Here is a 102,263-nt window from a genome sequence, read left to right on the forward strand (position 1 = left end):
AGGATTAGATACACAGCTCAGCAGACAGTATCACACAGGATAGGATTAGATACACAGCTCAGCAGACAGTATCACACAGGACAGGATTAGATACACAGCTCAGCAGACAGTATCACACAGGACAGGATTAGATACACAGCTCAGCAGACAGTATCACACAGGAGAGGATTAGATACACGGCTCAGCAGTCAGTATCACACAGGATAGGATTAGATACACGGCTCAGCAGACAGTATCACACAGGATAGGATTAGATACACGGCTCAGCAGACAGTATCACACAGGAGAGGATTAGATACACGGCTCAGCAGACAGTATCACACAGGATAGGATTAGATACACGGCTCAGCAGACAGTATCACACAGGATAGGATTAGATACACGGCTCAGCAGTCAGTATCACACAGGAGAGGATTAGATACACGGCTCAGCAGACAGTATCACACAGGATAGGATTAGATACACGGCTCAGCAGTCAGTATCACACAGGAGAGGATTAGATACACGGCTCAGCAGACAGTATCACACAGGATAGGATTAGATACACGGCTCAGCAGACAGTATCACACAGGATAGGATTAGATACACGGCTCAGCAGGCAGTATCACACAGGATAGGATTAGATACACAGCTCAGCAGTCAGTATCACACAGGAGAGGATTAGATACACAGCTCAGCAGACAGTATCACACAGGATAGGATTAGATACACGGCTCAGCAGACAGTATCACACAGGATAGGATTAGATACACGGCTCAGCAGGCAGTATCACACAGGATAGGATTAGATACACAGCTCAGCAGTCAGTATCACACAGGAGAGGATTAGATACACGGCTCAGCAGACAGTATCACACAGGAGAGGATTAGATACACGGCTCAGCAGACAGTATCACACAGGAGAGGATTAGATACACAGCAGACAGTATCACACAGGATAGGATTAGATACACGGCTCAGCAGACAGTATCACACAGGACAGGATTAGATACACAGCAGACAGTATCACACAGGATAGGATTAGATACACGGCTCAGCAGACAGTATCACACAGGACAGGATTAGATACACAGCAGACAGTATCACACAGGATAGGATTAGATACACGGCTCAGCGGACAGTATCACACAGGAGAGGATTAGATACACGGCTCAGCGGACAGTATCACACAGGATAGGATTAGATACACGGCTCAGCAGTCAGTATCACACAGGACAGGATTAGATACACGGCTCAGCAGTTAGAATCACACAGGACAGGATTAGATACACGGCTCAGCAGACAGTATCACACAGGATAGGATTAGATACACGGCTCAGCAGTCAGTATCACACAGGATAGGATTAGATACACGGCTCAGCAGACAGTATCACACAGGATAGGATTAGATACAGGGCTCAGCAGACAGTATCACACAGGAGAGGATTAGATACACGGCTCAGCAGACAGTATCACACAGGAGAGGATTAGATACACAGCTCAGCAGTCAGTATCACACAGGAGAGGATTAGATACACAGCTCAGCAGACAGTATCACACAGGATAGGATTAGATACACGGCTCAGCAGGCAGTATCACACAGGATAGGATTAGATACACAGCTCAGCAGTCAGTATCACACAGGAGAGGATTAGATACACAGCTCAGCACACAGTATCACACAGGATAGGATTAGATACACGGCTCAGCAGACAGTATCACACAGGAGAGGATTAGATACACGGCTCAGCAGTCAGTATCACACAGGATAGGATTAGATACACGGCTCAGCAGACAGTATCACACAGGATAGGATTAGATACACGGCTCAGCAGTCAGTATCACACAGGATAGGATTAGATACACGGCTCAGCAGACAGTATCACACAGGATAGGATTAGATACACGGCTCAGCAGACAGTATCACACAGGAGAGGATTAGATACACGGCTCAGCAGACAGTATCACACAGGAGAGGATTAGATACACAGCTCAGCAGTCAGTATCACACAGGAGAGGATTAGATACACAGCTCAGCAGACAGTATCACACAGGATAGGATTAGATACACGGCTCAGCAGGCAGTATCACACAGGATAGGATTAGATACACAGCTCAGCAGTCAGTATCACACAGGAGAGGATTAGATACACAGCTCAGCAGACAGTATCACACAGGATAGGATTAGATACACGGCTCAGCAGACAGTATCACACAGGAGAGGATTAGATACACGGCTCAGCAGTCAGTATCACACAGGATAGGATTAGATACACGGCTCAGCAGACAGTATCACACAGGATAGGATTAGATACACGGCTCAGCAGGCAGTATCACACAGGATAGGATTAGATACACAGCTCAGCAGTCAGTATCACACAGGAGAGGATGAGATACACAGCTCAGCAGACAGTATCACACAGGATAGGATTAGATACACGGCTCAGCAGACAGTATCACACAGGATAGGATTAGATACACGGCTCAGCAGACAGTATCACACAGGAGAGGATTAGATACACGGCTCAGCAGTCAGTATCACACAGGATAGGATTAGATACACGGCTCAGCAGACAGTATCACACAGGATAGGATTAGATACACGGCTCAGCAGACAGTATCACACAGGAAAGGATTAGATACACGGCTCAGCAGACAGTATCACACAGGATAGGATTAGATACACGGCTCAGCAGGCAGTATCACACAGGATAGGATTAGATACACAGCTCAGCAGACAGTATCACACAGGATAGGATTAGATACACGGCTCAGCAGGCAGTATCACACAGGATAGGATTAGATACACAGCTCAGCAGTCAGTATCACACAGGAGAGGATTAGATACACAGCTCAGCAGACAGTATCACACAGGATAGGATTAGATACACGGCTCAGCAGACAGTATCACACAGGATAGGATTAGATACACGGCTCAGCAGACAGTATCACACAGGAGAGGATTAGATACACGGCTCAGCAGTCAGTATCACACAGAATAGGATTAGATACACGGCTCAGCAGACAGTATCACACAGGATAGGATTAGATACACGGCTCAGCAGACAGTATCACTCAGGAGAGGATTAGATACACGGCTCAGCAGACAGTATCACACAGGATAGGATTAGATACACGGCTCAGCAGACAGTATCACACAGGATAGGATTAGATACACGGCTCAGCAGTCAGTATCACACAGGAGAGGATTAGATACACGGCTCAGCAGACAGTATCACACAGGATAGGATTAGATACACGGCTCAGCAGTCAGTATCACACAGGAGAGGATTAGATACACGGCTCAGCAGACAGTATCACACAGGATAGGATTAGATACACGGCTCAGCAGACAGTATCACACAGGATAGGATTAGATACACGGCTCAGCAGGCAGTATCACACAGGATAGGATTAGATACACAGCTCAGCAGTCAGTATCACACAGGAGAGGATTAGATACACAGCTCAGCAGACAGTATCACACAGGATAGGATTAGATACACGGCTCAGCAGACAGTATCACACAGGATAGGATTAGATACACGGCTCAGCAGGCAGTATCACACAGGATAGGATTAGATACACAGCTCAGCAGTCAGTATCACACAGGAGAGGATTAGATACACGGCTCAGCAGACAGTATCACACAGGAGAGGATTAGATACACGGCTCAGCAGACAGTATCACACAGGAGAGGATTAGATACACAGCAGACAGTATCACACAGGATAGGATTAGATACACGGCTCAGCAGACAGTATCACACAGGACAGGATTAGATACACAGCAGACAGTATCACACAGGATAGGATTAGATACACGGCTCAGCAGACAGTATCACACAGGACAGGATTAGATACACAGCAGACAGTATCACACAGGATAGGATTAGATACACGGCTCAGCGGACAGTATCACACAGGAGAGGATTAGATACACGGCTCAGCGGACAGTATCACACAGGATAGGATTAGATACACGGCTCAGCAGTCAGTATCACACAGGACAGGATTAGATACACGGCTCAGCAGTTAGAATCACACAGGACAGGATTAGATACACGGCTCAGCAGACAGTATCACACAGGATAGGATTAGATACACGGCTCAGCAGTCAGTATCACACAGGACAGGATTAGATACACGGCTCAGCAGTTAGAATCACACAGGACAGGATTAGATACACGGCTCAGCAGATAGTATCACACAGGATAGGATTAGATTCACAGCTCAGCAGTCAGTATCACACAGGATAGGATTAGATACACGGCTCAGTAGACAGTATCACACAGGATAGGATTAGATACACGGCTCAGCAGACAGTATCACACAGGAGAGGATTAGATACACGGCTCAGCAGTCAGTATCACACAGGATAGGATTAGATACACAGCTCAGCAGTCAGTATCACACAGGATAGGATTAGATACACGGCTCAGCAGACAGTATCACACAGGATAGGATTAGATACACGGCTCAGCAGACAGTATCACACAGGATAGGATTAGATACACGGCTCAGCAGACAGTATCACACAGGATGGGATTAGATACACGGCTCAGTAGACAGTATCACACAGGATAGGATTAGATACACGGCTCAGCAGACAGTATCACACAGGATGGGATTAGATACACGGCTCAGTAGACAGTATCACACAGGATAGGATTAGATACAGCTCAGCAGTCAGTATCACACAGGATAGGATTAGATACATGGCTCAGCAGACAGTATCACACAGGATAGGATTAGATACACGGCTCAGCAGACAGTATCACACAGGATAGGATTAGATACACAGCTCAGCAGTCAGTATCACACAGGATAGGATTAGATACACGGCTCAGCAGTCAGTATCACACAGGATGGGATTAGATACACCGCTCAGCAGTCAGTATCACACAGGATAGGATTAGATACACAGCTCAGCAGACAGTATCACACAGGATAGGATTAGATACACAGCTCAGCAGACAGTATCACACAGGATAGGATTAGATACACAGCTCAGCAGACAGTATCACACAGGACAGGATTAGATACACAGCTCAGCAGACAGTATCACACAGGACAGGATTAGATACACAGCTAAGCAGACAGTATCACACAGGACAGGATTAGATACACGGCTCAGCAGACAGTATCACATAGGATAGGATTAGATACACGGCTCAGCAGACAGTATCACACAGGATAGGATTAGATACACGGCGCAGCAGTCAGTATCACACAGGATGGGATTAGATACACCGCTTATCAGTCAGTATCACACAGGATAGGATTAGATACACAGCTCAGCAGACAGTATCACACAGGTGAGGATTAGATACACGGCTCAGCAGACAGTATCACACAGGATAGGATTAGATACACAGCTCAGCAGACAGTATCACACAGGATAGGATTAGATACATGGCACAGCAGTCAGTATCACACAGGATGGGATTAGATACACAGCTCAGCAGTCAGTATCACACAGGATAGGATTAGATACACGGCTCAGTAGACAGTATCACACAGGATAGGATTAGATACACAGCTCAGTAGACAGTATCACACAGGATAGGATTAGATACACGGCTCAGCAGTCAGTATCACACAGGATAGGATTAGATACACGGCTCAGCAGTCAGTATCACACAGGATAGGATTAGATACATGGCTCAGCAGACAGTATCACACAGGATAGGATTAGATACACGGCTCAGCAGACAGTATCACACAGGATAGGATTAGATACACGGCTCAGCAGACAGTATCACACAGGATGGGATTAGATACACGGCTCAGTAGACAGTACACGGCTCAGCAGACAGTATCACACAGGATGGGATTAGATACACGGCTCAGCAGACAGTATCACACAGGATGGGATTAGATACACGGCTCAGCAGACAGTATCACACAGGATGGGATTAGATACACGGCTCAGTAGACAGTATCACACAGGATAGGATTAGATACAGCTCAGCAGTCAGTATCACACAGGATAGGATTAGATACATGGCTCAGCAGACAGTATCACACAGGATAGGATTAGATACACGGCTCAGCAGACAGTATCACACAGGATAGGATTAGATACACAGCTCAGCAGACAGTATCACACAGGATAGGATTAGATACACGGCTCAGCAGTCAGTATCACACAGGATAGGATTAGATACACAGCTCAGCAGACAGTATCACACAGGACAGGATTAGATACACGGCTCAGCAGACAGTATCACACAGGATAGGATTAGATACACAGCTCAGCAGTCAGTATCACACAGGATAGGATTAGATACACGGCTCAGCAGTCAGTATCACACAGGATAGGATTAGATACACAGCTCAGCAGACAGTATCACACAGGATAGGATTAGATACACAGCTCAGCAGACAGTATCACACAGGATAGGATTAGATACACAGCTCAGCAGACAGTATCACACAGGACAGGATTAGATACACAGCTCAGCAGACAGTATCACACAGGACAGGATTAGATACACAGCTCAGCAGACAGTATCACACAGGACAGGATTAGATACACAGCTCAGCAGTCAGTATCACACAGGATAGGATTAGATACACGGCTCAGTAGACAGTATCACACAGGATAGGATTAGATACACGGCTCAGCAGACAGTATCACACAGGAGAGGATTAGATACACGGCTCAGCAGTCAGTATCACACAGGATAGGATTAGATACACAGCTCAGCAGTCAGTATCACACAGGATAGGATTAGATACACGGCTCAGTAGACAGTATCACACAGGATAGGATTAGATACACGGCTCAGCAGACAGTATCACACAGGATAGGATTAGATACACAGCTCAGCAGTCAGTATCACACAGGATAGGATTAGATACACGGCTCAGTAGACAGTATCACACAGGATAGGATTAGATACACGGCTCAGCAGTCAGTATCACACAGGATAGGATTAGATACATGGCTCAGCAGACAGTATCACACAGGATAGGATTAGATACACGGCTCAGCAGACAGTATCACACAGGATAGGATTAGATACACGGCTCAGCAGACAGTATCACACAGGATGGGATTAGATACACGGCTCAGTAGACAGTATCACACAGGATAGGATTAGATACACGGCTCAGCAGACAGTATCACACAGGATGGGATTAGATACACGGCTCAGTAGACAGTATCACACAGGATAGGATTAGATACAGCTCAGCAGTCAGTATCACACAGGATAGGATTAGATACATGGCTCAGCAGACAGTATCACACAGGATAGGATTAGATACACGGCTCAGCAGACAGTATCACACAGGATAGGATTAGATACACGGCTCAGTAGACAGTATCACACAGGATAGGATTAGATACACGGCTCAGCAGTCAGTATCACACAGGATAGGATTAGATACACGGCTCAGCAGTCAGTATCACACAGGATGGGATTAGATACACCGCTCAGCAGTCAGTATCACACAGGATAGGATTAGATACACAGCTCAGCAGACAGTATCACACAGGATAGGATTAGATACACAGCTCAGCAGACAGTATCACACAGGATAGGATTAGATACACAGCTCAGCAGACAGTATCACACAGGACAGGATTAGATACACAGCTCAGCAGACAGTATCACACAGGACAGGATTAGATACACAGCTCAGCAGACAGTATCACACAGGACAGGATTAGATACACGGCTCAGCAGACAGTATCACATAGGATAGGATTAGATACACGGCTCAGCAGACAGTATCACACAGGATAGGATTAGATACACGGCGCAGCAGTCAGTATCACACAGGATGGGATTAGATACACCGCTCATCAGTCAGTATCACACAGGATAGGATTAGATACACAGCTCAGCAGACAGTATCACACAGGTGAGGATTAGATACACGGCTCAGCAGACAGTATCACACAGGATAGGATTAGATACACAGCTCAGCAGACAGTATCACACAGGATAGGATTAGATACATGGCACAGCAGTCAGTATCACACAGGATGGGATTAGATACACCGCTCAGCAATCAGTATCACACAGGATAGGATTAGATACACGGCTCAGCAGACAGTATCACACAGGACAGGATTAGATACACGGCTCAGCAGACAGTATCACACAGGATAGGATTAGATACACGGCTCAGCAGACAGTATCACACAGGATAGGATTAGATACACGGCTCAGTAGACAGTATCACACAGGATAGGATTAGATACACGGCTCAGCAGACAGTATCACACAGGATAGGATTAGATACACGGCTCAGCAGACAGTATCACACGGGATAGGATTAGATACACGGCTCAGCAGTCAGTATCACACAGGATAGGATTAGATACACGGCTCAGCAGTCAGTATCACACAGGATGGGATTAGATACACCGCTCAGCAGTCAGTATCACACAGGATGGGATTAGATACACCGCTCAGCAGACAGTATCACACAGGACGGGATTAGATACACGGCTCAGCAGACAGTATCACACAGGATAGGATTAGATACACAGCTCAGCAGTCAGTATCACACAGGATTGGATTAGATACACCGCTCAGCAGTCAGTATCATACAGGATAGGATTAGATACACAGCTCAGCAGACAGTATCACACAGGATAGGATTAGATACACAGCTCAGCAGACAGTATTACACAGGATAGGATTAGATACACAGCTCAGCAGACAGTATCACACAGGACAGGATTAGATACACAGCTCAGCAGACAGTATCACACAGGACAGGATTAGATACACAGCTCAGCAGACAGTATCACACAGGACAGGATTAGATACACGGCTCAGCAGACAGTATCACATAGGATAGGATTAGATACACAGCTCAGCAGACAGTATCACACAGGATAGGATTAGATACACAGCTCAGCAGACAGTATTACACAGGATAGGATTAGATACACAGCTCAGCAGACAGTATCACACAGGACAGGATTAGATACACAGCTCAGCAGACAGTATCACACAGGACAGGATTAGATACACAGCTCAGCAGACAGTATCACACAGGACAGGATTAGATACACGGCTCAGCAGACAGTATCACATAGGATAGGATTAGATACACAGCTCAGCAGACAGTATCACACAGGTGATGATTAGATACACCGCTCAGCAATCAGTATCACACAGGATAGGATTAGATACACGGCTCAGCAGACAGTATCACACAGGACAGGATTAGATACACGGCTCAGCAGACAGTATCACACACGAGAGGATTAGATACATGGCTCAGCAGACAGTATCACACACGAGAGGATTAGATACACAGCTCAGCAGACAGTATCACACACGAGAGGATTAGATACACAGCTCAGCAATCAGTATCACACAGGATAGGATTAGATACACGGCTCAGCAGACAGTATCACACAGGACAGGATTAGATACATGGCTCAGCAGACAGTATCACACACGAGAGGATTAGATACATGGCTCAGCAGACAGTATCACACAGGAGAGGATTAGATACACGGCTCAGGAGATGGTATCACAAATTATAGGATAGATAGATACACAGTTTAGCAGTCACTATCACACATAATGAGATTAGATACTATCGGCTATCCAGATGCTGATTGTTGTCATTTGTTCTTTCCTCTTTCACAAGTGCAATACATATAATAGCCACCAGGGGGCGCAGACCTGAGAACTCTGGGAATTGTAGTTTTCCAGATTTAATGAGCTATCAGGAAGTAGACAGCTGTGTGGAAGCAGTGCATGCTGGGAGGAGGCTGTGGCTCCTGGGCTCTGCACTATGCACAGCATTTAACCCTTGTACTGCAGGGTGCGGAGCAGCAGAGGTGACACAGAGACCCTGCAGCTTCCTGCTCCCATGTCACACAGATGTCACTCTGCAGCATCCCAGCCCCTGGCATCACTATGACCCCTGGGCAGGTATGTACTCATGATTGACTCTTTTCACCTTACTGCCTACCAATAACCGGGGGATTATAAACTCAACTGTCAATCAGTAATAATAACTGATCTATGCTCTCAGATAGTGAAGCCTGCACTATATCAGTGGCCACAGATAACGACTGATCATGAGCTGCTGCCAGAGCATAAATTGTTACATTAAGGCTCCGACTGAATTCCATTATTAGTAATAACGTAGAAAATTAAACACTTTATATAAAGAACAATCCTACATAACCATATTGTTAATACATTACACTGCTAATCCAGTACTGATCCTGAGTTACATCCTGTATTATACTCCAGAGCTGCACTCACTATTCTGCTGGTGCAGTCACTGTGTACATACATTACATTACTGATCCTGAGTTACATCCTGTATTATACCCCAGAGCTGCACTCACTATTCTGCTGGTGCAGTCACTGTGTACATACATTACATTACTTATCCTGAGTTACCTCCTGTATTATACCCCAGAGCTGCACTCACTATTCTGCTGGTGCAGTCACTGTGTACATACATTACATTACTGATCCTGAGTTACATCCTGTATTATACCCCAGAGCTGCACTCACTATTCTGCTGGTGCAGTCACTGTGTACATACATTACATTACTGATCCTGAGCTACCTCCTGTATTATACTCCAGAGCTGCACTCACTATTCTGCTGGTGCAGTCACTGTGTACATACATTACATTACTGATCCTGAGTTACCTCCTGTATTATACCCCAGAGCTGCACTCACTATTCTGCTGGTGCAGTCACTGTGTACATACATTACATTACTGATCCTGAGTTACATCCTGTATTATACTCCAGAGCTGCACTCACTATTCTGCTGGTGCAGTCACTGTGTACATACATTACATTACTGATCCTGAGTTACCTCCTGTATTATACCCCAGAGCTGCACTCACTATTCTGCTGGTGCAGTCACTGTGTACATACATTACATTACTGATCCTGAGCTACCTCCTGTATTATACCCCAGAGCTGCACTCACTATTCTGCTGGTGCAGTCACTGTGTACATACATTACATTACTGATCCTGAGTTACCTTCTGTATTATACCCCAGAGCTGCACTCACTATTCTGCTGCTGCAGTCACTGTGTACATACATTACATTACTGATCCTGAGTTACATCCTTTATCATACCCCAGAGCTGCACTCACTATTCTGCTGGTGCAGTCACTGTGTACATACATTACATTACTGATCCTGAGTTACCTCCTGTATTATACCCCAGAGCTGCACTCACTATTCTGCTGGTGCAGTCACTGTGTACATACATTACTGATCCTGAGCTACCTCCTGTATTATACCCCAGAGCTGCACTCACTATTCTGCTGGTGCAGTCACTGTGTACATACATTACATTACTGATCCTGAGTTACATCCTGTATTATACCCCAGAGCTGCACTCACTATTCTGCTGGTGCAGTCACTGTGTACATACATTACATTACTGATCATGAGTTACCTCCTGTATTATACTCCAGAGCTGCACTCACTATTCTGCTGGAGCAGTCACTGTGTACATACATTACATTACTGATCCTGAGTTACATCCTGTATTATACCCCAGAGCTGCACTCACTATTCTGCTGGTGAAGTCACTGTGTACATACATTACATTACTGATCCTGAGCTACATCCTGTATTATCCCCCAGAGCTGCACTCACTATTCTGCTGGTGCAGTCACTGTGTACATACATTACATTACTGATCCTGAGTTACCTCCTGTATTATACTCCAGAGCTGCACTCACTATTCTGCTGGTGCAGTCACTGTGTACATACATTACTGATCCTGAGTTACATCCTGTATTATACCCCAGAGCTGCACTCACTATTCTGCTGGTGCAGTCACTGTGTACATACATTACATTACTGATCCTGAGTTACCTCCTGTAGATCTTTTATTATAAAAATGAAAAACATAACAATAATAATAGCAGAAACAAAACAGAAATATCAGCCAGAACATAATCAGTATAATTAACACTGGTCCACCCGCTCAGTCTCTCCTCTCACACATTTTATATATTCAGAATAATAACTAACATTAAGTACTTACACCTTCTTGTCCGGTCACCAAACTAAATAATAACAAATAAACAATATAAACAATAGCAAACAAAGACTATATACACATAAACATTTTATGTATTATTATTTTTTATTATTATTTTATTATTAAATTATTATTTTATTATTATATTATTTATAAATAAAATAACCACAAACTAAACAAATATATACAATACTAAGCTATCCTTCATTCCCAACCCCCGCACTGACCTGAGAGCTGGTCCTGCGTCTCATGCCTCAGTCCATGTCCAACGTCCATAGGCCAGATCAGGCAGTGCCAGTTTTTCCCCAAACACCCCATAGTCCCACAAGATAAACCCCCTTTTCCCACCACCCAACCTAACACCTACACCCAAATCTATATCTCTATATACAATATATACAGCAGCACACACCCCAATAATTACAAATCACGAAGCCCAAGTTCGGCGCCTACAGTGTCAGCAGTAGCCCACCACCAGGAAAGGAGATGACCAGACCAGACTAGGGCACACTAGAAGAAAAGCCAGAGGAGCGCGGCCCTCCGTGCGCCCAGTCTCCCATACTCCAGAGAGCGCACCTTCACCAGGTCACCCAGTATGGTCCTAAACACTTCTTACACTGGGAGGATTTTTCGTTGCGTCGATACTAAGCACCGTGCGTTCCACGTGTGATACCTAACCACTGCGCTAACTAGAAATAAGGTGCAGCGGTCCCGACCACCAAGGTCTCCGAATGCTCCATAGGCCCATTCCGCATAGAAGAGACCGGCTAGCCGAGACCAGTCAATGGCCCACCCTGTTGTACACCTCTGTGTTGAAGGGAAAATGAAGCAGGAAGTGGTCCATGCTTTCCAGCAAGGTACCACAATGCTCCCGAGGACAATTCCTGTCCTCAGAGCTCCTACACTTCAGATTGTCCCTCACACACGGTTTCCCATGGAAGCACCGCCAAGCTAAGTCCCAAAACTTCGAGGGGATCCTGATAGAATTCAAAAGATGCAAACCCACCCCAAGATCCCGACTTGGGCAGTCCCTGAGCGCCAGAGGCCTCTGGAAATGAACAGAACCCTATTGTCAAGGAGTTTCCTTGGCAGAGTCCTGATCGCCCACATTCCCAGACCCCACCGATGAATTACCTTCAGAACCAAGGTAGTGTAAGCCAGAAGATGTCCAAGCGGTGTGCGAAGATCCTTCACTTGCCCTCCTGTCTCCCATTCCTGGAAGAAAGGCTGAAACCATCCCCTACAGGAGAATACCCACGGAGGAGCCCTCTCTTTCCAGAGGTTTGCAATATTGATCTTAATGAATGTATCCACAAGGAATGCCACAGGGTTGACCATATCCAACCCTCCTCGTCGCCTCGTATGGTAACTAACCTCCCTCTCGACCAGGTTCAGTCTATTCCCCCATTACAGTTGGAAGAACGAACTGTAGACCCGAGTCCAGAGAGATTCCGGCAAGATGCACACACTGCCCAGATAAATCAATAAAGGGAGCAGGTAAGTTTTGATAAGGTTTACCCTTTCCCTTAGGGTCAAAGACCAACCCTTCCGTTGGTTCACCTTCTGAGTGGCAATCTCTAGCCTGCTGTCCCAATTCTGTTTGGGGTAATTCCCCTGGCCAAATTCGATGCCAAGGTCTTTTGTAGAGACTGTGTTCTGGAAGGGTGTCCAGGAGATCAAAACCAGGATCTCCTCCCAGCCAGACACTCACACTTATCCCGATTGATCTTGGACCCGGATGCCTCAGAGTAGTGATCTACCTCTGACATCAGCCACCCTGCCTCCTCATGAGAGAAAACAAAAACGGTGTCATCAGCATACGCCACCACCCTCAGAGTGGCTTCCGTTGCTGCATTGTCAATCCCGACCCTGGCCAACGGTCCACGTTCCAGTGGGTCAGTCGCAAATGCGTACAGTTGTGGGCTCAAGGGAAAACCCTGGCAAACACCAGACCCAGCTGCCAATCCCACTGTTCACAAGCTGTAATCTCTGCCCAAACGTACATGGTCTTAAGCTAATCAACAAACGCTTCTTAAGGTACCTTCACACTCAGCAATGCTGCAGAGATACCGACAACGATGTCGATCGCTGCAGCGTCGCTGTTTGGTCGCTGGAGAGCTGTCACACAGACAGCTCTCCAGCGACCAACGATCCCGAAGTCCCCGGGTAACCAGGGTAAACATCGGGTTACTAAGCGCAGGGCCGCGCTTAGTAACCCGATGTTTACCCTGGTTACCAGCGTAAAAGTAAAAAAAAACAAACACTACATACTTACGTACCGCTGTCTGTCCCCGGCGCTCAGCTTCTCTGCACTCCTCCTGCACTGACTGTGAGCACAGCGGCCGGAAAGCAGAGCGGTGACGTCACCGTTCTGCTTTCCGGCTGACCGACGCTCACAGCCAGTACAGGAGGAGTGCAGAGCACAGCGCCGGGGACAGACAGCGGTAGGTAAGTATGTAGTGTTTGTTTTTTTAACTTTTACGCTGGTAACCAGGGTAAACATCGGGTTACTAAGCGTGGCCCTGCGCTTAGTAACCCGATGTTTACCCTGGTTACCAGTGAAGACATCGCTGGATCGGTGTCACACACGCCGATCCAGCGATGTCAGCAGGGAGTCCAGCGATCAAATAAAGTTCTGGACTTTCCTCAGCGACCAACGATCTCCCAGCAGGGGCCTGATCGTTGGTCGCTGTCACACATAACGATTTCCTTAACGATATTGTTGCTACGTCACAAAAAGCAACGATATCGTTAACGATATCGTTATGTGTGAAGGTGCCTTTACCCTTTGACAAAATTATCAGGGCAGACCTCCTCATTGACTTTGGCAGAGTGCCCGAGGAGAGACACTCATTGAATACCTCAGTCAAGAGGGGAACCAAAACGTCCTTTAAGGTCTTGTAGAATTCAGATGTTAAGCCATCTGGACCGGGCAATTTCTTTAGGGCAAGCCCTTCAATCGCCAACTTAACGCCCTCTTTTCTGATCATCTCTGTCAAAACGTCGAGAGGGGTCTACCCCTGGTTCGGGGACAGCTTCAGCCTGGAAATCTGACATCTCATCCCAATCAAGATCCCTTTTCCCCAAGAGGTGCGAGAAGAAGGATCTGACATCCTCCAGGATCCCTGATCTGGATCTCTTCAGGGACCCCGTAGTGTCCTGTCCTGTAACTACTTTACTATTCACTGACATCTTGCCGTTTCTGTTAGGGTCGGGCGAGCGGAACTTCCCATAATCCCTCTCAAAAACCAAAGCGTGTCTGTTGTACTGACACCTCATAAGCAAAGATTTCACTCTGGAGATCTCCTCGCGCCTACCTCCAGTTGAGACAAGATGCTCAAGTTTCCTCCACAGACCCTGATACAGGCGGTACCTGCTCAGACTCCTGAGGCTCGAGAGCTGGCGGAAGAATCTCGCCACCCTTTCCTTGAACATCTCCCACCACTCTGACTTACTACTACAAAGATCCAGTAAGGGTAACTGGTTCTGAAGAAAATCCTCAAAGGACTGTCTTATCTCCGCTTCTTCCAAGAGAGACGAATTGAGCCTCCAAAAGCCTCTTCCCATCCGGAGGGTCTCTGTAACATTCAGAGAAAACAAAATTAAACAGTGGCCGGAGAACTCCACCTCAACAACAGACACTGCTGAAGAGACAGCTTCCTCCTTTAAATAAAACCTATCTATTCTGGACCTACAGTTACCTCTATGATAGGTGAACCCCTCGTGGCCTGGGGTGTGCCGAATATTGACATCCACCAGGTCGCAAGGTGAGCCTCCGTAGCTATACTATTAAAGAGCACCTGTCAGCAGGATTTAGCTCTGACACGGCTATAATGGCTGTGATGCTGATTAATATGATACCTGATGTGAAGGGATCCGCGCAGTGGCTGCTGAATACTGATTTTAATGTTTTCAAAAAATGACGTCTTCTGTGCTTCGGGGCGGGACGTGGGGATAGGGTCTTCTTTTCGTTCTCCACTCCCCAACCAGCCTCCTCTGTTTCTTCTGCAGGTGACTGATTATTCAGTGACCTGCCTCCTTTATATAATTATGCCCTGCTGCCATCATTGTGTGGGAGGTTAATGCACAGTGGGAGCCAGCATCCTGTGTGAAAGACTGCAATAAAATGGTGCCGAGGCGGCGTGTGTGTAGATCAAGATTTTCCCTTCCCCCATGACAGCACACCTGAGAGAGGGGATCCGCCCAGCCAGGACAGGAAACCCTACTGAAAATAAAAGGGCGGTACCTCTCCCTCGCTTCAGTTGGGTTTCCTGTCCTGACAGGGACCCTCTTACTGAACACGGCGGTTCACTTACCCAGGTCCCGTCCCGGCGTGGAAGAATCAGGCAGCGCCTGTGCGTCGGGTTCGGGAGTCTGGAAGCGCCGTCCGCAGGTCCCCCGGGTCTCTGCGTCCGAGCGGGCGTTGAGCAGCATGGTCAGAGGGCTGTGTTCCCTTCCATGGCTGCCACGCCGCCCTCCCCTCTCTGCCGGCGTCCAGGTGCGGTGGCCGCTTCCGGGTCGCTCGTCTGACGTCACGCGCAAGGCACGCTGGGAATGGGCGTGCCCGCGTGACGTCGGTGGCGGGCGCCGGATCCAAGATGGCGGCGCCCATGATGAGAACGCCAGCCGGTGAAAGGGAACTCCGGCGGCACGGCAGAGAGTGGGAGGGGGTTAATTTGGGCACAGAAGGAGGCGGGGAGTGCAGTGGTCCCCCCATAAAAGGGGGTTAGACCACAGAAGACGCGCTCATGTCCATAAACTTCACCATGGAAGTAGGACAACAGGAGCAGCAGCAGCAGCAGCAGCCTCCTTCACAGCAGCAGCAGCAAATGGAGCTCTCACCAGATGCCTTGCCGAGCCACCAGCATACCAAGAGCAGCCGCTCAAGTGGTAGGAACAGCAGTCGTTCTGTCCGGCAGGATTCGTCGGCGTACAGGAGGGACGCTTCACGTGCATCTGTCCAGCCTCCAAAATCGGTACCCTTGATTGTCGGTAGTGGTGAGTGATCTACGTGAATGTCACCCTTATGGTAACAGGGTCCATTTTTGTCTGTTTTGATCACTAGGGGTCCAGGAAAGCGGTTGGTAAAACAAAGAACCGAGAGTGTGCCCTTTGTAGAAACCCGCTTGCAGTTCAGTGGCAGAAGGATCTCTGTGCTGACTGCATTACTAAAACCATACAAGAAGAGACCCCTAATTTTGCCACTAGCCTAAAAGCCATAATACAGGCTGAAATAAAAGACTCCTTAAAATTGGCCCTTAGCGAACCAAGAAGGAGAAGCCGTAAGGCGTCCACAGACTCAGATGCCTCTCAGAGACAGGGGAGTCATAAAACATCCCGGTCTCCCTCTACCTCCTCGGCCTCTGTCCAGTCTTCAGATTCCTCCTCGGACAGTGATTCAGGGGGTCGTCCATGTTTCCCAACTGAGGACGTAGATAAATTGGTTAAAGCAGTTAGATCTGCAATGGGGCTTAAAGAGGAGAAGACACCTAGGTCACTAGAAGATGTCATGTTTGGTGGCCTAGAAGAGAAAAGGAAACGCACGTTTCCGGTTAATGCAAAAATAAAAGCATTAATTGACAAAGAGTGGAAAAAGCCCGAAAAAATGGGTTCCTTGCCCTCTTCATCCAAAAGGAGATATCCTTTTGAGGATAAAGACTCTGAGTCCTGGTAAAAAATCCCTAAGATTGACGGGGCAGTAGCCAAATGTTTAAAAAGATCATCCCTTCCGTTAGAGGACTCTGGTGTTCTCAAAGACCCGCTTGATAAGAAAGCAGATAGTTTCCTGAGACACATCTGGGAAGCCTCAGCGGGGGGCCTTAAGCCGGCGATTGCGGGAACATGTACGGCCCGTGCCCTAATGGTCTGGCTACATCAGGTAGAAGATCAGCTGAAAAACAAAGTACCCAGAACTGACATCCTTGCAAATATTTCTTTGCTACAAGGAGCAGCAGCTTTTTTGGCAGACTCTTCTGCGGATTCCGCAAGACTAACAGCTAGAGCCGCGGGTTTGTCCAACGCGGCAAGAAGAGCCCTCTGGCTCAAAGGTTGCCCGGGGGATTTGCCATCTAAACACAAACTGTGTTCTATTCCATGTGACGGCCAACTTCTCTTCGGGAAAAAACTTGAAGACATCCTGGAACATGCAGGAGATAAGAAGAAAGGTTTTCCCAACATCCCTAAAGATCCTAAAAAAACTTTTTTTCGGAGGAGAAGATATAATAGAGGTCGCCCCCCAGGGGAGAGGAAAAATTGGGATTTTAGAGATAAAAGCGGATCGGGCTATATGTTTAAAGGCCCCACCACATCGGCAAAAAAATCCCCCCAATGACATTACGCCAGAAGTGGGAGGAAGACTCTCCCTCTTCTTTCCGGCCTGGATAAATATCTCCCCCAGTATCTGGGTCACGAACATCATCAGAGACGGCCTAAAAATAAAATTCGTCTGTCCTCCCAGACGAAACTTCATAATAACTCCCCGACGGAAGTCTCAGCAGGAACAATCTGCCCTAGAAACCGAGATCTTGGGACTTGTCCACAAAAAAGGTTCTTCAGGAAGTCCCGGTTCAGGAGGAAGGAGAGGGGTTTTACTCCCCCCTCTTCTTGATCCAAAAACCGGATGGTTCTTGGAGAACTATTATAAATCTAAGGAAGCTCAACCCAATCCATAGAGAACTACACTTTCAAGATGGAGTCTATAAACACGACCATAAAACTTCTCTTCCAACACTGCTTCATGGCAGTAATAGACTTAAAGGATGCTTACTACCATATACCAATACATCAGGAATATCGGAAATACTTGAGGGTAGCTCTCTATATTCAAAATCAGGTAAAGCATTTTCAATATACAGCTCTTCCATTCGGCCTGTCTACAGCCCCCAGAGTTTTCACCAAAGTGATGGTGGAAGTGATGTCATACCTCCGGTCCCGGGATGTAGTAATTGTCCCATATCTGGACGATTTCCTGGTAATAGGGAGGTCAGAGTCCCACTGCACTCATCAAATATCAGTGGTAACATCAACTCTATTGGAGCTGGGTTGGATAATAAACATCCCCAAATCCAGACTACTGCCAGTAAAAATACAGTCCTTCCTGGGGTTAATACTGGACTCCGAGCGTCAGCTCTGCCTCCTTCCACAAAACAAAGTGGACAAGATAATAAACCTGACCAGTACAGCAATACGTCAACCCGCAATGACTCTCAGAAAAGCGATGTCCCTTCTAGGCTCGTTAACATTGTGTATACCGGCAGTAGAATGGGCACAATTCCACCTAAGACATCTACAGTGGGAAGTTCTCTCAGCTCAAAGACTGTTAAGAGGGCATTTAGAAGGAAATCTATGTCTCTCCCTGAGTGTAAGGGATTCCCTAGCTTGGTGGACTGTAGAACACCACCTGACAAAGGGGGTCCGGGGGAAAAATCCGGTCATAGACATCATCACGACCGACGCAAGCGGTACAGGTTGGGGAGCTCATCTGAGATCTCACTCTGTACAAGGTACCTGGTCCATAAGAGAAAAAAACTATGGATCAAACGAAAAAGAGCTATGGGCAGTGGAGAAAGCCCTAAGACATTTTCTCCCTTTACTCCAGGGTCGCCATACTCGAATCCTAACAATCGAGCAGTGGTGGCGTATGTCAATCATCAGGGGGGAACGAGGTCCAAAGGCCTCATGAATGCGTCAAAACTCCTCTTCCAACTGGCGGAACAACACCTGTTATCTCTGTCGGCACTACACATCAGGGGCATAGAAAACACTCAAGCAGACTTCCTGAGTCGCAGAGGCTTAAGACAGGGGGAATGGTCCTTAAACCCCCAGATATTTCAACAAATAGTCCAAGCCTGGGGCTCACCAGAATTAGACTTGTTTGCCAATTCTCACAACAAAAAAGTCAGAAAATTCTGCTCCTTGAATCCAAGAGAACATCCCTTCGCAGTAGATGCCCTACTAATACCTTGGAAGTTTTCTCTGGCCTACGCATTCCCCCCGATAGTGATGATCCCAGCTGTGATCCGGAAGATCAGAGAGGATCCGGCGAGGATTATCCTCATAGCTCCATTTTGGCCAAGGAGACCATGGTTCTCCCTTCTAAGACAGATGTCGGTAACAGATCCATGGATTTTGCCAGAAATTCCGGACCTACTAACCCAGGGCCCAGTAACCCACTCTCAGGTGAAGGGCTTCCATCTGGCAGCCTGGAATTTGAGAGGGCGTTACTAAGTCGCCATGGATTCTCACCAGGTTTAATCTCCACCCTGTTGAAAAGCAGAAAACCCATAACTTCTAGAATCTATGGTAGGACATGGAAAAAATTTCTTGACTTCCTGGGTGAACCATTGGGGGAGGTGGCTCCAGTGGGTCCTATCCTAGAATTTCTGCAAGCAGGATTACATCTTGGGTTAGCAACCAGCACCCTTAAAGTTCAGGTTTCAGCCTTGGGGGCCCTGTATAACTGTAATCTTGCCTCAAATAGATGGGTTTCACGATTCATAAAATCTTGCAGTAGATCTCGGCCGGTCGTTATCCCAAAAATCCCTCCTTGGGATCTAAATTTGGTCTTAGAAGCTCTAACTAAACACCCCTTCGAGCCCTTACAGGAGTTATCACCTAAGTTGCTTACCCTTAAAACAGTTCTTCTAGTAGCCCTAACATCGGCACGTAGGGTAAGTGATTTGCAAGCCCTGTCAATATCCCCTCCTTATACTCAGGTTTTTGATGACAGGATCGTTCTAAGACCAGACCCGGCTTATCTCCCCAAGGTGGTTCAAAAGTTCCATAGGAGTCAAGAGATTACCTTACCATCTTTCTGTAGTAATCCCAAAAATCCAGGGGAACAAAAGTTCCACATGCTAGATGTGAGAAGATCTATGTTACAGTACATATCTATGACTAGTCAGTGGAGGAAAGACCAAACCCTATTCATAGCCTTTCAGGGTAGCAAAAGAGGGTGTGGGGTAGCTAAAAGTACTATTGCTAGATGGATTAGGGAGGCCATTAGTTTATCCTACTCTGCGGGTGGCACCCGGTACCTGAAGGCATCAAGGCTCACTCTACCAGAGCCATGGCTACCTCCTGGGTGGAAAAGGCTGAGGTATCAATTGATCAAATTAGCAAGGCTGCTACCTGGTCCTCACCCTCAACTTTTTTCAAGCACTACCGGCTAGACCTTTCCTCCTCTGCTGACCTAACCTTTGGTAGAAGGGTACTCCAAGCGGTGGTCCCTCCCTAAGGTTTCATTCTACAAAAGTCTCTCAGGTGTGCCGTCATGGGGGAAGGGAAAACACCAGGGTTACTTACTGGTAACAGGTTTTTCCGGAACCCATGACGGCACCTGTATATTCCCCCCCCTTTATCACCTTTTCGGTGTGCACTATTGTTTTGGGTGCTTTTTTAGTTAATATGATGTGGTGTTGGATTGCCATGTGTACTAACCAGGGGGGCCTCTCATGCTCTGAAAACCAACTGAAGCGAGGGAGAGGTACCGCCCTTTTATTTTCAGTAGGGTTTCCTGTCCTGGCTGGGCGGATCCCCTCTCTCAGGTGTGCCGTCATGGGTTCCGGAAAAACCTGTTACCAGTAAGTAACCCTGGTGTTTCAACTCGGTTCAGACCTGAAATCTTGATCTGCACATGCACCGCCTCCGGCGCCATTTTATTGAAGTCCTTTACACAGGACGACGGCTCCCACTGCGCACACGCCGCCCACACAATGATGGCGGCGGTGGAGGTGCAGACTTAAAATGGAGGCAGGTCACTGAATAATCAGTAACCTGCACAAGAAACAGAGGAGGCTGGAGGGGGCGTGGAGAACGAGAAGATACTGTCCCCTTGTCCCGCCCCAAAGCACACAAGATGTAATTTTCTCAGTAAGGCAAGTATCCAGCAGCCACTGTGTGGCTCCCTTCACATTAGGTATCATATTAATCAGCATCACAGTGCTATTATAGCCATGCCTTTAGTTTACAGAGCTAAATCCTGCTGATATGTTCTCTTTAAGGGTGACGCTATCATGAGTCAGCTTGTCTCTGGAACCTCCTCCATTTCGGGTCCTCCTCTCAGTGTTTAAGTCATCTTCAAAGACGACCTGCTGACTAGTAAAAAGGTAATGCTTGATCCTCATAAAAAGACACGTCCAGTCCCACTTAGATTCTGGACCATAAATGTTAATGAGCCGGAGCTCCAGTCCCTTCATGAGGACATCTAAGATCAGGTACCTCCCCATTTCTAACTCAATAACCCGTCTGCACTCTACCGGTGTATGGCTCTGCCACAAGACACCAATAGAAGGGCTCAAGTCTCTCGCCTCCTTCCTAGCTTTAAACACATTTGCCATATTTGGCATCCTGGTCTCCTACAGAAAGAAAATGTCAGCTTCAACTCAGCTGAAAAAAATCAAAGGCTGTAAATCTAGCCATATTTGACTTAATGCTGCCGATTACTAATGGACGCTAGAGTCAACAGAGTGGGTACCGCCATCATTGGTGATTGAGTTAGATGGCTTTCTTCTTCCAACTCCCCTTCTTTTTTTCCACATAAGCGGAAGAATCCTTTCCCATCTTTAATGCCACAGAGGTGTCCATTCCCACTTGTTTTTGTTTTCTTTCATCCTCGGCTCTGGACTCTGGGCCAGTCCCTCCCTCCAAGGACCTTACATCCCCAGAAAAAGGAGACCTGGCACCCTATGTAATCCCCACCGAAGTCAGAACTTCAGCTTCTTCCTTAAAGGAAGAGATGTTTTTAAGGACTTGGAACCAGTTAGAAAGACAAACAAGACAGGAGTCAGTTTTATCTTCCTTGGGTACCTTGGTCAGAGCAGAAAGTTTTATTTCCATTCTTTTTGGTGCCGAGCTTACGCTTTTCCTCTAGTCACTGTTTATTATCCTCATCTTTCATAATGGGAGGATTCTGAGGTAGTGGCGCTTTTCTCCCTGTGGATCCTCCTAATCTCCTCATCCAACTCATCATCTCTTGGGGCCTCAGCAGCAAGACTGGCGTCCAGGACAGGGGCCTCCCCAGTAATCTGGGGCTCGCCCAGCTCCCTCTTTTGTCTACGCTTGTCTAGACACCTCAGCTGGGCAGGCGTCTTTTGCTTTTCCTCCCTGGCCCCTCAGCTCTCTCACCTCTGCTAGTCCCTTCCCCAGCAGAATCGGCCTCACTGGTTTCTCCCACTGTTGTCACGACCGCATTAGTGAAGGAGTAAGAACAACAGCTGAATGGGTGACCTAACTCACCACACAGGTGGCACCTTATCTTCACAAAAGATGCAGCAATATGTCTGATGTCTCCACACAATGCACATTTCTGCACAGTGCAGTTTGCACTGAAGTGTGTGGGGTCGCCGCACCTGTGACAGAGCTTCAATTGCCCCTGGTAGAAGACCAGGATACAATCCCTACCCAGGAAGGCAGGTGATGGTATGTGGGCAACCGTACCACCTGAACGCTTAAGTTTTACATAAACATCCAAGCCCCTGACCAGATGCCAAACTCATTGCCGTTTTTCTTTGGCATCTCCACCACCACTCCATACCAGCGAAGCCACGTCATAACGTGATAACAAGAAAGTGACTCTGAACGGCAAAGTCTCGGGCTCATTCTTTGCCAACTCATAATTCAACCAGAAGAGCTCATGCCCCTCTGACCAAACAAAGCTGACATCAAACTCAGGCATGGAATAGGGATGTATCAAGGCGTAGATGTCAATTGCTTTGAAGCCCATCCTTAGCAGGAGCTTCACAACCTTAGACATTGGCTGTTGGGAGGGACCATGCTGTATGCCCCTCTTTTTGCTCTCAGAAGGCCCCGAGGCCATGCCTCTCTATCCAGAAGGATAAATCATCCTCTTGACCCTCTACCATTGGTGATCTCTCCCCCCTCTTTAGAGCTTCCAGGAGACGCCGCTGCAACATGCCGTTCTCGGAGACAAAGAGGACGCCCTATTTTTGTAAGAGGTGACATCGGCATAACTCCTGATGGGTGTTGCCATTGCTAGAGGGGTAACTGTACCAGTAACTACATCAGCCTCAACATCATTACCACCCAATTCCATCACCATCTCACCTTCCACCAAACAAACAACCACACCTCTATTCGCATCCTTAGACAACAATTTTTTTCATCACTCACACTCGCCACCAACTTCACTTATGCTGGACCAGCAATAATAGTGGATGACATTTTAACCTCAGAATCATCAGGCACAAGAGGCTTGACCACCACCATAGAACCTCACCCCTGGTCTTACGTGTGCCTCCCGCATCATCAGTTGTTAATTTACATTGCTTGCCGTTTTATGTAAGACGCCGCTGATCTCTAGCTGTTGTGAGGTGTCACTGATCCTTATATTCAGGATCTTACTGACCAGCGGCGCCAACAGAGAATAACACTTTGGGAGGACCGGAACTCCCAGCCCCGGAAGCTCGCTCACACTGCTGCCACTTCTCAACTAAGTGATCAGTGGCAACAGCATTAACGGGTCCCAAGGCTACCAGAGTTGCTCCAGACATTGGGATGCTCCCCCCCCTCCACTGAGGAGCGCACCACAATATCATGGCCTGATCGAACACCCGCTGCCAGGTTGCTGTTACTGTCCAGCCTCTCGGCTGATGCACCTCCTGCTACATTCCCGCTACTACAAGCAGAGACAGAGCCCTGTGCCTCCTACCTCGCTCTTACTCTTCCTGCGCCTTTGCACTGGACCCACAGCAGAACCCGGGCTAGCCAACTCAGGGGGTACAGGGAGGGGGCATACACATAGCTTACCCCTTTCTGCAGATTTGGCTTGGTGGTCTTCAAAGCCTGTGTCTTCTTGTTATATCACAGATCATAAGATAAAGGTGCAACAATTTTTCAATTCACCGCCAAAAAAACACCATATATTAGAAGATAGTATACACAGTAAAACTTAACATTTGAAAATATTCTATAAAAAATTCACACCACATACGACCTTGGACTAATGTCAGTTGTTTGACAAGAAAAAAGATACAGGGTGCACAGTATCCCTAATCTATATACTATCTAACCCCTACCTTGCTGCGGAGGTTGGCACCCTATATGCTGCGCAATGGCGCCCCCGCTCAACGCAAGCTCTCCCTAAATCGCCCTAATGGGCCCTTACGTGCAGGAAAGAAAAAGAAAAACCAAACAGACCATTCATTCTAGACAAATAATTCTGATAAACACTGATAGATACCTGTGGTTTTGGATGGACATTGTTCCCCACCACTTACCTCTGAGGACGCATTTGTTGGAATATAATTTGATTCCTATCCTCCTGAATCATCATTCATATAAGTTTTCTGGATAGTTATAAGTATGTCTCCTGATGAACTGATTTCAGGGAAACGCGTCGAGAATTGCATACTTTAATATTTAGATTATTACCTTGTAATTGACACTTGTGTGTTGTTTTTGAGCACTTTTCACTTGTTGGGACCGGCTTTTTATATATAATTGTTTACTTTGATTAAGGATTTTATCCCCGTGCAAGTAGTGCAGGGTACAATTAGGGAGAGACTACGCTGAGTGGGGGCGCCATTTGCGCAGGATTGTAGGGTGCCAACCCCCGCAGACAGGTAGGGGTACCTGGGCACAAAGTATAGGTGTCCCGTAGTTCCTTCCCTTTTTTGGGAAAAGATGCAATATATAGAAAGTGTGCAAATATATCTGTAGCACACACTAGTGCACCGGGGCGTGTGCAATATACTTGGACACATGCTGTCAATTATTATCTGAAATTATTTGTCTAGAATGAATGGTTTGTTTGGTTTTTCTTTTTCTTTCCTGCACGTAAGGGCCCATTGCGCAGGATATAGGGTGCCAACCTCCGCAGCAAGGTAGGGGATAGATAGTATATAGATTAGAGATACTGTGCACCCTGAATCTTTTTTCTTGTCAAACAACTGATATTAGTCCAAGGTCATATGTGGTGTGAATTTTTTATAGAAAACTATTAAATGTTAAGTTTTACTGTGTATACTATCTTCTAATATATGGTGTTTTTCTCCAGTCACCTTCCACGACAGCAGTATTGGAGGATGTCTCCCCGCCCTAATAGGGGACAGGAAACAAAGAGGTTAAATACCCCTCCCCTTCCTGCAACCACCAGTGTTTTTCCTGTCCCCTATGGGGCATGAAGAGGTCCTCGGATAGTGCTGCCGTGGCCGGCGATCAGAGCACTGTTACTTTAATGGTCGGGCAGTCGAGGTTGGGGGCTCTGCTCTCCTCCTCCTGTGACTTCTCCGATCTCCGCGTTCACTGCGCGACTTGGGACCCATATCCCGCCCTTCCTGCACCTCCTTGTGGGGCAAAGCAGGGCGGTGAAGAGCTCCGGTTCCTCTCGTAGCTCCCCGGCTCTCTCCTCCCCCCCCTCGCTGCTGCTGGAGGCCGCGTCCCAATCCTGCGGTAGCCATGACGGGCGATCAACTGCATCACCCCCTATGGACCCTGGGAAGAGGAGGAGCACTAAATTTGCTGGCGACCTCGATGTACATATATTCCTGGTCAGTGGAAACCTCCATGTAAGGCCTCTGTCTATGTCCCTTCTGACCGGTGACTGACTGACCCTATGGACGGTGGCAAACCCCTGCACTCTGCTTCTGCAGAGGCCAGCGTTAGAGCCCAGCGTTTACCCTCCTACTGTAAGTAGAGGATGAGGTCCCTTGCTGTCCAGTTATTTACGAAGTGACTTAGTCCACCTTTCTCTCTCTTTCTAGGGAGACAAGGTCCCTGCCCCTACGAAAGATAAGATGCCCAGCCGCAAGTGTGGTACATGTGCTTCCAAGCTTCCCTCCGCTTATAAGAAAAAGCTCTGCCAACCATGCACGGATGAAGTGCTGCGTAGTGAACAGCCCTCTCTCCTGGAAAACATCAGAACCCTCATCAAACAGGAGGTTCAATCCTCTATGGCGACCCTGTCTCAGGCCCCGACATCACAGCCCCCTCCTCCTAAGAAAAGGAAGATTGCTCCACTCAGGATGACATGTTTGGAGGTTTAAAGCCTAGGACCCCGAAAGGGGTTCCCTATACATGAGAATATTGAAAATCTTGTCCCTCATGAGTGGGGCCTACCTGAGATAAGTTTGAGTGTCCCATCAGAACTGAAGAATCGTTTCCCTCTTGATGGGGACTGTTATTTATGGGAAATGCCTAAGGTAGATGTACAGGTGTCCAGGGTAACCAAAAACACGGCTTTACCCTTTGAGGATTCCTCGCAGCTCAAAGGCCCTATGGATCGAAAAATTGAGAGCCTACTAAGGAAATCCTGGGACACATCTACCAATCTACTAAAGACAAATGTGGCCTCTACATGTGTTGCCAGATCCCTATTTCTCTGGTTACGTACCGTAGAAAATCACCTTTCTCAGGGAACATCAAGGGAGGAGATTCTAAATTCCCTACCACTACTTCAGAAGGCAACCGGGTTCCTGGCAGATGCTTCCGCTGAATCTGTATGGGTAGCCGCTAGGTCTGCATTTCTCTCCAATTCCACTAGGAGAGCTCTATGGCTTAAATCCTGGGGAGGTGACATAACTTCTAAGTCCAAACTATGTGGTATTCCCTTTCAGGGACATTATATGTTCGGGCCAGCCCTCGATGACATCCTAGACAAGGCTGCAGATAAAAAGAAAGCCCTTCCGAAGCAAAAAAGCTCTAGGAAACGCTTTTTTCGTCCCTCCCTTGAGCAGGTTCCCCAGATGGATTACAGAGGTAAAGGTAAAACGGGTCAGTGGAGTTACCCCAAAGGGGGTAAAACCAGGAACATCCTTGTTCCCCAACCCCAGCAGGCCCCTGAGTAACAATGACTGCTCTCTGGTCGGGGGCTGACTCTCAGGTTTTCTTTCCCAGTGGCAGGCCATCACCACAAATCAGTGGGTCCTGCATACCATACAGGAAGGCCTGAGGTTAGAATTCGAGATCCCTCCTCCTCACCATCTAACAATTACCTCCCTACAGTCTCCACACCTTCGGGAATCCCTCAATGCATATATTCTCGGTCTGCTTCAGGCAGGGGTAATCTCCCGGGTACCTCCTCAGGAAATAGGAGAGGGTCACTACTCCTACCTATTTTTGGTGAAAAAACCCTCTGGGAAACACTGGTTATCATAAACCTGAAACCCCTAAATCATGTGATCAAGTATCGGAGACTCAAAATGGAATCAATCAGATCAGCAATCCCGCTGATTGGTCAGGACTGCGTAATGGCTACGTTAGATCTGAGGGACGCATACTATCATGTGTCGATACATCCCGACCACAGGAAGTTCCTCACATTTGCAGTGGCCCAAAAACATCGAGCCAGCCATTATCAATTCAATGTCCTTCCATTCGGAGTCTCATCAGCTCCCCGGATCTTTACCAAGATCATGTCAGAAGCAGTGATCTTCATCCGACATCAAGGGATCTGTATCATCCTGTACCTGGACAATTTTCTTATTATCGCTCCATCCATTCTTCGTCTGAATCAGGATGTGCCGAAAGTCCTGGATATCCTGAAATCACTGGGGTGTATTCTGAACTTGGAGAAGTCGGACCTCCATCCATCTTCGAGGAAAAAATTCCTAGGAGTTCTTCTGGACTCGAGGAAAAGAATGTCCTTCTTACCCAGGGACCGTCAAGACGATCTCGTCCACAGGATCTCCAGATTCAGGGGTCAGAAGACTCCGACCTTAAGGGACTCAATGTCAATCCTGGGTTCATTGACGTCTTGCATCCAAGCAGTCTCCTGGGCCCAGGCCCACACAAGAGTCCTTCAGTCCCACATCCTGATGCATTCAAAAGGACTCCAGAATGCTTTAACCAGGAGGATTCCTCTTCCCACTCACGTAAAATCCTCCCTCTCATGGTGGCTGAACTCCCAGAACCTTCAACTGGGAGTCAGCTGGGATCAAATTCCTCTGAAGGTGCTCACAACAGATGGAAGCCAGAGAGGTTGGGGCGCCATAATAGAAGGTTCCCACTTCCAAGGGTTGTGGCCCCCAAGCATCAGGTTCAGATCCTCAAATCTGAGGGTACTGAAAGCGGTGGAGGAGGCGCTAAAAGCCGCATCTGTCCTCATCCAAGGTCACCATGTACGTGTAATGTCCGACAACACAACTACGGAGGCCTACCTACGACACCAGGGAGGCACGAAATACACCAGCCTAAAGTCAACCGCTGCAAGGATTTTTCCTGGGGGAAAAACACCTCCTGTCTATCTCGGCAGTACACATAAAGGGGTCAGACAATGCCCAGGTGGACTTCCTAAGCAGGAAAGATTTCCATCCTGGAGAATGGTCTTTAAAACCAGAGGTGTTCCTATCCCTGGTCCGGAGATGGGGAAGTCCCAACGTGAATCTGTTTGCCAACAGTCAGAACACAAAGTTGAGCACTTTCTTCTCCCTCAACCCCTCAAGCGGAGCACAGACTGGATGCCTTCTCCCATCCTTGGAAATTTGCTCTGGCATACGCCTTCCCGCCAATTCCTATGTTACCAAGAACGTTACAAAAGATCCGGGCGGACTGAGTCACAACGATTCTGGTAGCACCGATGTGGCCAGGAAGAAGCTGGTATGGCGTACTAACAGACATGTCTCTGGAAGGCCCGATACTTCTACCTCAGATAGTCGACCTTCTTCAGCAGGGACCATTGCTACACCCAGACTTACACAGAGTGAAACTGGCGGCCTGGTTACTGAGGCCGAGATTCTGAGAGCCAGAGGTCTCTCAGATGACGTCATTCAAACCCTATGAAAAAAGTAGGAAACCAATAACTGACGCCATCTATGGCAAAGTTTGGAAAAAAATTTCATCCTGGTGTTTCCCAAACAAACCCGATCCATTCCATCCCAATATTGCACAAATATTAGAATTTCTCCAGAAGGGTCTGGAGTTAGGGCTCTCGCCTAGCACCCTAAAACTTCAGGTGTCGGCACTGGGTTCCTTTTTTGATCAGGATTTTGCAGGCCACCGTTGGGTTAGACGTTTCATGACATCTGCAACCTGCAACTAGGATTCGTCCTAGGCTCCATGTCCAGACCCCTCCTTGGGATTTGAACCTTGTACTAAATAGTCTGACCGGGACCCCTTTGAGCCCTTATCAGCCATCAGCTTAAAAATCCTGACCCTCAAGAATGTCTTCCTAATAGCAATAACTACCGCTAGGTGTATAGGAGAGCTGCAGGCCTTGTCAGTACAGGAGCCATACCTAACCATAACCATGGATAGCATAATCCTTAAACTAGACCCTTCCTTTATACCTAAGGTAGTCTCGGACTTCCACAGAAGTCAAGATATTGTCCTACCCTCATTCTGTCCAAATCCGTCTAATCCGAAGGAAGAAGCCTTTCACACCCTGGATTTCCGCAAGGTGGTCCTCTTCTACCTCCAACAAACGGAAGGCTGGAGGATAGACCAAAACCTATTCGTCCAGTGGTCAGGACGGAATAAAGGCAAAAAAGCAGCCAAAAGTACGATCACTAACTGGATCAAACAGGCCATTTGTCTTGCATATTCTTCCCAGAAGCTTGCACCCCCGGCATCGCTGAAAGCTCACTCCACCCGTTCAATCTCGACTTCCTGGGCAGAGAGAGGGAACGCATCGTCTGAGCAGATATGCAGAGCTGCCACCTGGTCGTCAGTCCATACATTCACCAGGCGTTACAGGCTAAATTTCAATAGGGACCTATCGTTTGGCAGACGTGTTCTGCAGGCAGTTGTCCCTCCCTAAAGAAAATAGCTGTTAGTATCACTCCGATACTGCTGTCGTGGAAGGTGACTAGAGAAAATAGAATTAGACTTACCGGTAATTCGGTTTCTAGGAATCTCCCACGACAGCACTAATTTCCCTCCCTATCTGATATTGTTATTGGATGATTCCTGCACTTAAGTGGTAACTATAAATGCTACTGTGTCCAGAAAAAAACACTGGTGGTTGCAGGAAGTGGAGGGGTATTTAACCTCTTTGTTTCCTGTCCCCTATTAGGGCGGGGAGACATCCTCCAATACTGCTGTCGTGGAAGGTTCCTAGAAACCGAATTACTGGTAAGTCTAATTCTATTTTTTGCCTGTGTCTTCTTGTCCAAAGGTGCCTCCTCTGGTAAATCATCACCAAGATGGAAATTCTGAAGGCACACTGGGGACTCCAGGAGCTTTATCTCCGCTATTGGCGTGCCTCCCTGGCCGCTGTTATCACCGTCCTCCCCAGAGCCAGCAGAACTGCGCTCAGATGTCACTGTCGCCTGTATATCAGGCCTGCAGGTGACTTTGCAGGCTGCCAGTTGGGGCTTTCCGCTGGTCATCATTCTCATCATGCACCTGGCTTTGAGGTTGCAACCCCATCTTCCTTTGTTCTCTGGAATCCGCCATTTCACTAAATCCATCTTTGTTCATCAGTTTTTCCTTGAAAGGACCACTCCTCTCTTTATAAAAGCTATTTTTGACTTACGGAATATTGATGTAAATGTTCAGCCCCTTTACCTCCACCTGGAGATGGGTCTTCCTCGGTTTGGAGGAACCTGCAGCTTTGGCGCTTGTGTAGCGCAGCTCCTCCCAGAGCCTCCTGATGGTCCTGCTTGTTTCTTCATAATCACGTTGGTGGGTCAAGAGCCGGGAGCCATAGGTAGACACAGACTTGAGGGGTCTCTGCAGCCTCCAACCTTCCTCAGTGAGGTCAGCCTCACCTCCGTGAGCACTCAGCTTTCCTCTGGAAGAACCATCAAGAATGCTAGCAGGCTTATCCTCTATGTTGGAAGCCTTGCGGCTTCTCTGGGTCTCTGCAGACCCAGGGGTAGTAGGTTCCACATTGCTGCGACTCCTCGTGGAGCATCTCACCCCCTGAGTCCTTATATGTGCAGGCTGGTTTCTCCTGTCTCCCGCCGGCCTGGTCCGGGGAACAGAAGCCTGGGACTTGGCTCCTTCACTCATCCCAGGAAACCCACTCCCTCCCTGGGTAAGAGTGAAAACAGGTCCCCAGGTGGAGAGATGGTGGTTCTCAGGAGCACACAGCAGGATCAGTAATGACCACACCCTCAATTACCACAGTGAGCAACAGCTGAGCAGAGCTGCACTCACTATTCTGCTGGTGCAGTCACTGTGTACATACATTACATTACTGATCCTGAGTTACATCTTATATTATACTCCAGAGCTGCACTCACTATTCTGCCAGTGCAGTCACTGTGTACATACATTACATTACTGATCCTAAGTTACATCCTGTATTATACCCCAGAGCTGCACTCACTATTCTGCTGGTGCAGTCACTGTGTACATACATTACATTACTGATCCTGAGTTACATCCTGTATTATACTCCAGAGCTGCACTCACTATTCTGCTGGTGCAGTCACTGTGTACATACATTACATTACTGATCCTGAGTTACCTCCTGTATTATACTCCAGAGCTGCACTCACTATTCTGCTGGTGCAGTCACTGTGTACATACATTACATTACTGATCCTGAGTTACATCCTGTATTATACCCCAGAGCTGTGCTCACTATTCTGCTGGTGCAGTCACTGTGTACATACATTACATTACTGATCCTGAGTTACATCCTGTATTATACCCCAGAGCTGCACTCACTATTCTGCTGGTGCAGTCACTGTGTACATACATTACATTACTGATCCTGAGTAACATCCTGTATTATACTCCAGAGCTGCATTCACTATTCTGCTGGTGCAGTCACTGTGGACATACATTACTGATCCTGAGTTACATCCTGTATTATACTCCAGAGCTGCACTCACTATTCTGCTGGTGCAGTCACTGTGTACATACAGGTCCTTCTCAAAAAATTAGCATATAGTGTTAAATTTCATTATTTACCATAATGTAATGATTACAATTAAACTTTCATATATTATAGATTCATTATCCACCAACTGAAATTTGTCAGGTCTTTTATTGTTTTAATACTGATGATTTTGGCATACAACTCCTGATAACCCAAAAAACCTGTCTCAATAAATTAGCATATCAAGAAAAGGTTCTCTAAACGACCTATTACCCTAATCTTCTGAATCAACTAATTAACTCTAAACACATGCAAAAGATACCTGAGGCTTTTATAAACTCCCTGCCTGGTTCATTACTCAAAACCCCCATCATGGGTAAGACTAGCGACCTGACAGATGTCAAGAAGGCCATCATTGACACCCTCAAGCAAGAGGGTAAGACCCAGAAAGAAATTTCTCAACAAATAGGCTGTTCCCAGAGTGCTGTATCAAGGCACCTCAATGGTAAGTCTGTTGGAAGGAAACAATGTGGCAGAAAACGCTGTACAACGAGAAGAGGAGACCGGACCCTGAGGAAGATTGTGGAGAAGGACCGATTCCAGACCTTGGGGAACCTGAGGAAGCAGTGGACTGAGTCTGGTGTGGAAACATCCAGAGCCACCGTGCACAGGCGTGTGCAGGAAATGGGCTACAGGTGCCGCATTCCCCAGGTAAAGCCACTTTTGAACCATAAACAGCGGCAGAGGCGCCTGACCTGGGCTACAGAGAAGCAGCACTGGACTGTTGCGAAGTGGTCCCAAGTACTTTTTTCTGATGAAAGCAAATTTTGCATGTCATTCGGAAATCAAGGTGCCAGAGTCTGGAGGAAGACTGGGGAGAAGGAAATGCCAAAATGCCTGAAGTCCAGTGTCAAGTACCCACAGTCAGTGATGGTGTGGGGTGCCATGTCAGCTGCTGGTGTTGGTCCACTGTGTTTCATCAAGGGCAGGGTCAATGCAGCTAGCTATCAGGAGATTTTGGAGCACTTCATGCTTCCATCGGCTGAAATGCTTTATGGAGATGAAGATTTCATTTTTCAGCACGACCTGGCACCTGCTCACAGTGCCAAAACCACTGGTAAATGGTTTACTGACCATGGTATTACTGTGCTCAATTGGCCTGCCAACTCTCCTGACCTGAACCCCATAGAGAATCTGTGGGATATTGTGAAGAGAAAGTTGAGAGACGCAAGACCCAACACTCTGGATGAGCTTAAGGCCGCTATTGAAGCATCCTGGGCCTCCATAACATCTCCGCAGTGTCACAGGCTGATTGCCTCCATGCCACGCCGCATTGAAGCAGTCATTTCTGCCAAAGGATTCCCCACCAAGTATTGAGGGCATAACTGAACATTATTATTTGTTGGTTTTTTTGTTTGTTATTAAAAAACACTTTTATTTGATTGGATGGGTGAAATATGCTAATTTATTGAGACAGGTTTTTTGGGTTATCAGGAGTTGTATGCCAAAATCATCAGTATTAAAACAATAAAAGACCTGACAAATTTCAGTTGGTGGATAATGAATCTATAATATATGAAAGCTTAATTGTAATCATTACATTATGGTAAATAATGAAATTTAACACTATATGCTAATTTTTTGAGAAGGACCTGTATATTACATTACTGATCCTGAGTTACATCCTGTATTATACATCAGAGCTGCACTCACTATTCTGCTGGTGCAGTCACTGTGTACATACATTACATTACTGATCCTGAGTTACATCCTGTATTATACCCCAGAGCTGCACTCACTATTCTGCTGGTGCAGTCACTGTGTACATACATTACATTACTGATCCTGAGTTATATCCTTTGTTATACTCCAGAGCTGCACTCACTATTCTGCTGGTTTCAGAGCAGAACTAAACGTACAAAGAAAAAATCTATGCAACCTAGGGAAAATAATCAGTTGTGTAACATGTAATCCCTTAAAATATAAATTTATTCATATATATTAAAAAAAAAAATCATTTCCCAGTGAGACACAAAGATAAATAAGAAAAACAGGATCCAAATGTGCACCTATCCTGTCAGATAGCCCTACACTTAGCTACTATCCCTACCTACCAGTGGAGGTTGGCACCCTAACAGATCGATTTGGCGCCCCCACTCAACGGCGGCTGACCCCAACTCGCCCTAATAAATATCTAGCGAGCTACAGGTGGGAAAACAATAAGCTATTAAAAGAGATGAAGGAAGGTCTAAGAAGATAAGCTAAGGTGCACAAAAAAATAGACCAATGGGGTTATTTATTATTGGTCTATTTTTTTGTGCACCTTAGCTTATCTTCTTAGACCTTCCTTCATCTCTTTTAATAGCTTATTGTTTTCCCACCTGTAGCTCGCTAGATATTTATTAGGGCGAGTTGGGGTCAGCCGCCGTTGAGTGGGGGCGCCAAATCGATCTGTTAGGGTGCCAACCTCCACTGGTAGGTAGGGATAGTAGCTAAGTGTAGGGCTATCTGACAGGATAGGTGCACCTTTGGATCCTGTTTTTCTTATTTATCTTTGTGTCTCACTGGGAAATGGTCTTTTTTAATATATATGAATGGTTTCAGAGCAGGAATTTTCGCTACCGCTTGTTCAGTGTCTGCATATATCTTGGTCTGTTATTTAAATTTTGGGACGTCCTATATTTACATCAGTTTCTGTACAGTCTTTTCATGTGGAATAACTTGGTGGTTGGTGCATTATCTGATTATCATAACATTACAAATAAAGATGAATCCTGATATTTCTGCAGCGGTCCTACCTACAGATGATGGTGCCGACATCTCACTCCAATTCATAATGCATGTAGAAATAAATTACAGCTGATCAAAACCGCAAGTCTTTATCCTCCGGTGCGAAGTGTATCAGCAAAAAGACCGGCGCTCCGCCTTCCTTATAAAAACCGTCCAGTCTATTTTATGAATAATATAAGACTCTAAACTGGATCGTAGACAGGTCACCGGTCTCTTTTTCACAATATCTTAATATGTTGTGTCACTTTATCCGTGGATTACACGTAGAAATTCCGATGCCAGTTAGGAATGAACCAACCCTATTCACACACTATGTTCACCAATTAGGAGTGTCCAAAACTCATTCGCAATTCTTTATTTCAGAATTCTGTGAACTTTAATGATGTGGCAGTATATTTCTCAAAAGAAGAATGGCGCCATCTAAAGGAGTGGCAGAAAGCCCTGTACATGGAGGTCATGCAGGAAAACCTGGACGTCTTGCTTTCATTGGGTAAGGATAGCAGGTGAAGGCAGCGGTCTGGATTAGATAGGAACAGTGCAAGTGGAGCCGGGGGAATTGGTACAATGGAGGCCATGCTAAAATTAGTGGGAAACTAGTTCAGTGGAGGCTAAGATTGAATTGGTAAGCAAATAATACGGTGATTTAGGAGGTTACGTAGAGTGAAGGCCATGCTAGAACTGGTAAGGGGCTAGAAGAGTTGAATCTTGAATTGGTATCGTAGAAGTCAACATCTAAGGGACTGTATATAAGGATTTACATAATTTGCATATTTTATCATCTCGTTACATAAATATTACATTTCCATTAACAATTTTCTGTATTTTTTTCAGAAGACATTTTCCTGCATTATAGTAAAATCAACGAAAATACCTCTACATTCTCCAGTAATTCAGTAAGGAGGAAATCACGAAGAACTCAGAAGAATTACCAAGACACAGAAAATGTGAGCAGTTGCTACAAGAAGTATTGCCATGGTGTCTTAGAAGATGTCCACCACAAGTGCTTCCAGTGTCAAGAAGTCTTTTGTAGCTGGTCCCTTCTTGTTGACCATAAGATGAACCACCACAGAAGCAAAACATGGTCCACTACTGATGACAAAGAGGTAATCTCAAATCTTCAGAACACAAGATCCAATGAGTGTAGAACTTTCGATATCCATGAGAATCTGAATTGGGGAACATGCACAAAGAAGACTCTAAAAGATGACCAAGAGATGACAAAAAATGACATCTCTCACAAGAGACCCAGGCTTCAAAACTTAGAAAAAGAGAAGAGTTTCAGTAAATGTGTGCATTGTTCTAAGGTATTCACTGACCTCAATCTTCTGGCCGAGCATGAAAAAACACACCAGGAAAACAAGATTTTTACATGTCCTGACTGTGGGAAAACCTTCATCAGGAAGTCCATACTTAAGCTTCATCGGAGGACGCACACAGGGGAGCGGCCGTTTGCTTGTACTGACTGTGGGAAACGTTTCAGTCAGAGATTTAACCTTGTGATCCATCAGAGGATTCACACAGGAGAGAAGCCGTATAGATGTCCTATGTGTGAAAAAAGCTTCCGCTACAAGCCTGCTCTCGTCAGGCACGAGAAAGAAAAAAAATGTGTGAAAACTATGCCAAAAGCACAAATAATGATGGAGAATAAGATCCCTGGACATCTTCCTCAAAGAGCTGCCTCTTCAGATCTTAAGCCTTCTGTGCAAAGAAAACCTGCACCTTCATGTTCTCCAACTGATCAATCATCAAATTCCCGACATGATACAGTAGATCCCAGACTTCAGCTATCAAAACTTAGACCATTGTCATCCCTGAAGAACATGAACCGTAATTTACCAGATGTTGAAAACCCTTCAACTGCAACTTCTTCTTTAAATCATCGAAAAAGCACTAAACGTCCTTCGTCTACATCTACCATATCCCAGGACTTGAGAATGAAATCTCTGTCAACCTTGACACATGATAAATCAAATATCAAGACTCTCTTGGCTTTATCCTCTCCTATGTGTCCTCCATTTGGTAATAAAACACCTTTAGCAACTACTTCTCCTGGCTACAGTGTTTTAAGTAGCAGACATCCCACTGCCTCAGATTCCCCCGTTAGTCACTCATTGGATACTAAGCAATCATTGGCCTCCCCTTCCCTTGTCAGTCATTCATTAGATGCTAAGCCCCCATTGGCCTCACCTTCCTCCATCAGTCATTCATTGACTACAAAGGCTTTATCGGATTCACCTTCCTCCATCAGTCATTCATTAAATAATAAGCCTCTATTGACCTCTCCTTCCTATATCAGTCATTCATTGAATAATAAGCCTCCATTGGCCTCACCTTCCTGTATCAGTCATTCATTGAATAATAAGCCTCCATTGGCCTCACCTTCCTCCATCAGTCATTCTTTGACTACAAAGGCTTCATCGGAATCACCTTCCTCCATCAGTCACTCATTGGATACTAAGCAATCATTGGCCTCCCCTTCCCTTGTCAGTCATTCATTGAATAATAAGCCTCCATTGGCCTCACCTTCCTCCATCAGTCATTCTTTGACTACAAAGGCTTCATCGGAATCACCTTCCTCCATCAGTCACTCATTGGATACTAAGCAATCATTGGCATCACCTTCCCTTGTCAGTCATTCATGGGATATTAAGCCATCTTTAGCTTTACCACCTTCTGTTAGTTATTCCTTGAATAATAAGCCTCCATTGGCCTCATTTTCCTCAATCAGTTACTCTTTGGATACTAAGGAATCATTGGCCTCACCTACCCTTGACAGTCATTCATTGGATGCTAAGCCTCCATTGGCCTCACCTTCCTCCATCAGTCATTCATTGGATACTAGGCTGTCATTGGCCTCGCCATCCTCTATCAGTCATTCATTGAGTAATAAGCCTTCTTTGTCCTCTCCTTCCTCTATCAGAGCTTTGTTGACCTCACCTTTCTGCAAGAGTAATGTATTAGATACCAAGCTTCCTTTGGTCTCACATTACATTATTAATCATTCATTAGATACTAAATCTCCATTAGTATCTCCATCTTTCATCAATCATTCATTGAATAATAAACATCTATTGGCCTCACCTTCCTCCATCAGTCATTCCTTGGATATTAAGCAACCATTGGCTTCACCTTCCTCTATTGGTCATTCATTGGCCTTGCCTTCCTCCACCAGTAGTTTATTAAAGGCTAACCCTCTGTCAGATAAGAAACTTACCTTAGCCTCAAGTTCTTCAAGACATAATTCACCAGCTATAAAGCATCTCCCAACCACATCATCATACACCATTTACCAATCGAGTAAAACCCCAACATTACCTTCCTCCACTTCTTCTTGTAACCTAGATGTAAGACTTTCCTCTGCTAGATATCTTCCATCAGGTGTAAAATGTCAATTATCATCCATGATCTCAAGTTCACAAACCTCCAGTATGAAATATGCTCCTTCCCATGATGATACATCTGGTGGCAGATGTTCCTCATCAGTAAATTCCACCATCCAACCATCTTTCATTAAGAAATCTCCGACTAAACCTTCATTGCCATTGTCTCTACCTTCTCAAGCGCCTAGTAGTAAGCCTTCTAAACCATCCACTTCCATTGGCCCATTGACCCATACTTTTACATCCCCATCACATACCAGTTCACAAAGTGTAAATGAGAAACCATTTAAATGTAATCAATGCAGAAAAGCGTTTATCCACCAGAATCAACTGATGGAACATGAGAAATCCCACACCGGATCACGAAATACTTGCCCAGAATGTAATAAGAGTTTCATTAGAAAATCCACCCTCATTCTTCACAAAAGAACTCACACTGGAGAAAAGCCTTTTGCCTGCACAGAATGTGGGAAAAGGTTCAGCCAAAGATTCAATCTTGTGGTTCACCAACGAATACATACAGGAGAAAACCCATACGTATGCCCAGAATGTTGTAAATCCTTCCGATACCGAACAGGTCTTCTTCGTCATCAGAGGCATGGACCATGTACAAAAAAGCCACCATTAGAAAAACCTTCTGCTAACCTACGCTTTGCACAGTCAACCCCTACAACAGATACATCATTTGAGTCTCCGGCTGCTTCTCAGGGATCTCGAAAAGTTTGTACCTATGAACTTCCAGATTTAACAAAAAAGTTTAGAAGAGAACCATCACAAGAGAGTTTGCAAGGTATCCCGTGTAAGACATCATCTTCACCATTGGGTGGACATGACAAGTCAAATCGAACTCTGTTTTCAATACTCGGAAACTCTGCCACTAAAAGGACCACATGCCCGAAATCCTGTAAAGTTAATAAGTTGAATCCTTTGGGTACTAACGAACCATATAAAGGCACCAATACACTTTATTCTACTCTTCAATCCTCTGTTAAACCCTCGTTCATGACTCACAATTCGAAATTTCTTAGCCACGGCCCAAACAATGTTATATCTCCACACAGTCCACCTGTGGATCACCAAGTGCTTGGCCTAGGACCAAAGTCCATACGTTTGAATAAAATAGAATTCAAGAACGCTAATGATAGTTCTTCAGCCTGTGTCTTAGATCACCGTATATCTGTTGATACCAGATTAAGAACGGAAAAAAAACAATATAAATGTGAACATTGTAATAAATGTTTTTCCAAGTTAGACCAGTATGTGGAACATCAGACAGTGCACACCAGTGGCCGCCACAAGTGTAACGTGTGTAAAAAAGTCTTCAGCAAAGCCTCCCAACTTGTCCTTCACCAGAGGACTCACACTGGAGAGAAGCCATATTCCTGCGGGAAATGTGACAAACAGTTTAGTCAGAAGTTTAATCTTGTCGTCCATCAGCGAATCCACACTGGGGAGAAACCATTTCGATGTACAGATTGTAACAAAACATTCCGCTATCGGACTGGTCTTCTCAGACATCAAAAATATAACCTGTGTTCATGACAAAAGGGAAGACTGGAAACAAAAACATTTATAGATTATTTATTGGAAACATTTTACCTGTCTCTCCATGGGGGAGGAGATGCCCGCTCTCAGGGATATTTGCAAGTTTTCTGCAATTCTGTAAATTAAAAGTTGTTTTTTTTATTTTATTGCCGCTTCTTTAATTAATTTTTCTTTCAGTTTCGGAAGCATAAGCTGTGAAAGTATGATTGATATCATTACGTATGGGGCCAAGCCATGCTTTGTCTTCGTGGCATACAAAATATCAAATTGGATTTTGTATGTTCAACCACAATTCTAAAATGTTGGAACTTTGTGTAAAATGTATGGAAGATATGAATGCAGTGATCTGGAAATCTCTTATCGCCATATTTTACTAACAACAGAATGTAGAACGCATCAGATGGTGAACGTTGGACTTTTTTCGATTTAATTTGAATTAACTAATTTATAAATTGATGGTGGTGACGAATATGAGACTAGTTGTGCCTGTGAGGTGTCCACCATTGTGCAGTGTCCCCTTTTTTCATCTACATTAGTATGTAAATGTCAGTGAAGTAAGAAGACAATCGCTGGAACTTTGGGAGAGGAACGTTGTCTCCTTGTTTGATGTCAGATTCTCGTTGCTGCACAGTTCGGGGTCTTTGCCAGATTTTTCGACCATAATGGATGGTCCTGACTGCAGGCAGCTTGTTCATCCCCCAGACTCTTCTTTGCTGTGTGATGGAGGCAGAATGTGGTTTACCATTGTCCTGCTAAAATATATAAAGTCTTCCCTGATGTCCCAATGGAGCAGATGTTGTTCTATCACCTCTATATAACGCTCAGCATTGATGGCGCCTCTCATGTGTGCGCTAAAGCCCGCGATACTTGAGAGATGCAGGATCTCTGTGCAGAACAGTTTTCCATTTTTGCCTTTGTCCATTATAAATGAGCTTGGCCGCAGAGAAGACAGCAGCGTTTATGGATTGTGCTGATCTCCTTTTTATGACAGAGCTTTCACTTACATTTGTGGATTGCATGCAGAACTATGATCAGGTAAATTCATATTTACCTGTTCACGTGGTTTTTCTGGGACATTCAATTTGTGGAGAAGTTATTCTCCGTGAATTCAATTTATTATGTTCTTGGTTCTCTCCAGACCGCAAAGCATAATAAACATCATATGTTAAAAAAATAATTTTTCACTCCCCTTACTGCTGACCTTTCCGGCCCTTCCATTACTCACTGCCATTTGTCCGATCCTCGCCGCAATTTTGGATCAGCATCGGCAGCAGTGCCTCTCTTCATAGGCCGAAGCTTTTAGGTTTCCTAGGCCCAGGAGGGTTCTGTGCATTCTTAGTAAACCTGGAAGCTTTGGCCTAGCGATAGAGGCCTGGGGATTCGATGATGACCGGATGGGCCGGTGAGGTTAGTATAAGGTTTTTTTTAATGTTTTTATGGCCTTCTATGGTTCAAAAACAGTGTGGAAAATAATTTTTTAAAAACTTGCATTTTGGCAAATGTGCATTTTTGTAAAATTCAAGAGGAATTCAGTTTCACTCAAATTAATTTGCTCATCTCTATTCATAGGCAATGATTTCTGGATGTATTCCTGAGACCGTGTAGTGATTTGCACCTTTGAATCACACCTGTATTTAATGCAGTGTGGCCTGAGGAAGGACCCAGAGATCGCAAGGCTCCAATCCTGCCGGTCGGCCTTGACCCTTGTGAACAGGATTTCTCCAAAATCTGAATCTTCTGATGATATTATGTGCTGTAGATGGTGGTATTTGTCTTTGCAATTTTAAGTTGTGGAACGTTTTTTCTGAATTTGTTCCACAATTTTTAGCTGCAGTTGTTCGCAGATTGATGTCTTCTGACCATCTTTACTTCTGGGAGACTCTGCCTCTCTCTTTCATGCTCTTTTTATACACCGTCATGTAACTTAGTTGAAATTTGACCATCCATTAGTGCCACTTACTTTTCCAGCCTTTTGTTAACCTCATCACTAACTTTGAGATGTGTTGGTGCCATCAAATCTTAAATTAGTTTATTTTTTAAAATGAAATATAAAAACGTCCAATGTTTACCGTCTGATCTGTTCTGTATGATAACATATTATTATTTATTATTATAGCGCCATTTATTCCATAGAGCTTCAACATATGGTGATAAGAGATTTCCAAGTCATTAAATTATTATTCCGTTTACATTTAGACAGCGGCACACTTTTTTTGAAGTTGGTGTTGCAGATGGTGGAAGCATTTCTACTAGAAGAAAACATTACCATCCATATGACACCTCGCAGTGCCTGTACGGCAGAGACAAGAGACCTATGGCTACTAGGCTCTGCCCTATGTACACACCCAAACAGCATTAACCATCAAGAGATCTCTCCCGACTGAAGCAATAACCTGGTCATGAATGTAAAATGGTCCTCTAACAAGACTTGTGTAGTGATCTGCTGCACCTACAAAATCTCATCAGAGGATCTTCCTTGTGGGATGAGAAGGGCCTTGTCTTGCTCCCACTTTTCATGCCGATATTTCCATTCTGGTGACATGACGGGAGAATACTCGCCTAGGAATTTAGTTTTCTTTGGTGTCATGGAACCAGACATATTATAAGGTTGCAGAAGGATAGCTTGGAAGTCAATAAGGGTGGTCACTCGAGATGATGGAGAAATCTCAAAAGATATAGCGACCTAGCAAGATGCCCAGTGGATTACATTAGTCTCTTGTGGTGTAGATGTGTGGTGCTTTCAATACACAATATTCATCATACAACCAAAGCCAACGGTAGCCAAATACTAGACAATCCCACACTCCTACCTGGTGAATTTAATATTCTATCTTTGCTTCTGGCTGCAATATTGATTCCAGTGATCACTTGGCAGAAAGCAGTGAGGGACAGGGGGGGTGCTGGCTGCTGGTTGACTTCCCAAATGACCTGTCCGGCGGAGATCTCAGAATGCAGAATCGGCCCTGGAATCACACACTGGGACTTCAGGTCATAACTCACATTATGGCTTTCACTTGAGTTTCATTCAGTGCTGTCCCCAAAAAGAGTCACAGACTGTGACAAAGACCGCTGCGTCGGTCGAAACGCGTTGCTTACCTCGCATGTGCTATGGTGTTGTCCCAGGAGTTCTTTCTCCATTTTAAAAAAGTTGGATTAAAGTTTTCATGATTTTATTGAAGCTGGAACTACTTTCTTCTTTTTTGTTTATGGATCCCCATTGCGTCTCGTCAGGACGAAGTTCCGGGCTTCTCATATGATCGGTGAGCTGGCTTCTTTTGTGTTTTTTGCTTAAATCACACACTGGGACTTCAGGTCATAACTCACATTATGGCTTTCACTTGAGTTTCATTCAGTGCTGTCCCCAAAAAGAGTCACAGATTCCTACAGACACCCCAAAATCTTGTGAAGGCTTTTATAGTTGCAAAAGGGCCCTGTCTCCATATTAAGGTCCATGGTTGTGGACAGGGATGCCCAATAAGCTACGCATGTTAGCTGTGAGCAGTATGAGCTTCAGAGAGAGTTTCGACTTATGAGAATACTCCATTTTGCTGAGGCCAAGCAAATGGTGAGGGATTGAAGTGAAAAAGTGAAGTTGCAGAATGTTTCATAATATAACAAGTGGGTTTTATGTTTGTGATATGGAGCAATGGTGTCGCTTTCACACTCACACACCTGTCTCTGGTCTGGGCTCTCACCCCGTCACCTCAGTCCGCTGCCCTCTTTTGTGCTCCACGTTGGGCGTTGCAGGTTCCTCGGCATGTGACATCATCTCCCTAGGTCTTTTAAGGCCCGTTAGGACACACACCTGCGTCTTCTGATTGTTATCTGAGACTTTAGTTTGTTGCTCTCCTGTGTGCACCGTGTTGCCTGTTTTTGCTGACTTTGATGCATCCATCCTGCTGTTCCCAAGATTCCTGAGGGAGTCTCATCCTCGCTGTCCACGTGTCACCCTGCCAGTTGCACCGACGCTCAGTGCCTGTGTATCCACCTGAACCTGGGGCCTAATGGATCACCAGGTATGCTGTAATATACACACACAAATTATCACATAATCAGATGTAACACCAGTGCCGGCATCCCTGCATGTTTCTCCTTCCTTCTCCCGGCAGGGACGCCGACATACTCACTGCTGTATTTTCTTGGCGGTGTCTCCCTGTCAAGCTGCTGTCCCTGGCTCCCAAATCCTGTGCATTTGCTGCTGGTCTTCTGTCCCTTAAAGGGGCAGCGCGCACTCTGAATATGCCCCCAGCCAATAGCTGGGGGGTATCTAGTATTTAAGGTGCACTCCCCTGTAGGGAGGTGCCTGTACAACTTCCTCCTTAGTGTTAGTTGAGTAGCCCTTGCCAGCAAATTGTCAGGTCCCTTGATCCTGTAGTTATCCTGTTAGAACCCGAACCCAAGATTCTTTTGTGGCCAGGCCCAGAACCTGAATCCTCTGGTCCTTGAGTGGCCAGAGTCTAAACTCAAAACCGCATTGGCGGTCCCTGAATTACACAAAACCTCACCTGGAGGTCCCTGAACCCTGACACCACTAACTGCGGTACCTCTGCCTGAAGCCACACCTGTGGTACGTGAACCCTCATCTATCAAAAGCTCCATTCTTGGTATCAGGGTGCACTAATAAAACATAAACGCTTCATTACTCCACCTTCACCAGCCTGAAATGAAAGAGTCAGCCACGGGTGTTAAAGAAGGCAGGGTGCACCAAGAAAATCTCTTCCCACCATTAGTCCACCGCCACCAGCTATTCATACTGCTTCACCTACCAGTATGGTGCCACAGAAATCAGGAGCCATCCTCCCGTTGTTCCTCTTCCCCAATAATGGCACTGGATCTCGTCTGCTTTTACGGTGGGTGAAATAAGCATTGAGCACGTCACCAATTTTCTAAGTAATGGTACCGTCACACTATAACATTTCGATCGCTACGACGGTACGATTCGTGACGTTCCAGCGATATCGTTACGATATCGCTGTGTCTGACACGCAGCAGCGATCAGGGATCCTGCTGAGAATCGTACGTCGTAGCAGATCGTATGGAACTTTCTTTCATCGCTGGATCTCCCGCTGTCATCGCTAGATCGGTGTGTGTGACACCGATCTAGCGATCTAGCGATGCGATCCAGCGATGCGTTCGCTTGTAACCAGGGTAAACATCGGGTAACTAAGCGCAGGACCGCGCTTAGTTACCCGATGTTTACCCTGGTTACAAGCGTTAAACTAAAAAAAAAAAACAGCACATACTTACATTCTGGTGTCCGTCAGGTCCCTTGCCGTCTCTGCTTCTCGCACTGTGACTGCCGGCTGTAAAGTGAAAGCAGAGCACAGCGGCTGTGCTTTCACTTTCACTTTACGGCCGGCAGTCAGTGAGTGCAGGAAGCAGACTGCAAGGGACCTGACGGACACCAGAATGTAAGTATGTGCTGTTTGTTTTTTTTTAGTTTAACGCTTGTAACCAGGGTAAACATCGGGTAACTAAGCGCGGTCCTGCGCTTAGTTACCCGATGTTTACCCTGGTTACCCGGGGACCTCGGCATCGTTGGTCGCTGGAGAGCTGGCTGTGTGACAGCTCCCCAGCGACCACACTACGATTTACCTACGATCACGGCCAGGTCATATCGCTGGTCGTGATCGTAGGTAAATCGTATAGTGTGACGGTACCCTAACTCTATGTCTAAAGGTGCTATTGCCATGAAATTCTCACCAGATGTCAGTAACAACCCATCCAATCGACACCGGTAAATAAATCAAACCATAGCTGTTCATAAATTAAAATGGTGGTCCCACGGAAAAAGTAGATTTTAACTAATAGATCTTGGAAATATAATAATTTCCACAATTGGATGTGTTTAACCCCTTAACGACCGCCGATACGCCTTTTAACGGTGGCAGTTAAGGATACTTAAACCACAGCGCTGTTAATTAACGGCGTTGTGGAAAAAGTGAATAGCGCCGCCCAGAGTCAGATTTTCTCTAGGGTCTCGGTTGCCAAGGGTAGCCGAGACCCCAGAGAACACGATTCGGGGTTTTTTTTACCGACCCCCGGGTTGCGATCGCCGGTAATTGACTGTTTACCGGCGATCGCAAAATAAACGAGATTTCCCATTTAATTTCTCTGTCCTCCGATGTGATCGCACATCAGAGGACAGAGAAATGGGGTCCCCAATAGCCCCCCAATACTCACCTGTCTCCCCCGTGCTCCTCGTGGCTCTCGATGGGCACCGCCATCTTGTTCCAGCCAAAAAAATGGCGGGTGCATGTGCATTGCGCCCGCCGGCCAGCACCCGGAAAATCTTTGGGGTCTCGGCTGCCGGATTGCACATCAGAGGACAGAGAAATAGGGGGATTTGGGGACCCTGCTATACTTACCGGTGTCCCTGGGTCCTCCTGCTTCTTCTCCTGGCCGCCAGCTTCTTTCTCCGGAAAGAAAATGGCGAGCGCATGCGCAGTGCGCCCGCCATATTCTGCCGGCCAGCAGGTGGAGAAGTTGGGGCTAAATTTAGGGTTAGGGTGGGGGCTAAATTTAGGGTTAGGGTGGGGGCTAAATATAGGGTTAGGGTTGGGTCTAAATTTAGGGTTAGGGTGGGGGCTAAATTTAGGGTTAGGGTGGGGGCTAAATATAGGGTTAGGGTTGGGTCTAAATTTAGGGTTAGGCTTCTTTCACACTTGCGTCGGTACGGGGCCGTCGCAATGCGTCGGCCCGACGTACGGACGCATGTTGTGAAAATTGTGCACAATGTGGGCAGCGGATGCAGTTTTTCAATGCATCCGATGCCCAGTCTATGTCCTGGGGAGGAGGGGGCGGAGTTACAGCCACGCATGCGCGGTCGGAAATGGCGGACGCAACGTATAAAAAAAAGTTACATTGAACATTTTTTTGTGCCGACGGTCCGCCAAAACACAACTGATCCAGTGCACGACGGACGCGACGTGTGGCCATCAGTCGTGATCCGTCGGCAATACAAGTCTATGGGCAAAACACGCATCCTGCAGGCACATTTGCAGGATCTGTTTTTTGTCCAAAGCGACGGATTGTGACGGATGCCACACGACGCAAGTGTGAAGGTAGCCTTAGGGTTAGGGCTAAAGTTAGGGCTAGGGTTGGGGCTAAATTTAGGGTTAGGGCTAGGGTTGGGGCTAAAGTTAGGGCTAGGGTTGCGGCTAAAGTTAGGGTTTGGATTAGGGTTGGTATTAGGGTTAGGGTTGGCATTAGGGTTACGCTTGGGATTAGGGTTAGGTTTGGGGTTAAGGTTAGGGTTGGGATTAGGGGTGTATTGGGATTAGGGTTAGGTTTGAGGTTAGGGTTGAGATTAGGATTAGGGGTGTGTTGGATTTAGGGCTTTGATTAGGTTTATGGTTAGGGTTGACATGAGGGTTGTTTTGGGGTTAGGGTTGCGATTATCGTTAGGGTTGTGATTTGGATTATGGATCGGTTTGGGATTAGGGTTATGGGTGTGTTGAGGTTAGTGTTGGAGTTAGAATTGGGGGGGTTTCCACTGTTTAGGTACATCGGGGGGTCTCCAAACACGATAGCCAATTTTGCGCTCAAAAAGTCAAATGGTGCTCCCTCTCTTCTGAGCTCTGCCATGCGCTCAAACAGTGGTTTACCCCCACATATGGGGCAGCAGTGTACTCGGGATAAATTGGACAACAACTTTTGGGGCCCAATTTCTCCTGTTACCCTTGTGAAAATAAAAACTTGGGGCTACAATATCTTTTTTTGTGGAAAAAAAAATATTTTTTATTTTCACGACTCTGCATTATAAACTTCTGTGAAGCACTTGGGCATTCAAAGTTCTCACCACACATCTAGATAAGTTCCATGGGGGTCTAGTTTCCAAAATGGTGTCACTTGTGGGGGGTTTCCACTGTTTAGGCACATCAGGGGCTCTCCAAACGTGACATGGCGTCCGATCTCAATTCCAGCCAATTCTACATTGAAAAAGTAAAACGGCACTCCTTCTCTTCCAAGCTCTGCGGTGCGCCCAAACAGTGGTTTACCCCCACATATGGGGTATCGACGTACTCAGGAGAAATTGCACAACAACTTTTGTGGTCTAATTTCTCCTGTTATCCTTGTGAAAATAAGAATTTGTGGGTGAAAAGATCATTTTTGTGTAAAACAAATGCGATTTTTTTATTTTCACGACTCTACGTTGTAAACTTCTCTGAAGCACTTGGGGGCTCAAAGTGCTCACCACACATCTAGATAAGTTCCTTAAGGGGTCTAGTTTCCAAAATGGTGTCACTTGTGGGGGTTTTTCACTGTTTAGGCACATCAGGGGCTCTCTAAACGTGACATGGCGTCCGATCTCAATTCCAGCCAATTCTGCATTGAAAGAGTGAAACGGCGCTCCTTCACTTCCAAGTTCTGCGGTGCGCCCAAAAAGTGGTTTACCCCCACATATGGGGTATTGGCGTGTTCAGGAGAAATTGCACAACAAAATTTATGGTTTAATTTCTGTTTTTACACTTGTGAAGATAAAAAAAAATGGTTCTGAAGTAAAATGTTTGCAAAAAAAGTTAAATGTTAATTTTTTCCTTCCACATTTTCAGTTCCTGTGAAGCACGTAAAGGGTTAATAAACTTCTTGAATGTGGTTTTGAGAACTTTGAGGGGTGTAGTTTTTAGAATGGTGTCACACTTCGTTATTTTCTATCATATAGACCCCTCAAAATGACTTCAAATGTGATGTGGTCCCTAAAAAAATGGTGTTGTGGAAATGAGAAATTGCTGGTCAACTTTTAACCCTTATAACTCCCTAACAAAAAAAAAATGTTGTTTCCAAAATTGTGCTGATGTAAAGTAGACAAGTGGGAAATGTTACTTATTAAGTATATTGTGTGACATATCTCTGTGATTTAAGGGCATAAAAATACAAAGTTTGATAATTGCAAAATGTTAAAATTTGCCATATTTCCGTTTTTTTCATAAATAATCGCAAGTAATATTGAAGAAATGTTACCACTAACATAAAGTACAATATGTCACGAAAAAACAATCTCAGAATCACTGGGATCCGTTAAAACATTCCAGAGTTATAACCTCATAAAGTGACAGTGGTCCGAATTGTAAAAATTGGCTCGGTCATTAAGTACCGAATTGGCTCTGTCACTAAGGGGTTAAATAACATGTTCCTGTGCTGAGATAATCTTATAAATGTGCCCCTGCTGTGTACTGTGTAATGGCCGTGTCTGACTGTGCAGGGACATGGTCTGATCATACCACATCTCCTGGGCAGGGGAGGAAGCAAAAGACTATACACACATTAAAGCTGGGAATCACAGCTGATTCTTTTTGGAAAGCAAAGGTGTTTCTAAACAACGTTTTACCTCAAGGAAACTGCTGTCCTGTCTGTATAGTCTTTTGCTTCCTCCCTCTGCTCAGGAGATGTGGTATATCCGACTATGTTCCTGCACAGTCAGACACAGCCATTACACCGTACACAGTAAGGGGACATTTACTAGATTATCTAAAACACAGGATCAATATTTTAAAACACATTCAATTATGGAAATTATTATTATGCAAAGATCTATTGATTAAAATTAACTTTGTTCGTGGGAAAACGTTATGTGCATCCAAAGAGTTCAATTTTGCTCTCATCTTGTGGGGAGCACTGGTCATGGCCGGTTTATGGTGAAATTATGTTCTTTACACTTTCACACTATGGCCCCAGCCGTGCTCACTGTAGCCTTCAGTAGTTTAGAAATTATTCTGTAATGCCATCAGGATGTTTTGCAACAAAAAGGTTGCAAATGTCTTGAGACAGCTCACTGGTTTTACCTATTATGAGATGTTTCTTGTGTGGCCTCTTGGGGTAAAGAGATCCAATTTTATAGGCCATCAGTTGATATTATTTCTCACTAAGCGGCAAGATTGCTTTCTAATTACTGATAGATTTCAGCTGGTGTCAGGACTTTCCATGGCTATCTGCACCTCTTTTGTTTTCAACACTTTTTTTTCCTGTATCATTTCTCATTATTAAACATAATTTATGGACATCTATTGTGATTACCTTCCTGTGTGGATTGGATGTGTTGTTACCGACATCTAGAGAGAATCTCATGGCAATAGCACCTTTTAGAAATAGATTTACTTAGAAAATTGGTGACGTGTTCAATACTTATTTCATGATACCTTGTGCATTTGGGCGCGTTTATTGGACACCGGCGATGTATTGGTGGTTTTTCAGACACTGCACACCTCTTCATCACAAAGTGACCCGACAGATTCCATTTAAAGCTTTAAGTGTAAAATGAGACCCAAATTATTCGAAGTTAGTGTTTTTTTTTGTGCCGTTGTTTTTTTTTTTTTCTCTTTTAATCACACATTTCTCTGGCTTTGATGTTCCCGCTGGCTTTAATATGCAAAATGATATTTAGGATCAAAAAGTTACACTACAAATGTTACTTGCAGCGCTGGAGTCCTGGGTTCTAATCCCACCTTGGACAACATCTGCAAAGAGTTTGTATGTTCTCTCCGTGTTTGCGTGGGTTTCCTCCGGGTTCTCCGGTTTCCTCCCACATTCCAAAGACATACTGATACGGAATGTAGATTGTGAGCCCCATCGGGGACAGCGATGATAATGTGTGCAAAACTGTAAAGCGCTGCGGAAAATGTTAGCGCTATATAAAAATAAAGATTATTATTATTTACTAAAATATAAAAACTTCATCAGAATCTCCAAAACTTCTAAATATTCATCGCATTACGAACAAAGGAGGAAAACGCAGAGGACGCATTCACGTCACGATTTTTAAACTCTGCTGCACATCTGCAATTCTCGTCGGTCTGTACGGCTTTTTTTTTTTGCATCTCTTATGATTTGTACAGTTCTGTTTTTCTTTTACCCCATTGAGATTATGAGGCTGAGCAGAAATATAACGCAGACAGGGGCGCCGGGTGCTACAGAGGTTTGCTCCAGTCATTTGGACTCTGCACTCCGCTCCGCCTGTCACCCTACAGATTGTGTACATGGAAGAAATCCTTATAGCCCCAGCTAGTCAGTCTGCAAGGGATTGTGGGAGTTGTAGTTTTGACAGCTGGGCCAGCAGGATGTAGTTGGTCATGTGACCTAAAGTGCAGAAGCTCCAGGCTCACAGAGCAGGAGCATCACCAGCGCCTTCCTGCCAGCAATGCCCTATAGGTGCCCTACTGGTGGTCCATGATGTATGATGGCGCACTGGGGGCGGTGAGTAGTTGCATTAACCCTTTCACAGGATCTGACGTATCTGAGGAATGAAACGCTGTCCATAAATGATCCATACTGCGACAAAGTATATATGAAACGGCACTACGGCCAATGGTGGCGCCACTAAGCCCGAGCTCTATGTCCTAATTTCTGTGCAGCAATATGCAATCTATTGTTCTCTGTTATCAGCCCTCTCAAACTGGGGAAGGGCGACTGTGATTGTCAAAAATGGGATAACGTACGACTTATCGCTTTTTTTGTAAAGTGCTGCGGAATATGTCGGTGCTATAGAAATAACATTATTATTATTATTACGATTCTCCAGGTCATTGCGATTACGCTGATACAAAACTTTCACAATTTTTTTTTTTCTTATTTAGTTTAGTGGGAAAAAAAATGCAGAAGGTTATAAAGGAAAAAAATGAAATAATCTTTTTAGTTTTTGGGATAATTTTCTAAGACCCGTCCCGCTGTTACTGCGCTAAGCTGACGTTTTCAGGGATCCCTGTCTGGGTGCTGGCGGCATCTTAGTCGCTTTTTATTATATTTCTTATAGGGAGATGTTGTGAGTGGAGAAATGCAGTATATATACAGTACAGACCAAAAGTTTGGACACACCTTCTCATTTAAAGATTTTTCTGTATTTTCATGACTATGAAAATTGTACATTCACACTGAAGGAATCAAAACTATGAATTAACACATGTGGAATTATATACTTAACAAAAAAGTGTGAAACAGCTGAAAATATGTCTTATATTCTAGGTTCTTAAGTAGCCACTTTTTGCTTTGATGACTGCTTTGCACACTCTTGGCATTCTCTTGAAGAGCTTCAAGAGGTAGTCACCGGGAATGGTTCTCACTTCACAGGTGTGCCCTGTCAGGTTTAATAAGTGGGATTTCTTGCCTTATAAATGGTGTTGAGACCATCAGTTGTGTTGTGCAGTAGTCTTGTGGATACACAGCTGATAGTCCTACTGAATAGACTGGTAGTTGCTTTTTTCTTGCCATATTACAAATTCTAAGTAAAGAAAAACGAGTGGCCATCATTACTTTAAGAAATGAAGGTCAGTCAGTCCGAAAAATTGGGAAAACTTTGAAAGTGTCCCCAAGTGCAGTGGCAAAAGCCATCAAGCGCTACAAAGAAACTGGCTCACATGAGGACTGTCCCAGGAAAGGAAGACCAAGAGTCACCTCTGCTTCTGAGGATAAGTTTATCCGAGTCACCAGCCTCAGAAATCGCAGGTTAACAGCAGCTCAGATTAGAGACCAGGTCAATGCCACACAGAGCTCTACATAGCAGCAGACACATCTCTACAACAACTGTTAAGGCTACGTTCACATTAGCGTTTTGCGGGGCTGCGTCGGGTGCAGCCGCGGCGACGCATGCATCATGCGCCCCTATATTTAACATGGGGGCGCATGGACATGCGTTGTCTTGCGTTTTGTGACGCATGCGTCTTTTTTGGGCGCAAGCGTCGGCGCAGAGGACGCAGCAAATTGCATTTTTTTTGCGTCCAAAATCATGCCAAAAAAGGACGCATGCGTCACAAAATGATGCGTTTTGCATGCGTTCTTGTTTGCATTGTGCGTTGCGTCGCCGACGCAGCACCGCACAACGCAAATGTGAACGTAGCCTAAGAGGAGACTTTGTGCAGCAGGCCTTCATGGTAAAATAGCTGCTAGGAAACCACTGCTAAGGACAGGCAACAAGCAGAAGAGACTTGTTTGGGCTAAAGAACACAAGGAATGGACATTAGACCAGTGGAAATCTGTGCTTTGGTCTGATGAGTCCAAATTTGAGATCTTTGGTTCCAACCACCGTGTCTTTGTGCGATGCAGAAAAGGTGAACGGATGGACTCTACATGCCTGGTTCCCACCGTGAAGCATGGAGGAGGAGGTGTGATGGTGTGGGGGGGCTTTGCTGGTGACACTGTTGGGGATTAATTCAAAATTGAAGGCATACTGAACCAGCATGGCTACCACAGCATCTTGCAGCGGCATGCTATTCCATCCGGTTTGCGTTTAGTTGGACCATCATTTATTTTTCAACAGGACAATGACCCCAAGCACATCTCCAGGCTGCGTAAGGGCTATTTGACCAAGAAGGAGAGTGATGGGTGCTACGCCAGATGACCTGGCCTCCACAGTCACCAGACCTGAACCCAATCGAGATGGTTTGGGGTGAGCTGGACCGCAGAGTGAAGGCAAAAGGGCCAACAAGTGCTAAGCATCTCTGAGAAATCCTTCAAGATTGCTGGAAGACCATTCCCGGTGACTACCTCTTGAAGCTCATCAAGAGAATGCCAAGAGTGTGCAAAGCAGTCATCAAAGCAAAAGGTAGCTACTTTGAAGAACCTAGAATATAAGACATAATTTCAGTTGCTTCACACTTTTTTGTTAAGTATATAATTCCACATGTGTTAATTCATAGTTTTGATTCCTTCAGTGTGAATGTACAATTTTCATAGTCATGAAAATACAGAAAAATCTTTAAATGAGGTGTGTCCAAACTTTTGGTCTGTACTGTGTATATATATATATATATTTATTATACATACACTACCATTCCAAATTTTGGGATCACCCAGACAGTTTTGTGTTCTCTATGAAAACTCCTACTTTTATTAATCCAATGAGTTGCCAAATGAATGTAAAATCTAGTCCAGACATTGACAAGGTCCGAAAAAATTTTTTTTATTTGAAATAATAATTTTCTCCTTCAATCTTTGCTTTGGTCACAGAATGCTTCCTTTGCAACAATTCCAGCATTGCAGACCTTTGGCATTCTAGCAGTTAATTTGCGGAGGTAATCTTGAGAAATTTCCCCCCATGCTTCCAGAAGCCCCCCCCATAAGTTGGTTTGCCTTGATGGGCACTTTTTATGCACCATACGGTCAAGCTGCTCCCAAAACTGCTCAATGGGGCTGAGATCTGGTGACTGCGCTGGCCACTCCATTACAGATAGATACCAGCTTCCGGCTTCTTCCCTGAGTAGTTCTTGCATAATTTGGAGGTGTGCTTTGTACTTTGGGTCATTGTCCTGTTGTAGGATGAAATTGGCTCCAATCAAGCGCTGTCCACAGGGTATGGCATGGCGGTGCACAATGGAGTGATAGCCTTCCTTATTCAAAATCCCTTTTACCTTGTACAAATCTCCCACTTTACCAGCACCAAAGCAACCCTAGACCATCACATTACCTCCACCATGCTTGACAGGTGGCGTCACACTCTTCCAGCATTTTTTCAGTTGTTCTGCGTCTCACAAATGTTCTTCTGTGTGATCCAAACACCTCAAACTTGGATTCGTCTGTCCATAACACTTTTTTCCAATCTTCCTCTGTCCAATGTCTGTGTTCTTTTGCCCATATTAATCTTCTCCTTTTATTAGCCAGTCTCAGATGCGGCTTTTTCTTTGCCACTCTGCCCTGAAGTCCAGCATCCCGGAGTTGCCTCTTCACTGTAGACGTTGACACTGGCGTTTAGCGTGTACTATTTAATGAAGCTGCCAGTTGAGGACCTGTGAGCCGTCGATTTCTCACACTACAGACTCTAATGTACTTGTTGCTCAGTTGTGCAGCGCGACCTCACACTTCTCTGTCTACTCTGGTTAGAGCCTGTTTGTGCTCTCCTCTAAAGGGAGTAGTACACACTGCTGTAGGAAATCTTCAGTTTCTTGGCAATTTCTCGCATGGAATAGCCTTCATTACTAAGAACAAGAATAGGCTGTTGAGTTTCACATGAAAGTTCTTTTTTTTCTGGCAATTTTGAGAGTTTAATGGAACCGACAAATGTAATGCTCCAGATTCTCAACTAGCTCAAAGGAAGGTCAGGTTTCTAGGTTCTCTAATCAGCCAAACTGTTTTCAGCTGTGCTAACATACTTGCACAAGGGTTTTCAAGGGTATTCTAACCATCCATTAGCCTTCTTACATAGTTAGCAAACACAAAGTACCATAAGAACACTGGAGTGATGGTTGTTGGAAATGGGTCTCTATACACCTATGAAGATATTGCATTACAATCCAGACGTCTGCAGCTAGAATAGTCATTTACCACATTAACAATGTATAGAGTGTATTTCAGAATCATTTAATGTTAGCTTCATTGGGGAAAAAAACTGTGCTTTTCTTTAAAAAATAAGGACATTTCTAAGTGACCCTAAACTTTTACATGGTAGTGTGTGTATACCTATATATAATATAATATAAATTGCTTTGTTTCAATCTTCACATGGAATTTGAACCACACTATATAGTGTAAATCGCAGTCTCCTATGAGGCCAAGGAGGAGGACCAATTTGGCAGCACCAGGGGCCTTTAGACGAGTTGACGGCGGGCCGATTGGAAGCATTTATGTGCAAGCATCGGCAATAACGTAATTGACATGAGATTGATGACGGCGTGTAAATGGTTAAAGCAGTGATCGGAGGTCAGCCCTGACGACTGCTCTTGGAGACCGGCAATGTAACACAGTCGGCATCTACCGTGTGTGGAGCGAGCTCGGCTACTTAGCTCCGTTCACACTGGTGCCCCCAAAGCAGAACATATAGTTACTCCCATATGCACAAATTGGTTTTAAATGAGTGCTGTCAGCTAAAATAAATGCAAGTTTAAAGCTTATTCTCAAGTTTGGATAGAGGTTAAGGTCCCGATCACTGGGGGGTTCAACCTCTGTGATTTCCACTGATCAAAGGAACCAAAGCTCAAAGCCCCGTATGAATGGAGGAGTAGTCACAAATGCGCAGTGCTGCTCATTAATGGGAGTGCAGGAGATGGCCGTCTTCAGCACTCCCATAACAATGAATTGCGTGGCAGTGTGCAAACTTTGGCCACCAATAGCTAAGAGAGATGGGATCTGAAGTCCCTTCCCTCCCTATATTTGTCTCCTCTTACAGGGGAGATGCACATTCACATTCCGACTTGTCGTGGTGACCACTAGTATGCACACAATAGAGCAATCACTGTGACTCGCTGACGGTCCGGCAATCCTCTTCTAGTTCTGCTATGAGTATGTGGCGTCATATTCCAGGTCCCCGTGTCCTTTGATGAGGTGGCAGTGTACTTCTCCGAGGACGAATGGTGCGATCTAGAGGAGTGGCAGAAAAGGCTGTACAGAGAAGTCATGCAGGAGAACCTGGAGGTGGTGCTGTCTGTGGGTAAGGAGCTGTGATTCCCGGGATTCTCCGTGGGGCCGGTCCTGCTATAGTCCAGTTATTCTTTATGGTTTTCCTTCCTTCTGTAGGGTATCAGCATCCCCGGACCTCCCTCTTACCGAGGCCTGTTCCAGATGATAATGCGTCTATTACTAATTATTTTGGATTCCGTTTGGGTAAGTAACAAATTTTAGAACTTAGTAAATGAGATGACAAAATTATAAATTCCTGAAGTCAGAATCTGAAGATATCCGTAACCCTAATCACATCCATCCAATAATTTATGTGAATGGAAAAGGTGAAAATTGACCATAGTGCTGCCCACCCAGCGCTAATTGAGTAGTTGCTGCATGATAATTTACTCTTTAGTTTGCAAGTATTTTTTATCGGCCATCAGCTTGATCTTGAGCCATGGCGACATCATAGATGAACGATCTGTAGGAACATCGATCTTGTACAGTACAAGCCTAGATGGGTCCACCAAGGTCTTCTCCGCAATTATCTTGATTGTATCGAGCCATGGGGTTGCTGGTTTTTCTCTTCGCTTTGTTACTTCTATTCTTCCGACCATGATGTCCTCCAGCGATTGCCCTCTTCTTGTTTTAGTGTGCAGTAGGAAATACTAGAGCCGCGTTCCCTTACACATTTAACATATCTATTTTCTTACAGAGGAAGAATTAAGATGGGAAGCAGAAGACAAAAGAGAAGAGGCACCGAGCTGTCCAAACCCTGTAGTGAACGGCAGCGATGTCTGCGCACAGACAAAACCTTGCAAAGATAAGATGGTGCACAGATGTTTGCAATGTAAGATGATATTTGGCAGCAGACCTCTTCTGGACACGCATAAGAAAACCCATAAGGAAGGAATGGTTCTGAATGAAGTCATAAAGGAGGTCCCAGTGGTGACCCCACAGTGTGTCTTCCCCCCAGGGAGGATCTTCCAGTGTAACAATTGCGATAAATCATTTAGTAACCAGTCTGTCCTATCTCTGCACCAGAAAACACACACGGGCGAGAAGCTCTTTAAGTGCCCTGAATGCAGCAAGAGCTTCCCAAAGAGGTCCCAGCTGGTAATGCACAAGCGGTGCCACATAGAAGAAAGACCCTTCAAGTGCACCCAGTGCGAAAAAAGCTACACCCAACAGTCTAAGCTGATTGAGCACCAAAGGTCGCACACCGGAGAGAAGCCATTCAAGTGTAGCGAGTGCGGGAAAGGCTTCACCAAGAGGTCACACCTTAAGGAACATCTCAGGACCCACACCGGGGAGAAACCCCACAAGTGCGACCAGTGTGATAAGACCTTCCACTATCCATCCAATCTGGTGGAACATCAGAGGACACATACCGGCGACAGACCGTATCAATGCACTGAATGTGATAAGAGCTTCATCAAGATGTCCAAACTCATCGTTCATCTCAGGATCCACACCGGGGAGAGGCCGTACAAGTGCACCGAGTGCGACAAAAGCTTCAGCCAACAATCCAACCTCGTGGTACATCAGCGGACTCACACGGGAGAGAAACCCTTCAAGTGTAATGACTGCAAAAAGATGTATAGCTACCATTACACACTCATGGTCCACCAAAGAACCCACACCGGGGAGAAACCGTACAAATGCTCTCTGTGCGAGAAAGCTTTCTCCCAACACTCAAGCCTCAAACTCCATGTAAAAGTTCACAAGCCGCAACTCCTGTATGAGACGTCTCACGAGGAGTTAACTCCAGACCAAACACCCTTAGCAGAAGTGACTGAGACTGCAGAATTCAGACCTTTATTTATGCTACCACCAGTCCTCAACCCAACAAGTCCTCTAGATGTTGAGCAAGACTGTGAGGACGCTTATCTTCCACGCTCACCCTTGAGTGACTACCTTGGTGCTCTTTTACTTCCAGATAAGAAGTATAGCTGCACCGAGTGCGACAAATCATTTCTAGATAAGTCTAAGTTAGCTGTCCACCTTCGAACTCATACCGGAGAACGTCCCTTTAAGTGCTCCTTATGTGATAAGGCCTTCATTCAGTGGTCACGTCTAACAGAGCACAGAAAAACCCACACGGGAGAAAAGCCATATGTGTGCTCCGAATGCGGAAAGAGTTTTCTTAAGATGTCCAAGCTGACCATTCATCGGAGGATCCACACCGGGGAGCGGCCATACACCTGCGCAGAATGTGGGAAGCAGTTCACTCAGCAGTCCAACATGGTGATTCACCAGCGGATCCACACTGGGGAGAGACCCTTCCACTGTCCAACCTGCGACAAGACGTTCCGCTATCAGTCGTCTCTCATCAGGCATAGGCGGGATCACACTGGTGACACGGAGACATAGCGGCCCCGCAGAGCTCACTGTGGCCCTAGAAATGTTCATGGCCTGTGTCTCGGGGCGGACAATAAAAACGCTGCTTATCTCATGATAGTCCTACGTCTCACCTTTCTTTCCTCGCACCTTGTGACTCTGGCCACTGATAGTAGGACAAGTTATCTAGTTCCAGCATCAGGGTCAGTCCTTCTCTGTCCTTAGGGCAACCGAGATCGGTCTGGATGCGGCTGATGGCAATGAAGAGCCCTGAACCTGAGCCAGGAAGGTCACCAAAGCTTAGGGAGAACCCATCTGTGCCCCGCACTGCTGTAGTCAGCCCCCACCTGTCAGGGGTAAATCTAGGCTTGGCGCCACCAGAGAACCTAAAGGTGACCCTCCCTAAATGGACGATAATGAGTGTGACACACGGGGAGAAGAGGGGATGGTAATGACCGTGACACACGGGAGAAGAGGGAATGGTAGTGACCGTGACACACGGGAGAAGAGGGGATGGTAATGACCGTGACACACGGGAGAAGAGGGAATGGTAGTGACCGTGACACACGGGAGAAGAGGGGATGGTAATGACCGTGACACATGGGAGAAGAGGGGATGGTAATGACCGTGACACACGGGAGAAGAGGGGATGGTAATGACCGTGACACACGGGAGAAGAGGGGATGGTAATGACCGTGACACACGGGAGAAGAGGGGATGGTAATGACCGTGACACACGGGAGAAGAGGGGATGGTAATGACTGCGACACACGGGAGAAGATGGGATGGTAATGACGGTGAACCACAGGGGGAGAAGAGGGGATGGTAATGACCGTGACACATGGGAGAAGAGGGGATGGTAATGACCGTGACACATGGGAGAAGAGGGGATGGTAATGACCGTGACACACGGGAGATGTGGGGATGATAATGACCGTGACACACGAGGAGAAGAGGGGATGGTAATGACCGTGACACACGGGAGAAGAGGGGATGGTAATGACCGTGACACACGGGAGAAGAGGGGATGATAATGACCGTGACACACGGGAGAAGAGGGGATGGTAATGACCGTGACACACGGGTGAAGAGGGGATGGTAATGACTGTGACACACGGGTGATGTGGGGATGATAATGACCGTGATACACGGGAGAAGAGGGGATGGTAATGACCGTGATACACGGGAGAAGAGGGGATCGTAATGACCGTGACACATGGGTGATGTGGGGATGATAATGACCGTGATACACGGGAGAAAAGGGGATGGTAATGACCGTGATACACGGGAGAAGAGGGGATGGTAATGACTGTGACACATGGGTGATGTGGGGATGATAATGATCGTGATACACGGGAGAAGAGGGGATGGTCATGACCGTGACACACGGGAGAAGAGGGGATGGTAATAACCGTGACACACGGGAGAAGAGGGGATGGTAATGACTGTGACACATGGGTGATGTGGGGATGATAATGACCGTGATACACGGGAGAAGAGGGGATGGTAAGAGGGGATGGTAATGACCGTGATACACGGGAGAAGAGGGGATGGTGATGACCGTCACACACGGGAGAAGAGGGGATGGTAATGACTGTGACACACGGGAGATGTGGGGATGATAATGACGGTGAACCACAGAAGAGGGGATGGTAATGACTGTGACACACGGGAGAAGAGAGGATGATAACGACCGTGATACATGGGAAAAGAGGGGATGGTAATGACTGTGACACACGGGAGAAGAGGGGATGGTAATAACCGTGACACACGGGAGAAGAGGGGATGGTAATGACCGTGATACACGGGAGATGTGGGGATGGTGATGACCGTGACACACGGGAGAAGAGGGGATGGTGATGACCGTGACACACGGGGAGAAGAGGGGATGGTAATGACCATGATACACGGGAGAAGAGGGGATGGTGATGACCGTGATACACGGGAGAAGAGGGGATGGTGATGACCGTGACACACGGGAGAAGAGGGGATGGTAATGACAGTTACACACGGGAGAAGAGGGGATGGTGATGACCGTGACACACGGGGAGAAGAGGGGATGGTAATGACCGTGACACACGGGGAGAAGAGGGGATGGTAATGACCGTGACACACGGGAGAAGAGGGGATGGTGATGACCGTGACACACGGGAGATGTGGGGATGGTGATGACCGTGACACACGGGAGAAGAGGGGATGGTAATGACCGTGACACACGGGAGAAGAGGGGATGGTAATGACCGTGACACACGGGAGAAGAGGGGATGGTAATGACCGTGACACACGGGAGAAGAGGGGATGGTAATGACTGCGACACACGGGAGAAGATGGGATGGTAATGACGGTGAACCACAGGGGGAGAAGAGGGGATGGTAATGACCGTGACACATGGGAGAAGAGGGGATGGTAATGACCGTGACACATGGGAGAAGAGGGGATGGTAATGACCGTGACACACGGGAGATGTGGGGATGATAATGACCGTGACACACGAGGAGAAGAGGGGATGGTAATGACCGTGACACACGGGAGAAGAGGGGATGGTAATGACCGTGACACACGGGAGAAGAGGGGATGATAATGACCGTGATACACGGGAGAAGAGGGGATGGTAATGACCGTGACACACGGGTGAAGAGGGGATGGTAATGACTGTGACACACGGGTGATGTGGGGATGATAATGACCGTGATACACGGGAGAAGAGGGGATGGTAATGACCGTGATACACGGGAGAAGAGGGGATCGTAATGACCGTGACACATGGGTGATGTGGGGATGATAATGACCGTGATACACGGGAGAAAAGGGGATGGTAATGACCGTGATACACGGGAGAAGAGGGGATGGTAATGACTGTGACACATGGGTGATGTGGGGATGATAATGATCGTGATACACGGGAGAAGAGGGGATGGTCATGACCGTGACACACGGGAGAAGAGGGGATGGTAATAACCGTGACACACGGGAGAAGAGGGGATGGTAATGACCGTGACACCCGGGGAGAAGAGGGGATGGTAATGACCGTGATACACGGGAGAAGAGGGGATGGTAATGACCGTTACACACGGGAGAAGAGGGGATGGTGATGACCGTGACACACGGGGAGAAGAGGGGATGGTAATGACAGTGACACACGGGAGAAGAGGGGATGGTAATGACCGTGACACACGGGGAGAAGAGGGGATGGTAATGACCGTGACACACGGGAGAAGAGGGGATGGTAATGACCGTGACACACGGGAGAAGAGGGGATGGTAATGACCGTGACACACGGGGAGAAGAGGGGATGGTGATGACCGTGACACACGGGAGAAGAGGGGATGGTAATGACTGCGACACACGGGAGAAGAGGGGATGGTAATGACCGTGACACACGGGGAGAAGAGGGGATGGTGATGACCGTGACACACGGGAGAAGAGGGGATGGTAATGACCGTGACACACGGGGAGAAGAGGGGATGGTGATGACCGTGACACACGGGAGAAGAGGGGATGGTAATGACCGTGACACACGGGAGAAGAGGGGATGGTAATGACCGTGACACACGGGGAGAAGAGGGGATGGTGATGACCGTGACACACGGGGAGAAGAGGGGATGGTGATGACCGTGACACACGGGAGAAGAGGGGATGGTAATGACCGTGACACACGGGGAGAAGAGGGGATGGTGATGACCGTGACACACGGGAGAAGAGGGGATGGTAATGACCGTGATACACGGGAGAAGAGGGGATGGTAATGACCGTGACACACGGGAGAAGAGGGGATGGTAATGACCGTGACACACGGGGAGAAGAGGGGATGGTAATGACCGTGACACACGGGGAGAAGAGGGTGCACTAATGAGTGTGACATGGAGAAGGGAGAACACTAATGACTGACACATGGGTGATGAGGGGACACTAATGACTGATGCACAGGGAGAAGATGGGACGGTAATGACTGTCATGGGGGATGAGGGGGCACTAATGAGTGTGACACACAGGTGAAGAGGGAACACTAATAACTCACGCACGGGAATAAGAGGAGACACTAATGACCGTGACACGGGAGAAGGGGATGATAATGAGTGTGACACACTGGAGAAGGGACGGTAATGACGGTCATATGAGTGGGCACTAATGACTGATGCACGGGGAGAAGACGGGACACTATTGTGACACACTGGAGAAGGGCAATAATGGGTGTGACACTCGTGTGTCCCTTCTCGAAGAAGGGACGCTAATAACTTACACACTGGAGAAGAGGGGGAACAAATTAGTGTGACACGGTGGAAGAGGGGACACTAATGACTGACACACGGGAGAAGAGGGGACTTAATGGTTACGACACTGGGGAAAAAGGGACACTAATGACTGTGACACACTGCATGACGGGAGTTGTAGTTCTCTGTAGCTCCGCCCCTCCCCAGGACAACATCTCCCAGCAGTGCTGTGCGGTGACGTGCTGCTCTCGGTGCGGCCTCCTCGCTCCTCCTACTTCCTGTCCGCCCGGCGGTGCAGCGCTCTAGTCCCGGCGGTCACATCCCCGGAGCCCAGACAAAAGGACCGAGCGCAGGGCCCAGAGCGGAGCAGCATGTCCGAGCGAGGTGAGAGGCGGCCGGGAGTGTGCAGGGGCCGCGGCGCCATCACTGCCTGTAACACGGGGGACTGTGCACGGCACGGAGCAGCCCCCATCACTGCACCCCGACACCAGCGAGCCCCCATCACTGCACCCCGACACCAGCGAGCCCCCATCACTGCACCGCAACACCAGCGAGCCCCCATCACTGCACCGCAACACCAGCGAGCCCCCATCACTGCACCCCGACACCAGCGAGCCCCCATCACTGCTCCCCGACACCAGCGAGCCCCCGTCACTGCACCCCGACACCAGCGAGCCCCCGTCACTGCACCCCGACACCAGCGAGCCCCCATCACTGCACCCCGACACCAGCGAGCCCCCATCACTGCACCCCGACACCAGCGAGCCCCCGTCACTGCACCCCGACACCAGCGAGCCCCCATCACTGCACCCCGACACCAGCGAGCCCCCATCACTGCACCCCGACACCAGCGAGCCCCCATCACTGCACCCCGACACCAGCGAGCCCCCATCACTGCACCCCAACACCAGCGAGCCCCCGTCACTGCACCCCGACACCAGCGAGCCCCCATAACTGCACCCCGACACCAGGGAGCCCCCATCACTGCACCCCGACACCAGCGAGCCCCCGTCACTGCACCCCGACACCAGCGAGCCCCCGTCACTGCACCCCGACACCAGCGAGCACCCATCACTGCACCCCGACACCAGCGAGCACCCGTCGCTGCAGCCCAACACGCCGAGCCCCATGTTATCCCCGCTCAGCCCAGCATTCAGCACCATCGCTGCACATAATGCGGGGGGAGGTCTCCCCAATGGGGGTCGGCGCCCCAATACCCAGCACTCTGGTATGTGGTAATGTAGCCGCTCAGGTACAGCTGTGCCCCAATATTCAGCACCCCCATTAGTGGAGCCGTTCCATCGTCGCCCAGCACAATACTGCAGTGCCCCCCACTATGTTACGTGTAGGTCGCCGTCTTCCCATGGCGGCAGCTTCTCCACATTCCCGTGTTCTCATCACCTTGTCTGACGTCTGTCACCGCTTACAGGGGAGCGTCCCAGCCGCCCCCGGCCCCCGCAGCCACATATAGCCCCCACCTGCCCCGCCGCTGTGACCTCGGGCTGCGCCGTCATTTCTCAATTCTTAATAAACTTTTTCCTTTCACACTTTTATATTTAAAATGTTTTTTTTTTACTTCTCATCGTTTGCTGCTGGTGACATTAATATTTTCCCGTCTTTGCATTTTATTTAGATTTTTATTGAGTTTAGTTCATTTCCTTTTCTATATATTTTTTTACTTTATTTCCTTCGGACTGAACCCTGCTGCGTTGTGTTCTCTGTTGCTCCTATTTCCCCTCCTCCCTGTGTAAAGTCTATATTTTTTATATTTTGTGTCGGCAGCGCTCTGCTGGAGACGTCACCCAGCGGGCACCAGTGACTGGGGGCTTACGTGGGCATAGATGACACGTGGTAGGCGCTCCCTGTGTGATGTCTGACTGATGGGTGCAATGGATTCACCCCTTTACATTAGACGCCGTCCGGTTTCCATCCTGCTGGTTACCCCAATATCCCCTTGTCCAAGTCTACGACGTAGATTCAGATTTTACCTTGCTTAGATTTTTATTTTCTTATCTTTTTTATTCTGCATCATTCAGATTCATTTTTATTTTCATTTACTTTCTTATTTCAGACTTAATTTCTTCAGAATATAGAAGTCTAGTGGATTCTCATCCTTCAGACAGCGTTCTGTATTGTTATTTTCTATATTCTTTGTATCTTCTATTATCTTTGTGTTTTGTATTTTATTACATTTTTATATTTTATTTGTATTTTTTTTATTACTTTTTTTTTTTTTTTTTTTAACTTTTAATTCTGTCTTTGCCCAATTGTTTGCCTGGTATTTTTTTCTTTTCTTCCTGCGCTGTCACGTTTGCTCCTGTCTGTTCCTTGTTGAGGGAGGAGGGTAAAGCTTCGGAGATGACCGTGCACCCCCCATCCTATTGCAGCAAGTGCTCACAAATGGGGGCATTTATCATAGTTGACAAGTGCCCTACTTTGCAATGCATGACTTTCTTCCCGGCAGAGTCTGATCAGCAGATAACGCAGGACTCTTCTCCTCCAAGATCATTACACTTTGGAGGTTCTGCCTTTGCTGGAGACTAATGGACCCCTCTGTGGGGTGCAGGATTGGGCAGGTAGGAATTCTGGATAGATCGGCCTGATATGGTGCATTGACAGGACAAAGTCAGAATATCTAAGTGCATCTTTATTTACAGGTCGGCCGGCGCTATGATCCCTGTGGCCAACGCCACTCTCAACCCATCCCCCATAAAGTGCTTCCTTCCCAATGTTTTGTGTGCCCCATCTTTATTATTATGCTGATTGCCAGCAGCGCCTGTTATCTGCCCTGCAGGATGTCCTAGATCAGTGAGGGGACAGTGATTGACCTGGGTCTCTGCCTCTTGTTTTTCTTCAGGTCCATGATGTCTCGCTGCCTGGTGAGAGGCTGCAGAAACGGTTCTGGGAGGGCGGACGTCTCTGTGACATTCCACCCATTCCCAGCAGAGCGGGAGGCTGCAGAAAGGTGGGCGACTCTGTGCGGGGTCTCCGGACAGAACTGTTCGCAACTGTTGAAGGATCTGGAGCAGGGCAGTCATGGCAGCTACCACTTATGTTCTCTACATTTTGAGCAAGAAGCTTTCGAAACAAACCCAGATGACAAAACCCAAAACCTAAATCTGAGACCTGGAGCAGAGCCAACGATCTTACTGAGCCCCGTGCAGACCCCCAAGAACAATGCTCAGGTGAGGAAAGACAAGACGCAGATGTATGAACGGCGAAACTGATCCACTACTCAAATTTCAGAGCATAGAACCTTACACATGCCCAGAAAGACTATAGTACTGCCCCCATGTACAAGAATATAACTGCTATAATACTGCCCCTATGTACAAGAATATAACTACTATAATACTGCTCCTATGTACAAGAATATAACTACTATAATACTGCTCCTATGTACAAGAATATAACTATTATAATACTGCTCCTATGTACAAGAATATAACTACTATAATACTGCCCCCATGTACAAGAATATAACTGCTATAATACTGCCCCTATGTACAAGAATATAACTACTATAATACTTCCCCTATGTACAAGAATATAACTACTATAATACTGCTCCTATGTACAAGAATATATCTACTATAATACTGCCCCTATGTACAAGAATATAACTACTATAATACTGCTCCTATGTACAAGAATATAACTACTATAATACTGCTCCTATGTACAAGAATATAACTACTATAATACTGCCCCTATGTACAAGAATATAACTACTATAATACTGCCCCCTATGTACAAGAATATAACTGCTGTAATACTGCTCCCTATGTACAAGAATATAACTACTATAATACTGCCCCTATGTACAAGAATATAACTACTATAATACTGCTCCTATGTACAAGAATATAACTACTATAATACTGCCCCTATGTACAAGAATATAACTACTATAATACTGCCCCTATGTACAAGAATATAACTACTATAATACTGCCCCTATGTACAAGAATATAACTACTATAATACTTCCACTATGTACAAGAATATAACTACTATAATACTGCTCTTATGTACAAGAATATAACTACTATAATACTGCCCCTATGTACAAGAATATAACTACTATAATACTTCCCCTATGTACAGGAATATAACTGCTATAATACTGCTCCTATGTACAGGAATATAACTACTATAATACTGCCCCTATGTACAAGAATATAACTACTATAATACTGCCCCTATGTACAAGAATATAACTACTATAATACTTCCTCTATGTACAAGAATATAACTACTATAATACTGCTCTTATGTACAAGAATATAACTACTATAATACTGCTCCTATGTACAAGAATATAACTACTATAATACTGCCCTCTATGTACAGGAATATAACTACTATAATACTGCCCCTATGTACAAGAATATAACTACTATAATACTGCCCTCTATGTACAGGAATATAACTACTATAATACTGCTCTTATGTACAAGAATATAACTACTATAATACTGCCCCTATGTACAAGAATATAACTACTATAATACTGCTCCTATGTACAAGAATATAACTACTATAATACTGCCCTCTATGTACAAGAATATAACTACTATAATACTGCTCCTATGTACAGGAATATAACTACTATAATACTGCCCTCTATGTACAAGAATATAACTACTATAATACTGCTCTTATGTACAAGAATATAACTGCTATAATACTGCTCCTATGTACAGGAATATAACTGCTATAATACTGCTTTATCTCTTCTATGTCGTCCTGTTAATCCTCTCCTCACATTGTGTCGGATTCTGCTCCTTTTCCTCTGTGTCCTGGTCACACATGAGGGCGGCGCTGATGGATGTGGAAGTGATGAGTGATGCTGACGCCTGACTCCATCGTTCATCACTGTCAGTTGGCGTCACTCCAATTTCTCATTTCCAGCCTTCCCTGACACCCGGCGTGGCCTCCATTAATCATCTCCCTGCTGTCAGCGCTGCGCGGCCGGCGTTTGCTCTGGGAACAGCTGCGGTGGAGGCTCCTCGGACTCATCGGTCTCCTTTGCAGCACACTGGCGCCTCCCTTGTATCCAGTGCAGGGCTACTTACTGCATGGTGCCGGGGTCAGTAGTTTATCGGGGACGTTTCTTAGCGCAGAGGCGGCTCCGTCACCTGCTGCCATTTTTAGTGGCTGTAGTTTCCTTTAGGAAATTGTTATTTTTGCGTTTCTCTTACGTAGACGACACTTAATGTGTTTTTTTGAGCCTTGTCCTGACTCTTGCGGATGATGGGGGTTGTCCTCCTGCTGGGTTGTTAGGAGCCGCAGTGTCGGCCGGGACCCTTCCTCCCCTCATAAATCATACAGGATCTCTGATCGCTCCTGCCAAACCGGCTCCCCCAGTTTCCATGGCAACCACCGGCCAGCCATCTTTTCTTCTGGATGTCACTTGTAGACATGACTGTCACACGTTCGCCTCTGCTGTACGGCATCCGGCTGTGAGGATGAGGATGATGAGAGCGATCACGGCCGTGCGTTCTCTGCGGTGAGCTGTATAAGGAGGGACTCTGCCCTGATGTAACGCTTCTTCCTCTTCTCTTCCAGGTTAACACTTCCGTGCCGTCCACATGCGGCCCACAGAGCGAGGCTCGGCCAGCAGCGTATCCCTCCTGCTCCTGTGCTCGGCCCAACGCCCAGACATCACATACGGTGCAGGTAAAGGCCGCAGAGACCCCGCCGGTACTAGGGGGTCCTCCGCCCTGTGGGGAAGGGTCCGCTCTGAGACTCTGCTTACTGCTGCAGGCTGCAGACTGTGGAGGGTCGGCTGATGTCCGCTGCTCGGCTCCTCACGGACCGCAGGAGTCACATTGCAGCACCGGAACCACGGTTGTCAGCCCCCAGCCCGGCGTCAGTCAGGTGAGGTGTCAGAGACGCTGCGCTGTATGTGGGGGGGGTGGAGGGCTGCGCTGTATGTGGGGGAGGGTGGAGGGCTGCGCTGTATGTGGGGGGAGGGCGGAGGGCTGCGCTGTATGTGGGGGGAGGGGGGAGGGCCGCGCTGTGTGTGGGGGGAGGGTCGAGCGCTGTATGTGGGGGGAGGGTGGAGGGACACGCTGTATGTGGGGGAGGGTCGAGCGCTGTATGTGGGGGGAGGGTGGAGGGCTGCGCTGTATGTGGGGGAGGGCTGCGCTGTATGTGGGGGAGGGTCGAGCGCTGTATGTGGGGGGAGGGTGGAGGGCCGCGCTGTATGTGGGGGGAGGGTGGAGGGCCACGCTGTATGTGGGGGAGGGTCGAGCGCTGTACGTGGGGGGAGGGTGGAGCGCTGCGCTGTATGTGGGGGAGGGTAGAGCGCTGCGCTGTATGTGGGGGGAGGGTGGAGGGCCGCGCTGTATGTGGGGGGAGGGTGGAGGGCCACGCTGTATGTGGGGGAGGGTTGAGCGCTGTATGTGGGGGGAGGGCTGTGCTGTATTGGGGGAGGGTGGAGCGCTGCGCTGTATGTGGGGGAGGGTCGAGCGTTGTATGTGGGGGGAGGGTGGAGGGCCGCGCTGTATGTGGGGGGAGGGTCGAGCGCTGTATGTGGGGGGAGGGGGGAGGGTCGAGCGCTGTATGTGGGGGGAGGGGGGAGGGTCGAGCGCTGTATGTGGGGGGAGGGCCACGCTGTATGTGGGGGAGGGTTGAGCGCTGTATGTGGGGGGAGGGCTGCGCTGTATTGGGGGAGGGTAGAGCGCTGCGCTGTATGTGGGGGAGGGTGGAGCGCTGCGCTGTATGTGGGGGAGGGTCGAGTGTTGTATGTGGGGGGAGGGTGGAGGGCCGTGCTGTATGTGGGGGGAGGGTCGAGCGCTGTATGTGGGGGGAGGGGGGAGGGCCACGCTGTATGTGGGGGAGGGTCGAGCGCTGTATGTGGGGGGAGGGCCGCGCCGTATGTTGGGGAGGGTGGAGGGCCGCGCCGTATGTGGGGGAGGGTGGAGGGCCGTGCAAGATGTCAGATGGGACAGAGAGGGGTCTTATTAGGCACAGTTTAGTTTTTTGTAGGTGCAGCTGGAATAGGGTCACAGAGCAGCACAGAGTATTTCAGGAGACGAGTATTGATCCTGGGGGGGTCTTTACGTCATAGGAGCGGGGGCCTCATCGGCAGAGAGGAATGCAGAGGCCATCTGCTTGGCTCGGAGATACGCTGCAGTTACAGGCGCAGGCCATGGAGGAGGGTGGCGCTTTCTATGGAAAGATTACTGAGCCCTTTCCTTTCCCAGCACATCACAATTTATATCTGTATAATCTTCTGGGATTTGATGACTTCTATTATCCCACAGATCGTTCTCAATTTTCGTGAAGGAGCCAAGAGTCTTACGCTGGACAATGTGTCCACAGAGAGCGCCCCCCAGGGTCGGGGAGGATGCCCCTGCCAGCAGAGAGTGGTCAAGCAGGTGAGCGGTCCTGATGGGGCGTCTCGGATGATGGGGTGGTAGTACTGAATGGTGGAGCAGGACTCTAGCAGAAGGCTTGGACCGCGGCCGTACGCTCTTGTCCGTTCTATGGCCGCTGGTCCCGTCCTCTCGGCCGCTCGTGTCCCAATCTCGCTGCCTCGTACACGACCATCACACTTATTTCAGATCCTGAAATCCACAGATGATAAAAGTATGGCCGCATACGGTTGTGTGATGGTTTCTCCAGTGGGGGACATACTTGGTAACGTCCTTCCCCTTCTCTCTACCAGGTTGTTCTCATCCTCCTGGATCGCCCCCATGAATCAGCCGCTTGTTCGTCGTCATCTCAGGAATCTCCCCTCACTATAAGCGCCAGCACCCAAACTGAAGGAAAATCCAAGCCCAGTGCCCCGGTCCATACGGCGAGACCAGTCCACGTGAGCACACAGACCAGTGCGGGCACTGCGGAATCCCCCGAACCGATGGAGGGCGCCCCCACAACCAGCGAGGTCAGCTGCAGCCTGCGGGAGCAGATCTGTCCAGCCAGTGATCCTGCCCCCTCCGTACCAGATACGCCAACCCTACCGCCCTGCCCAGAGCGGAGCACCCAGGATGATGTGAGCGGAGAAGAAGCCGGCATGGATTATCTGCCCCCTATCCTAGATGAGCTCCAAGAAGCCTCCGAAAGCCAGGACCAAGAAGATGGATCTAATGTGGACTCTCAGGTAACTGGGGCGCCGCCATATCCTGTGGTGATGTCATCAGGGGCTAAACTATCGCGCTGTGCTGACACCATCAGGGGCTAAACTACCATGCTGTGGCGACACCATCAGGGGCTAAACTACTGCGCTGTGGAGACGTCATCAGGGGCTAAACTACCGTGCTCTGCTGACATCATCAGGGGCTAAACTACCATGCTGTGGCGACGTCATCAGGGGCTAAACTATCGCGCTGTGCTGACACCATCAGGGGCTAGACTACCGCGCTGTCATCGAGGTCGAGGGCTAAACTACCGCGCTGTGGTGACGTCATCAGGGGCTAAACTACCACACTGTGGCACCATCGTCGGGGGGCAGTCTTTTTTTTTTTTTACATGACAATCTAGTTTTATAATGGGGATCGTTTTGAGGGTATTTGATTATAGATTTTTTTTTTATTGTTTTATGGATGCTGCGATATTTGATCCCTGCTTGCTGATGGTGAATAGGACTATTCTAGTTCAGATAAAATATCGATGTCCTGAGGATTTGTGACCCCGTGTGACTGTAGATAAATCTGTATTCGCTAATGCATCATAGGCTCAAGCGTCTCTGCTGTATAGGACTCCAGGCTTAAAGGGGTGATCCTGCTCCGCTCCCTTCCTCTTCGGGGGTTAACGGGGCTCGCTGATGTCATGTCTACACACCTCGCTCACATATGCCTGGTGCGGACGCCTGCGTGGCGGCGGATATTTTCAGCCATGTCCGTCTACCTCCCAATGCAGAAGAGGCTGGAGCAGGATTAGCTTTATTATAACCCCTCTGCTGTGTGAGCAGGATACGTTTTCATCATTTCACTGACAGCAAGCAGCAAGCATATGGCAAGGAACAGATACTTAATCTGTTAGGAAGTTGCACAACTTTTTGTTTGTACATCTTTGCATCCTGCGTGTAGATTGATGACCTCCGATACTTCCCCCTATGTGACATTTATTATATCTCTGTATTACCAGATTGCTGATGACCAAACACCAAAACATCTCAGGAAATGTGAACCAAGACCAGAGACCCCCTCACAGCCCCCGGTGTCTCCTCACAGCCGGCGAACCTGCAGACCGTTCTGTATAGATCCTTCTATAAACCAGGTGAAGTAATAAACTGCATTACAAGTTTACAAGTGCATCTCACATAATTAGAATATCATCACAAAGTGAATTTATTTCTGTTCTTCAATATAAAAAGTGTATCCTGTATTCTATAGAGTCATTACACACAGAGTGATCTATTTCTCGTGTTTATTTCTGTTAATGTTGATGATTATGGCTTACAGCCAATGAAAACCCAAAAGTCATTATCTCAGTAAATTAGAATACTTTATAACCCAAAAATTATTTTAAAGTCTGAAATGTATATTAAGTAAATGCCTTCAATACATGTTTGGGACTCCTTTTGCATCAATTACTGCATCAATGCGGCGTGGCATGGAGGCGATCAGCCTGTGGCACTGCTGAGGGGTTATGGAAGCCCAGGTTGCTTTGATAGCAGCCTTCAGCTCGTCTGCATTGTTGGGTCTGGTGTCTCATCTTCCTCTTGACAATACTCCATAGATTCTCTATGGGGTTGAGGTCAGGAGAGTTTGCTGCCAATCAAGCCCAGTGATACTGTTGTTTTTACACCAGATATTGGTACTTTTGGCCGTGTGGACAGGGGCCAAGTCCTGCTGGAGAATGACATTTCCATCTCCATAAAGCTTGTCGGCAGAGGGAAGCACGAAGTGCTCTAAAATGTCCTGGTAGACGGCTGCGCTGACTTTGGTCTTGATAAGACACAGTGAACCTACACCAGCAGATGACATGGCTCCCCAAACCATCACTGATTGTGGAGACTTCACAATCAAGAATATAACTACCGTATTTTCTGGCATATAAGATGACTTTTTAACCCCTGAAAATCATCTAAAAAGTCGGGGGTCATCTTATGTTCCGGGTACGGCGTGTGCAGGGAGCGGTCCTGTATGGTTCCCAGGGTTTGGAGGACAGGAGACTCTCCTTCAGGCCCTGGGATCCATATTCAGGTAAAAAAAAAAGAATCAAAATAAAAAATATGGGAGATCCTTACCCTCCGACGGCCCGCGGCTCTCAGCGGTGCCAGCGGTGGCCTCTGTTCCTAAGGATTCATTGAGCGAAGGACCCTTGATGACGTCGTGGTCGCGTGACCGTGACGTCATCACAGGTCCTATTCTCAATGCATCATTAGGAACGGAGGCAGACGCTTGCACCGCTGAGAGCCGCGGGCCGTCAAAGGGTAAGGATCTCCCATATTTTTTATTTTGATTCTTTTTTTTTTTTTTTTACCTGAATATGGATCCCAGGGCCTGAAGGAGAGTCTCCTCTCCTCCAAACCCTGGCAACCATCCGCACCGCACACGCCGTGTAAGATGATCTGCGCTAGCGGGATCGGCTAACGCGATCCCTCTTTGGACATTGTGTTAGCGCAGTCCGTAGCTCTATGCGCTAAACGGACTGCCCTAACGCAATGTGACCCTAGCCTTATATGGCGAGTATATCCCAAACTCCATATTTTATATGGAAAAGTTGGGGGTCGTCTTACACACCAGAAAATAGGGTATTATACCGTCCCTATGTTATAGTCGCTCATTATTGTTCCGCTTCCCTCCTGTACGGTACATACGCGCATTCTGCGGTAGTTTGTGTGTTGATCTCTTCTCTCTGTGCTCAGTGTGTTGGGGATCTGCTGGAGCAGTGCACTGTGCCGCTGCCTCCTTGTGTTTCCGCTGCCTCCTCTTCCTCTCGGTGTCCCTGTCTTTCAGCCCACCACCGTGTCAAGCAGGTAGGTGCAGATTTTGTCCCTTTTATATAGATATTTTTTCCTCCCTGCAGGAAGATTCAGTGTAAACTTTCTCTTTCAGATTGTAGTGAATTTTGTGGAGCCGGAGAGCGCGGCAGTGAATGAAGACGTCCCCGCACCCTGCACTTCTCGTGACTTATCACCTCCTGTTGTCACATCCCGGCAGCACCAGGAAACGCAGGTAGGTCCTAGTCCTCTACATGGTATTACCTGTCTGTTATTGATCTGCAGTGAGAGGTCCGCTTTCTGCTCTGAAGTCTTCACAGAGCATTATTTTCCCTTCATCCCATGAATCTTCTATAGACAGTGAATGCAGCAGTGGTCCGACATGCTCTTCTGTCCGCCATGAGGACGAACGAGACACCTGGGGTCGTACCCCTTTTATCTATCCCTTTATCTTTAATCTATCCCTTTTATTGATTTTCTGCCTGCTCTTGTGTTGCACGTTCTGCGCCTTCTCGCCTGCTGCTCACATGGATTCCTGGCGTTTTTGTCTTTCCAGACCCGTGATTGGTTTCTGCTGCCACAAAGAGCACAAGAAAATCCAAAGAGTTTGTCTCCAAGACCTCCAAAGAGTCGCAGCTGCCCCCCGGTACTGAGCACCTGTGCTGCGCCAATATGTCAGGTGATGCACTCATCAGGTTATTGGTGGGCCTATGCACAGAACTGTGTCCCGTAACCCATTAATGGCCTGTATTCTTGCACAGGAGGGCGAGATGGGCCCGGTCTATCCTCAGGACATCGGTGCCCGCCTGGAGAATAAGGTACTGCCGATCTTCCATGTGTAATCATTCTGCAGGCAGTTATAATGCCTCCGGAGGTTGGGAACTACTTGGGTAGACGTTGAAGCCACATAAAAGTCTGGAATAAGTAGCAAACAGCAATTCCTACTATATTGAGAGCTGCTGCTGATGGGAATTGTCCTATTTTATTACCGGGAACACTCGGTGCTGCTGCTTTTGCATTGTGCCATCATCTCTTCTGCAGATAACAACACCGGTGATAATATTTGTGACATTGCCGTTTCAGCAATGACTTTGTTGGGAAGTGGCCTAAATAGCCGTTCCCCTTTTTCACATGTTATTTTGGGGGTTTGTGCTTTTCTTGCCACTTTTTTCTGACCTCTTCTTCTATATCTGCCATTCAGGTCACATTTGAAGACGTCGCCATATATTTCTCGAAGGAAGAATGGGAATTGCTTGGGAGCGAGGATAAGAATGTGTACAGGGAGGTGATGTCTGATAATTTCCAGTTTCTGATCTCCCTGGGTAAGTCGTTACAGCCAGTAATGCCCCATGTCATCCTATAGGTTCTGCTTGTCCTCATAGTATTTATTTTCTTTCCTCGCCCCAGGGAACTTGCAGGAGAAACCCGACCTAGTGCTACAGATCGAGAACCAGGAGGAGAATCTGTGGGTAAATCTGGGATCCCCCAGAAGGATCTGTCTGCATGGTGAGTGCATTGATGGATAATGCAGTTTTCACCATTTTCAAGATCTCTACTTGCTGTCAGCAAGTGGAAACATTTCTACCTTACTGTTCAGAAGGTGTAAAGCTTTGCGTTCCGCATCATGCTGGTACGATTATTGGTATAGATCAGTCATATGATATATGGTCATATATGCAGCTTCACACAATTCTTATTTTTACTTAAAACCAGAAGACCCTTTTTAGTTTAGTGATCAGACTCTGCTCTCTTCTATCAGAGGAGGATCCTCCGTGTCTTCTGGACCTGGATATGGATGGTGTCTGCGCGTTGGTGAAGGATAATGGGGACACCTCACCCTGTACTGGGAGAGGTGAGATGTTTGGAGCCTTTCTTGCCGCGGATGTGTGACATGGGATCATCGCCTCCTTGTCCTCCTCACCCTCACTACTCTATTGCTTTCTGTTCAGAGTCTGCTGAGAGTAGTAGTCACCTCGGTGCCTTGATGCGTCTCGTGAACGAGATTCCAGGTTTCCTCTTGGGCAGCTCGGTCACCGATGGAAGCAGCTCTCCTGCCTGCAGCACAGAGGATCCCGGGAGCAGCCGGCCGCTGCTGGAAGGTGAGACGGGCGCCATGTTCTGTACATGGAGCTTGTTGGTTTGCGTTTTCAAGATGGAAACGTTGGGATTGTAGTCGGCGGGTTCTTTGTGATATCTGTGGGAAAGCTGACAGCCACTTGGAGCATATTGTGGATCTCAACGTTCCCCAAAAAGTGTAAAAAAAAAAAAAAAATCATAACATTGTTTGTTCTCCAAAATGTTAACAAAACGACATCTTGCCTCACGAAAGAAAAAAGATAAGTTCTTGAGTGGAGCCATCGAAGGGAAAGTAAACAAGGAGTTTCACAAATAAGGACACAAAACAAACTGTTTTTTTATTTGCCAAATGTTGAATATTTATGTAGTAAATATATATTAGATGGTGGCCTGATTCTAACGCATTGGGTATTCTAGAATATTTATGTATATAGCACAGGCAGCCACGCGGTATATGGCACAGACAGCCACGCGGTGTATAGCACAGGCAGCCACGCGGTATATGGCACAGGCAGCCACGCGGTATATGGCACAGACAGCCACGCGGTATATGGCACAGACAGCCACGCGGTATATGGCACAGACAGCCACGCGGTATATGGCACAGACAGCCACGCGGTATATGGCACAGACAGCCACGCGGTATATGGCACAGACAGCCACGCGGTATATGGCACAGGCAGCCACGCGGTATATGGCACAGACAGCCACGCGGTATATGGCACAGACAGCCACGCGGTATATGGCACAGACAGCCACGCGGTATATGGCACAGACAGCCACGCGGTATATGGCACAGGCAGCCACGCGGTATATGGCACAGGCAGCCACGCGGTGTATGGCACAGGCAGCCACGCGGTATATGGCACAGACAGCCACGCGGTATATGGCACAGACAGCCACGCGGTATATGGCACAGACAGCCACGCGGTATATGGCACAGACAGCCACGCGGTATATGGCACAGACAGCCACGCGGTGTATAGCACAGGCAGCCACGCGGTGTATAGCACAGGCAGCCACGCGGTATATAGCACAGGCAGCCAGGCGGTGGATAGCACAGACAGCCACACGGTGTATAGCACAGGCAGCCACGCGGTGGATAGCACAGGCAGCCACGCGGTGGATAGCACAGCTCTTTCTCTTTTTCTCTTTCTCTCGTATCCCTATTTTCTCGACATCCGTCTGCACGTCCTCCCAACGCATTTGGACGGGACACTGCCGACGGAAACGTGAAAGAGGCCTTAGACGATTATATATGTGAGATCTGGTGGACTATCCCTCTCCTCAGACACCGGGCAGAATACTGGCTCTTGACATTAATGTTATTGGGGGACAGAGCCGTGGCTACAGTGGAAGACCAGGACCTTTCGGGTTACTGTTCCTTCCTTGGGCGGTCAGGCATCTGTCCGTCTCTGGTCCGGTCCACAAGGCTGCCATCTTGTCCTCCATTTCCACCTTTGTCAAAGTCTACAAACTCCACTCTACGGCTTCTGCCGCTGCATCATGAAGGCGTTAATGGCAGTGCTTCATTCTGGGGTTGCACAGAGGATTTTTCTTGCAGAACATCCTGAATTGTTTTTCTAATTTGTGGATTTTATTTAGTTAAAACGGAGGATCATACGCCTGCTTGTTCTCCAGCTTCTTCTCACGCTCCAGTGAGCGAGACCCCAGAAGTGCTCTCTGGTCTGGGGGTGCACAAGCGTGTGGAGCAGAGTAATGGCAAAATCGTGACCAAAGCAGAGAAAAGTAAGTGTCCCAATCATGGCGGATATGTAGTAATGCTGACCATTGTGCCGGATGACTGATGTATGGCTTCTCTTCCAGCAGAGGTCGCTGTGAGTCCGTCCTCCAGGCACAGCGCACCTGTCACTCATCTGCCCATGTCACCGTCCTTCATCAAGAGTGACCCATGCTCCAGCACCGAGGCCAGGCTGCGGATCAAACAAGGTGGGTTTTAATGTCAGAAATAGCAAAGTTTTTCAGGCTTTTGCAAAATACACAGAATTGTCGGTCACGTTTATGACCAGTTATCTATGGACGGCATTATAGAAATTCCCTCTGTCTGTTCCCACAGAAGAGTTTCCAACAGCCTGCAGTCCAGCTCACCCCCTGACCGGACCACAGAGACAGATCTTTCCTGTGAAGCCCAATATTTCCCATTTTCCAAAAATTCCCCTGTACAGTCCTGGCCCCCGGGACTGTGTGATTCCTGACCATGTCCGGAGACCCGGCGGCTCTGGAGGTGAGTGCGCCAGGTTCACAGTGCTGCCGGTAGTAATTGGGGCAATGACACAAACCCCACTGACTTGTCAGCAAACATACGGCCATTGCGTCCTGTAAGTCTTGTGACCCCGGTCAATCATCTGAATGGCCGAAAAGTGTCGCAAAGTGGAGAAAATGAGACCAAAGCTGTTCGCAAATATAATCTACCCTTCTGATCATAATCAACAGGTGGGACATCGCTGAGTCGCTCAACAGCTGCTTCCCCCAGAAACCCGAGTGCTTCCCCTAATCATGGAGCAAACTGCACTGGTCTGGGGGAGCTGAAAATAAAAATAAAGCAAGGTCTGTATTTTATGTTCTACTAAACATCATCTTAGGGAATTGCAATTTATATAGTTCCCTGATATTTCTAAAACAAATGTCCATGTTACATTACTTATCCTGTAGTATACTCCAGAGCTGCACTCACTATTCTGCTGGTGCAGTCACTGTGTACATACATTACATTACTAATCCTGAGTTACATCCTGTATTATACCCCAGAGCTGCACTCAATTCTGCTGGTGCAGTCACTGTGTACATACATTACATTACTGATCCTGAGTTACATCCTGTATTATACCCCAGAGCTGCACTCACTATTCTGCTGGTGCAGTCACTGTGTACATACATTACTGATCCTGAGTTACATCCTGTATTATACTCCAGAGCTGCACTCACTATTCTGCTGGTGCAGTCACTGTGTACAAACATTACTGATCCCGAGTTACATCCTGTATTATACTTCAGAGCTGCACTCACTATTCTGCTGGTGCAGTCACTGTGTACATACATTACAGAACTGATCCTGAGTTACATCCTGTATTATACTCCAGAGCTGCACTCACTATTCTGCTGGTGCAGTCACTGTGTACATACATTATTGATCCTGAGTTACATCCTGTATTATACCCCAGAGCTGCACTCACTATTCTGCTGGTGCAGTCACTGTGTACATACATTACATTACTGATCCGGAGTTACATCCTGTATTATACTCCAGAGCTGCACTCACTATTCTGCTGGTGCAGTCACTGTGTACATACATTACATTACTGATCCTGAGTTACATCCTGTATTATACCCCAGAGCTGCACTCACTATTCTGCTGGTGCAGTCACTGTGTACATACATTACATTACGGATCCTGAGTTACATCCTGTATTATACTCCAGAGCTGCACTCACTATTCTGCTGGTGCAGTCACTGTGTACATACATTACATTACTGATCCTGAGTTACCTCCTGTATTATACCCCAGAGCTGCACTCACTATTCTGCTGGTGCAGTCACTGTGTACATACATTACATTACTGATCCTGAGTTACATCCTGTATTATACCCCAGAGCTGCACTCACTATTCTGCACTGTCTTGGTGATGTAAGTAGATCTCAGTCACTGATGGACGTTTTTCCTTTTGCAGAGGATTCTGGGAGCGACAGAGACTTGTCAGAGTCCCCAATTTATGGTAGGAAGGCCCACCATCCCCCAGGCTCCACTTCCACAGAGAGAGAGCACTGGCATGTGGCCGCTTCCCCCCTGAGATCCCCGTCAGGTAATGTGGCGATTGTGCTTGTCCCTTTCTGCATTATTGGGGGCTGTTGCACTGTGTTGGGGTCTCCACCTCCCGACTCATCAGATCTGAGTTTGGCTGTTTTCTCCTTTAGTTCTGCAGTTTTTGGCTTGGCTCTCATTGGCTCCAGCTCTGCTGCATTGTCTGCCGGAGTCTGAGGTCGTCTGAGATCCTCTTGTCTTCTCAGATGCCCTTTGTGGCTGTTTGACATAATAATATATATATATTTTTCTTTTTTTTTTTTTGCAGACCCCCCCCTGGGCAGCTCCCCCTTGCACAGACTGGTGAACTGCCTGAAGGAGATCTCTGCCGTCCGCCCGCGTCTTTACAACAGCACATGGTCCGCCTCACGATGGGGTGCAGGTAACTTTACTGCAGTGCTGTGAAATGTGGAGGAAGGCCCACGGCAGTCTGACACAGAGGTCTCCTCTTTTTTCTGTTACTATAGAAGCCTCAGGCAGTTCCCCTCGGGACCCCCCAATACCTGCGCCTCTGCCCAATCCCTTCACTGTAGCAGTCGCCAATGGAGCGGCCCAGCTGAGGGGCGTAGAGCCCAGGACGTCAGATGGTCAGAACACCGGAGCTGGCAGAAATGGTGAGGAGCTGGGGCGAGTCCAGGGTGGGCGCCGGGTTACTGCTTTTATTGGGCACTGACCTATGTACCGTCATTGCTGCAGAGCCGCACGTGGGCCCGGTCCCTCTGTCCGCCCTGGGGAAGTGTCTGGAGAAGATCCATTCCCGTATGTCCGGCGGTGGATCCCACAGCAGTGAGGAGTCCCGGAGGGCAGGACTGGGAGTGAAGAGGACCCACTCTGAGGGTAAGATGGCCGTAATCCTAGACGTCTGTACCGGGTGCAGCTGCTCATGGAGGGGCTGCACTCAGGAAACATTAAGGGGAAGTCTTCAAATTTCACCAACCCCCGGGCCAACTGAGAAGGGGCCTGAGGAATCCCCCTGGTCTCCCCATGCTAAACCCGCGCTCTTCTCAGTATCCGCTCTCCATTTCAGATGCGTCTTCTAGCTCTGCTGTCTTACGGGGTGTAAAGCGGCCCACCCTAGAGATGTCTGCCCCCTCCCGGCTTGTCAGCAGTTGTTCTCCCAGCCATCGTGATTTGTGGAGACCCCCAGAGGAGCTGCCCGGGACCCCCAGTAAGGGTAAGTGTCAACCCTGAATTGTTGTTTTTGCATTTCTGTTTGTTCCCCTTCATCTAAGCGCCAGAACCTTTTTATGTTCCCATCCCTGCAGCCGTATGGCGCCAGGTTTATGTGCAACAAATTGTCGTTTTGAGCGAATCATTATTTTACCAAATATTATCCCCAAAAAACGGGAAAAAACTATATTTGGTTTGAGTCCCAGTTTTGAGTATTGTAACTCTTGTATACTTCCATCATTGCGGCACTGCCTGCTTTTTGCATGTTGTGGTGTTTTTATTGGTGCCATTTTGATCGTTTTTTTAGCAGAATGAAAATGTGATTATTTCTTTTATTTTGTGGTCGGGGAGAAAAAAAGGGGGGGTGGGTTCATGCATTTTACTTATTTACTAGATGGTGGCCCGATTCTAACTCATCGGGTATTCTAGAATATGCATGTCCACGTAGTATATTGCCCAGTCACGTAGTATATTGCCCAGCCCACGTAGTATATTGGCCAGTCATGTAGTATATTGCCCAGCCACGTAGTATATTGCCCAGCCACATAGTATATTGCCCAGTCATGTAGTATATTGCCCAGCCACGTAGTATATTGCCCAGTCATGTAGTATATTGCCCAGCCCGCGTAGTATATTGCCCAGCCCGCGTAGTATATAGCAATGTGGGCATCATATCCCTGTTAAAAAAATTAAAAAAAAAATTATTAAAATAAAGTTATATACTCACCTTCCGTCGGCCCCTGGATCCAGGAAGCGTTTACCGACGCTCCTCGCGACGCTCCGGTCTCAACAGTGCATTGCGGTCTTGTGAGACCGCTACGTCATCATCTCGCGAGATCGCAATGCATGGACCGGTTACCGGAGCGTCGCGAGGAGCGGGTAAGGCGCCGGAAGGTGAGTATATCATGATTTTTTATTTTTTACATTAGATCTTTTTACTATTGATGCGGCATGGGCAGCATGAACAGTAAAAAAGTTTGTCACACAGGGTTAACAGCAGCGTTAACCGAGTGCGTTACACCGCGGTCCATTAGCGCTGCCATTAACCCTGTGTGAGCGCTGATTGGAGGGGAGTACGGAGCGGGCACTGACTGCGGGGAGGAAGGAGCGGCCATGTTGCCGCCGGACTGCGCCCGTCGCTGATTGGTTTTGCCACGACCAATCAGCGACTTGGATTTCCATGACAGACAAAGGCCGCGACCAATGAATATCCGTAACAGAAAGACGGAAGTGACCCTTAGACAATTATATAGTCGATATTTTTATTCTTGCTATTTTTCTCTTGCTGTTTGATTACTTGTTCGGTTTAGCGCAATAAGTCAGTATTGCAGCAGATAGTAAAAATCACAATCTCCAATAAAGTTCAGCCTGTGGCAAAGCTTCACTGCCGCACCAAGATGGTGGCAATAGAGGCCTTCAGTGGGTCATTGGCTTCCATGGTAAACCATCAACATTCCACAATCGTCTGAACGGCCGCCCCTCTGGGATTCTGCCACTTAAAGGGTTTGTCCATTGTTAGGGCTAAGCTTTGCAGTCACTGCAGACTGCCGGATGGTATCAGCAGACGATGCACACGGTCACCGTTCCCTTATGTCCCCTTGTTAGCTGGCGGTCAAGTGACCGCATGTCTGCGATTTGCCCCCCTTCGGTCACATATCGGCCGGTCTCATCAGGCTTCTCTCACTTCTCTTCTATCAAGGGAAGCCGATCACCTCTTCTTGGCCTATGATCACACCCGGGAATTGTATACCCGTACGCTGTCCCTATACCAGTCTGCAGTCACATAGCTCTTGGCCCACGCTCGGACAATCCCTTTAAATGCACCGGAGCAGTATAACACAGCACCAGGCTGGAAGATGTAGTACGGAGCGTTACTATGGAAGGTGACAGCCTGGGATAGTGAACTCTGGGGTCTTCTGGGCACAGCTGCATATAGTTTCCTGCTCCGGACCCCGCACAGGACCAGACATACAAGCTTTAGATCCATCACGGAGATGCTGTAAATGTGTAACTCTCATCATCCAGATCAACCTGTTGGAAACTCCCATTTGATGAGTGTCATGAACTGCGTGAGAAAGATTCCCAGGCGCCGGCTCAGCCCCTCTGTAAATGTCACGTCCCCCGCAGACACAGGCCGCTCCAGTGCACAAGGTACCTGCAGAGACGCGGGCGATGGTGGACAACACACATGAAGGTTTTGTATCCATCACTGATTTCTAATATTCTTCCAGGAATTGTTACGGAGGCGAAAGTGAAGCAGGAGAAAGATGAAAAGCATCCGTCGGAGACCTCCAGACAGTGGATCCTGCCCCCGCAGAGTCCTGATGTCCCAACACAGCCAGGTCAGCACCGTCCTCATCCTGCATGTGCCGGGCCTTCGCTTGGAGCGGATTCTCTGCGGCAATATTGATTGTGGGGTGTTTGAAGGGTTAACTATCCGATCAGGCTGATCACGGTAGGATCCGTCCTATAGTCATAGCACAAATTTAACCCTTTGCAGGATCCTTGGCCACAAACGTTCACCTGACGGGGTTGATGAGACTTATGGAGGAGATCCCGAGCACAGAGGCCAGTAACCCGTCCCGGGCCATGTACAGCATTGCTGTCGGACAGTCCCTGGTCCGGAGAATGGACAGATCCAATCGCCTCTCCTCCTGTAATGGTGAGAAAGTGACTACAAAGGGTTAATAGATTTTATTTTTCTCAAACACAGCAGTCTACCCCCCCAAACAGCAACCTGTCCCTCGGGCCCAGCGCCTTACAGTGTAGGATGTGCCCCGTGGAGGAGGTTTGAAAAATAAAGTCTAATAGAAAGTTGCGGAACTTTTTCTTTTAATGTGACAAAGCTTTATTTAAACTGGAAACCCGTGAGCCCCTTTTTCTTATGGTGCAGGTCATGCCCTCATGATGGGTTCAGCTCTGGAGGGCACGAAGTCTTGGGCTTCTTTCACACTTCTGTTTTTACAATCTGCACAGGATCCGTCAAAATGTTGAAATGACGGATCCTGTGCAGATTGTAAAAAATGGGTGCACTGGGCTCGTTTTTCTGACGGACCCGTCGAGGCTATGTGCACCTGTTGTGTATGCGTCTTCGCAGCGATTTTCCATTGCAATAGCGCATACACAACACAAACCATGTTAAAAATAACAAAATAAAAAATCGCAATATTCTCACCATTCAGCATCCCGCGCAGCGTTACCGATACTCCTGGCAGCTGCCATTCCCAGTAATGCCTTGCGTTACAATGACCTCTGATGACGTAGCGGTCTCGAGAGACTGCAACATCATCGGGTCATTTCACAAGGCATTACTGGGAATGGCAGCTGCCTGGAGCATCGCGAGCTTCGGTAACGCTGCGCGGGACGCTGGAAGGTGACCTGATGGGAAATTCTTCCGCGCATGCTCAGTTTGAAAAGACGGCATGCGTCGCTGGATTCCTGCTTTTGACAGTCAGCGACGGATCCTGCGCCCATAGGCTTCCATGATAGCCAACGACGGGCAGCGCAGGATCCGTCGCTGAGCGAGTTTCCGACGTGCAGAAAAAAACGTTCCTCTGAGCATTGTCTCCACCTGGCGGACAGCAATTTTACGACGGATCCAGTGCACGACGAATGAAACGTGTGGCCATCTGTCAAAATCCGTCGCTAATAAAAAACGCATCTTGCGGGCAAAATCGCAGGATCTGTTTTTTTTCACAAAACGACGCATTATGACGGGAGATGAAAGACGGAAGTGTGAAAGAGGCCTTAGCTGTAAAGATTAAGATAGGAACTTTAGCTTTAGGATAAAAATAGGCATCCACATGGAGATCTACATCCATACACACTAGTCATTAGATGAGCCAGGCCGGATGTAGATGGGCGGGGCGGTGTTGCGTCCCTCTGGGCGGGGCGGTGTTGCGTCCCTCTGGGCGGGGCGGTGTTGCGTCCCTCTGGGCGGGGCGGTGTTGCGTCCCTCTGGGCGGGGCGGTGTTGCGTCCCTCTGGGCGGGGCGGTGTTGCGTCCCTCTGGGCGGGGCGGTGTTGCGTCCCTCTGGGCGGGGCGGTGTTGCGTCCCTCTGGGCGGGGCGGTGTTGCGTACCTCTGCTGTAATCTTCCCATCTCCTCTTTAGATGATGGCGGTTTCCAGGAGGAGCTGAATGATGGCACCATCGCATCTGTGGACTCTGTGTACAGTGATGACACCAGCTGGTCCTCAGAGAATGGTAACTGTTCACACCCCTTTCTTCTGCCATCATGTTGGTCTTGGGCTACTTTCACACTAGCGTCGGTACGGGGCCGTCGCCATGCGTCGGCTGACGTACCAACGCACGTTGTGAAAGAAATGAACAACGTGGGCAGTGGATGCAGTTTTACAACGCATCCGCCGCCCCATTGTAATGTTTGGGGAGGAGGGGGCGGAGTTTCGGCTGCGCATGTGCGGTCGAAAATGGCGGGCTCGACACACAAAAAGTTACATGTAACGTGTGGTCATACGTCGCTAATGCAAGTCTATGGAGAAAAAACGCATCCTGTGGGCACATTTTGCAGGATGCGTTTTTTCTCCAAAGCGACGCATTGCGACGTACGTCACACAACGCTAGTGTGAAAGTAGCCTTTATGCTGAATGATCGGCCCAATAAAGGCATCTGTTTCCTGATTCGCAGTTGACCCTTCATATTCGGCCATTGGTGGTCTGCAGAGGGTGGTGAGTGAGTTTGCTGAATTAGGATCAGTCAGTCCCCTCGTTGCAGTGGCTGCTCCTCCCTTCTCCAGCGTCCAGGAGGGAATCGTGCTGAAGAAACCCAAGGACGCTTCAACCGGTGAGTGGGTATCGCAGCTTCTACCTGCCAGCAGTGACTCTGTGGTGATCACTTGGGATAGAGGAGCTGCACCCGGCAATGTCACCCCGTGATTGACAGCTGCCTCCAAGCACTGGAGAAACCTCCCGCCTGTCAGTTTCCTGCGCTGTTCCTTCTGGCACCAATCACCCTACAGCCGGCAGGGCTGGCAGCTATTGGGGTGTCCGCAGTTTGCACATTTTCCCAGTCCACCTTCTCTGCACTTGTATGTGACCTTCTGAATAATCTCTGCAGCTTCCACCTCCCGACTGAATGACAACGTGAAGCAGTCGCCCCGGGAGGCTGCGGGGATGGCACACAGCGCCTGCTCCACCGAGAATGGTGAGACATTAAGATCTTCTTGGATAAGTGAGTGCAGTTCAGTCCCTTGTATTACCTAATGCTTCACATTTCAGGAGAAGCGGCAACTGCAGCGATTCGTGGCCTGCAGAAAGTTGTCCATGGCTTTGTAGAACAAGAGTGTGTGAGTCCGATAACTGCTGTCAGAATCGCGACCCCGACCCCCAGCTTAGGCCCCTGGGACTCTTCTGGGAAGAAGTTTGGTCCGGAGGAAGAAGGTAATAATGCCATAATGATAATATGGGTATTGCCAGATTCCTGTTTCTAGGCTCAGTCCGCTCCCCCCCCCCCCTCCCCCTGCTTTGCCTGCTCGACTAGCTCTGGCCTGCCCGTTCTCGCCTCTCCCACTCTGCCTGCCCGTCAAAGGCCTGGTGTCGCCCACCTGCACTGCCTGCCTGTCTAGGCCCAGTATCGCCCACCCGCACTGCCTGCCTAGGCCCGGTCTGGCCCCCCCACTCTGCCTGCCCATCCAGGCCCGCTCTGGCTCACCTGCACTGCCCGCCCATCCAGACCCTCTCTGGCCCACCTACTCTGCCTGCCTGTCTAGTCCAAGTCTGGCCCACCTGCTCTGCCTGCCCATCTAGTCCAAGTCTGGCCCACCTGCTCTGCCTGCCCATCTAGGCCCAGTGTGGCCCACCTGCTCTGCCTGCCCATCTAGGCCCGGTCAGACCCCCATCGCTCTGCCTGCCCATCTAGGCCCGGTCAGGCCCCCTCACTCTGCCTGCTCGTCTAGGCCCCGGGTGGCCCACCTGCACTGCCTGCCCATCTAGGCCCAGTGTGGCCCTGTTGTATTCAGATTGTGTGTATTCGTCCTTATTATGTGTTGTCTTTTCCCACAGCTCCGTCACCTCATCTCCAGGGCTCCTCTCCAGCACCGATCAGTCACTATCTGTGTGATTCTGGAAAATGGCTCTCTGATCCGGGTAAAACCTTGTTTCCAATGGATCTGTCCCGATACTTGCCATCCACATCTCCCCTCTGATCTGACTTTTTCTGTATGTGTCTCTCCATCCTCACAGACCCCTCTTACTCGGCTCTCAGTGGTCTCCAGAAAGTAGTGAATGGCTTCTCGGAGATGAGCTGCGTCAGCCCCTTCTCTGCAGTCAGTACCCCAGTCAGCGACAGCACAGTGGAGGTTTCCATCCAGCGGAAGAGCGATGCCCCAGCACTGGGTGAGATGATTGCCCGAGGCCTGCACTAGGCACAGCATGGTCACCGTTCTGTCTGGGTCTTCTGATAGCCATGTCATGGACGGGCGGCAAAAAACATGGCAGCTTGTGCATCTCTGATCTCCCAACATGTAAAGATTTCCTACATTGTAAACTCTGAATCTCACCAGCTGTACAGCCGGCACAGTGCCCTCTCCAATCCTAGGTCCATTGTGTTACTGCCTGCAATTACAGCAATATCTGTACTCATTAGTCCCATCGAGTCCTCCAGGGCGGCAGCCGCTCCTTGTTCTGGCTATTGGAGGGGTCTGTAGCCATGTCTAGGCTCTTGGGTCCAGCGACACTGATGACTAATGTTCATTTCCTCCCTGCACAGATTTAGTGTCCTCCACTCTCACCGGTCAGAAGAATGTGATAAATGGGGCTCCCGATGCCAACTACCTGAGCCCCCTCAGAGTAGCCAGTGTGTCCAGCGAGAGCGATGCCGGCCTGAGCATAAAGAGCAGAGGTGAGCGGTCGTCAGGTTTTGCATTGTTATCACTTATGTTATAGACGGCACTAAGGACCCCAAACTTCTGACTGCAGCTAATCCCTCCAGAGTACCTCCAGGTAGGATTGTGGGAGCGATGCCCATCAGATTGAAAGCAATGTATGCAGCTCGGAGTGCGTTGTTTTTTTTAGGCAGCCATGCAATGCTGAAAGGCTACCAGTATTTCGTAGCTGACTAGGTAGCTGGACCGCCCGCCCCTCCAGCCGAGTCTCCCACCATTGCTGCGCAGTAATGACTCTTGAGATTTATAGCTGGTGCCAGTGGTTGCTTTTCTTTTTCCTTGCACCAGTTTTGATAAATTCCCCCTTTCCATTTGTCTTGTGAAGATGAGGGGATTTGACATTACTTTCTAGAAGATTGGGGTTGTAAATTAACCCAATGTTCTTTCTTTCCACAGAAGAAACCTCACAAAAATGCTTGACTGAAAAGCACAGACCGACCACCATTACTGTACCCAGTAAGTTCCTTCAAAAATATCTTTTTAGCACACACACTAATTTGACTATCTCTCATATGGACCAGCCATGACAACTAGCGTCTTTTAGTTGCATCCATCTTTTCAAGACAGCAGGTGCCACTCCATCCTACGTCTGAGCCACTGATGAAGGTCACCAAGCTTGGATCTGCCCTCAGGTTTTCTTGTATCATCTGTACCATAGACATAGAATGGAGTAGCAGGGCACATGTGAAACTTGCAGCTCCCATCAAAATGTCCTGGCCGTGACCTCACCGCCTAGGAGAGAATATGAGACACAAGACCATATTTCTGACAATCGGTGGGCCGGCGCTGATCCAATAGTTGTAACCTTTACTCTGCCCAAGTGGTGCGTTCCCGTCCAAGTCATCAGTTTGAGTGATGGCTTATAGTTGCTATTCCCTGGATCAAGGTGTCGTGACTTTTGCACCAGCTTCTCTGCACCCGCGTTCTGATGCCACAGAAATTCCATTTGAGGGAGACTTTTGAGTTAGGCTGTAATGGCTGCGTCAGGAGACTGGTAACTTGTCCATATTTGGATTATTCAAGGAGCATTTTCTGTAATATTTTTTCTATTTTTTTTCCTAAGGCCACAATGACTCTGAACAGTCACATAGCTCATGCAGCACCCCGGCAGCCACCAGCAACCAGTGCATCGACTTGACACAAGAGGAGGAGGCGGCAGTGTGCACCAAAAACAGGAGTGCGGCACCGGAGAGAAGGCAGAAAAGCAGGGAAGGTAAAGACCTCAACAGCAAGCTCACACGGGCGGATACTCTGGGATTTTCTGTCCAGACTTGCAGCCTGGGAACATCCACAGTATATTACAGTAGTAGCAAATTGTACAGGTGCTCAGCAATGTCTGCACTCGCAAAAGATAAAGGGACACTGCGCCTCCTGGTGCAATAATCCAAGTATAAGATGTAGGTCGACTAGTGGTGGAGGCGCTCACCTGGGGCTCTGCAATTACAGCCATAACCCACGGAAAGACCTCTAGAATTATGGGCTGTCATCTGCTGCCCCTTTCCTGGGCAATGATGGATAAACAACAAAACAGGACACAATGATAAAGTAGAAAATACAGGATAATGGGTGAAGAGAGGGGAAAAGAAGCTGAGGTGAAGATGGGAGAGCGGGAAGGAGCTGAGGAAAGATGGTAGGAGAGAGCGAGGAGGAGCTGAGGGAAGGAGCTGAGGAAAGATGGTAGAGAGCAAGGAGGAGCTGAGGAAAGATGGTAGGAGAGAGCGAGCAGGAGCTGAGGAAAGATGGTAGGAGAGAGGGAGCAGGAGCTGAGGAAAGATGGTAGGAGAGAGCGGGAAGGAGCTGAGGAAAGATGGTAGAGAGCAAGGAGGAGCTGAGGAAAGATGGTAGGAGAGAGCGAGCAGGAGTTGAGGAAAGATGGTAGGAGAGAGCGGGAAGGAGCTGAGGAAAGATGGTAGGAGAGAGCGAGGAGCTGAGAAGATGGTAGAGAGCAAGGAGGAGCTGAGGAAAGATGGTAGGAGAGAGGGAGCAGGAGCTGAGGAAAGATGGTAGGAGAGAGCGGGAAGGAGCTGAGGAAAGATGGTAGGAGAGAGCGAGGAGGAGCTGAGGGAAGATGGTAGGAGAGCGAGCAGGAGCTGAGGAAAGATGGTAGGAGAGAGCGGGAAGGAGCTGAGGAAAGATGGTAGGAGAGAGCGAGGAGGAGCTGAGGAAAGATGGTAGGAGAGAGCGGGAAGGAGCTGAGGAAAGATGGTAGAAGAGAGCGGGAAGGAGCTGAGGGAAGATGGTAGGAGAGCGAGCAGGAGCTGAGGAAAGATGGTAGGAGAGAGCGAGGAGGAGCTGAGGGAAGATGGTAGGAGAGCGAGCAGGAGCTGAGGAAAGATGGTAGGAGAGAGCGGGAAGGAGCTGAGGAAAGATGGTAGGAGAGAGCGAGGAGGAGCTGAGGAAAGATGGTAGGAGAGAGCGGGAAGGAGCTGAGGAAAGATGGTAGAAGAGAGCGGGAAGGAGCTGAGGAAAGATGGTAGAAGAGAGCGGGAAGGAGCTGAGGAAAGATGGTAGAAGAGAGCGGGAAGGAGCTGAGGAAAGATGGTAGGAGAGAGCGAGGAGCTGAGGAAAGATGGTAGGAGAGAGCGAGGAGCTGAGGAAAGATGGTAGGAGAGAGCGAGGAGCTGAGGAAAGATGGTAGGAGAGAGCGAGAAGGAGCTGAGGAAAGATGGTAGGAGAGAGCGAGGAGCTGAGGAAAGATGGTAGGAGAGAGCGAGAAGGAGCTGAGGAAAGGTGGTAGAGAGCGAGACGGAGCTGAGGAAAGATGGTAGGAGAGAGGGAAGGAGCTGAGCAAAGGTGGTAGGAGGAGCTGAGGAAAGATGGTAGGAGAGAGCGAGGAGCTGAGGAAAGATGGTAGGAGAGAGGGAAGGAGCTGAAGAAAGATGCTCCTCTTTACATCTCCCCACTCATCTCCTAACCTCTTCTTTTTTTTTTGTCCCTCTCTCCTCCCATCTTTCCCTGGCTCCTTTATCCCTCTTCCACTCTCCTTTTTTCGGCTCCCCCACCCTCTTTCCTTGGTCTCCGCTTCTTCCCCCACTTTCCTTGGCTCTTTTCTGCCGCTCTCCACCCATCTTTCCCTGGCTCCATCCTTTCTAGCCTTTACACCTCTCCACCCTTCTATCCATCGTCTCCCCTTACATCTTTGCTCTCTCCCATTAGACCTTTGCCTCTGTCCTTTGTTTTTGCTCCATCGCCTTTTGGTTATAAACGTTTTATTCTTTCTCATTAATATTTACAGATCCGTTGTTATCATATCAATGTTCATGTCTTGTGTTTTTCGGCTGTTTTTAATTGCACATTTTGCTACGCTGCCTCTGTTACACTAATTCATTCAGAGGTTGGCCCTTTTTTTTCCCCATTTTGACCACGTGCCTGTGCACTTTTACTGTATTTGACCTGAAGATATGAGCTTGGTAATGTAACGTGCAGCCTGAACTTCTTGCTGATAACGATGGCTGACTACATCTCGTATTCTGTGGACGGTCATTACCAGCAGTGCACGTGTCTTGAATTTTCTGCTATATTGTTGGGTGTCTGCACCTGACTTCTTGTGATGACATCTCGTCTTATGTGACCTCTGCAGACAATCACATGGGAAGAGATGTCATCAGCAGGGTTATCCAGAGATTCAGAAGACCAGTCTAACGTTCCCTTGAGAGGCGACTATAGTGCTTTTATTTTATCCTTTGCACTAGACAGAGCTGTTACAATGTATGAGTCAGGGGTTCAGTTGTTGTAGCACACAATCATAATAGGGTAACACAAGCTGTCTGTCTCGTAGCTCGGCACTCAGAATTACCTGGTAACCGACCTGAAAATGTAGTAGGAAACAGAACCAGACTTACAGGAAGAAACCGGACCTCTTATAACCAGCTGATCGATCTGACTGTAGAGGATGAAACGCAAACTAAACCCAAAATATCAAGCTCTGAGGTTACCCGAAAACCAAGTCATGCAGGTAACAAGCAGCAAGATTGTGTTTTTGTGGGCTGCGTTCCCATCTGGGCTCGTCTTTGTGGGCTGCGTTCCCAACCGGGCTCTTCTTTGTGGGCTGCGTTCCCATCCGGCCTCGTCTTTGTGGGCTGCGTTCCCATCCGGCCTCGTCTTTGTGGGCTGCGTTCCCATCCGGCCTCGTCTTTGTGGGCTGCGTTCCCATCCGGCCTCGTCTTTGTGGGCTGCGTTCCCATCCGGCCTCGTCTTTGTGGGCTGCGTTCCCATCCGGCCTCGTCTTTGTGGGCTGCGTTCCCATCCGGCCTCGTCTTTGTGGGCTGCGTTCCCATCCGGCCTCGTCTTTGTGGGCTGCGTTCCCATCCGGCCTCGTCTTTGTGGGCTGCGTTCCCATCCGGCCTCGTCTTTGTGGGCTGCGTTCCCATCCGGCCTCGTCTTTGTGGGCTGCGTTCCCATCCGGCCTCGTCTTTGTGGGCTGCGTTCCCATCCGGCCTCGTCTTTGTGGGCTGCGTTCGCATCTGGCCTCGTCTTTGTGGGCTGCGTTCCCATCCGGCCTCGTCTTTGTGGGCTGCGTTCCCATCCGGCCTCGTCTTTGTGGGCTGCGTTCCCATCCGGCCTCGTCTTTGTGGGCTGCGTTCCCATCCGGCCTCGTCTTTGTGGGCTGCGTTCCCATCCGGCCTCGTCTTTGTGTGTGGGCTGCGTTCCCATCGGGGCTCGTCTTTGTGTGTGGGCTGCGTTCCCATCCGGGCTCGTCTTTGTGTGTGGGCTGCGTTCCCATACGGCCTCGTCTTTGTGGGCTGCGTTCCCATCCGGGCTCGTCTTTGTGGGCTGCGTTCCCATCCGGCCTCGTCTTTGTGGGCTGCGTTCCCATCCGGCCTCGTCTTTGTGGGCTGCGTTCCCATCCGGGCTCGTCTTTGTGGGCTGCGTTCCCATCCGACCTCGTCTTTGTGGGCTGCGTTCCCATCCGGCCTCGTCTTTGTGGGCTGCGTTCCCATCCGGGAAGTGGGGAACAACTTATTTTAACCCCTTCAGCCCCAAGACTATTTTCACCTTCATGACCAGGCCAAATTTTCCAATTCTGACCAATGTCACTTGGAAGTTATAACTTTGGAACATTTCAACGGTTCCCACTGATTGAGGTTTTCTCATGACCTATTGTAATTCATGATAGTGGTAAAATTCCTTCGATATGACTTGCTTTTATTTCAGTATAAAATCGAAATTAGGAAAAAATTTTCAATTTTCAAACTTTTTATGCCCTTAAATTAGGGAGATATGTCACACAAAATAGTTAACATTTCCCACATGCCTACTTTACATCAGGACAATTTTTTTGAACATATTTTTTTGCATTCAGAAGTTAACAGGGTTAAAAGTTGACCAGCGACTTCTCATTTTTTTCAACAAAATTTACACAACCATTTTTTTTTTTAGGGACCACCTCACATTTGCAGTGATTATTAGGGGTCTATATGATAGAAAATACCCAAAAGTGACACCATTCTCAAAACTGACTAATTAGTACAGTTGTCAGTGATTGGCCAATGCTGATGGACCCTTAAAGGGGTGGGGGAGAATGTTTCAGGTGTTATAATATTCCTTTTTTGGGGGGGTCCTCATTGCTGGATGCCCCCCGTTCTGTCTGCAGCCCCTGATAGTGGCCGTAATGTTCCTCTTCCCAGGTATGAGACTCCATCCACCTCTTGCTGAGAAGCACAGACGCGTCGTTAAGTTATCCAAGGCTCCATGTGGCCAACTGGACAAACCGCTGGACCCAGGGGCATCGGGCTCCAACAGAGGGGGTAGGATGGCTGAGCGGCCGTGTCTGACGCTGACCATGGATGGAAATAACAGACCGGACTAATGGAGTCGTCTTCTTCTTCTCTCCAGCGGTTCCTGCTGTCAATGAACATCTTAGCGGACTGGAGAAGCTCCTGAGTGGCGTCCCAACGTTCCCCCCAGCGAGCAGACCCAGCGGGCAGGCCCTGGGCGGGAGCTGGTGGTTTAAGAGCACATCGTCTCCCGGTAGCGATCACTGATCATCTACCTGTATCCGCGAGTCTACAGCACCATCAGTAATAACACACATTTCCTCCTTCTTCCTCCAGAAACTTGAAGCCGCCTCCGTCATGATGATGGGCAGAAGTGACGGCAGCGGGAGTGAAGCGTCTTTGCAGCAGTGTTTTATTTGGGGCTGACATTGCTCTGCAGCCACAGGGAAACCTGCAAAAACTGTGAATCCGAGAAGGTTTTTACCACTAAATGCAACAAACTGGGTATGGAGACTGCAGAGGGTCTTACAGCAGCCGGACACAAGTCGGGACGGCCGGACCTCAGCAGCTGCACGGATGGCGGAGAGCGCGGCCCGCACAGACCTCCGCCAGTGAGTTCATGAATCTATTAGTGGTTCGTCACTGCAGGATGATTGCGGACGATCAGATCGTATGTGTGATGGAAATAGTAGCTGTATTCTACAGAACTGTAAATCTGAATGATGCCTTCATGTTGTCTGTCCACAGGGGGGCGCTCTCTGCACCAGGCATCCCTTATAGGAGCATCTTGGCGTAAGGGGATGAGGCCTCCAGTAAAGCAGATGGGAACGGATGGTGTCCTGGGCCCCGTAAGTCCTCAGAGTCTTTGATCTAATGATCGTTGCTGCTGATTTCTGTTATTCCTACTCTTATCACTTCTCTCTGTAATTTGTAAGATCTAGAGAACAGCCTTCAAACTATACGCCACAGCTTGCATGACGTATATAGTTGGTTTAAAGGGGTTGTCCAGGGTCAGAAAAGTATGGCTGCTTTCCAAATGACAGCGCCACACCGGTCTACAGGTTTTGAGTGGTACTGCAGCCCTGCTCAATTGAAGTAAATGGGGATAAGCTGCAAGAGATAACACTTACTAGTAGCAGCAGTATTTAGCAATGTAGCTGTGAACCCACCACTGTGGTGAGAAAAAAAAAACACTTACTAGAAAGCTGCAGCATGGAGAACATGGTAAAGTAGTGCATAGTCATGTAAATCTAGCAATGTGGGGAATGGAAAACTTAATAGAAAATAGCAGTAACATGAAGTATATTAGACAGCATCACTGAGCAGAGTAGCAGTGATACAGAGCTCGAGTAAGGAAAAAAAAATGCTAGAAAGCAGCAGTATGGAGGACATGCTACAGTAGTGCTGAGCAGTGTACCTGTGAATCCCACTCTGGGGTGAGATGAACCACTTAATAGAAAGCTGCAGCCGCATTTTGGCTATGATCCAGCTCTTGGGGGAGATAAAACAGTTACAAGAAACTGCTCACTCTTTCTTGCCTCTCTCCCTCCTCCCCAATCACTCGCCCTGCTATTTAGTATGAGTTAAAAATTATCATTGTCCTTCCTTTAACTCTCTCTGCAGGTGCAACTGACCTCTGCAGCCGCCATCTTCAGACTCCACCGCTTCCATGTGTGATGAAGGACTGTAGAGCGTTGGGGGCTCGGAATAGTCTCTCTGACCTCCACATTCATTGCTCCCCGGGATCATTGGGGAGATCTGTGCAGCGACTGCACTACTCCGGCGCGGGGGGCCAGCAGACTGCACAGTAGCCGCACTACTGCACAGGGTGCGAGCAGACTGTACAGTAACCGCACTACTGCACAGGGCGCGAGCAGACTGCACAGTAACCGCGCTACCCCTGCGCGGGGGGCGAGCAGACTGCACAGTAACCGCACTACTCCTGCACGGGGCGCGAGCAGACTGCACAGTAGGGACACTACTCCTGCACGGGGCGCGAGCAGACAGTACAGTAACTGCACTACTCCTGCTCAGGGCGCGAGCAGACTGCACAGTAACCGCACTACCGCTGCACAGGGCACGAGCAGACTGTACAGTAACCGCACTACTCCTGCTCAGGGCGCGAGCAGACTGCACAGTAGCCGCACTACTCCTGCACGGGGGGCGAGCAGACTGCACAGTAGCCGCACTACTCCTGCACGGGGGGCGAGCAGACTGTACAGTAGCTGCACTACTCCTGCTTGGGGGGCGAGCAGACTGCACAGTAGCCACACTACTCCTGCACGGGGCGCGAGCAGACTGCACAGTAGCCGCACTACTCCTGCACGGGGGGCGAGCAGACTGCACAGTAGCCGCACTATTCCTGCACGGGGCGCGAGCAGACTGCACAGTAGCCGCACTACTCCTGCACGGGGGGGTGAGCAGACTGCATAGTAGCCGCACTATTCCGGCACGGGGTGTGAGCAGACTGCATAGTAGCCGCACTACTCCTGCACGAGGGGGGCGAGCAGACTGCACAGTAGCCGCACTATTCCTGCACGGGGCGCGAGCAGACTGCACAGTAGCCGCACTACTCCTGCACGGGGGGCGAGCAGAATGCATAGTAGCCGCACTACTCCTGCACGGGGGGTGAGCAGACTGTACAGTAGCTGCACTACTGCACGGGGGGGTGAGCAGACTGCACAGTAGCCGCACTACTCCTGCACGAGGGGTGAGCAGACTGTACAGTAGCTGCACTACTGCACGGGGGGGCGAGCAGACTGCACAGTAGCCGCACTACTCCTGCACGGGGGGCGAGCAGACTACATAGTAGCCGCACTACTCCTGCACGGGGGGTGAGCAGACTGTACAGTAGCTGCACTAATGCACGGGGGGGGCGAGCAGACTGCACAGTAGCCGCACTACTCCTGCACGGGGGGCGAGCAGACTGCATAGTAGCCGCACTACTCCTGCACGGGGGGTGAGCAGACTGCACAGTAGCCGCACTACTCCTGCACGGGGGGGGGGGGGGGGGGGTGAGCAGACTATACAGTAGCCGCACTACTCCTGCACGGGGGGGGTGAGCAGACTGCACAGTAGCCGCACTACTCCTGCACGGGGGGGGTGAGCAGACTATACAGTAGCCGCACTACTCCTGCACAGGGCACGAGCAGACTCCCTGAACCTCCTGGACATGTTGTCAGCTGCTCATAGTGTCCATGTAAATGCTGTATATTAGTAATCTTGGCGTGACAATCTGCACCGCACCCCACGAGGACACAGGGTTGATTCTGCCTCAATCTATTTTATATTTACATTCTGAAAATTATTTTTCAATTGTTTTTTTTTTTTTTTTTTGTGAATTTTGTTATTACAAAATATGTGCTGCTCCTTCATTTTATTTATTTTCCATTTTCAATTGCACCAAACCAAGCTGAGGGGTTGGTTGTTCTCCCCTCCAAGCGTTACTGACAGGGTCATTATAGAAGGTGCAATCTGGCTGCAAATTGTATATCGGAAATAAACACATTCTACCTCAACGATCCGCTGCTCTGAGCTTTTTTTAGTTTGTTTCCAATTTAATGCCGTCTGTTGCTTTCTGCTGTCAGCCATTTCTAGTTTAAGGAAAGGAGAATTGTTGGGCACAGGAATACAATCTGCTGCTCTCTACAGTCAGCAGCGACCTGGCCAGTAATGGCTGAAAGTGTTCACTGGGATAAGGGGCAGGAAGTGTGGAGACCCCAAGACCATTGCTCTATATGACCTCTCCCAGTGCGGAGAACCTTCCATATGTGACTGATATCAGCCTCTTATAATGCTCCAGTATTGATAGGTTATGTGAGGGACGAGGGAGACTCCATTTTGGATTTATGAATTCAGGCCCCATAGATTACCCAGATCTAAAAGCACACAGATTACCAAAAGAGCAGAGCTTCTGCCAAATGGCCAGAGAATTAGAAGCCACCTGTTAATGAGGCCAGGAGGAGCAGAGCCAGGACCCCCTGCTGTCTTTTGTGCAAGTCTGCCTACTACAAGGGAAAACTCCAGTCCGAGCGTCACCTACATCTAGAGATCAATTATGAGAGTACCGTGCATCTCGGGGTCGAGTCCAATATACCAGAACCCTGGGAACCCCCACGTCTCATATCTCTAGCTCTCCCGGATGCCGAGCTATCGAGACTAGCTCTCCAGAACCACTTAGCCGACCCAAATTTGGACTCTCTGTATCTGTCCTGCCCTGACTAACTCAATGAGACGTCAGTCGTCCCGTTTGAACCTCCCACTAGGAAGTTATGACCCATCCTAGATATTGGGAATTATTTCAGCTAGGAGGAAAAGGCAGGAGAATTCAGCAGAACCCAGAGGGGCGGTGGCAAATATGGGAGGGGGCGATAAAAGGGTTAAAAGCTATACACTTTTAGCCGCGTCTTTGTTCTGCCATGGAAGCCACATCACGTTACGTGTGGAGATGGACCAGGAACTAAGGAAGTACCTGTGGAGTCAACGCTTCCCTGGGGCCCACATGCTATCAGACACGGTAACTTGACACCTATCGCTAACTGCTATCCCCAACCTGTACCCTACTTTTAGCTGTATTTCTGGCTTTATTATTATTATTTATTTATATAGCACCATTAATTCCATTGTGCTGTATATGAGAAGGGGTTACATCAAAATACAAATATCACAGTAAGCAAACTAACAATTACAGACTGATACAGAGGGGCAAGGACCCTGCCCTTGCGGGCTTACATTCTACAGGATTATGGGGAAGGAGACAGTAGGTCGAGGGTTGCAGGAGCTCCGATGGTGTTGAGCTGGCCGTGTGGTCTTTACAGGCTGTAAGCTTCCTTGAAGAGATGGGTTTTCAGGTTTCTTTTGAAGGATCCAAATGTGGTGGCTAACTGGACGTGTTGGGGCAAAGAATTCCAGAGGATGGGGGATGTTCGGGAGAAGTCTTGGAGGCGATTGGGTGAGGAGCGAATAAGTGTGGATTAAAGAAGGTTTTGGGAGGACCGGAGATTACGTGAGGGAAGATATTGAGAGATTAGTTCGGAAATATACGGAGGAGAAAGGTTATGGATGGATTTGTAGGTCAGGGTTAGTAGTTTAAACTGGATACGTTGAGAAATTGTGAGCCAGTGAAGAGATTTGCAAAGGGGCAAAGCAGGAGTGTAGAGAGGAGAGAGAAGAATTAGTCGGGTAGCAGAGTTAAGGACGGACTGGAGTGGTGCGAGTGTTAGAAGGTAGGCCACAGAGGAGGATGTTGTAGTAGTCAAGGCGGGAGATGATTAGGGCATGCATGAGCATTTTGGTAGAGTGAGGGTTGAGAAAAGGACGGATTCTGAAAATATTTTTGAGCTGGAGGCGAAAGGAGGTGGCGAGAGCTTGGATGTGCGGTTTCAAGGACAGGGCAGAGTCAAGGGTTACGCCGAGGCAGCGGATTTTTGGGACAGGGGAAAGTGTGATTTTCATTTATTTTGATAGATCAGGTAGGGAAGATATGCGAGATGGAGGAAAGATAATTACCGTATATACTCTAGTATAAGCCGAGATTTTCAGCCCATATTTTTGGGCTGAAAGTCCCCCTCTTGACTTATACTCGAGTCATATACCCGGGGGTCGTCAGGTGAGGGAGAGCGGGGGCTGTGTAATCATACTTACCTGCTGCGGCGCAGTCCCTGCTTCCCCGGCGCTGCAGATTCTCCCTGTACTGAGCGGTCACATGGCACCGCTCATTACAGCAATGAATAGGCGGCTCCACCTCCCATAGGGGTGGAGCCGCATATTCATTGCTGTAAATGATCGGTAACTGTGACCCGCTCAATTACAGGAAGTAGCTGCAGCGTCGGGGAAGCAGTGACCACGCCGGAGCAGGTAGGGGGAGCGCAGCGCTGCGTGATATTTACCTGCTCCTCGCTCCGGTGCGGCTCCGTCTGCAGCGTCCTCTAGCAGTGACGCTCAGGTTAGAGGGCGCGGTGACGTAGTCAGTGCGCGCCCTCTCCTGAGCGTCAGTGCTGGAGACGGAGCCGCACGAGGAGCAGGTAAATATTGAAAGCGCTGGCGTCCTGAGCAAGAAAGGTGAGTGATTTTTTTTTTTTTTTTTTTTTATTGCAGCACCAGCATTCTATATGGCACAGCATTATATGGAGCAACTATGGGGCAATAATCAACGGTGCAGAGCAATATATATGGGGCACAGCATTATATATGGAGCACCTATGGGGCCATAATCAACGGTGCAGAACATTCTATATGGCACAGCTTTATATGGAGCATCTATGGGGCCATAATCAATGGTGCAGAACAATATACCGTATATGGGGCACAGCTTTATAAGGAGCATCTATGGGGCCATAATCAATGGTGCAGAGCAATATACCGTATATGGGGCACAGCTTTATATGGAGCATCTATGGGGCCATAATCAATGGTGCAGAACAATATACCGTATATGGGGAACAGCTTTATAAGGAGCATCTATGGGGCCATAATCAATGGTGCAGAGCAATACATATGGGGCACAGCTTTATAAGGAGCATCTATGGGGCCATAATCAACGGTGCAGAGCAATATATATATGGCACAGCTTTCTATGGAGCATCTATGGGGCCATAATGAACGGTATAGAGCATTCTATATAGCACAGTTGCATATGGAGCATCTATGGGGCAATAATGAATGGTATGGAGCATCTATTTTTATTTTTGAAATTTACCAGTAGCTGCTGCATTTTCCACCCTAGGCTTATACTCGAGTCAATAAGTTTTCCCAGTTTTTTGTGGCAAAATTAGGGGGGTCGGCTTATACTCGGGTCGGCTTATACTCTAGTATATACAGTAGTTCAGATTTGTCCACATTGAGCTTGAGAAAGTGAGAGGAGGATATGGCTGAGAGACACTCTGGGATCCTGGAGAGCAGAGAGGTGACATCTGGGCCAGAGAGATAGATCTGAGTGTCATCAGCATAAATGTGGTACTGGAAGCCATAGGACCTTATGAGTTGTCCCAGGCAGAGTGTATAGATTGAGAAGAGTAAGGGCCCAAGGACAGGGCCTTGAGGGACACCAACAGAGAGGGGGTGAGATGAAGAGGTAGTACGGAAGTAGGAAACGCTAAATGTGCGGTTGGTAAGGTATGAGGAGATCCAAGATCGGGCAAGGTCTTTGACACCAAAGGAAGAGTGGATCTGTAGTAGGAGGCAGTGGTCAACTGTGTCGAAGGCAGAGGACAGGTCTAGATGGAGTATAGAGAACTGTCTGTTAGCTTTGGCTGTAGGTAAGTCGTTAGTAATTTTGGTCAGGGCAGTCTCAGTGGAATGGTGGGGACAGAAGGCAGATTGTAGGTTGTCGAAGAGAGAGTTAGATGCAAAGTGAGAGGAAAGTTCAGTATGGATGTGCTGCTCAAGGAGTTTGGATGCAAATGGGAGCAAAGATATGGGGCGATAGCTGGACATAGCGCTTGGGTCAAGGGATGGCTTTTTGAGGATAAATGTGATTGTGGCATGTTTGAAAGCAGAGGGGAAGGTACCAGAAGTTAGTGATAGGTTGAAAAGATGGGTTAGGGATGGGATTAGTGTGGTGGTGAGGTTGGGGAGGAGGTGGGATGGGGTTAAGCGCACAAGTGGTGAGGTGTGATTTGGAGAGATGAGCAAGCTCCCCTTATCGGTATATATTTGTAGTTTCTAGTGCACCTTTCAGCAATTAAAATATCAAATTTTGGGCTGCTCTTTTATCTCAAAACCCGATTTCCCACATTCATGAGTTCGGCTAGTACTTATACGCTACCTGGGGTTGGTTTCTGACCTGATATAAGCTAAGCTTGATAACGGACCGGGCTTATATCTAACGAGGAACTGGTGGCAGCATACCGTTCTGGTGTTATTGGGGGAACCTGGCAGTGAAGGGTTGGAGAGATGTATACTTATCCTAGGTGCAGTTCCCTGATTGACCTGAGCGTAAGGGGTGCCAGAGAGCTGTAACCATGTAAGCTCCATCACAAATTGGTGACAGTGGGGTGATATCCGTATCCCCCAGGTCCTCTCGTGGTTGTGGTTTTCATTACAGGTTATATCATTAGCTGAGGGCTACATTGTTAGTGACTCTCTATGGCTGCACATATCTACGTTCCCCTTTAATGTTAATAATATATATATATATGTGTATTTTGGTCACGTTATAACTTTTCTTCCCCTAGTGTGGACAGTGTCTAGCCTGGGGACTTCACTAGGGAGGACATTGCTCCCCTTCCAACTAGGTCTACACACATTGTTGGAGTTGGACTCATGAGCCTACATTTCTTAGCCCCTGGAGTCTTTATGAGCAGGAGCTTCTAAAGAGGGGTAACATCCCTGCAATTCTCAGCTGGGTTGGGCAGATTAGTGGCTTAGGCCTCTCACACGACACTGTATGTATTGTG

At 47.9% G+C, this 102,263-nt stretch overlaps 2 protein-coding genes across 4 annotated transcripts; both read left to right on the top strand.

Annotated features, from left to right (window-relative positions):
* Positions 1-9,732: 9,732 nt before the first annotated feature.
* LOC138643280 (zinc finger protein Xfin-like) lies at positions 9,733-59,183 on the top strand. Its single transcript, XM_069732211.1, has 7 exons — positions 9,733-9,891; positions 35,871-35,997; positions 36,339-40,423; positions 51,581-51,625; positions 56,657-56,783; positions 56,870-56,956; positions 57,450-59,183. Exons 1-7 carry the CDS (start codon positions 9,841-9,843, stop codon positions 59,105-59,107), a joined length of 6,180 nt encoding a protein of 2,059 aa, XP_069588312.1. The 5' UTR covers positions 9,733-9,840; the 3' UTR covers positions 59,108-59,183.
* A 4,379-nt stretch (positions 59,184-63,562) lies between these two features.
* On the top strand, positions 63,563-97,385 carry LOC138641648 (uncharacterized). 3 transcript variants are annotated; one of them, XM_069729205.1, is made up of 42 exons: positions 63,563-63,669; positions 66,143-66,470; positions 68,857-68,967; positions 69,055-69,168; positions 70,560-70,673; positions 70,964-71,398; positions 72,385-72,516; positions 74,111-74,221; positions 74,301-74,420; positions 74,742-74,864; positions 74,947-75,003; positions 75,387-75,507; positions 75,593-75,691; positions 75,945-76,037; positions 76,135-76,284; positions 77,867-78,010; positions 78,089-78,211; positions 78,339-78,506; positions 78,716-78,829; positions 79,951-80,082; positions 80,350-80,463; positions 80,549-80,695; positions 80,778-80,918; positions 81,109-81,255; positions 83,277-83,402; positions 83,483-83,593; positions 83,752-83,913; positions 85,363-85,455; positions 85,897-86,052; positions 86,326-86,412; positions 86,487-86,648; positions 87,270-87,353; positions 87,450-87,602; positions 87,976-88,107; positions 88,547-88,606; positions 89,214-89,363; positions 91,929-92,105; positions 93,778-93,897; positions 93,986-94,120; positions 94,204-94,478; positions 94,615-94,715; positions 95,491-97,385. In XM_069729205.1, exons 2-40 carry the CDS (start codon positions 66,147-66,149, stop codon positions 94,209-94,211), a joined length of 5,250 nt encoding a protein of 1,749 aa, XP_069585306.1. In that variant the 5' UTR covers positions 63,563-63,669; positions 66,143-66,146; the 3' UTR covers positions 94,212-94,478; positions 94,615-94,715; positions 95,491-97,385. The 3 variants fall into 3 exon arrangements, with proteins under 3 accessions (XP_069585306.1, XP_069585308.1, XP_069585307.1); XM_069729207.1 differs by having other exon boundaries at positions 86,490-86,648; XM_069729206.1 differs by having other exon boundaries at positions 78,092-78,211.
* Positions 97,386-102,263: the final 4,878 nt, after the last annotated feature.

This window comes from Ranitomeya imitator, chromosome 6, assembly GCF_032444005.1.
Source record: "Ranitomeya imitator isolate aRanImi1 chromosome 6, aRanImi1.pri, whole genome shotgun sequence".
Taxonomy (NCBI): Eukaryota; Metazoa; Chordata; class Amphibia; order Anura; family Dendrobatidae; genus Ranitomeya; species Ranitomeya imitator.

Bases quoted from the DNA above. Each gene is read 5' to 3' on its own strand.
- LOC138643280 (XM_069732211.1), top strand. From the start codon at position 9,841: ATGTCACTCTGCAGCATCCCAGCCCCTGGCATCACTATGACCCCTGGG. The intron at 56,784-56,869 runs GTAAGGAGCTGT...TTCCTTCTGTAG, and splicing joins GGAGGTGGTGCTGTCTGTGG to GGTATCAGCATCCCCGGACC. The intron at 56,957-57,449 runs GTAAGTAACAAA...ATTTTCTTACAG, and splicing joins TTATTTTGGATTCCGTTTGG to AGGAAGAATTAAGATGGGAA.
- LOC138641648 (XM_069729205.1), top strand. From the start codon at position 66,147: ATGATGTCTCGCTGCCTGGTGAGAGGCTGCAGAAACGGTTCTGGGAGG. The intron at 78,011-78,088 runs GTAAGTGTCCCA...CTTCTCTTCCAG, and splicing joins CGTGACCAAAGCAGAGAAAA to CAGAGGTCGCTGTGAGTCCG. The intron at 87,603-87,975 runs GTGAGATGATTG...CTCCCTGCACAG, and splicing joins GAGCGATGCCCCAGCACTGG to ATTTAGTGTCCTCCACTCTC.